The 111,518-nt window shown below is 35.6% G+C and overlaps 1 protein-coding gene across 1 annotated transcript; it reads left to right on the top strand.

Moving 5' to 3' along the window:
* The first annotated feature begins 47,494 nt into the window (after positions 1-47,494).
* Positions 47,495-108,601, top strand: LOC138716245 (uncharacterized). Its single transcript, XM_069849142.1, has 32 exons — positions 47,495-47,628; positions 52,434-52,540; positions 56,621-56,745; positions 64,548-64,700; positions 65,072-65,224; positions 65,595-65,747; positions 66,122-66,273; positions 66,645-66,763; positions 74,455-74,570; positions 75,436-75,557; positions 81,149-81,351; positions 83,412-83,536; positions 83,908-84,030; positions 84,402-84,524; positions 84,896-85,018; positions 85,390-85,512; positions 85,884-86,006; positions 86,378-86,500; positions 86,872-86,994; positions 87,366-87,488; positions 87,860-87,982; positions 88,352-88,453; positions 91,549-91,751; positions 93,850-93,974; positions 94,346-94,447; positions 97,542-97,744; positions 99,844-99,968; positions 100,340-100,441; positions 103,539-103,741; positions 105,840-105,964; positions 106,336-106,457; positions 108,143-108,601. The coding sequence occupies exons 2-7, from the start codon at positions 52,489-52,491 to the stop codon at positions 66,233-66,235; spliced, it is 750 nt and encodes a 249-aa protein (XP_069705243.1). The 5' UTR covers positions 47,495-47,628; positions 52,434-52,488; the 3' UTR covers positions 66,236-66,273; positions 66,645-66,763; positions 74,455-74,570; positions 75,436-75,557; positions 81,149-81,351; positions 83,412-83,536; positions 83,908-84,030; positions 84,402-84,524; positions 84,896-85,018; positions 85,390-85,512; positions 85,884-86,006; positions 86,378-86,500; positions 86,872-86,994; positions 87,366-87,488; positions 87,860-87,982; positions 88,352-88,453; positions 91,549-91,751; positions 93,850-93,974; positions 94,346-94,447; positions 97,542-97,744; positions 99,844-99,968; positions 100,340-100,441; positions 103,539-103,741; positions 105,840-105,964; positions 106,336-106,457; positions 108,143-108,601.
* The last annotated feature ends 2,917 nt before the right edge of the window (positions 108,602-111,518 follow it).

Raw genomic sequence — 111,518 nt, 5'->3', positions numbered from 1 at the left:
TTGCATTTGCATCTTGTCCGGTTGGGTTAAAGAAACCCCAGAACCTCTCCACGGCTTTTCCTTCTTTGTTACAATACTAACTGCGTACAGTCACAGGCTGAAAATTCTCAGATATATCTGGGGTCTCATCAGCAAGAATAAAGAGAAATTCGACTTCCTCTATCTCTGCTACAAATTCCTCTCTGAATAAGTCCAATATAATTCCAGTAGCTCATTTTGAATACTTTTTGATAGGACTTTTAAATGGCGAAGAGCTCTCCAAATGGGACTTGAACATCAAATCGATTTCACTTGTATATTTCACCAAATTGAGGAATATTCCTTGATTGTCAAACCCTATCTTTTCATTATGCCCTCATAATGTTAACTTGTTGGTTCCACAAAACTTCATACAGTCAATAATTCTAGACAACACTGCTCTGTTTTTCTCACGCCGTTGTTATGATGTTCAACAGCTTGTTTACGAGCTGAACTTAATAATAATAATAACAATCCGTGGTGCTACAGCCCGTGAAGGGCCTAGACAAGCCGGCTGCTGGCCTCACGCCCACATGCCAAAGCAGAGGTGACGATCATCCAACCAGAATGGAGGTATCATGTGGTTAGCACGATGATCCCCCCAGCCGTTATAGCTGGTATTCGCAACTGGATTTCGCTACCTATTGTAGCTCCCCAAGTGCATCACGATGCTGGGTGAGCACCGGCCCCATTCACTGGACGAAAATTTCTTCCCCCATGAGGACTCGAACCAGCGCGCATTCTGTAATGCGAGTCCTAGGCAGGATGCCTTAGACCGCAACGCCACGGCATGGGACAGCTGAACTTAAACTTTCCTAAATATTCAGGCTTCTCAACCCAGCCAAGTTCAAGGTGTTATTTATAATATGTTTCGCCGAATTTGCATGTTTATTAACCTTTTCATTTCCGAGTCCAGATAGAATCGCCATCAAATGACATGGAAAACAGAATAGTGCATTTTTAATATCACAGCCTGTCAACCACACAAACTTCTTATACACATCACAATTAAACTTCCTCGTATATTCTTTCTGTCGGCTTGTTGAACACTGTTTTATATCTAGCACTCGTTTAGATCTTCCACAACACTTAATTTCACATTTCCCCTAAATTGTTAAGGTACTGAACTGAATAGACTGTAAATATTGTACAGAATTAAACATTGTTCCTCACAACATTAAAGAAAATATATTTAAAACTGCATGCTACTGACAAACTGCTGTAAATTTTGCAGCGCCTGGTGACACTGAATTCATGGGAAAAGGGGCAGCAGGGGGAGGGGTGAAACTAAAGCGCAATGCATCCGAGACAAGACTGGCAGCTCCAGGGGAGGAAGTGGCTTCACCCATAGTCCTTGTCTCTGGTTTCGCTCTGGCAGCACCAGGGGAGGAAGTGACTTCACTAAAGATTGCATGCAAGTCGAAGAGAGCGAAATTAAAAAAAATTCGAGCAGCAAAATAGAGACTATATAATAAATGTATTTCACAACATAAAATGAGACAGTGAGCAGCTCCGCAGCCCCCCTTCGAAAGCCGCCCCTGCTAACATATTACAGAAAATAGTAACATAACAAGAGTACAGAAAGAAAATAATATCATAGGCTAATAGAAAAAAAAATTAAAATGCACATCTAAAAAGTTGTTGTTTTCTAATGCCAGGCGTTTGACAATAAAATCATTTGACTTCTTGCACTCCACTGGAGGGATAAAGTTACAGGAGAATGGAAAAGGTAACACAACACAGAACTTTGTCGCCATCCGTCTCTATCTTGTGTAGCAGCCTTCCAATTCTTGCACCCCAACTTTCTGGCATCCTCTTCCACTCCATCAATCCACCGCAAGTGCGGTCGACCTCGTCTTCTCTGACCTCCCAGATTTGTTATTACAATTGGGTCCATGAATATTAGGATTATGATGGTAGGGACTGTATTGGTCTTGCTCAGAATAGGGACCGATGGCGGAGTTATGTGAGGGTGGCAGTGAATATCTGGGTTGCTTAAAAGCCATTTGTAAGTAAGTAAATCAATCCCTGTTCTGCATAGATAAGTTAAGTAGGCTAGGAATAGATAAAAGAGTGGTGCTATGGATCCAAGAATTCTTAAACGGTAGAACCCAGAGAGTTAGAGTAGGTCATGAAATATCGGAAATTGGAAATATAAGTTCAGGGGTGCCACAGGGCAGCGTTCTGGGTCCATTACTCTTTATAATATACGTAAATGACCTATGCCAGAATATTACATCAAATATGAGGCTATTTGCAGACGACTGCATTATCTATGGAAAGATTAGAAATAATTCAGATGTAGATGCTATTCAAACAGACTTGAATAAAATTTATAACTGGGCGTTAAAGCATAGGATGAAAATAAATGGTTCTAAAAGTAAATCTATAACATTTTGTAAAACCCGAGAGGAAACTAGTCTTAATTACGAATTCAGTGGTGTTGTAATTCCGCAAGAACAATGTTGTAAATACCTAGGAGTGTATTTAAACTCCAAACTTTCTTGGGGAGAGCATGTTGATAATGTTACGGATAAAGCATGTAGGGCATTTCACTTTATTATGAGAATCTTGAGAAAGGCTAGCCCCAAATCGAGGGAAATAGCATCTCTAACGTTAGTGCGACCGTTAATGGAATACGGAACTACATGTTGGGATCCCTATAGAATATACCAGATAAATTCCTTAGAAAGAATCCAGTATAGGGCAGCAAAATTTGTTAAAGGTAAAAGAGAAGATGGAAACGATACGATAAAAGAACTTAAATGGGAAACTTTGGAAAACAGACGTAGGAAAACTAGAATAACATCATTGTATAGAGCACATCTAGGTCAGAAAGCATGGGTAGACATAACGGCTCGGTTAGAAAAGCCAACGTACTATGGTAGGAACGATCATGATTTTAAAATCAAATGTAGGAAACAGAAAACGGATGTAGGTAAATTCTCATTTTTAAATAGAACTATAAATGATTGGAATGACCTACCTGCAGCGGTCTTTGAGGGCTGTCCTTCCTTAAGGAGATTCAAGAATAATTTAAAAAGTTGTATATAAAGTGAAAATTAAAATTAAGGTGACATTCAACATTTAATTTTTTTAAGGTGACATGTATTTATCTAGGCTGACGAGTTTACTTCCTTGGTTTGAATTGTAAATTATTTAAAACTAGCGTGTAAGAGGGCCTTAGACTAGAAATGTTTAGTTTAAATGTAGTTCTGTTTATAAGTATGCATAAGGATGTAATTATTTGACTTATTTGAACTGTTGTATCAGTGAAGCGAGGTGAGTCAGTGAAGTTATGGTTTTACAGTGCAGTGAACAGTTCCGATCAGTGATAATTTATAGCGTCAATGAAATGTGTTCTATAGTGTCAGTGAAATGAGTTACAGAGTGTCAGTGAAATGCGTATAGTGCCACTACAGGGAATGAGATGAGAGTAAAGTGAAAGACTATTGAAACTTATGTAGGACCTATAGATAATTATGTAGGTTGTATTGTAAAATTAGGTATTTTATTTTATGTTTTATTATTATTGTGTTAAATTGTATTGTGTATTATTATTGTATTGTGTGTAAAATTGTATATGTGTTGTAAAACTGTATTGTGTATTGGTTATCATTTTATTGTGTATTGTTAATATTGTATATACCACTGCCACCGGTGCTTGCCCACTTGCAGTGTAAATAAATACATACATACAATATTTTTCAAAAATATTATCATGGTCAGCCACTGAAGCACAGATTTTGAGGTGTTCCGAATCCATTTCTTGGTTTGAGTTATACAATGGGCAGTTAGGGGACTGATATATTCCAATTCTATGCAGGTGTTTGGCCAAACAGTCATGGCCTGTTGCCAATCTAAATGCAGCTACAGACGATTTTCGTGGTAAATCGGAAATTAACTGTGGACTATGATGCAGAGAGTTCCATTTTTTCCCTTGGGATTGTGTTATCAAATTTTGTTCGTTGAAGTCTAAGTATGTAGATTTAATAAATCTTTTCACAGAGTAATACGTAGATTTAGTAATAGGTCTGTAAGTAGCAGTGCTGCCCTTCTTTGCTAAAGCATCTGCATTCTTGTTTCCCAGGATTCCACAATGGGATGGTATCCATTGGAATACAATTCTTTTATTGAGTGATATTAATTGAGAGAGCATTTTAGTTATTTCTGCTGTTTGAGATGAAGGTGTGTGTTTAGAGACTATTGATAGAATAGCTGCTTTGGAGTCTGACAATATAACTGCATTCTTAAATTTATTGATGTGTCATAGAAGATTCCTGAGACTTTCACTTATTGCGATGATTTCTCCATCAAAACTTGTTGTTCCATATCCAAGAGATCTATAAAGTGAGAAGAGACAGCAAGTAACACCTGCACCGGCACCTTGTTCTCTGGAGATCAAGGATCCATCAGTGTATAAATGAAGCAAGTTTTGTGGAGGGTACCTAATATTAATTGTCTCTAAAGATAATTGTTTCATTATTTCAGTGTTTACTTCAGATCTAAAAAGTGAATATAACATAAGCAACTCATTTAGTATAAATAGTTAACAGGGAAAACGTAAGGAAGAATACAACAAATGTAATGTAATATGATGATAAAAAAAAGTTAAATTTAAATAAAAGACACAATAAAAAGGTTATATAATAAATTCATCTGGTAGTCGAGAGAGTTCAGTTTTGGTAAACAGGAAAGGAAGAAAAAGATATTATTTACAAAACTGTCGCAGAGAAAAAGGCTTATAATTGAAGGAAATTTGAATTGGAAAAAGCAACATAAGGACATAACACAAAATAATACTGATGCAGTACAGACTGTCTAATCATGGACACAACCATCATACATCTGTACTCGTGGGTTTCATCTGTATTTTCAGTTCCAGAGAGGGCACTCACCATAGCCGGTCACGTTCAGCTCAAGAGCGGAATAAGTATGCATTCGAATTTCACGATTTTATATATCAGTCAATAAGAAAAAAGCGACAATTACCATGGTGTTTATCATACAAAAATTAGCTTGTATATATTTTTATCCATGACCATAACGAAAAACATGCCTTTACTAAATACTTTTGCATTTGTAAAGAAGGCTTTTATTCAACATTACTTTATTCCTCTAGTGAGATAAAGACTTTACCTCACAGTTTGAACTTTATCTCACAGTTCATTAATACTTTCCTAGTACCCGGGAACACACGTATACTTTTCCATTCAACTATTACTCAAGAAGTTAATATATTAGTTACTAGATGTCACTACCTCTACTTCTTTATTACCATTTCTTAAATATACATAGGCTACACTCAAACTCCTTCTCTTTTCTCTACTACGTCGTAATTTGTGCATTGCTTCCGCAAAATTAGAAATACATAAACAAGTTGAAGTTAAAGGTATTTGAAAGGATAAATTACCCATAAAACGAATATCTTGTATGTAATTGTATTTTTTTTTTAATTTAGTAATAATTTACCTTTTGGGATGCGAGGAGACTTGAACCTGCGAAGTTGGGTTTATTGGTTTTTACAACAACATGCGTTAGTCAACTGAGCTAAACAGATACTTTCTTACTGGCTTTTAAGGAACCCGGAGGTTTATTGCCGCCCTCACATAAGCCCGCCATTGGTCCCTATCCTGAGCAAGATTAATCCAGCTAAACAGATACAATGATTAATTATGTTTTAATATTCCTCTTAAGTTTACAGAAGTAAAATGTGAAATTATTTTAATCACTTTAGTCCCGTGAACACTTCTAAATAATTCCTGAAATTTCAAAAAGACGAAAATACACGTTTGAAATGAAAAAAATATATATATTAAAATTATAAAATTAATTATAATTTGTTATTTATCCAACGCCTTAGGTACCATTCTTCACTATTCATGGCCTCCTACATCATGACCTACCTAGTACATGTATCGATCCATGCCATGATATCTGATTATATGAGGACTTATTTTCAACATATTTTCTTTTACAAAACAAAATTTTTTGTTATGGTCATGGATAAAATTACGTATGGTACTTGTGAGCGTGATCTTCATTGCACTCGTGTAATTTAAGCACTCGGCTAATGCCTCGTGCTTAAATCTTTCCACTCGCACAATAAAGATGCACTTACCTCACAAGTATCAAAAATAACTACTTTATTCAAATAGCCGCGGCCCAGTTGGTATGGTTCCCTTGTAAGTATTATTGTAATGCATACATTGTGATATAAAGTGTATATATGAAGATATTTACGTTGAGATAAAGAATATTCCAGATATTATGTAAGGAAAATGTATCTTTTGTTTTCATAAATATGAGAACTCTGTCTTATTACACCGCAGTTTTTATGCATTTGATTTTGTGCCTGTGGGCACACACACAGACATACAAAGAAAGCATGTAAAAGAACATAACCTGCTCGCTGGCTACCAGCGCTGATTACCTGCACCAGTCGGCACTGAGTAGTGGACACAGAGAACATGTGTTAAAGCGATAAAAACTTGCCACTTGCTTACATGATGACTAGCTCGCCTGATGAAGACTTTCTTCTATGTCTTGATCGCACTACATTAAAAATGGCAAGGAAAACAACACTTGAATAATTATAAGGGAAAAATTGTTCTTGAGCTGGGTATCGATCCCGGGACCATTGGCTGAGCTCACCAATGCTCTGCCAACTGAGCTACCCAGGAACTTCATGGAACAATTTTTCCCTTGAAATTATTCAAGTCTGCTTCACAGGAAGCTTTACCTGAAAGCTAGATTTGCATCACCTAACACTATTTGAACATTCACTGCTTTCATAATCATATTAGTTTATTCTGGTAGTCAAGCTGATCTTTGACGCTACTCATTATCTTCTCTTCACCTATATTTTGACTCCGAATAGAAATTTTCCCAATTTCCTTTGGTTGCTGCTGTTTAGAGAACCACTTTTATTTTTATATGCTATCATATCGTTCATATTCAAAAAATGTTTCTCTATTCAGACAATTCACAGTAGTCATTAATCACTGTACAATTTAGAAGTATATAGATTATGTCCTAAAGTTGACTGCATAATAAGCTTACAGAATATCCCTTCCAACATTTCCTCTTCTACTCTTTTAAGTCTCCATGCCTAGCCTTGAGCAGGCTAATTTTGTTCTTTCTTCTCGTGTATTTAATCTAATATAATTTTCCCGTTCCCAAATAATTTTCATTTCTCTATAATACCTAAATGATCCCAGGTCCTTTATATTTCGAAAAAGATCTTTCCTCGAAATTTCATAACCTCTTTCTTTTACAATTTTTCCAATAATCTTAACATTTAAAGACCCTATTTCTCTACACAACCTTCAGGCCTAATCTGTTTATCTCATATTCTAACTCTTTCAGCCAATTCGACTTCAAATTAGCGGTTTCACGTATATTTTTTCAAGATCGACGAATTCTCTTCCATCATAATATTACATAAATATTTTATTTTCGTCTCAAGAATAGTTCCCAAACAGTGTAGCTGCTAGGTTCATTGCGTTTCACAGTACACCTAGAAATTTTTTACAGTTTTGCTCTCTACTATTCTTATGACTCCACATTTCTACGCACGCGCGCGCGTGTGCGGGTTTTTTTTTTTAGGAGAAAGATCCTGTATCCCACACTCTTAGTCCTTCCATTATCTCATTATTAGCGAGGAAGTTTCTGCAGGATCAGGAAACAGGTAGGTAAACAACAAAGCCAGAGCTGAACTTATATTATTCTAACATCTGTAAGCAGTAAAGTTTGCTCTACCAACATCTCTGAGGGATGACATTGTGATAATTGTGTTAAAAAAATCCTGCCAAATCCTAATTAATCACATGGTGCCACATTAATAGCAATTGTAATTTTTTCTTCGTTTCCCTTCTTTAAAATTTAATATGTATGTTTACATATGTATAATAATTTTTTTTAAGGATAAACTGAGTCTGTAAGGGCTACCCTCAATGGGGGGGCAGTTTACTATTATTTTATTATAACGAATTAAAAAAAAAAATAGGTGTATGGGACATTCTGTATTTGTGGACTAGTAAAGTAATGATCTTTTTTATTCGATCATACTATAATATTCTAATCACATGTGTTGTAACTGTATCTTAATGACATACCTTAAAGTACTGCTATTCATTATGTTACTTCAACTAAGCATGTGATATTGATTAATATAGTACGTGCAACAACTCGCAAGCCTTGAAATTATCAATCCAAAATGGCAGGCGCGAGTTTTGAAAGTGGCATTGTTCAGATCACTGAAATAAACATTAACCCAACTTCAAACATTCCAGAGCGAGCCATTCCCGAGATAAATTTCACACACTGCACAATAAACAACGTGTATTTAAAATAAAGTCAATTCTATCCATGTTAATTTTAATGAATTGATTTCATTTCCTGTGTTTTAATGTGTGTTGCCTTGGGGTTAAGATCTTCAACGCAAAATCCTGCAAAAATAAAAAAATAAAAAAAATATGGTGTAGACATAAAAGTAGTCTGTGCCTGTCATCTGTTGCACTAGTCGGGAACACGCTGAAAATACATTAATGGTCACTAATTATCAGTAAAGTAACAAGGTAAGATATTTGTAAAAACTCAAAACTTTGACATTTAATTATGGTTGAACGAAAACAGTCCTATGGATTTTGCCTATAATGGTAATTAAGACGCTTATATATCCACCTCCTTGGTCTCGAGGTAGTGTGCTGGACTCCTGATCAAGGTGGCCTGGGTTCGATTCCTGGCCGTGAAGTAAGGGGGATTTAATTTGGACCTCTTCACGGAGACTGGTTGTCTCCATTGTGTGTGGTGTCAAGCAGTGGCCCCCGGGTACCCTGACCCAGTAAATGGGGGAGTCCTGCAGTGTGTGCGTGTGTTCAGTAGAGTTGTGGGTCTGGGCACAGTAAGCCTCAGACTATGGTGCCAAAATTAGTAACAAGAAATAGATGCATGTATGAAAATTATTGATCTGATGTTTAAATTTAAAATTAATACAATAATGATAAATCAAGCTACAGTTGATTCTCACATCCTACATGCTTGCAAACATTTGAAGGGTTTTTTAAAAAAGAACCGTAGTACAGAATGAAATTTGAGATATTAAGCACATGGTGAGCATATTATAGCGGCCATCCACTGAGTTAGTTATTAGTGCAAAAAACTACCATAGTCCTAATTTTATAGGAGTGTAAATTTTCAGTGGTAGCCCAAAGACTTTTTTTTTTTTGTGAAAACAGCCATTGTTCAGGATGATGGCAGCATTTACAAATATCCCATTCATATCAGCTTGAAACATAGGCTGCGTTCAGCCGGGACAGCGCTGGGGTAGCGATTCACTTTTGCTGAGTTACAGCAGCTGTTACTGGCTGAACGACCAGACTGCAAAATGTCTGCTGTGTTTACAAACAAACACGCCATTGTTCTATCTACTCCGGTACCATTGGTTGAGGTCTACCCCCTCCACTTTCGCTGGCTAGCAGCAGACTTGCAGCGAAAAAAATTTTGCTACGAAAAATGGCGGCCGCTATTCCAGCGCTGTCGGCCAGCAAGGCGTTCAGTGCTGTAGCTATCTCAGCGCTACCGCAGCGCTGTCCCGGCTAAACGCAACCATTCATCCATACAATTTTAAACTGCAGTAGATTGGCAGTACTGTTTCTTATGTATGCAACAACATTGGCAGTACTGTTTCTTATGCACGCAGCAAAAGCCATCTCAGAGAAAAATGTTTTAGCACGTGAATAATTGTATTATGGAGTCATCTTTAGGTGCAGAAATAATTTCATGGAAGAAACAGGATATAATAAAGAAAAAAAAAAGAGAGGTACACTTTAGTCATAACAGAGTATTTTTTCTGAAAACAACCATTGTCCACAGTTACCTACATTTACACATGTATTTCTATGGAGCAATTTAAGTTATAAGTGTACTTCAGTTTTCCCACGTTCCTACAACACCTTGAGAAATGGCATGATGAATTTCATATTTGAAATGTCAACAACACCCATGCCAGGTAGTTTTTTTGTTTCTCCTGAAAATTTATATTTTTGGACTATGGTTGTTTTTTTTTTTTTCCAAAAAAAAAACCTTCATTTGTTATATCAGATATCACAAAGTAAGAATGATTCCATTACACGTTTATATTTATCTTTGTACAGAAATTGCTGAATTCTATTTGTGCTATTAAACTCCACTTTCCATTGATTCAGTACCGCAATAAAACATAATAGAAGCTCAGTTTTTAAGCTTCCTTTTTTTTTGGTAACATTCACAAGGCATAAAAAAAAACATTTCTATGCATTCATTTTATGAAATATCTCATTTATTCACTTTCAAAATTTTTCTTTTAATTTTTAAAATATATTTTTTTTTATAATTCATGAGAAAAAATTAATAAAATAAACTAGCAGCATTTCTTACAAAATAAATAGACAGAAACATGCAGCTACCTCATAAATATTTGCAGTAAAAATTTAATCCAGATTCATTAATATTTGGCACAAAAAAAGTTTGTGTTGAATCAAGAAAATTGGATTTGAAAGAAAAATGAATATTTATGTAACACATACTTGCATTTACCATGAAAACAGTTTTCTACTACGATAGATAGTACACGCTTGTTCCATTCTCCATTCCACGCCACACACAGACTAACAGTCGTTTGGTTGGAAGCTGACAACCGTGTATGTTAATGTTTTAATCAATTTTGTTTGCAGATCATGAGTTATAATTTTCTTTACTTGGTAACTTAACGACGCTGTATCAACTACGAGGTTATTTAGCGTCGATGAAATTGGTGATAGTTGATATTTGGCGAGATGATGTCGAGAATTCGCCATAGATTACCTGATATTTGCCTTACGGTTGGGGAAAACCTCGGAAAAAATCCAACTAGTTAATCAGCCCAAGCAGGAATGGAACCCATGCCCGAGTGGAACTCCGACTCAGAAGGCAAGCGCCTTAGCTGACTGAGCTACACCGGTGGCTGAGTTATCATAAATCTGGTGCTCAGAAAAGAAAGGAGAAGGAGACGAAGGAAGAATTAGCTAAGAAAGGACAGATAACATTTGAAAGCTTTGGTTTTGTGTTGAAGAAAATTAGAATGTGTGAACAGGAGGAGGAAGTGGAAAGTAAATATTTGGATCAAAGAAAAGATATTCAAGATGAAGACGAAGTAAAATCAGGATCTAATGAACGTTCCGAATCAATAAATACAACTTGATCAGATTTTCCTTGCCCCACTTGCACCATGACCAATAACATCATGGGCAGCAACCTCTAGACCTTTTGATTTTGACATCGGGACAATAGAAAATTTGCAGCTTTCTACTGGGTTCATTCAAGAATTAGTTCTTCGTGGGCCTAAATCACTCCCCAAAGAGTTTCCATGTGACATGGATGTATAATTTATTTTCTCATTGTGTTCTGCAATGAACCATGAAAATGGAGAAAGCATATCAAGAGACTAACTGCCGTATCTTCAGCAAGTTGCACGTTCAGTATTATGTTCTCTTGGAGGTTTTTCTGGTGGAAGAGACTCTATGATAAATTACCTACACATAAAAATTGTGCTAGTCATAAGCAGTGGCGGCTCCTGCATATTTCTTAAGAGGAGGAAAGAAGTTAACAGCGCAAAATGACACCTTCTTGAGAGAAACAAGCTACAAATTAGCCTACATGCATACATGTAAGACCAGGTAGTGCAGGGATTGGCCTTCCCTTTTGTATAGCAATAATCTGTTTTTGTAAACTGAGTTTCCTAAATTGTTCAAAATATAATATGTTTTCACTTCCATTCATTGTTGAATAATTGCACAAATTAACAATTACAAGGAAATTCACAACCTCGCAGCATTTTTCGCGCACACTACAGCATCACACGTGTTGGAAGAGACCAGTTACTAATACGTAACCTGAACCGTTTTACAGAAATGGGAATGAGAAATAATCTGTTAGGAAAGCAAGAAAACTCCACCCACCTACGTGGTCTGTGTTGCCACATGTACATTTTACAAGTTCAGTATAACATGCTTTTGAAGAATATCAGTTCTTGTAAAGTCATACTGCCATTATTGTTCAAAGCTGCCGGTGGCCGATTAATTTTTTTTATGTTAAAAATAATGTAGTTTGCAGTACCTTCAATTTCAAATATATTTGTACAAAACTGACAACTTGGCTGTTGTCCTGTCTAGTAGACAATGAATGGAAGTGAATTTCAGAGAAAAAGGTCTGCAATACTAACTTAGAACTACTTCCTCTTTGTTTTATATAAATCCAACTTCAACTTTCAGATATCCTCGAAAGTTTCAAACCATGAACATAGCTTATATAAAGTGCAATGAATATATGAGTATTTTGATTTATAATTTTAAAAAAAGTTTATATGGTGTCTTTCATAGCTTTGCGTTAAAACTGTTTTTATTGTGTCTCCTCCTAGATGTGTTATAGTCTGGTTGAATGCAGCATCGTTAGATGGCAGCAATAGCGAGCTTGCTGCAAGACCAGTCGGTTTCTATTTCCCGCCCATGCGCTGATTCAGAGGAGGATCTCCTCCCTATCCGTTCATTTACTTGCTTTAAAACTCTGCTTCTTTCTCTGGCCGCTAGCACGCTGTTTTCTATGTGTGTTAACTGCAGTAAAGGAGGAATGGATTGACTTTCCTCCACACAAACAATCTCGCATTCCTTCTCACAGTTTTCTAGCAGCACATGAGTGCGCGTTGTTTAAAACTCGACCAACCGAGGTTTTCTTATAGCTGTGAACTTAAAAATTATCGAATCTTCCTCGAATTTCAAGGCATATATTTCATTTGGTATTTACTTTCAAAAGAAGAAAAATGTGAGGAGGACGTTCCTCCCTTCCCTCCCCCGAGGAACTGCTACTGGTCATAAGGCTTCTTATCTAGAGTGGCGGAGCTTGGAGAAACCTTTAAGTGAGGATTTAGCAGCTGATGTGTTACAGTCTAAAACCTTTAAGAATGAAGTGGACAATTGAAGGAAGATTTTAATCCGTATTTTGGAAGTGATTCTGTTTCTAAGTGAAAGAGGCTTGCCACTGAGAGGGGATATCCACCTTATTGGCGATCCCAGGAGTGGCAACTTCCTTGGGATCTTAGAATTAATTAGTCTATTCAACCAGTAAACTTTAAGACTAACTTAAAAACTCTTCAACTCCTGAATGTCCTTACTAAAAAAAACCTATCAATCTATCTTCAAATTCTGCATTGCTTTGCACTTATTTACTACATTGCCATTAAAAGTTGTTTAGCCTGTTAGCGCGTGTGAAGGACACATTTCGCTCAACAATGTCGCAAGGAAGACTATCAAGTCTTGGCACCTTAGCTTTGGAAAGCAGTCTTGCACGAGAGTTGGACTTTGAAGAAATAATAGACTATTTTGCGAGTCTAAAGGGTCCACACCTGTGGAGTAATGGTTAGCGCGTCTAGCCGCGAAACCAGGTGGCCCGGGTTTGATTCCCGGTCAGGGCAAATTACCTGGTTGAGGTTTTTTTCCGGGGTTTTCCCTCAGCCCAATATGAGCAAATGCTGGGTAACTTTCGGTGTTGAACCTCGGACTCATTTCACCGGCATTATCACCTTCATCTCATTCAGACGCTAAATAACCTAAGCTGTTGATAAAGCGTCGTAAAATAACTTACTCTACTGCGAGTCTAAAGGCAAGAAAAGTTCCACTGTAGATTTCTTAAAAGTAATGTTCTCCTAAAATGTAAATTAGTGACTTAGTGTGTGTGTGTCTATATTTAAAATAAATAATAGAGTAGTGTAAAATATTTGTTCACTTTTGTAATGTCTATAACAAAAAGCATTATTCATTGTTATGCTACTTCACATCACTCATATATCGTTTGAAAGGGAGGCCCGTAGAATCTTTGCCATGAGGCCCATTTCGGCTCTCTACGGCCCTGTCGCTACCTATCGTAGCTCCCCAAGTGCATCACAATGCTGTCTGGGCACCGGTCCTATACACTGGCCGAAATTTCATGAGAAAATTCCCCCCCCCCCCATGAGAACTCGAACCAGCACGCATTCCATAACGCGAGTCCTAGGCAGGATGCCTTAGGCCACGGCGCGGGACTCTATTTGTCTCCTATACCAGCGAATAGGGATTATAAAGAATGGACACTGAGCGAATTTTCCTGTGTTTTGTTTCTCTGTGCGTAGCGTTTAGTTCCACTTTCAAGCACTAGAGGTTAGTGTAATCGAGCATACGCTAAGATAATAATTGAGAATAGAATTGAGACACAGGATCCAAACATCGCCTACGTTACTGCATAACCCAGTAATGCTTTGCTTGAAATAAATTCAAGTCAACAGCTTTTCCTTATTTCTCAGTGACAAACTAGTTGTAATAATAATATTTTATATTTCAGATATAATAAATTATATTATAAAATAATATAATCAATTATAAAATTAAGTATCGAATTCGTTTAATATTTGTATATAATATAATATAGGTATATGGTTTTACTTCTCGTAAGTTTTTTGTTTTTTCCATTTTCAGCGCTATCAAATCATTACATATTTTAATTGTTGTTGGGGTCAACGTCTCAACTCTCATTATAAAGGAGCTCTAGAGTCTAGACCACAGTCTACTATATACAGTCACGAAGCTTGAGTTTTGAGGATGCTAGAAACAATAGACTGTGACGGTACTATTTTGCATTGCCTGTAATGAGGCGATATTAGCGATCCTAGTGGTGAGCAACTACCTAATGTTTGCATATTTACAACGTATTGAGCTTCGCGACTGTATATACTAGACTGTGGTCTAGACATTACAGTTAATGACGGATTTATTATTTTATGGATCCAATTTATTTTGAGTACATAATGTACCTAGATGTATTAATTATATGTGTTATATTTCCGCTGTGTCGACTGCTAGCCAACTCTAGGGAGAAAGCAGAATCTCACGCTTTAGCTGGCTTGAAGGTCATTGAAATCAGTCCGGCTACATCAAAGGTACCGACGCGAAGTGTCCCTTCTTTATAATCTCTATTCGCTTCCTATACATTTTTCGCTGTAAGAAAAATCCTAATGTAAATACAAGCACGCGGCCGTCATACCCATGATTAGTTCTCAGCCGAAATTCTCACACGACGCAGGAAAATATAGTTCCGTATTTGGAAACCACGATCTTGTATTATTTGAAAATAGAAATTGAATTCTAGTTATTAAATGCTACGAAACATATAGGTTCACTCATATGTAAAACGCTTTGTAAAAGAAAAGCTACTTTTATATTTTTGTTATTTACGTTGTCAGCGGATGAATACTAAGAGTAATACCAAGGTAGTATGTTCTTGCCACGGTCGTGGTTCTTGCAGGCGCACCGCCGTCTGGATTCCCTCGCCGAGCGTCTCGTTCACTGGCGTCATTTGAGCTTGTTGTCGTAAGCACGTGATAATTTGGCTTCTGCATCTTTAGTGTGTGTGATTACTAAACATAAAGTGAAGAGAAAGAAATAGTGTTGAATGTAGGCTATATAGTAAGTCAAGTGAGTTGAATCCAATTAATGAATTATTAAATAGAAATTGAATTCTAGTTATTAAATGCTACGAAACATATAGGTTCACTCGTATGTAAAACGCTGTGTAAAAGAAAAGCTACTTATATATATATATATATATATATATATATATATATATATATATATATATATATATTTCCGTTGTTGGTAACTCTATAGCATCTATTAGATGCTTTATGGTTGTGCTAACAGATGGAGTTACTTGTCAACAATGTGACTCTGAAACGTGTGTTCAGGTTACTGCCCAGCGACAGTCCTGACGTATTTTTATATTGTGATGATTGGTTAATTTTTATATTTTTGTTATTTACGTTGTCAGCGGATGAATACTAAGAGTAATACCAAGGTAGTATGTTCTTGCCACGGTCGTGGTTTTTCTGGCGCACCGCCGTCTGGATCCCCTCGCCGAGCGTCTCGTTCACTGGCGTCACTTGAGCTTGTTGTCGTAAGCACGCGATAATTTGGGTTCTGTATCTTTAGTGTGTGTGATTACTAAATATAAAGTGAAGAGAAAGAAATAGTGTTGAATGTTGGCTATATAGTAATTCAAGTGAGTTGAATCCAATTAATGAATTATTAAATCAGACAAATCTGCTCTTTTCAGTATTTTAAGACATAATTTGGTAGGTGCAATCCGTGTTCTAAAATTTTCTCAATAAACTCCAGAACATGGATTGCACCCTTTCCCTCTTACTTCAAAATTCCAACCTTGTGCACACAAAATAAATTATTGGCACTGAAAAGTGTCTTTTCGTAAATATAATGATGCGCATTCGACAAACGCAGACAAATCTGCTCTTTTTAGTATTTTAAGACATAATTTGGTAGGTGCAATCCGTGTTCTAAAATTTTCCCCTTATTAGCAAGTTTCTGGCTGCCATCTTGTTTTCTCGCGCTATTATTTGAATCAGGAAATGGAGTAAAAGTAAAATGCGAGAATGACTACCATCACAAAAATCTGTTTGTAATTGTGAAACTAAACTAAACCCTGAATTTTGAGGAAGATGAGGGTTATAAAATTTGCCTCACATAAAAATGAAAAGTCACGGATAATTTTAATTCTGCAAATTGTATTTTTCTCGAAATTTAACCAAAATTTCACTCATCTCCCTCCACAGATCCATACTACCTTCATATTACACACAGCCGCCTTCTCCTCTACAGCACAATATGTATCGAACTGAGCAAGCGTAGTTACAAATGAATACAATAGACACAATACTGTTCCAAAAATATTTATTTGTAAATTAACATAAAAGAATGTAGAAAAAGTACAAAGAACACAAAATATATTGTACAGGTATTATTACTAGATTATGAAAATAACAAGGAACAACTCTCAGTGATCATTTATTATTATTATTATTATTATTATTATTATGCATTCGTCTGGCTTTTAAAAGTCACTTTTTTCATTAGGGCCATTTTTGAATAGAACATACTTAAAATGTGGATCACTGCATCTGCACACTCTGTAGTGATTCTTTTACGTTTACATACTTCTATTAATATCAGAAATACACAGTACATTGTCGATTACACAGATCAATTAGGGATTACATTGCTAGATAACTGATTTACCTATGTATGAATTGGTATTTTCTTACAATTATGTATACGAGACAGAGCGGAAAGTAACGCACAATAATTTTTTTCTGCATTGGTATTGCGGCTGGGATGTTGACATTTCACCGAGATATAGTTTGAAGTTTTCACTACAGACGCAATTTGTTTTGCATATGCAGCTCTAGCAAGAGAAGCGTGAATTACACAACAAAGATGGCGTGCATGTTACTGTTGTCAACTTGTGAAGAGCAGCAGTGTTGTGCGATTTTTGTGGGCTAAAGGACATAACCTGAGTGAAATTCAAAGGGACATGTGTGGCGTGTACAAGGAAGACTGTATGGACCGTAGCAACATCAACAGGTAGTGGGTATTCTTCATAGATGGCCGCGAGAACCTGTGTGATTTGCCACATTGCGGGTGGCTACATTTTTCTTTAATCATTGTGTGTTACTTTCCGATCCACCGTTACATTAAGGAAAATGATATGGCATGTTGTACAATTAAGAAAAAATACATACACATACTGTTATACTTATTACTTCACAAAATATATCCTTCATTTGAAGGAAACTAGAAATATGATCAAAATTATACATAACAGAAGTTCTGAATGACCAGCAATCAGATACTAGACATCACAGATTCACAGATAGACATTCTGCAGTAAAAGCGTGAAGTAACACAGATACTGTATATACAGTAATAACAGCATAGAAGTGTTGTTTAATGTAATTGTAAAACCTAGTGCCCTGTTTTTATAAAACATATAAAGACAGGTATCAAATCTATTTACATATTTAATTACTTAATGGGTTTTTAATAAAGTAAAATATATGTGATTCTCAACATACAAATAAGTTTCGAGGTAAGTTATTTAACTTACAGACAGAAAGTAAATGTACCCATACCAAGATTCATACAAAAAATACTGCCAACAGTATGTCAGTAAATTAAATAGTCACCCAGAACAACGTTGTAACCCTCATTCCTCATAAGTTGACTTTTTCGTGAATAATGGTTGTTAATAATGCACTAAGTATGTGTAATGCTTGTACATGTATTAAAATCAGCACACACGTCTGATTGTCAATCTTACTCTCAAAAATTAAAAGTATGTACAGTACAATGTGTTTTTTCTTATATTTTTAAGAATTTCATATGTCCTGATTACAACCTTATTCTGGGCGACTATTCAATTGTAACATGATTCAGAGCTGTGCGAACTGATCTCAACTGGAACGAAGGCCTGTACGAAAATAATACCACTTATCTAAACCTTCAAGTTTTACAAACATAAGGAGTTAGATGTGGACGTGATACTATAAAGCAAAAGTTTTAAATTCAGTCTTTGAAGACTTCTCTCAGAAAAGCAACACTGCTCATTTTGCCCAATTGAATAAGATGTCATATGGAAAATTAAATTTTTTAAAATTATGGTTTATTTAACAACGCTCACAACTGCAGAGGTTATATCAGCATCGTCGGTGTGTCGGAATTTTTGTCCCGCAGGAGTTCTTTTACATGCCAGTAAATCTACTGTCATGAGCCTGTCGAATTTAAACACACTTAAATGCCATCGACCTCGGCCGGGATTGAACCCGCAACCTTGAGCATAGAAGGCCAGCACTATACCAACTATGCTACCGAGGGCGACTGTCATATGGATGGCCATATAGCATAGTCGAAAGACATTGGTGGTGGAGTGGTAGAGAAAGATTGGCAGCAAGGTTCCCACGTTAGGCCAAAGGCCACCTGACGCCCGAAGTTAGCACGAACCTTCACTCGTGCTACAACGGTGCGCAGGACCAGTGACCATGCCTCTCAGGGCCGAAGTAAGTGTAAACCTTCATTCACACCACAATGGATTCCTAGGCCCTATGTTGACTGTTGTAACACTGGTGCCATCAAGCATTTGCATTTGTACTCACGACTATTATTTATGGCCATCTCTTATGACAATATTTGAGGAGAAAAATTCGCTCCAGCGCCGGGGATCGAACCCGGGTCCTTGGTTCTACGTACCAAGCGCTCTGACCACTGAGCTATGCCGAATTCAATCCACAGCACCAGACCGAACCTCTCTCCTTCAATGTTTCCCTTTGTGGCCTGACTCCAAGTTTGGCATATGTGTTGATGTATATGTCCAATGTCAACTGCCATTATACTAGGAGCGCACTCAGCTGAGTGACTTGTTTGGCCAGGATTCCGCAGTTACGTGCTCAGTAAACTGTACAAATATATGCACTGCAGCTATGGGAATATTACAGATTTATTAATTTGTCATACAGAAACACTGAAAGAGAGAGGTTCGGTCCTGTGCTGTGGATTGAATGCGGCGTAGCTCAGTGGTCAGAGTGCTTGGTACGTAGAACCAAGGACCCGGGTTCGATCCCCGGCGCCGGAGCGAATTTTTCTCCTCAAATATTAAGTGTCAATATTACAGATATTATTCTGTATGACAAATTAATAAATCTATAATATAATACATCTCTTATGACTCAATTATTGTTGATTGATCACTTTAGTTTCTCACAGACTCAACTGCACAGGTTAATCAGGACTTATTCACATTCACATTCACTTACATCCAATTAACTAACGATGATAAGCAGTAGTGGAATGATGGCAAGGAAATTAAACAACCCAAGGAAACCTGCCCACACCATCCGTTTTGGCACTAAGGACCTGCAGCTGATTACACGGTTGAAAGTCTAGGCTACTCCTCACATGGAAAATGAAGTGGTATTACTTTCATACTGCAGATTCTGGACTTTTTTCTTCGACATCTGCCCTACTTTAGCCATAGACTGGTTTGTTTCCTTGCACCACTAACGAATAGATATTTCTGCGACACCTGTCAAAATGCCATTGACTATTCGTAGTGAAGAGAACAACTAGTGGTCCTGATCCATTCAAAGTCAGTAGCCTCCCTGATAACAGATATGATACATCTTTCAGTCTTATCTGAGTAAGCATGATCATTCATCCAATTGTTTAAAAGAACTGCACAAAATCCAACAATCTTCACGAACTTAACAGAAGGGTCGACGAGAGACTGTTGTCCAGCACTGTGTTTTTGGATGCATAACATGGTAACAACTCCTCAGATACAAGACAGTGCTTGCATGCATCACATTCCCAACCAAGGAGCCTCTTGGCGATGAAGCCATTGGCATATGACACTGGATATTTCTGTGTTGTGTTATTTGTTTTGTATGCTATCTTGTATTTTAGTTTTCTGAATGAAGTTGCAATTTTGTAAGTAAACTACACTGAAGAACTAAACACAAATAAAACATATAGCACAAGACAATGATAGACATGATAGACACACTAATAAAAAAAGGCAAAACAAAAACAGAACAAACCAACACAAACACCACGTGAGAATAAATACATAACATTAACATATCACAATACCAATACTCACAAAATTGCAACTTCATTCAGAAAACAAGTAACACAACACAGAAATATCTAAATAATCACATCAAACATTCAAATAAATATAAATCAACTGGCGTTTACAAACTAAAATGCAATAGTTGTCCACATTTTCATATAGGACAGACAGGAAGATCCTTTCAAACAAGATATAATGAACACATTAAAGCTATAACCAAACCCTACATCACATCAAATGACGCAGAACATATTATCAACAATAATCATGACTACAATAGATAGATAGATAGATATTTTATTAACTGTTGGAATACAATTGAGGACCGTTTTTGCAAAACTTGCTATAGTCGCGACGCTGTTATTGCCGGCATGACTCCTCCTCTTTGTTTATGTCTTAAGAAATGAAGGCTCTATAAAGTCTAGGTAGGTAGTATCGCTCGCCATTTTTGTTCTTTCGTTGCTGAGCTACCATACGAGGAATCTATTTGCCACACTGTTAAACATTATCATGTCATAGCTCCTATGATAATGAATCAAACGCACTGTAATTCAGCAAATAATTGAGCGGCAAATGTCTTCGCGTGCTTTCTGCGAACGCCAACGAAAGAACCAAAATGGCGGGTGATTATATTAAGTATTTATCTAGCCTTAAGAAATGAATAACGTCTTCCTCAGCGAATCACAAGACACACACGTTTAAATGAAGCCGACCTGCAACGCAATTGGCTGCCGGAAATTAGAGCGACGTGACAATAACTGCAAAATTTTCAAATTTGAGATTTTGGTGGATTAGCTAACTTAAGACAGGCCTCTACATGATGATAAAGGCTTCTTAGCAAAATCTTATTATTTCCTTCACAGTAGTGTGTCAAAGTGTAATCGTTTTTTCAAATGTTGCTTTCTACTAATTGAGAGTTATAGCAAAAATTGCACTTATTTTAGTTTTTTTGTGTCTCCTATAAAGTTTATTTTTTACAGTTAGCAAGTATTGCAAAAGCGGTCCTCAATTATTCATGGCATCGTCAGTGTACATTAATCTAACAATGATGCAATAATTTTACAGTCATCTTAATCTGTGGTAACATGCCATATGCTTATTAAATATGAGTAGAATACTAGTTACTTAGAATATAATGTAGTTAATCACTAAGCAAATAACGTACTACTAATTCAGTCAGTAATGCATAACGCACTAGAATAGTTACTTGTAAATAAGATGCTTAGTTTATTTTAAGAGATTCACAGTTAATTATTTTGTAACCACACACTAGCAGGCAATTGTTTTTCTTTCTTCTGAGTCTTGATGCTGCCTCTCTTCCAGTAGGGTCTCAAGGCACATGAAACAAGAGAGAACAGAAGGGCAGTACACACAAGAATAAATGGTTACAATTAAAACTTTGTATTTAAATATTCCTTTGTGCACATTGTTTTAAAGGAATTAAAATTTTTATGAATAAAGCATATCATTTGTAGGATATAAACACAGGGTACCGGTAAAATTTTAAGTTCCTTGTGAATGGATACTTGCTTCATAATTTTAATTATTCGTTTTTGTAGTTTAAGTACAGGGTGTCCGGGAAAGACCTGACGAAAAAGAAGTAATTGTATATCAGAAACTGTTATAGTTATTACTTCAATGTTTTCACAGTTAGAAAGAGAAACTCAGTAAGTTTTGTCACCTAGCAGCATGTTACACGCTTGCTCATACCATTGTTCTAGGAGAAAACGAGAAAAAGCTCGTCCTGTGCAGCGTATATAGACAGCCTTGCTGTCAGAGCTGGGAATGCAAGTTGTGCGTGTACCAAGTGAACAGCCGAATAATGTTTACCACAGTAGAAAAAGCAGAATGCGTTTTATGATTGGCTGAATTTAAGTCAGCCAAGCGTGTACAACGTCGTTTCCAAACGGACAAGAGCTCACAGTAACAGGTAACACATACCTGGATATGCTGCGAAATTACGCTGTCCCACAGCTACCACCAGAAACCGTGTTTCAACAGGATGAAGCCCCCCACACCATGCTAAACATGTGCGTGCTTTCCTCGATGACACGTTTCCTGACCATTGAATTGGAAGAGGCGGACCTACACCATGGCCATCACAGTCGCCGGACATGACCCCACAGGATTTCTTTCTGTGGGGTTTGTGAAGGACGTGAGTTACGTGGTCGAATCTACGAAGCAATAGGACTAGTCACACCGGAGATCTTTCGTGTGTGTGGCAGGAGATTGAGTATCGCCTGGACATAGCCCTGGTCACAAATGGTGCTCATATAGAGGTACATTAAAACTTATTGTGTTTCTCTTTGTAAGTGTGAAAACATCACGACAATAAATGCAATAGTTTCAGAGATATAGTTATTTATTTTTCGTCAGGTCTTTCCCGGACACCCTGTATAAGAGAAGATTTTGATGATGATACCCAGAATTTAATTCCATATGATATGACTGAATGTACATAGCCAAAATAAACTGACAATAGTGGCTCAATGGGTGATATTTTTGAGAGGACTCAGAATACATAGCACAGTCGAGATATTTTTTCTGTTAAGAACTGAATGTAGCTTTCCCATGTCAAGTCTGTATCAATCCAGATACCTAGAAATTTTGTGTTTTTAACTTCTTTAATTATGGTGCCGTTAAGTGTAATCTGTACAGGGTCTTGCAACCTTTGTTGATTGAAATTCATAAATATGATTTTATTTGCATTAATTTGAGCTTATTATCTGTTAACCATTACTCAAGTGTTTTGGAAGTTTCGTTAATTTTTTGTTGCAAGTCAATATTCTTGTAGTCATGTAGTACATTGTTTGTGTCATCTGCAAATAATACTGTTTTGGTTGGGTGTATGGTTAATGGAAGGTCGTTTATGTACAGAAGAAATAATACTGGATCAAGAATAGATCCTTGAGGTACACCATGTTCTATTGAAGTAATGCCTGATTTGACTGATTCGATTTCTACAATTTGCTTCCTGTTACTTAGGTATGATTTAAACCATTCCCCAGCCAATCAGTGGCGTATGCTGAGCCTGGAGTATGGATGTTCTGTTAAAAATATATAATTGGTCTATAGTCGCACGAGTTTAGTAGAAATTTCGAATTCACTAACTACTCGTGCTACGTGAGTAAATAAACCATCTGCTGTTATATCAGCACTAACATCTTCAAAGCCCAAGAATCTTTCATAGACATAGCGGAGAACTGTAGATAGTTGAGATTTAGTCTCAGTATCAGAAGTTTTATCAAGTACTATAGCTACGAATGAAGCTGAATTAATTTCATTTTTTATTTCTTCTTTTTCTATATCAGTAATAGCTTTTATGGTATCAATTTGAATCAATGGAGAAGTTCCTGGAAACACTGTGGTTTTCTAAAAGTAAACCATATTTTTTTTTCAACACATTAAAAAAATTGTAAAAAATTTCCTTTGTTCAAAGAACTATCTGATTCGTCATGTCCCTGTAGAGGGAGTTCCTGGTTAGCCAGAAGACAAATAGCGTCAATGATTTGTATTAATACATATCTATTTTTCTTTACCTCTTCGTTGTATTTATTGGTATCAGTTCTTCGTTGTTCATCAAGAAAAAGTATCAATTCACTTGAATAATTTAAAGGGAAAAATTGTTCCGGGGCCGGGTATCGATCTCGGGACCCTTTGCTTAGAGCACGAATGCTCTACCAACTGAGCTATCCTAGGAACCATACACGACACCGTCACAATTCTTCCCTTTATATCCGCACAACTCATTCCCATGTAAGCTTGCCACAGCTCTTAATAACAGTAACTCATGAGTTTAGTAGAAATGAAGCTGAGTAGCCTCCCTGATAACAGATGTGATACATCTTTCAGTCCTATCTGAGTAAGCATGATCATTGCAAGAAAGGTTGTGATGTCCATTGTTTAAATTATCAAAAATGTCAAATAATTTTTGTAATATTTGCAACCCTATTTTCTGCTTTACATGTTTGTCTAAAGCCATGTTCATTAATAAATACCCATTAATTAATTTTTCAGTGCCTTTGCAGATTGCAATAACTGGCTCAGAAGGATAAGTTAATGCTCCTTTATCTTTGAAATTAATGAAAGAATGCAATAAATTATCCTTCAGACCCATTATTGTATGTGAACAGTTTTCACACTTATTTAGAAATCAATTTAGTTACCACAAAACCAGCAATGTAAATGGTAACATGTTCTATGTATTCTGACATATTTGTGTGGTAAGCATAGTCATGACCTTGTAATGCCTCATTAAAAACAGGCAGGTCAATTTCATTATATATTGCATTGGAATCGTTAGCATCTCCTCAGCAGGTTTTCTATTGGCAGAACAACGTAAGATTGGGATATGATCTAAAGGTATGCAGTTTCCTATTCCATGGTCTCGAATCTCAGTACGGATTAAAATCTTCTTACAAGCTGCTGTGAATTGTCTACAAGTGAATTGATTGAAATGAGGATTAATATTGGTAATAAGTTGTTATCTATTAAGTTTTATTTATATTCCAGATTTATAGGTTCTATATGATTTATACCATATATTTCTATTTTTTGTAATGTGAATTGTTGTAACAATATTTATACTAGTTAATACTCTTACTACACTATCTACCAAAAAGTAATTGGGCACTGTTTTTGCCCCTTTAGAACCTCGTGGTACCACCTCTTCTTGCTATAACAGCAGCCACCCCGTCAGGCATGTTCTCCACTAGTTTGTGTAGGATATTCACTGGAATGCATCACCATTCCTCTTGCAATATGACACTCAGTTGGACAATGGAAGTTGGCCGAATTTCCCAAAACCTCAATTGCCGGTCCAATTCGTCTCAAAGGTGCTCAATGGGATTGAGATCAGGACTCTGTGCAGGCCAGTCCAACCGGTGAACATTATTGTCTGCATACCATTGCATAGTAGCCACTGAAACATGGCATCTAGCACGTAAAATCCTGGGCGCCCAATTACTTTTTGGTAGATAGTGTATAATGTTATTCTAATATGGCAGATAAGTGCATAGCCGATTATCTTTCGTACCAATTGAAAAAGAAATATCTATGTAGGTATGTATACTGCAAACAAACTCTTCTATAGTGAAGAAAAAAACTGTGAAAGTAAGAAATTCGATTGGTTGCAGTGTGTTTCACGGAGAAATATTCGTCCTTCTGTTGATTGGCTTCGTGTGGTTTACAAATTTGAAAAGTGTTTTGAGGAGTAGCATGGGGTTACATTAAACATGTTCAAAGACGTAGCACAAACATTTGCTAATATACTGAATGAAAAGATCTCTAGTAGGCCTATAGATCCATTCGTTATTGAATGATAGTCCAGAACTCGATCATCATGAAAGCTCTCAACAAACGCCGACAAGGGCTGAAAAGTAAATCGTGTAAAACTACCCGTAAAACAGCGAAGAAAATTAAGACAATCGCCGACTATGTAATATGAGCACAATAACATAATATTCTTCTCAGAGTCATTCTGTATTATTTTCATATCCTAGTTGTAAAGAAATTAGTGTTTTAACAATGTCTAAAGAGCCCACAATAATTGAAAAATTGTTTGGGATCATAATGGTCTTTTTATGAGCGTCATAAATATCTTCGGTGCATTGCTTTCCATAGTACGAGGCATGTTTAAAGGCCCAGTCTTGCTGGCAGATGACGTCACGAGCAGAGTTAAGGAGTCTGATGGCCCCTACCTTCTATTCTATTTTCCTTGGTTTCATGTATGGAATTATGGGCGTATTTCACAAAGACTACACCAGAGTCGCATTCCTGGAATATATCTTCAGTTTGAATCCAATCAGGGCAATATTCGCCGAGTTCGATTCCCGACATTTAATCATCATTATCTTTTGGCTACACCAGAGTTGCATTCGCATTGAAAATAATACATGTTTGATAATATACACAATTAGAACTAAAAACGAGATATGGTAGTATATTACCAAAAATTACACCGTATAGTTTTCATTACTGTTACAGTACCTAATATTGTAATTAATTGAAATAAAGCATGCGTCATTACAAAATTCTTGCACATGCTAGTATTAAAATTTTCAGGAGAGGAATTTTAAAGTTTGAAACCCAATAACTCAAACACTATTAATATTGTTGTGGTTTTTTTTGTACACGGGAAGAACGAGGTAAATACATAATAAAATTCAGTATCCTTTCTATAAATCTTAAATTATATATTATATCTTAGTGCTACAACTCAATATCTTTCATTATTGTCCACACCTGTGGAGTAACGGTTAGCGTGTCTGGCCGCGAAACCAGGTGGCCCGGGTTCGAATCCCAGTTAGGGCAAGTTATCTGGTTGAGGTTTTTTCCGGGGTTTTCCCTCAACCCAATACGAGCAAATGCTGGGTAACTTTCGGTGTTGGACCCCGGACTCATTTCACTGGCATTATCACCTTATCATTCAGACGCTAAATAACCTAGATGTTGATACAGCGTCGTAAAATAACCCAATAAAATGAAAAAAAATCTTTCATTATTTCATTTTTAACAATGTTGGTTTCAAGTAATTTTGTGTGCACTCAATATTAGTTGCTTGGCAGTTGTCAGCCCACTTTGAGATCTGTGGATATAAAGAGAGAAATTGAATCGGGGTCTGGTAGAGTTCCTGGGTAGCTCAGTTGATAGAGTCTTGGTACGTTTAGCCAAAGTTCCCGGGTTCGATACCTGGCCCCAAAACAATTTTTCCCTTGAAATTATTCAAATCAGCTTCGCAGAGAGCTTTACAAGTGAACACTCGAATGGAGGAATAGGCGCGTGCAGAAGAAATAGGAAGTTATCCCCTCCACACACAACCGGAAAATCATGGCATGGCGCACACCGTGTGCCACCGCACCAATCGGAGAGTTAACAGAAAACCACAATTCAAGTCACACAGAGTTGTGTGCACTCAATGTTGGTTGCCCACTTTGAGGTCTGTGGATATAAAGGGAGAAATTGAGTCAGGGTCTGGTAGAGTTCCTAGGTAGCTCAGTTCGTAGAGCCTTGGTGCGTTTAGACAAAGTTCCCGGGTTCGATATCCGGCCTCGGAACAATTTTTCTCTGGAAATTATTCAAATCAGCTTCACAGGGAGCTTTACCTGAAAGCGAGGTTTGCTATGTTGGTGCCCTTTTCTATAAATGCAACATTAACGAAGTTTTCTTAAATTACTAGTAGGCGTAAACACAAAATTAGTTTAAGAAATTCTTATTACGTTTTGAGCTTGATGATCTTCAGACATATGAATTCGTGACTTCAGTATACACGAAATTTGGATAAGGAAACATTATTATTTTTCAACCTGATGTACTTCAAACATATTAATATATGTTTTCCTTGGAAGAAGAGACTAATACTGTTGTGCCTCTGGTCCTACAAGTTTCTTGAGTTGTTGATCAATATTTCTCTTTCGAAATACCGTATTTACCCGAATATAAGCCACCCACTTGTACCGTTTACACATGCAATCTTCGCGTGTGTACACCTGTGGAGTAACAGCGCGTCTGGCCGTGAAACCAGGTGACCCAGGTTCGATTTCTGGTCGGGGCAATTTACCTGGTTGAGGTTTTTTCCGGGGTTTTTCCTCAACCCAATATGAGCAAATGCTGGGTAACTTTCGGTGCTGGACCCCGGACTCACTTCACCGGCATTATCACCATCATCTCATTCAGACGCTAAATAACCTAAGATGTTGATAAAGCATCGTAAAAAATCTTCACGAAGTTTCATTTATTTGAATTAATTAGTTTCCGAGTTATTAACAAAAATATTCTGAAAAATTTGCATATTTCAAAATAAGTCTCTCAATTTTTGAGTAAAATGTTTGATTTTTTTTTTTTTTTTTTTTTTTTTTGCAAGACCAGTGGCATACAGTATTTATGCATCACACATCAGTTTTGCTATATCTTTACTACAAAAGGGGGAAACAATTTATAACCACTGCATAGACTACCTAAAAATAGAAATTTTCCATTGCCACTATAAATATTTCATTTTTATTTTAAAAATATTCATTTAATCATAAAGCCCATGTGCTATTTTGTTAGTCACAATGTATAATGTATAGAACTTGCAGTAAAAGTTTCATGTTCCCAACATTAAAATTGTAAGAGCCTTTACACCATAGATAAATACACTTCGAACCTGACGAAATTTGCTGAAAAAAGAAGTGTGAGAAAATGGCTTGTAAAATTTGCGTAGAATTGAAGATCAGTGATGCAGCCACATATATGTTGCGTAATTTTTATGCTTTCGAGTGCCGCAGAGCATTGAAACTTGCTCCACATATAAATAAGAGATTGCTGATTCATTTTTTAGAAGAAAACGAAAATGTTATTTTTGACTGAAAATAACCAAAATTTCACACGCGACCTCCCTTAATGTTTCATCTCACCTTTAATCTCGCAGCCTTACAGTTTTGCATGTTCGGCTAATTTTTCAGAATTTTCTATCTTTTCTAGAGATCCAACAATGTGTGCAAATTGAGAGTGGTTTGACATGAGCTCAATAGTTTTATTGTCAGTTATACCTTTAGTTCAGAACTTTAAGAAAAGTAATAGATGAAACAAATACATTGTTCAGTGTGTAATAGAGCTTTGTTTCGTATATGCAGCCATTGGATGACCCACATACTCAGCTTCTTCGCCTATGTAACCAAGAAAATATAATCTCATTTGACGAAGGCAGTAAATCAATACTAGATTATATACTGACAAATAACAAAGCATCACCTTATGTCCAAGATACCAGAGTTTTTAGAGGATATGACATAAATTCTGACCATTTTTTATTGATCTGTAAATTAAATATACCTATTAGATGCTATAAAAAGCGAGAACACAAAAAGATACAGGAACAAGTTTTTAAAGTGCATCTGTTAACAGATTTAAGTATCCGATCATTCTACCAAAATAGAATTAAGGGTATGCTGCCTCAATATCCCCCGAGTCTTAATATAAATGAAGAATGGCAAACTATTAAGAATATTTTACAAAAAGCAGCAACAGAAGCCCTTGGTCTGAGACAGAAGAAACAAACGAAAAGAGGCTTAGTTATTTGGAATGAAGATATAGCAAGTAAAATTAAGGATAAAAAATATGCATATCACAAATATTTGAATAATAGAACAGATGAAAACTTAATTAATTATAAACGTTTAGCTGCAATATCTAAAAGAGAAGTAAGGAAAATTCAGAGAGAAACATGGGAAACATTTATAACTAGCTGAAAGTACCCGGCGTTGCTCGGGTTTTCCTTTCTGCTTCTATTTTTAATTAAACTGGTTATTATATTTTCGGAAATCTCGGAAACCTAACTATACACAACCAAAACGAATTGTCTTTACTAAGCTTTCCTCGCCCATAAAGATGATTCTTTACTTAACGTCACTTACATGAATTAATGAACTCCTTAGCCAAATGCCTGCCAGGGTTAACTCAATTTAAAAGAGTTGTAAATCAGGCACCGAAAAGAAAACATTTCATCATGTGCCTGACGTTAAACTGTTGTTTTAAATTTATTTATTTATTTGTTTTTATTTATTTATTTATTCTGGTGTAGTTAAGGCCATTAGGCCTTCTCTTCCGCACCACCAGAAATAAAAAAAATTAATAGGAAAATCAAACTATAAACAAAGTAAAACCCAACGAAAATATAATCCTTCTCCTCTTTCTGATCAGTTTCAGCATTGAATCAATATATACATATATAATTTAATTTATATTGGAAGATTTTTTTATCTCTTGAACGCTGTACACCCACTTATCATACCCAGTTTTTTTTTAATATAACTTGAAACTATATCTCATAAATTCAGAACATATTATATTAATTCTAATTTTACACACAGAATACAGATACAATATAAACTCGCAATAAGTCATTTTTAACATAAAGACTAATATTCTGAGAAACGTATAGGCCTACCGGTATTTTAGAAATTAAGAGATTTTTATTTCCACAACGCTTAACATACTAAATTTGCAACGTGAACAATATTTTGAGAATTAATACAATGTTATTTTCAGTAGGCTTATGTACATTCACATACCACATTAGCAACATGACAAAAGTATCATTGAATTGCTTATTGATATGTGAAAAATCTTCTTTTTTTTTTTTTTTTTTTTTTCACTTCTTGTATAAAATATAGTTGAGGATATGAAAAACACGCAGTTTTTAAGTTAATGTCTGCAACTTTGAGCAACTGTCCTTGAGCTTCATTTTAATATGGCCATTACAAATGCTTGTGGCATTGAAATTGCAGTTGAACGAGTAGGCCCTATCCTAGCAATACGTGGAATAAAAACATCTTTTATTTTTGCAGTTAATATTGCCAATTCTATTACGTTTCGTATGAGTTTTTCACACCAATTCTTATTCGTGCATAATTTTGGTGAGTCAATATTTCACAATAGTACTATTGGTTATTCAATATTAAGTAAATTATGTGCTAGCAATCCTTGTAGTTTCAAAGAATTCTAGAATTCAGTTGTATAAAACAGTTTGCTCACTATCTACAAAACTGCATCGAGGAATTCATAATACGGTCCTGGACTGTGTAAAGATACTTATTGTATGAATTATCTACAGTTTTAGCCTTCATGATCTGTAACAACAATGTAATTTAATTTCTTGTTAAAATTTCCATGGCCTCGTTAAAGTCGATGTCGAATATAACAGACAATAATAAAAACAATTGACTGTAGAAGATTTTGCGTTTTAATATTATACATGAAGATTTGATCTATTTATTTTTACTTTTTATGCTCGACCATGCCGAAATGTAGTAATTATACACATGGTAGCAGACCTTTAATGCATGTCATTAAAGTACACCTACTCATTAAAGGTCAGGTCTTTCAGCGAATGACGACTCAGGTTACAACTGTTCAGCCAATGACAGGTCAGCTTTCTACCGTTATAAAACCGCAAGTATCGATTATTCTCGGATATGCAATCGAAAGACAATTAGCGAAAAGTCACGGAGGCTGGAAATCCAATACTGTCGCAGAAGGTTATGTTCTGTTACTATAATAATTAGCGTTAATTGTAAATAATATTCAAATAAATTCAATTTGTCATCTCGTTTTTCAATGTCTAATTTAATTTCAATGTTATCTCTGTAGGTTCTTATGGCCTAGCAAGGTCACTGTGGACATCTGTTCCTCGGAAAAAATCAATACTTTCGCGTCTGCGCACATTTCACAACATACGGAACATTGCTCGATGTCAAATACAAATAAAATTAATAATATCAAGTTAGAAATATGGTCGAGCATAAAAAGTCGTATGAAACTCGCCTATAATGGTAATTAAGAAGCTCGTATGAAAATTATGAAACTCGCTTGCGCTCGTTTCATAAATATCCATATTCACTTCTCAATTACCTTCATTATAGGCTCGTTGCATAATGTACTATTATAATTTTAATGAATTTAACTTCCATTTGCGCAATTTTAATGTAGCCTATGTTCTTCTCCTGGTTATGAAGATTAAATGTGCAAACTTTGGCACATATCGGTCAAAGTGTGTAGATTTGTATAGAGAACATACACACACACACACACACACACACATACACACATACATACATACATACCCACATTCAATTTTATATATTAAGATGATATAGAATATGATGTCCATGGCCAGCAACAGAAGGCATATAAAATCTTGAAGGAATTAAATAAAATAATAAAAGACAATTTAAACATAAATCCAATACCTGTGAATGAGTGGTTAGATTATTAACAAAAGTTATGGACCAATAAAGACAGTGCAGATACAAGGGAAACCATTAATGATAGCAATGTTGACCTTATCAGTATAGAAGAATTAGAATCAGTAATTAACAAATGTAAAAGCCGAAAAGCGCCTGGTTCTGACAGAATTAATACGGAATTATTCAAGCATGCTCCTACAAGCTTTTTACATAAATTTCTAGATTTTCTTAACATATGTTGGACATCTGGACAGATACCAGATGAGTGGACGGAATCAATAGTAGTACCAATCCACAAAAAAGGAAACCACAAAAACTGCAATAATTACAGAGGCGTCAGTCTTTTAAATTCAGGATACAAAATATATGCAAATATAATTACAAACAGATTAAATACAATCACAGAGACGTTAATTAGAGAAGAACAAAATGGATTTAGACAAAATCGATCCTGCATGGACAGCCTCTTGCTGATCATGTATACTTATGTATTATTTTATATAAGAGGACAATTTACAAAATCGGCAGAAAATCTCCTAATGCAATACACATGTATAATTAATTATTATTTCACCATTGGAAAGTGTAGTTTCTCTGTATGGACATAATGCTATAGTGTTATTACAGTAACTTCTGAGTGAATTGAGGACAGGTAAGATTAAAATAGCTTCTTATGCACAGAAAACTTGATAGGCTATTCTGTGTCTTCGTTTCCTTATTTCTTAAAATAATGTTTATCTCAGAGAATTAACGAACAACGAGAGTGTATTGATTTAGTATGCAGTAATAATATGTTAGCTTAGCATTTCATTATTTTATAATGCAAATTTTAACTATGCTCAATTGAATCGAGTTAAAAAACATAAAATACATATGCATTAAATGCAATGCAAAAAATTTGGGTAATGAGCCAAGCAGATTATGTTGCCCTGTTATAAAATAACATTTGTTCCTCCTGAGATTCAAGTGCCCCCATAACAAATTGAAAACTTACTTATCGGGGTACATCCGTTATCAACACATTTTTTATATAATATAATATAATTTAAGTTATTTAAGTTATTTGAAGGGTTCAGAACCATAGTGGGCCAAGCGCCATTTACTGAATATGTAGAAAACAAGAGTTAAAATTAAGTTATTACCATAATTCAATGGAAACATATAACAAGTAAAATAAAGTATACACATTAAATGTAAATGATGTCAATGTTCATTGAACTATGGATGCATGTAATAAAAATTAAGAAACATGTTAAAGAAATTGTCATTGCACCAAATGAGTGCTCTCTGGACCAAAATGATTCCATTTTAATTATTTAAATATAATTTAAATTAAGTAACATATTAAACGATTTATCCTTCTATCAAACACGAATATTCCCTGGATCAAATGTCCTATTTTAATTATGTAATTACTTTATATTTATTTCTAACGGGTGCAGCGGAGTGCACGGGTACGGCTAGTGTTATAATAACTTTGAAGACTGTTACTGCAAAAGAAATTCATTTTGTACTTGGGATGGTATGCGTCTTCACACTAGCACAAATTATTGAGAAACATAGAGAATTTAATATAACAATGCACTTGGCATTCATTGATTACCATAAGGCATTTGATACAGTTGACAGAACAAAACTTTGGGACGTTTTAGTTGAAATGGGAATACCCCAAGATTTAATTTACACAATCAAGAATATGTACAAAAACACAAAAATCAAATTAAAAGTAAATAACACTTGAAGCAAAGAAGCTAGAACAATAAATCAAGGAGTAAAGCAAGGCTGCCCAATGTCACCCACCTTATTTAATATTTATATAAATAACATTACCAAAAACTGGGAAGACGAATTGCTCACATATTTTATGATTGACAACTTCCCACTTAACACATTACTTTACGTAGATGATCAGATAATCTTAGCAAATTCTGAAGACAACTTACAAAGAGCAATACACACTCTATACAAGATAGCAAAAAATTATAATTTGGAAATCTCTATAAATAAAACCAGAATCATGGCCTTCCAAGGAAAGAATCATGTAAGATCCAAAACTGCAATCAATAATAATTGTATAGAACAAGTCAACACATTCAACTATCTTGGCTGCAATCTTTCTTATATAAATTCCAGGGATGTAGATATTAAACTTGCCAAATTTCAGCAACTGTTAAGGACAATCAAATCAACTCTATTAAAGAAAGTTCGACCAGAAACAATTTTGAAATTCTATAAACTTATGACAGTCCCGACATTATTATATGGATCAGAGACATGGTCATCAACGAAAGGACAACTTCGAAGAATAGAAGCTGCTGAAATGCGATTGCTAAGACCTCTTGCAGGATATACTCTTTACGACCATAAAAGGAACCCTGACATCCGAACAGAATTGAATATCATCGCCATTACGGATATTATAGAATCTTACCGCAACAACTGGTATGAACATCTATTAAAACCTCAACCGGATTGATTAAACTGCAGGAAAATAGGTGAAGGAGTCCACGGTAAGGTATACAAAAATACGCAAAACAACTGTGTTGTTAAAGTACTACCCATTGGACCTGAACGCAAAAATAAAGTTGAGGACATTGTCACCGAAGTAACAATATCTTCGTAAGTATTTCTGTATATTACTATTTCCTGAACTTTTGAATGAAGATTGACTGAGACTGAACAGAATTTCTTGATGTTTCAAAATTTAGAACTGTGTATAGAATGAGTCCAGGAAACTTATTCCGATAAACGTTTAAATCGTAAATAATACTAGTTTTTTTTTTTTTTTTTACATTTGAACTAATTCCCAATCAGTAAGCTCTTTAGTTTACAAAGTACAGTACTGCAAAATAAACTGATTATGTGACAGGTGTCAATAAGCTGAGTTGTATGTAGTTCGTTTCTTGAAAATAGTTGCATCACAAAAGTGTGAAAGCTCCTAGTGTCTTTATGTGCAAATGTTGCGATTTTACCAGTAACTTAATGAACATCATATATATTAATCAAAAGTTAGTTACTTGTGTAGCAGATGCCAGAAGGAGAACCTACGACCTATCACAGCAAGTGCTCCCCCCATCGAGACTACTATATATATAAGTACTGGCAGACTATTTCCTTATCCAATAACTGCTCTGAAGATGGCCACAACACAGCGGTCGAAACGTCAGCCAATAACACCAAAACAAAGCGGTTGAAGCCCTGAAGCTTATCCACACACCATCTATTAAGAATGCCCAACAATAGGTTACCGAAGAGACTATTGGACTATACACCTCATGACAAACGAGACATCGGAACACCAAGGAAGAAATGGAAAGATCAACTTTCTTCTGGAAGCGGAACAGGTCTCGTTAATGGGGAGCCTCAGAAAAAATTCGCAGAGATACTGTCAGAGATTGTAATAGCAATGTAATGTTCCAACTTACATGTACACCGCCAAGTGCAGGAGAAATATTATTGGTAATTATCTTTCTTATTTTTTAATGTTATTACATATGACAGAGAGAGGTGGGATGGAGAGAGATAATGTGTATGAGAATATTTGTGTTTGTGTGATATTTGACACGAAATATACCATGTGTCATCTTAGGCCAAAAAAAAAAGACCATCTGCAATTTGCTAAGTCCTGTTTGGAAGGCTTAGGTTGATTTTGTGAGAGCTTAGGTTTACACGCGAATGAATTTCTCGTGCAATGGCAGAGTTCCAATAATTTGTTGTCATTGTTTCAAATAATAATACTGTTGCATGGAACCCATGGTCTAGAGGTAATGTAGCTGTGTAGTAAATGAGAGGTTATGAGTTGAAGACTTAGCTTTACTTTTCTTTCTTTTCATTTTTCTGTCTGTTTAAGAGCTATAAATCATTTATATTTATTATTTATTGAATTTCCAAGTTTGCTTTGACATGAGCTCAACAGTTTTATTGTTCAGTGTGTAATAGAGCTTCGTTTTGTGTACGCAGCCAATGGATAACCAATACGGTAGGCTTCTTCACCTTTGTGAACAAGAAGATCTGGTTGCTTTTGAAGACACATATCCTCCCAGGCTTCTTCACCTTTGTGAACAAGAACATCTGATTTCTTTTGAAGACGCATATCCTCCCAGGCTTCTTCACCTTTGTGAACAAGAAGATCTGATTGCTTTTGAAGATGCATATCCTCCCAGGCTTCTTCACCTTTGTGAACAAGAAGATCTGATTGCTTTTGAAGATGCATATCCTCCCAGGCTTCTTCACCTTTGTGACCAAGAAGATCTGGTTGCTTTTGAAGATGCATATCCTCCCAGGCTTCTTCACCTTTGTGAACAAGAAGATCTGATTTCTTTTGAAGACGCATATCCTCCCAGGCTTCTTCACCTTTGTGAACAAGAAGATCTGATTGCTTTTGAAGATGCATATCCTCCCAGGCTTCTTCACCTTTGTGAACAAGAAGATCTGATTGCTTTTGAAGACGCATATCCTCCCAGGCTTCTTCACCTTTGTGAACAAGAAGATCTGATTGCTTTTGAAGACGCATATCCTCCCAGGCTTCTTCACCTTTGTGAACAAGAAGATCTGATTTCTTTTGAAGACGCATATCCTCCCAGGCTTCTTCACCTTTGTGAACAAGAAGATCTGATTTCTTTTGAAGACGCATATCCTCCCAGGCTTCTTCACCTTTGTGAACAAGAAGATCTGATTTCTTTTGAAGACGCATATCCTCCCAGGCTTCTTCACCTTTGTGAACAAGAAGATCTGATTTCTTTTGAAGACGCATATCCTCCCAGGCTTCTTCACCTTTGTGAACAAGATCTGATTTCTTTTGAAGACGCATATCCTCCCAGGCTTCTTCACCTTTATGAACAAGAGATCTAATTTCTTTTGAAGACGCATATCCTCCCAGGCTTCTTCACCTTTGTGAACAAGAAGATCTGATTACTTTTGAAGACGCATATCCTCCCAGGCTTCTTCACCTTTGTGAACAAGAGATCTGATTTCTTTTGAAGACGCATATCCTCCCAGGCTTCTTCACCTTTGTGAACAAGAAGATCTGATTTCTTTTGAAGACGCATATCCTCCCAGGCTTCTTCACCTTTGTGAACAAGAGATCTGATTTCTTTTGAAGACGCATATCCTCCCAGGCTTCTTCACCTTTGTGAACAAGAAGATCTGATTTCTTTTGAAGACGCATATCCTCCCAGGCTTCTTCACCTTTGTGAACAAGAGATCTGATTTCTTTTGAAGACGCATATCCTCCCAGGCTTCTTCACCTTTGTGAACAAGAAGATCCGATTTCTTTTGAAGACGCATATCCTCCCAGGCTTCTTCACCTTTGTGAACAAGAAGATCTGATTTCTTTTGAAGACGCATATCCTCCCAGGCTTCTTCACCTTTGTGAACAAGAAGATCTGATTTCTTTTGAAGACGCATATCCTCCCAGGCTTCTTCACCTTTGTGAACAAGAAGATCTGATTTCTTTTGAAGACGCATATCCTCCCAGGCTTCTTCACCTTTGTGAACAAGAAGATCTGATTTCTTTTGAAGACGCATATCCTCCCAGGCTTCTTCACCTTTGTGAACAAGAGATCTGATTTCTTTTGAAGACGCATATCCTCCCAGGCTTCTTCACCTTTGTGAACAAGAAGATCTGATTACTTTTGAAGACGCATATCCTCCCAGGCTTCTTCACCTTTGTGAACAAGAGATCTAATTTCTTTTGAAGACGCATATCCTCCCAGGCTTCTTCACCTTTGTGAACAAGAAGATCTGATTACTTTTGAAGACGCATATCCTCCCAGGCTTCTTCACCTTTGTGAACAAGAGATCTGATTTCTTTTGAAGACGCATATCCTCCCAGGCTTCTTCACCTTTGTGAACAAGAAGATCTGATTTCTTTTGAAGACGCATATCCTCCCAGGCTTCTTCACCTTTGTGAACAAGAGATCTGATTTCTTTTGAAGACGCATATCCTCCCAGGCTTCTTCACCTTTGTGAACAAGAAGATCTGATTTCTTTTGAAGACGCATATCCTGCCAGGTACAAAATGAATTTCTTTTGCAATAACAGTCTACAAAGTTATTATAACATGTGTCTTGCATTAGGAGATTTTCTGCCGATTTTGTAAATTGTCCTCTTATATAAAATAATGTACTATGCTATGTATTTATCTGTTTCAGTTTTTGGTTAAACTGCGTGAAAATAGGTGAAGGAGTACACGGTAAGGTGTACAAAAATACACAAACCAACTGTGTTAAAGTACTACCCATTGGACCTGAATACAAAAATAAAGTTGAGGACATTGTTACGGAGGTTACAATATCCTTGTAAGTATTTCTGTATATTACTATTTATCTGTTTTAGTTTTTGGTTAAACTGCGTGAAAATAGGTGAAGGAGTCCACGGTAAGGTGTACAAAAATACACAAACCAACTGTGTTGTTAAAGTACTACCCATTGGACCTGAATACAAAAATAAAGTTGAGGACATTGTTACGGAGGTAACAATATCCTTGTAAGTATTTCTGTATATTACTATTTATCTGTTTCAGTTTTTGGTTAAACTGCGTGAAAATAGGTGAAGGAGTCCACGGTAAGGTGTACAAAAATACACAAACCAACTGTGTTGTTAAAGTACTACCCAACAATATCCTTGTAAGTATTTCTGTATATTACTATTTATCTGTTTCAGTTTTTGGTTAAACTGCGTGAAAATAGGTGAAGGAGTCCACGGTAAGGTGTACAAAAATACACAAACCAACTGTGTTGTTAAAGTACTACCCATTGGACCTGAATACAAAAATAAAGTTGAGGACGTTGTTACGGAGGTAACAATATCCTTGTAAGTATTTCTGTATATTACTATTTATCTGTTTCAGTTATTGGTTAAACTGCGTGAAAATAGGTGAAGGAGTCCACGGTAAGGTGTACAAAAATACACAAACCAACTGTGTTGTTAAAGTACTACCCATTGGACCTGAATACAAAAATAAAGTTGAGGACATTGTTACGGAGGTAACAATATCCTTGTAAGTATTTCTGTATATTACTATTTATCTCTTTCAGTTTTTGGTTAAACTGCGTGAACATAGGTGAAGGAGTCCACGGTAAGGTGTACAAAAATATACAAACCAACTGTGTTGTTAAAGTACTACCCATTGGACCTGAATACAAAAATAAAGTTGAGGACGTTGTTACGGAGGTAACAATATCCTTGTAAGTATTTCTGTATATTACTATTTATCTCTTTCAGTTTTTGGTTAAACTGCGTGAACATAGGTGAAGGAGTCCACGGTAAGGTGTACAAAAATATACAAACCAACTGTGTTGTTAAAGTACTACCCATTGGACCTGAATACAAAAATAAAGTTGAGGACGTTGTTACGGAGGTAACAATATCCTTGTAAGTATTTCTGTGTATTACTATTTATCTGTTTCAGTTTTTGGTTAAACTGCGTGAAAATAGGTGAAGGAGTCCATGGTAAGGTGTACAAAAATACACAAACCAACTGTGTTGTTAAAGTACTACCCATTGGACCTGAATACAAAAATAAAGTTGAGGACATTGTTACGGAGGTAACAATATCCTTGTAAGTATTTCTGTATATTACTATTTATCTGTTTCAGTTTTTGGTTAAACTGCGTGAAAATAGTTGAAGGAGTCCACGGTAAGGTGTACAAAAATACACAAACCAACTGTGTTGTTAAAGTACTACCCATTGGACCTGAATACAAAAATAAAGTTGAGGACATTGTTACGGAGGTAACAATATCCTTGTAAGTATTTCTGTATATTACTATTTATCTGTTTCAGTTTTTGGTTAAACTGCGTGAAAATAGGTGAAGGAGTCCACGGTAAGGTGTACAAAAATACACAAACCAACTGTGTTGTTAAAGTACTACCCAACAATATCCTTGTAAGTATTTCTGTATATTACTATTTATCTGTTTCAGTTTTTGGTTAAACTGCGTGAAAATAGGTGAAGGAGTCCACGGTAAGGTGTACAAAAATACACAAACCAACTGTGTTGTTAAAGTACTACCCATTGGACCTGAATACAAAAATAAAGTTGAGGACGTTGTTACGGAGGTAACAATATCCTTGTAAGTATTTCTGTATATTACTATTTATCTGTTTCAGTTATTGGTTAAACTGCGTGAAAATAGGTGAAGGAGTCCACGGTAAGGTGTACAAAAATACACAAACCAACTGTGTTGTTAAAGTACTACCCATTGGACCTGAATACAAAAATAAAGTTGAGGACGTTGTTACGGAGGTAACAATATCCTTGTAAGTATTTCTGTATATTACTATTTATCTGTTTCAGTTATTGGTTAAACTGCGTGAAAATAGGTGAAGGAGTCCACGGTAAGGTGTACAAAAATACACAAACCAACTGTGTTGTTAAAGTACTACCCATTGGACCTGAATACAAAAATAAAGTTGAGGACATTGTTACGGAGGTAACAATATCCTTGTAAGTATTTCTGTATATTACTATTTATCTCTTTCAGTTTTTGGTTAAACTGCGTGAACATAGGTGAAGGAGTCCACGGTAAGGTGTACAAAAATATACAAACCAACTGTGTTGTTAAAGTACTACCCATTGGACCTGAATACAAAAATAAAGTTGAGGACGTTGTTACGGAGGTAACAATATCCTTGTAAGTATTTCTGTATATTACTATTTATCTCTTTCAGTTTTTGGTTAAACTGCGTGAACATAGGTGAAGGAGTCCAAGGTAAGGTGTACAAAAATATACAAACCAACTGTGTTGTTAAAGTACTACCCATTGGACCTGAATACAAAAATAAAGTTGAGGACGTTGTTACGGAGGTAACAATATCCTTGTAAGTATTTCTGTATATTACTATTTATGTGTTTCAGTTTTTGGTTAAACTGCGTGAAAATAGGTGAAGGAGTCCACGGTAAGGTGTACAAAAATACACAAACCAACTGTGTTGTTAAAGTACTACCCATTGGACCTGAATACAAAAATAAAGTTGAGGACGTTGTTACGGAGGTAACAATATCCTTGTAAGTATTTCTGTATATTACTATTTATCTGTTTCAGTTATTGGTTAAACTGCGTGAAAATAGGTGAAGGAGTCCACGGTAAGGTGTACAAAAATACACAAACCAACTGTGTTGTTAAAGTACTACCCATTGGACCTGAATACAAAAATAAAGTTGAGGACATTGTTACGGAGGTAACAATATCCTTGTAAGTATTTCTGTATATTACTATTTATCTCTTTCAGTTTTTGGTTAAACTGCGTGAACATAGGTGAAGGAGTCCACGGTAAGGTGTACAAAAATATACAAACCAACTGTGTTGTTAAAGTACTACCCATTGGACCTGAATACAAAAATAAAGTTGAGGACGTTGTTACGGAGGTAACAATATCCTTGTAAGTATTTCTGTATATTACTATTTATCTCTTTCAGTTTTTGGTTAAACTGCGTGAACATAGGTGAAGGAGTCCACGGTAAGGTGTACAAAAATATACAAACCAACTGTGTTGTTAAAGTACTACCCATTGGACCTGAATACAAAAATAAAGTTGAGGACGTTGTTACGGAGGTAACAATATCCTTGTAAGTATTTCTGTGTATTACTATTTATCTGTTTCAGTTTTTGGTTAAACTGCGTGAAAATAGGTGAAGGAGTCCATGGTAAGGTGTACAAAAATACACAAACCAACTGTGTTGTTAAAGTACTACCCATTGGACCTGAATACAAAAATAAAGTTGAGGACATTGTTACGGAGGTAACAATATCCTTGTAAGTATTTCTGTATATTACTATTTATCTGTTTCAGTTTTTGGTTAAACTGCGTGAAAATAGTTGAAGGAGTCCACGGTAAGTTGTACAAAAATACACAAACCAACTGTGTTTTTAAAGTACTACCCATTGGACCTGAATACAAAAATAAAGTTGAGGACATTGTTACGGAGGTAACAATATCCTTGTAAGTATTTCTGTATATTACTATTTATCTGTTTCAGTTTTTGGTTAAACTGCGTGAAAATAGGTGAAGGAGTCCACGGTAAGGTGTACAAAAATACACAAACCAACTGTGTTGTTAAAGTACTACCCAACAATATCCTTGTAAGTATTTCTGTATATTACTATTTATCTGTTTCAGTTTTTGGTTAAACTGCGTGAAAATAGGTGAAGGAGTCCACGGTAAGGTGTACAAAAATACACAAACCAACTGTGTTGTTAAAGTACTACCCATTGGACCTGAATACAAAAATAAAGTTGAGGACGTTGTTACGGAGGTAACAATATCCTTGTAAGTATTTCTGTATATTACTATTTATCTGTTTCAGTTATTGGTTAAACTGCGTGAAAATAGGTGAAGGAGTCCACGGTAAGGTGTACAAAAATACACAAACCAACTGTGTTGTTAAAGTACTACCCATTGGACCTGAATACAAAAATAAAGTTGAGGACATTGTTACGGAGGTAACAATATCCTTGTAAGTATTTCTGTATATTACTATTTATCTCTTTCAGTTTTTGGTTAAACTGCGTGAACATAGGTGAAGGAGTCCACGGTAAGGTGTACAAAAATATACAAACCAACTGTGTTGTTAAAGTACTACCCATTGGACCTGAATACAAAAATAAAGTTGAGGACGTTGTTACGGAGGTAACAATATCCTTGTAAGTATTTCTGTATATTACTATTTATCTGTTTCAGTTTTTGGTTAAACTGCGTGAACATAGGTGAAGGAGTCCACGGTAAGGTGTACAAAAATATACAAACCAACTGTGTTGTTAAAGTACTACCCATTGGACCTGAATACAAAAATAAAGTTGAGGACGTTGTTACGGAGGTAACAATATCCTTGTAAGTATTTCTGTGTATTACTATTTATCTGTTTCAGTTTTTGGTTAAACTGCGTGAAAATAGGTGAAGGAGTCCATGGTAAGGTGTACAAAAATACACAAACCAACTGTGTTGTTAAAGTACTACCCATTGGACCTGAATACAAAAATAAAGTTGAGGACATTGTTACGGAGGTAACAATATCCTTGTAAGTATTTCTGTATATTACTATTTATCTGTTTCAGTTTTTGGTTAAACTGCGTGAAAATAGTTGAAGGAGTCCACGGTAAGGTGTACAAAAATACACAAACCAACTGTGTTGTTAAAGTACTACCCATTGGACCTGAATACAAAAATAAAGTTGAGGACATTGTTACGGAGGTAACAATATCCTTGTAAGTATTTCTGTATATTACTATTTATCTGTTTCAGTTTTTGGTTAAACTGCGTGAAAATAGGTGAAGGAGTCCACGGTAAGGTGTACAAAAATACACAAACCAACTGTGTTGTTAAAGTACTACCCAACAATATCCTTGTAAGTATTTCTGTATATTACTATTTATCTGTTTCAGTTTTTGGTTAAACTGCGTGAAAATAGGTGAAGGAGTCCACGGTAAGGTGTACAAAAATACACAAACCAACTGTGTTGTTAAAGTACTACCCATTGGACCTGAATACAAAAATAAAGTTGAGGACGTTGTTACGGAGGTAACAATATCCTTGTAAGTATTTCTGTATATTACTATTTATCTGTTTCAGTTATTGGTTAAACTGCGTGAAAATAGGTGAAGGAGTCCACGGTAAGGTGTACAAAAATACACAAACCAACTGTGTTGTTAAAGTACTACCCATTGGACCTGAATACAAAAATAAAGTTGAGGACGTTGTTACGGAGGTAACAATATCCTTGTAAGTATTTCTGTATATTACTATTTATCTGTTTCAGTTATTGGTTAAACTGCGTGAAAATAGGTGAAGGAGTCCACGGTAAGGTGTACAAAAATACACAAACCAACTGTGTTGTTAAAGTACTACCCATTGGACCTGAATACAAAAATAAAGTTGAGGACATTGTTACGGAGGTAACAATATCCTTGTAAGTATTTCTGTATATTACTATTTATCTCTTTCAGTTTTTGGTTAAACTGCGTGAACATAGGTGAAGGAGTCCACGGTAAGGTGTACAAAAATATACAAACCAACTGTGTTGTTAAAGTACTACCCATTGGACCTGAATACAAAAATAAAGTTGAGGACGTTGTTACGGAGGTAACAATATCCTTGTAAGTATTTCTGTATATTACTATTTATCTCTTTCAGTTTTTGGTTAAACTGCGTGAACATAGGTGAAGGAGTCCAAGGTAAGGTGTACAAAAATATACAAACCAACTGTGTTGTTAAAGTACTACCCATTGGACCTGAATACAAAAATAAAGTTGAGGACGTTGTTACGGAGGTAACAATATCCTTGTAAGTATTTCTGTATATTACTATTTATGTGTTTCAGTTTTTGGTTAAACTGCGTGAAAATAGGTGAAGGAGTCCACGGTAAGGTGTACAAAAATACACAAACCAACTGTGTTGTTAAAGTACTACCCATTGGACCTGAATACAAAAATAAAGTTGAGGACGTTGTTACGGAGGTAACAATATCCTTGTAAGTATTTCTGTATATTACTATTTATCTGTTTCAGTTATTGGTTAAACTGCGTGAAAATAGGTGAAGGAGTCCACGGTAAGGTGTACAAAAATACACAAACCAACTGTGTTGTTAAAGTACTACCCATTGGACCTGAATACAAAAATAAAGTTGAGGACATTGTTACGGAGGTAACAATATCCTTGTAAGTATTTCTGTATATTACTATTTATCTCTTTCAGTTTTTGGTTAAACTGCGTGAACATAGGTGAAGGAGTCCACGGTAAGGTGTACAAAAATATACAAACCAACTGTGTTGTTAAAGTACTACCCATTGGACCTGAATACAAAAATAAAGTTGAGGACGTTGTTACGGAGGTAACAATATCCTTGTAAGTATTTCTGTATATTACTATTTATCTCTTTCAGTTTTTGGTTAAACTGCGTGAACATAGGTGAAGGAGTCCACGGTAAGGTGTACAAAAATATACAAACCAACTGTGTTGTTAAAGTACTACCCATTGGACCTGAATACAAAAATAAAGTTGAGGACATTGTTACGGAGGTAACAATATCCTTGTAAGTATTTCTGTATATTACTATTTATCTGTTTCAGTTTTTGGTTAAACTGCGTGAAAATAGTTGAAGGAGTCCACGGTAAGTTGTACAAAAATACACAAACCAACTGTGTTTTTAAAGTACTACCCATTGGACCTGAATACAAAAATAAAGTTGAGGACATTGTTACGGAGGTAACAATATCCTTGTAAGTATTTCTGTATATTACTATTTATCTGTTTCAGTTTTTGGTTAAACTGCGTGAAAATAGGTGAAGGAGTCCACGGTAAGGTGTACAAAAATACACAAACCAACTGTGTTGTTAAAGTACTACCCAACAATATCCTTGTAAGTATTTCTGTATATTACTATTTATCTGTTTCAGTTTTTGGTTAAACTGCGTGAAAATAGGTGAAGGAGTCCACGGTAAGGTGTACAAAAATACACAAACCAACTGTGTTGTTAAAGTACTACCCATTGGACCTGAATACAAAAATAAAGTTGAGGACGTTGTTACGGAGGTAACAATATCCTTGTAAGTATTTCTGTATATTACTATTTATCTGTTTCAGTTATTGGTTAAACTGCGTGAAAATAGGTGAAGGAGTCCACGGTAAGGTGTACAAAAATACACAAACCAACTGTGTTGTTAAAGTACTACCCATTGGACCTGAATACAAAAATAAAGTTGAGGACATTGTTACGGAGGTAACAATATCCTTGTAAGTATTTCTGTATATTACTATTTATCTCTTTCAGTTTTTGGTTAAACTGCGTGAACATAGGTGAAGGAGTCCACGGTAAGGTGTACAAAAATATACAAACCAACTGTGTTGTTAAAGTACTACCCATTGGACCTGAATACAAAAATAAAGTTGAGGACGTTGTTACGGAGGTAACAATATCCTTGTAAGTATTTCTGTATATTACTATTTATCTGTTTCAGTTTTTGGTTAAACTGCGTGAACATAGGTGAAGGAGTCCACGGTAAGGTGTACAAAAATATACAAACCAACTGTGTTGTTAAAGTACTACCCATTGGACCTGAATACAAAAATAAAGTTGAGGACGTTGTTACGGAGGTAACAATATCCTTGTAAGTATTTCTGTGTATTACTATTTATCTGTTTCAGTTTTTGGTTAAACTGCGTGAAAATAGGTGAAGGAGTCCATGGTAAGGTGTACAAAAATACACAAACCAACTGTGTTGTTAAAGTACTACCCATTGGACCTGAATACAAAAATAAAGTTGAGGACATTGTTACGGAGGTAACAATATCCTTGTAAGTATTTCTGTATATTACTATTTATCTGTTTCAGTTTTTGGTTAAACTGCGTGAAAATAGTTGAAGGAGTCCACGGTAAGGTGTACAAAAATACACAAACCAACTGTGTTGTTAAAGTACTACCCATTGGACCTGAATACAAAAATAAAGTTGAGGACATTGTTACGGAGGTAACAATATCCTTGTAAGTATTTCTGTATATTACTATTTATCTGTTTCAGTTTTTGGTTAAACTGCGTGAAAATAGGTGAAGGAGTCCACGGTAAGGTGTACAAAAATACACAAACCAACTGTGTTGTTAAAGTACTACCCAACAATATCCTTGTAAGTATTTCTGTATATTACTATTTATCTGTTTCAGTTTTTGGTTAAACTGCGTGAAAATAGGTGAAGGAGTCCACGGTAAGGTGTACAAAAATACACAAACCAACTGTGTTGTTAAAGTACTACCCATTGGACCTGAATACAAAAATAAAGTTGAGGACGTTGTTACGGAGGTAACAATATCCTTGTAAGTATTTCTGTATATTACTATTTATCTGTTTCAGTTATTGGTTAAACTGCGTGAAAATAGGTGAAGGAGTCCACGGTAAGGTGTACAAAAATACACAAACCAACTGTGTTGTTAAAGTACTACCCATTGGACCTGAATACAAAAATAAAGTTGAGGACATTGTTACGGAGGTAACAATATCCTTGTAAGTATTTCTGTATATTACTATTTATCTCTTTCAGTTTTTGGTTAAACTGCGTGAACATAGGTGAAGGAGTCCACGGTAAGGTGTACAAAAATATACAAACCAACTGTGTTGTTAAAGTACTACCCATTGGACCTGAATACAAAAATAAAGTTGAGGACGTTGTTACGGAGGTAACAATATCCTTGTAAGTATTTCTGTATATTACTATTTATCTGTTTCAGTTTTTGGTTAAACTACGTGAAAATAGGTGAAGGAGTCCACGGTAAGGTGTACAAAAATACACAAACCAACTGTGTTAAAGTACTACCCATTGGACCTGAATACAAAAATAAAGTTGAGGACATTGTTACGGAGGTAACAATATCCTTGTAAGTATTTCTGTATATTACTATTTCCTGAACTTTTGAATGAAGATTGACTGAGGCTGAACAGAATTTCTTGATGTTTCAAAATTTAGAACTGTGTATAGAATGAGTCCAGGAAACTTATTCTGATAAACTTTTAAATCGTAAATAATACAAGTTTTTTTTTTTTTTTTTTTTTTCTAATTCCCAGTCAGTAAGAGTAAGCTGTTTAGTTTACAAAGTACAGTACTGTAAAATAAACTAATTATGTGACAGGTGTCAATAAGCTGAGTTGTATGCAGTTCGTTTCTTGAAAATAGTTGCATCATAAAAGTGTGAAAGCTCCTAGTGTCTTTATGTGCAAATGTTGCGATTTTACCAGTAACTTAATGAACATCATATATTTTAATCAAAAGTTAGTTACTTGTGTAGCAGATAAATTAAAATATATGTCCCTGCAAATTTCTGTGGTGCAGTAAAATCCACAAACAAAATTTGTTTCAATCTTCCACATTAAAAAAATATATGGCCGGTTTGTCCAAGTATTGTTAGAACACTTAACGACTGTTAAACCTTCAACAGTTTGTTAAATACAGTTTTTCCATTTGTTCAACACCAGTTTGGCTTAACAGATTCTTAACCGTTTGTTAACTTTAAATGTAGGATTTTAGGCCGTTAACTCATTTAACAAACAGTTAAACATGGCGGATAACACCACAGCTGTTCAGACAAAATTTGTGAAAATAACATGTTATGTTTCTCTTTGAGGAATGTTTAGAGTAAGGGCTGGTTTCACCAAGCTTCAGTAAATGAGTCCAAATGAAACATAAACTAATACTGAACATTAAAATATATACACGAGTACGTTTATATGTGCACTGTCTCCATAGAATTCAAGCCTAGCAGCTATATGTGCCTCGTTGCATTAGTTACGTCACGAATATCCGATGGAGCAGTCAGTAGCGAGTTGGCTTGCCATTCTAGGGACCCGTGTTCGATTCTCGGCGTTGGCTATACATGTTACCTTCCTTCATTTTTTTTAATTTTGTGTAGTGGAACGAATTATTTCGCTACTCTGGCTTCACTAGGAGAATTTAAAAAACTCTTGGGAGATCAATTTTCTTCCCGAAATAAAACAAAGATAAACCAACAAATTAAAGAAAAATAAATGAAATACACATGTGGATCTAATACATTATCCACATGCCACCGGCGTCTATCACTGCCTGGCATTTTCGGGGCATTGAGTCCACCAGATCGCGGAAATAGTTCTGGTCCTTAGTGAAATCTTTCCAGGTAGCCAGGACTTGATCCCAGAACTGATATGGATTTTGAGGTGGGATGTCTCGATATTTGTCAATCCTCCTCTTTTTCATGCTATTCCGTGAACTGTCTTTGAACATTTATGGCAGTGTGTGCGGGGTGATTATCCTGCTGGAAAATTAAATTTCCATCGGAAAGAAAACGATTATAAATTCCAAGAATCCAGTTCTTTCGCTTCTGTTTTAAAGCCAGTGCAAACATATTTTATCGCTAGCTATAAGTTAATATAATTATAATAAATGAAAGTTAATATACCAATTAAGTTTTATTATGTTTGAATGCACATTATGTATTAATTTACTAATATTTCTTAGGTACCGGTATGTAGTTATAATAATCACTTTCATGTCTTAAAATAAAACTCAGTTGTATGTTACCTAGTTGACTAGTTTCAGCTTTGTCACAGCCGTTTTTATGATATTCTAACCTATGATCAGTTTCTTCTAAAATTTTGAGTACTGGTACCACGATCTTCGTGACGCGGTATATTTTGTGAATTTTTGTGTCTTTCAAATTTTCAAAATGATCGGTTTTTAAATGGTTAACATTATCTCCATTTGACTCTTAATTTTTGAGCAGTTCCAGATATAACAATTCTGCGTCGAAACGTTCCGCCATTTTATATTGCAACTAATGAATAATTAAAAATTTAAAGACGGAAATTTCTATCACTAAATTTAATGATAGTTTTACTGGTTCGTTAGGCTAAAGATGCTTGGTGAGATATAAAAATGATTTAATGAACCAGTAAATAAATTAATGAATCATTAAAACCTTAATGAAGCTTTGTGAAACCGGCCATAAGACTGGTAATATATAATTCAAAAGATATTTTGGAATATTAATGTAGGGAAGATAATCTTTATAAGTCAAATGATTATCATACTGACGCTTATTTCGATGCTGAGCTATTATCCATTTAATATTGAGGAAATGTGGATATCTCAACGTGGCAAGAAATAAGAAGTCAGATTTGAATATCCTACAAACAGAAATAGGCCACTTGTTCCAATTCACCAGCTACTATTAACTCGAGATTCTATGTTACTGGCTCTTCAACTATAGCCGATGTCAATAGTGCTTCAAAATACGCAAAGAGTAAATAATAAAATGTTTCAGCAGCATTTGCTTCTTTAGGACGAAATTACATATAATTTATACATGGACCTGAATTAGAGAATTTTATATGGTACGGAATTCTCCTCGGGGTTTTGTGTACAGTTGACTATACACATTCGTGTAATTATTGTCACCTGGTAGTCATAATGCTGAGATTTTTCTAAACAGAAATTCATATTTAGCATTATAAAATATAACCATACTTATAATAATAATAATTATTATTATTATTCAATAGTAGTCAATGCAACTTTCATTTATCAACTCTCTGTACTGTATGAATCATGGCTACTGTAACAAGTTACGATTTTACACATGTTTCATGACTTACTCTACAGTACAGAATTTAAATAATAATATCAGCCAATAAGAAGTTGTCTTATATATGCAAAATCATTACCAACTGCTTTTGAGTAGTTAGAATAGTATTAACGACAGTTAAAGTTAAGTGTTGGTTATTTTAAACAAAATTATGTTGGAAAAATGGAAAATATCTTAACAAAAGTTAAAAATAAACCAGCTGTTAATTTAACATTTGTTAAGCCAAATTAAACATTACTTGGAAAAACTGGCCAATAGTCTTTAATTGCAGAACTTTTTACATCCTATGCATATCTGTTAGCCTCTTGTCACAGTCACGAACTTTAATACCATGTTTTTGTATGTAATTTAAAGCAGTTTTCTAAAAATTCAGAGACGAAAAATCGAAGAGAGGGAACTATAAAATATGAAGAATACTCTGATCATGTACTAGTCAAATTAATGTTTAATATGAGGATTGTTCCGAAATTAATGCCTTCTATTTTTTTGTGTTGACCTATAATGTCTGATCAGGATGTTAGTGACGTTGTAGTAACTGTTGAATCATCACTCTCATGTCTTGTTAATTTGGTTGTCATGCGACAAATGACAGCAGCAGGGCAGTCTACCAAAATAGTATCTGAATAGAGGTGTGTAAGAAACAGAATTCCTCACTGCCGAACAAATTGCACCAATTGACATTCATCGACACTGCTGAAGGGGTATGGACTCCATACTATGGAGACCATACAGTGGATGTGAGCACAGTGAGGCAGTGGGTAGTGCGTTTCAACAGTGGGAAAAAATGACGGTCCTTTGGGATAAGTGGGATGTGATTCTTTTGGATGTCTGGAGAAACTATCACAACTGAATGTTACAAGAAGATGTTGGCTAAGTTGATAGTCCGAATTTCCAGAATAGGCCAAAGAAGAAAACCTTTCACTTGCAATAAGTTAATGCCAGGCTCTATACCAGTTTCGCGACCATCGAGCACGTTGCAAAATTTGGCTGGACTGTGCTACCACATCCACCGTTTAATCTGGATTTAGAGCCTTTAGACTTCCTATGAAGAATGGACTGCGATGACAACATTTTCCAGGCAAGGATGCTGTCTTTACAACTGTAAGAAAGTGGTTTGCCTCTGCTGGTTTATATTTTTACTAGCACGGCATGCAGGCTTTTGTTCATCGATAGAAAAAATGCGCAACGAATGGTGATGACTATGTGGAAAAATAACTGTATGTAGCTGAAATCTTGCTCTATTTAACAGTGTTATTATGCTCTCTGATCAGTTGTAGTTTCTATGAAAATAAATAGAGAGCATTACTCTCAGAACAACCTCGTACTAAATATATACAATTTAGTAATTATGGACCATTTTGTGGCTCTTATCTGTACCGCTGTATGTTGGCTGTAATACCTTTAGTCTAACTTTGACTAATCTCAGACTTCGTGTGTAAAATATTCGTAACAAAGTTAATTTTTTAATTATGTAAAGAAAATAAACGTATTTGTATTTTAAACTCCATATTTTCAACAGACAAGAAATACATATCGTCTTCCATGTCATCAGAGGAATCATAGATGTTTTTCATTATAGATGGAATGGATAAACGACCTCAGGTTTCCCATGCTTATTTTTTCGATACTTGAAATCTTAACGAAAAAGGCTCTTGAAAGGAAAAAGAGTATCCAATTTTGATTAAATTACGAATTATGTAAGGAGTTTAATTTTTTATACTCTTAGTTCTTCATAAGATAATCTTTAAACTAGACCAGGGTTGTAGAACTGTGGAAGAGAGGGGTGGAAGCATGGTGAAAGAGTTCGCAAAATTTCATCTTTCTAACAAGGTTTTGAGATGTGTACACTACTGTATAATGTACATTTAAAAGCTTCCTCCCTTCCTACATATTATGTAATAGTGAATTTAAAAAATTTTCTCATGCATTGAAATATTCCTGAATGACTGATTTTGTACTGTAAAAATTATATCAGATTATGGCTGTAACTTTTGTGCATTTCCTTTTCAAATTCAGCAAATTTATAATGATTTTTTATTAGCAGACTGTACTGTATTTCGTTTTAGTGAGCTCTCCAATCTACGCAGTGCTGTACGAAATAAAACGACAAACTTTTCCCATATGAGGAGGTCATCATTAGTTGCTGGGAAATACCCCACAGCACTGATACAAGGTAATTTTGCAGTTTTTATTGTCTTCAAGAAAAGCCACTCTGTCTGTGTGCTCGTGGTATCAAAGTGGATGGTATTTGCTACACCATTACTCATAATAAAATCATCCATTGTGTAGAGACTTACTTGTGATGTAGAACACAAGCTCATGTATAAAGACATTAATGAATTACAATCGAATTCTGCTTTTACATTCTCATCATTTACAACATTTTTTCTCGATTTCAATTTCTCTATTGGAGTAAACTCTCGATTATCCAGGCTAATGACTGGGAAGAGTTACCCAGATAATGTGAAAGAGGTTAAAGCCACAGTATTTGTGTGTTACGTAGGGACATTTTGCAATACATTTTCTTGAACTGAAATATAATTTACAGTTTTTAAAAATACAGATTTAAGGTACGGTCACACATCGCTACTTTTGCACTGCAGCTGCAAAAGTTGTGTGTCGTGTTCACACATAAGCCAAAAGTAGCGCGCTGCACGCTAGTTTTCGTGCTACGCAACCCGAGTGCTGCAAAAGTTGCAAGTGGAGGTTGCGAGTCTGTTCACACACAAGGCAATACTTTTGCAGCCGCAGTCATGCTGCAGGTTTCCATCTCCATGTTGACTTCTCAATATACATTTTGTGGTTATGTTCGCATTATTAAGAAACTCATGCGAAAGCTTTCTTATCTATTATTTGCTTTTCTGTCGTATCTAGTATTCAAAAATTGTCATTATTTTTACTACAAAGCTTTTAAAAACGCCTATATACTTAAATGATAACCAACAGTATATTCACGTAATCAATGTTGGCAACCCTCCTGTTTGGAACTACACTACGGAAAATTTAAAAAATGAAGTATATCGTGAGCAATTATTCTCAGACTGTGTTGTGTATTTAATAACTGTTACAAATAATTTATTTTCATCACATTTAACATTAAAATAAATCCAAACAATAAAAATATCATTGGCACATTTGGGTGGTAACACTGGTTGCAACCGCAGCAAAAGTTTCAACAAAACCGATATCAAAAATTCTGCGGCTGCAACTCTGAGAACCCTGTTCACACGTCGCTACTTCTAAGCTGCGTGCAGCATGGAAAAGTGGCGGGCAGCAGGTTCGGCAGCCGCTACTTTTCGGGTTGCACCGTTGTTCGCATGTCGCAGTACAAGAGTTGCACAGTTTTTTGTACCGCAGCACTGCAAAAGTAGCGACGTGTGACCGTACCTTTACATATCTGCAGTGCTTGGGAAAAGTGACACAAGTCAGTTTCCACAAACCTTTTATGATAATTTATTGATAACTTACACTGGTTTATGTCGATTTGATTTTTTTTCTGTATGAATTATTGTAATGGGAGAAGTACTTGTGTATTTTTTTTTCAAAGCGAGCAGATGTTCCGTAAGTTGTCAATAAATTATCAAAAAAGGTTTGTGGAAACTGAGTTCTGTCACTCTTCCCTAGCACTGCAGATATATAATTCAACAGAATGCTTTTGCTTACATTATACCAAAGTCAGGAATCCAAAATCTCGTTTCAATGAAAGAAAAAAAAAAAAAAAAAACATTAACACCTGGTTCTTACGGGACAGCAGAAAATCAGCATTTATTAACAGGTTTATTTTCACTTCATTTTTTTTCTGAAACTACTTATAGTTAAAAATGCTTTTTGGTCCTCAGCATTACTTAACAATATATACTTAACATGTGCTATCAGATCAAAGATTTTCCTTTACATGTTCCTGTCACAAAAATATAATTTCTGAGATGTGTAAGTTACGTATGGGACACTTCATTTTTAACAGAATACCACTAACTTTTAAATTGGATAAATCTTGTAAATATATGGTATGAAAGAGTTTTAAGTACATGTCTTTGAAAACATAGGTAGAAATATTTCAAATAAATTATTTAAAATTTAAGGGTGCTATGCATAGACATTTCGCTAACCCCCGCTATGAGCGTGCTAAACTAGCCTCGGCTATAGAGTGATTACTTGTACAGGATTCATATCATAACATATCGCTAACACTGGTTTATGAATGCGAAAAACATCAGTAGCTGATCATCCACCGGAAGCCCGCGCTAGGAATGTCTATGAATATGGCCCTTAGCCTTTTTAAACTTTGTCCCACATGTAACACAAAATTACACCTCTGGAAACATTTTCAAGCTCCCTTTCAAAATTCTGTACATTTTTGCAAAATTAGCCATGAATCGAAGTAATACAGATTTCACGCTTTAAAATAATGTTTTACACAATTGTCTTTCGCTCTTTTTATGTTTGGTCTTTTCTAAACAGAAGTACTGTGGCTTCACCCAAAAACGGATATTTTGCTTGTGCCATAGGTCTGATTGGTGAACAAATACTTTGAATGTATATTTAACTTCGTATTTACTGTAATGCACTCAATAGGTGTATATCATTTTACACATAAGATTAAAAATGGAGCTATCACTCGCATATTTTCGCAATTTCTCTCTATTTTTCATCCAGTGGGACAGTGTACATGCCTTTTTTCTAGCAGTCCGTCCAAATTGATGTTCTGCAACGTCTTCAAAGTTAGGCATAGTCTTTATTTACCACTATAAAATAAAAAAGTCCTCAACTATTCCACTACCAGCTGTGAGCAGACATATTCCTGCATCATATTATGTGACGTGCAGAGAGCTAGCAGATTGGTAAACATGGAAGTAAGACATATTGGAAATAAGTTCACATTGGAGTTACGTCACTTTGTGCATAAATGCAGTTTTCAGATATCTATTAATATGGGACTGAACACGTGTTGAGATTAAAACTTTTGCTAAAAGATCAGAGAACCTATAAACTAATTTATGAAAGTAAAAAAATGAAAAATCATTATGCAGATCTGGCTTTCATGTATCTTTGAAGCTGACTTGAATAATTTCAAGAGAAAAATTGTTCCGGGTATCGAACCCGGGACCTTTGGCTGAATGCGCCAAAACACTATCAATTGAGCTACCCAGGAACTGACACTGGCTCAATTTTTTCCTTTATATTTACATACGTCAAGTGGGCTGATAAGACCTGAAAGCCAGATTTGCTTACTATATGTCACTGTTCGGTAACAGAAAACCACAATATAAGTCACACAGAGTTCGTGTGCACTCAGTGTTGAGTTCTGACGTCTTGTCAGCCCATTTGAGGTATGTCGATATAAAGGGAAAAATCGAGCTATGTCAGTTATAGTTCCTAGGTAGCTGAGTCGGTAGAGCGTTGATGCACACAGCCAAAGGTCCTGGGTTCGATACCCGGTCTTGGAACAAGTTTTCCCTTGAAATTATTCAAATCATTCGAAAAGTCATTAATTTTGATTTTACGTCACTTTGGAAATAAGCTCTTCAATTGCCTATGAATGTCTTGATATGAGTCTCTTTTCACACGTGTGTCATACATAAAAATACATTAACTTTTTCGCTGGCATTTCAGTGATTTAACAATCTTATTTACTGAGAGTGCACACACAGACACAAACACACACACTGAAATTGTATTTGAAGGATTAAACACTAAAAGTAGCGACCATGTTGAGCACTGCACAGCATGTCTTGATCTTTATGAGGTTTATGCTCTGAATTTCAGGTAAGATTCTCTCCATTTCGTTCAATAAATACTTCACTAGTTACGTGAAACGTCACTTGCCAGACTGTAATGCTATGAAATAGCAAGAATGTTACCTGTAAGATGAATGGGAAAGGTTTTGCATTGATTGTGTTGCCAAATTTTGGTATTGTAATCTGAGAAGACTAACAAATGTACTCTATTCTCAGATTCTGAAAATGACTCACCACCAAGTGACCAAATCTATTGTGTTTTGGAGAACAGCTTCGCCGGGCAAGAGGTGAAGGACTATCCTTTAACAAGTGCCACACAGTCACTTTCCATCTTTATGCAGGTATTATTTGCTACAGTAAACCCTCACTCAGTTTAACAGACTTGCCAGACTGTAATGCTAAGAAATAGCAAGAATGTTACCTGTAAGATGAATGGAAGAGATTTTGCAGTGATTGTGTTGCCAAATTTTGGTATTGTAATCTGAAGAAGACTAACAAATGTACTCTATTCTCAGATCCTGAAAATGACTTGCCACCAAGGGACCAAATCTATTGTGTTTTGGAGTACAGCTTCGCCGGGCAAGAGTTGAAGGACTATCCTTTAATAAGTGCCACACAGTCACTTTCCATCTTTATGCAGGTATTATTTGTACAGTAAACCCTCACTCAGTTTAACAGACCTCTCATTCAATGGAATTTAGATTTAACAGACAATTTTTTGCGGACATTTTATTATTATTATTATTATTATTATTATTATTATTATTATTATTATTATTATTATTATTGTTATTTGTGACTGCCAGCGGAAGCATGCCCTATATACTGTGATAAAATGTTGTCCTGTGTAATGTGATGATGCGATTTAGCGCCATGCAATTGTCATTATGATTAGGCTGCCGAAGCACGCTGGGTGTAATGAGATAAAAACGTACGTTAGTTCTGTGTAATGTGGTGATCTGTTATTACTAGGGACCGGATTTTTATGTAATATCAAGGTGTGAAATATGTACATATTTATGTAAGAAAAATAAGCTGCATATGTGCCAAAATATGTAAAATCATGAAAATATTTAATATCAATATCTGGCAGGTACAGGATAGGTAAGACTCTCCAGTTGTGATTTCATAGAGCACCCGACTTTTTTACCGCACACTTGACACATTACTATTTTTCCATCTGTAGTGAAAGCTTCGTCCATCGCAATCCATGATTTTACTTTTGTCATTAGGTTTGAAGATACAGGGGCCATTTTAGTTAGTTAAAAGCAGTAGATAAACTCGCACTTTATATTGTAAGTGCTAAAACTAGAGAACTGAGTGAAATGAATGACACAACAGTACTGCAAGCATTGTTTCGCTTTACTGGATTAGGAGAAAAGAGGAGATGTGGGACACATGCATTTTAGCTGCTTCCTGTAAGAAACAAAGTACCTACTAAAACCTCAAACCATAGGTATTTACAAACTATTGTTTGAAAAGTGACATTTCTGTCTCATTCAGAAGAGTAGGATTATTCCAGCCGAGAACCATACTTTGTAATTGCTCGAAAAATCCCATTTCCGTATAGGTCTACTAAACTTGAAGTAAAGAATTTAAAGGTCATGTTGAATATCAGATAAGTTTTGTGAAATTATATCAAATAAATCAGTATTTTATTTTTTCAGTCAATCACTTATCGTTTTCAATGACAGAAAAAGATTCTGTTACATCAAAAGTACAATTGTTAAAAAAAAATCACGAATATTTTCGGCTTACATAGAAGTCCTCTTCAGGTGATATTTTGACAAACAATATTTGAAAAGCAAATTAAGCTTTCAGGAATAACTCCCTGTAAAGTTAATTTGAATAATTTCGAGGGAAACTCCATAACTCGGAAATGAAGCATTTCCGGACACATGTTGTGATGAACTATTTTGATTGTCTACATGTGGGAAATACATACCTGAAATTATGCCCCGTATTTTTTAAACATCCCGTATAATATTTTTTGTATAAAAACCTTTTATAATTATAGTTATTGTGATATTCATAGTTGATTTACATTAAGGAAATGCAACTATTTAAAAAAAATCAGAATGAATGGTTGTAAAACATGGCCAAAAAACAGTTTATTCTCTCTCCTGAAAAAATTGGTTACCTGGAGTTAGATTCTTTTTGATTTCCATGATTCAATTGTACTTTTGATGTAACAGAATCTTTTTCTGTCATTGAAAATGATAAGTGATTGACTGAAAAAATAAAATACTGATTTATTTGATATAATTAAAGTAAAGAGGTGAAGTAATAACATAGAAAGCTATTTATTTTAATCTTTCAACATCTTTCCAGTTTATTCCTTTACTCCAGCTCCTTTTCAAAAGTCGGCCACTTTATTGTGGCTCATGTCACACGGGTATTCCCTGGAAGGATTAGGAAGAGAGTGAGTAAGGTTGCAAATTGCATGGGAACGGCTTGTTAAGATGTGTGCAGAACAATAATAGTTCGAGACAAATCATATCGCCTTATCTACTTCACCGCATGAAGACAACGCTACTTTCTGAGTGATTTTTACAATACAAGGTAGTTGTGAGAAGGTTGCCTTTTGTTCACTCCTATTTACAGTGGGCGGTATGGGGTGACTGCCTGTAGTACTTCCTGGAACTAAGGACGTTATGTTTCGTCCCGAAATATATCTTTTCTTGGGTAGGTAAAAAGGCTTTTTAAATCTATGTATTTCAAATTGTAAACTTCCCCAAGATAGTTTTTTTCCCCCCTTTTAGAGAAGCAAAAATGAATAAACCCCCTAAATATGTAGATTTATGTAATACCAAGACATAATATGTAATATGGGATAAATATGTAAAAATATGTAGTATCAAATTTGAATATATTGATGGTAATTACAAGATTCGCAAAGATTTGTTATTTATATACGGTTAGGTTGAAAAGAATATAATATGTAATTACCAGGGAAAGGATTTATATGTAAATACATATTTACTTATAAAGCTAATATAATTTATATTTTGCATTATCTTTATGTTTCACAATGTGTAGGGTTGAAAAATCCTACTTTTATTTTCCATATTTTTCCATATTTTAGAGTTTAGTACATATTTTCGTTAATTTCCATATATTTTCCATATTTCATATAAAACAGTCCATATTATATTAGGTTTAACAATAAAACAAAACAAAATTCCATTAACTTTTAAAAATACATTTCAACAATAGAGATTTAAACACATGTTCAGTAATCCCTTTAACATCAGAGTTATTTGAAAATTAGGAGTCCTATCAACAATGGGAAAGTAAGTTACAAAACTGTATTAATTTAATTTAAAATTTTTAACAGACTTCAGTTGTGCAGCTCAACAGTTAAATGCCAGTCAGAGTACACATAGGTTCAGTTTTGTAAATCATACTATAAAGACGGTAAATATGCCAAAAGTACGTCATTCAGTCAATTTAAAATCAAAACTAACAAGTTACATTTCAGAATTTAAAGAAGATGGTTTATCAACTGACAATAAAATATTATTTTGTAATTTGTGTCAGTGTGCAGTATCATCTACACAAAAGTTCCTGGTGCAACAACACATTACAACTAGTAAACATCAGGCCAACAAACAACTAAATTCCAAGCAGAGACAATTGTTTTTAACACAACCAACAACATCGAATGTAAGATCTGAGTTTAACATCGACCTGTGCCGTTCTCTCATCTCTGCTGATATTCCTCTCTACAAACTAAAGAATAAGGTCTTCAGGGAATTCCTTGAAAAATATACTCAACATACAATCCCGGATGAGTCAACACTTAGGAAGACGTATGCTCCATCCATCTACGATGAGACAATACAGAAGATAAGAGATGAAATTAAAGATAGTTCAATTTGGGTTTCCATTGATGAGACTCCCGACAAAGAAGGTAGACTTGTTGGTAATGTAGTTATCGGTTTGTTAAGTGAACAATATTCTGAACGAATTCTTTTACATTGTGATGTTCTAGAAAAGTGCAATAACAAAACTATAGTTAAACTGTTCAACGAAGCTATGGGTATCCTGTGGCCAAAGGGTATTATGTACGATAATGTGTTATTCTTTATTAGCGATGCTGCCCCTTATATGGTCAAAGCTGGACAAGCATTATCTGTTGTATATCCTAAATTGACTCATTTTACTTGTGTGGCGCATGCATTTCATCGTGTGGCAGAAGTGGTCAGAGACAATTTCCCTAAAGTAGATTTGTTGATTTCATCAGTGAAAAAAGTATTTCTCAAAGCTCCCAGTAGAGTTAACGTGTTGAAAGAAATGTACCCTGAAATTCCATTGCCACCAAAGCCAATTTTAACTAGATGGGGTACATGGCTAGAAGCAGTTGAATATTATGCCGAACATATAGACTCTATTAACAATGTTCTCCTTGCATTGGACTCTGAAGATGCAGTCTCAATTGATACTGCGAAAACAGTTACCTGTGACATAAGTGTGAAGAATGACTTAGCTCACATTCAGCATACATTTTCATGCATCATAAAAACGCTCAAAAGTCTCCAAAATAGGCACCTTTCACTATCTGAAAGTTTTGAAATTATAAATAGTACTGTGGAACAACTGAATCGTGGTAGAGGTAAAGTTGCAGATGCAGTAAGAGCTAAGGTGGACACTGTACTTTCAAAAAACCCTGGATATGAAGAACTACAAAAGGTTGTTGCTGTGATGAGTGGTGAATCAACAGTGAAGATTAACTTGGACTTATCCCCAGCAGACATTGTGAAATTGAATTATGTACCAGTTACTTCTTGTGACGTCGAACGCTCTTTTAGTCAGTATAAATCTATCCTCAGAGACAATAGAAGAAGATTCACTTTTCAGCACTTGAAAGAAATGTTTGTAACCTATTGTTATGGTAACAGACAATAAAAATTGTGTTTTGTTGAAACTACATTGGAAGATAAGGTACGTCCATTATATTTTTTGTTTAGTTTGATTAAAATGTACCAATATTTAACGTACATAGTCATTTTTTTATAATTTTAAGTCCATATTTAATTCCATATTTTGGTAAAAATCCATATTTAATTCCATATTTTGGTAAAAATAACTACATATATATTTACATATTTCATATATTTTTAGTCCATATAAATCCGTTCCCTGGTAATTACATAAAAATCCGGTCCCTAGTTATTAACATATATACGTGAATAATCCATACACCCTAATTTTAGGAGAGAAAATGAAAAATAAAATTGGCTGTAATTTGTGTTTCATTTACAAGAAATTAATCTACATAATGATGTACTCCAAAACTAAATAAAATATAAATTTGTTTTAAGAAATGCCTCATAATCTTCATGTGCTGTTGTAGAACCATATGGAAATCTATCTACCTACATTAGCAAAAGAAAAATGCAAATTACAATTTTTATCAATTTAATGTTAATATGTGCAATAAAATATTAAAGTCTCTATTCATCATCACTTTCATTGTCATCACTAGTGATTGAATCGTTGGAGTCAACTTCTGAAAAAAAAAAAAAAATCATGTTGCCCAATGCTGTAGAATAACGGGATCCAGTGTTTGAAGCAAAGCAGTACCAACCTTATTTCAAATAATGCACGCACCCCAGTTTTTCTTTGCTAAATTCTGTAAAAAAATATATGCGGAGTATTTGCATATATACGGTATGTTGGTTTTATAATTAACGTGTTACATTAATATGTTAATATTATAGTGTTATATTTTAAAAAATTGCGATTTAACAGACGTTCCTTCACCCCCAATAGTCTGTTAAATCGAGAATTTATTGTAGTGTAGTGGTTACTGTACTTGTCTCTGACTTAGAGTATCATATTTTTATCTGGGCAAAGGTAAATGAATGTTTTTCCTAAAATAACTAGAAGTGCAGCTTCTGTCGGAAAGAAGTAAAGTTGATCATATATCATATGATGTTTAAATAAGGTGGATATCTAATGACATTCGGCCAATAAATTGATATAAAAGCCCCAGAATAGCCTTTGTATCATCTGTGTAGCTTTGATCGATTTGAGAAATGTTTTAATATACTGTAGTATACAATTATTATTATATTTAATTTGTGTTCGGTCATAAGCATAAGTATAAAATGTATATCTGTACATGCTGTATCATTACAAAAACAATACTGTTTTAGTTATTTACTAATATATTTATTATGTAGGCTTATAATTTGTTGTCTCAGTTTTCCAGGGATTTTTCAAATAAACACAAAAAAACATGAAGACTCGCCTAGTTAATACTGCTTCATTCATGATTTTAAACATGAGTGCATACACATGCTCCGAATTAAGTGTCGCTCTGTATTCAGTATAGTAACAATGTTTCCTGCATCACTAAACTCGAAAAAAAAAAAACTTTTTTTCTGTCAAGCACTTCTGCGGTCGTTCAATTTAAATCCAAATGTTTCATCGAGTTTCCTCTTAAATTCTCATATGATATAATGGAATTTCACTTTTCACAGACCACAGAAATCTGGATTTTTTTCTTTAGCAAACTAAACACACAAGCTTCATCTACAAACTCAGTAAAGAAAGTAAAACGGTGCAGTGGTCCAAACAGCAGACTGGCTCCTACTGTAATCGGATTACAAAATTTTAGAAAGAAAAGAAGTTAGTTACTCTCTCACTTGCACACAGTGTAGCCATGGCTAAGGGATGAGGGGGGCGAATCCTAGAAGAGTATGTATTTCATATGCTAGGAAGACAAGGTGAAAGTTTTCTTGGAAACCATAAAACTTCAAAAGAGTTTCGTATTGTGTTTCAACTTTCAATAGGGGTAAATCAGGTCACTGGCCTCATATCCCTATTTCTTTCTGAAGTGTTTGTGCAAAAATTTTCCCTGTGCTACCTGCTACCTGTGTTTGCAGTTACAAAATAACGGTACTATTGTGCTTTTAAGTATGAAATTTCTGAAAGACGAATATTGTCGGAATTTGTAATCTGAGTTTGTATTAGCAAAATAATAATTAATATCAAGTACAACCAATTAATTTTAATCGATTAAATCCCACAACACTAATTTTTATATTGCTGTATTCACACCTACCAAGTAACATAACAGAGAGTCAACATCATTGACACTGTATCATTCTTGAGGATGAGATCATCTCACTAAAGAGAAATGTTACAAAACTGCTTGTGCCAAAGTAATTTTTTTTCTCTCCCGACATTTTACATATATTTCTTCAGGGCCTGTCAGTAAGAAGAGTCCACAAAAGCAAATTGTTAAATGCTGAAATTATGTAGATTACTCTCAGGTTGAATGCTGCGATGGTAAAACGCAAAAACACAAATGGTAACAAATTAATAAAAATAGTTCATGTACAGGGTGATTAAGTAAAAGCATGCAAACATTAAACAAGTGGTAGAGGATGCTCTACTGTACATTTTGAAATATGGAACTTGCGGTCTGCAAAGCCAAATTAAGGCTATCATGTCAGTATCGCTCTAAACATATGTGTTGGTACTGTAGACTACAAGTCCAACTCATTTAGGCTATATCTTCTACCTGACCGTCAGAATGGCCACATGTACTTGTGTTTCATGTAAGGAGTTTTTCCAGAGTTATTGGACGATGTTTCCTTTGCTCTCATGAGAGGATGTGGCTGCATCTCAATGGAGTACCGCCTCACTTCAGTGTGCATGTCCACAACTACCTGGATGATACTTTTCCTGATTGCTGGATTGGAATGGGAGGTCCACACCTGTGGAGTAACTGCTAGCGTGTCTGGCCGCGAAACCAGGTGGCCCAGGTTCGATTCCCGGTTGGGACAAGTTACCTGGTTGAGGTTTTTTCCAGGATTTTTCCTCAACTCAATATGAGCAAATGCTGGGTAACTTTCGGTGTTGGACCCTGGACTCATTTCACCGGCATTATCACCTTCATCCCATTCAGACGCTAAATAACCTAAGATGTTGACAAAGCGTCGTAAAATAACCTACTAAAAAAAAATGGAATGGGAGGCCCCATATTCCATACTCTGTGAGGTCTCCCGACATGGATTCAGTCAATTATTTTCTGTGTGGATGTCTAAAATTATTTGTTTATATGTTTATAAGAACTCAGTAAACACGGACATGGAAATAGTTAAAATAGTTGCAAGGATTATAGCTATCTGTGATATGATTAAAAGCATGCCAGAGATATTTGAAAGTGTGCTGCAAAATCTTGTGTTCGAGATTGTGAGGTTCCAAACTTTCTCCAGACAGTGGGAGGGAGGAGAGGGGGAAATATACGTAATATAGATATAGTTTTTACTGTATTGGTATTTTTATTGTATCAATTTTGCCCTTACATCGTCATATTGTAGAAGCTGGTCATATAACTAATAATGTTTTGTGAAGTTTCTTGTCCACGTTATAGTACAATATAAACAATATATTTCACTGAAGTAAACTAAGATATTCTTTTCTCAGACTGCCTTTGCACTTGCCGCTGGCGAAGCGGCACTCCAATTTGAGCATAGGGACCTACATATAGGAAACCTTCTGCTCTTCCCAACAGATGAAGATATGATAAAATTCCAGATTAATGGTGAAGAATATTGTGTGCTGACAATTGGAATTAAGGTAATACTTTAAGCAATAGTGAATTTAAAACATTTTGTTCTGGACATGGGGGACATAAATCATTGTGGAGGAGAGGAATTGTCTGTGTTTTGCCTGTATATTGTCTTTGAAAGAATATGGTACACCAAAGAACAGTAGTTTCATCAACATAATTTATGAAATGTATGCATATGAAGGGGGGTGAAATATACCTAATATAGATATAGTTTTTACTATATTGGTATTTTTATTGTATCAATTTTGCCCTTACATCGTCATATTGTAGAAGCTGATCATATAACTAATAATGTTTTGTGAAGTTTCCTGTCCACGTTATAGTACAATATAAATAATATATTTCACTGAAGTAAACTAAGATATTCTTTTCTCAGACTGCCTTTGCCCTTGCTGTTGGCGAAGCTGCACTGCAATTCGAGCACTGGGATCTTCACCTGGGAAGCATCCTTATGCAGAATTCTGATGAGGATGATGTTGAATTCTGCATAAATGGTGAAGATTACTGTGTCCCTACGAATGGAATTGAGGTAACAGTCTAAGCAGTAGTGAATTTAAAGCATTTTTTCAGGACATGGGGGACATAAATCCTTGTGGAGGAGAGGAATTGTCTGTATTTTGCCTGTATATTATCTTTGAAAGAATAAGGTACACCAAAGAACAGTAGTTTCATCAACATACTTTATGAAATGTATGCATATGAAGTGGGGGGAAATATACCTAATATAGATATAGTTTTTACTATATTGGTATTTTTATTGTATCAATTTTGCCCTTACATCGTCATATTGTAGAAGCTGGTGATATAACTAATAATGTTTTGTGAAGTTTCCTGTCCACGTTATAGTACAATATAAATAATATATTTCACTGAAGTAAACTAAGATATTCTTTTCTCAGACTGCCTTTGCCCTTGCCGTTGGGGAAGTGGCACTGCAATTTGAGCATAGGGACCTACATATAGGGAACCTTCTGTTCTCCCCAATGGACGAAGATATCATCAAATTCCGGATTAACTGTGAAGAATATTGTGTCACAACCAAGGGGATTAAGGTAATAGTTTAAGCAGTAGTGAATTTAAAACATTTTGTTCTGGACATGGGGGACATAAATCCTTGTGGAGGAAAGGAATTGTCTGTGTTTTGCCTGTATATTGTCTTTGAAAGAATAAGGTACACCAAGGAACAGTAGTTTCATCAGCATAATTTATGAAATGTATGCATATGAAGGGGGGGGGGGAAATATACCTAATATAGATATAGTTTTTACTATATTGTTATTTTTATTGTATCAATTTTGCCCTTACATCGTCATATTGTAGAAGCTGGTCATATAACTAATAATGTTTTGTGAAGTTTCCTGTCCACGTCGTAGTACAATATAAATAATATATTTCACTGAAGTAAACTAAGATATTCTTTTCTCAGACTGCCTTTGCCCTTGCTGTTGGTGAAGCTGCACTGCAATTCGAGCACCGGGATCTTCACCTGGGAAGCATCCTTATGCAGAATTCTATGAGGATGATGTTGAATTCTGCATAAATGGTGAAGATTACTGTGTCCCTACGAATGGAATTGAGGTAATAGTCTAAGCAGTAGTGAATTTAAAACATTTTTTTCTGGACATGGGGGACATAAATCCTTGTGGAGGAGAGGAATTGTCTGTGTTTTGCCTGTATATTGTCTTTGAAAGAATAAGGTACACCAAAGAACAGTAGTTTCATCAACATACTTTATGAAATGTATGCATATGAAGTGGGGTGAAATATACCTAATATAGATATAGTTTTTACTATATTGGTATTTTTATTGTATCAATTTTGCCCTTACATCGTCATTTTGTAGAAGCTGGTGATATAACTAATAATGTTTTGTGAAGTTTCCTGTCCACGTTATAGTACAATATAAATAATATATTTCACTGAAGTAAACAAAGATATTCTTTTCTCAGACAGCCTTTGCCCTTGTGATCTTCACCTGGGAAACATCTTTATACAGAATACTGATGAGGATGATGTTGAATTCTGCATAAATGGTGAAGATTACTGTGTCCCTACCAATGGAATTGAGGTAATAGTTTAAGCAGTAGTGAATTTAAAACATTTTTTTCTGGACATGGGGGACATAAATCCTTGTGGAGGAGAGGAATTGTCTGTGTTTTGCCTGTATATTATCTTTGAAAGAATAAGGTACACCAAAGAACAGTAGTTTCGTCAACATACTTTATGAAATGTATGCATATGGAGTGTGTTCTGCTACCCAGAGTGCAATTTTTATACAATCTTATTGACATTTAGTTCGTGTAAAAGGGGGGGGGGACTTCGGAATTGATCGTCACATAAAAATGTAACCCCCTTTTTCTCCTTGTATTCCCCTTGTTCTCCTTATCTTCGCCTTGTTCATCTTGTACTCTCTTTGTTTTCATTGTCTTGCCCCATGATTATACACATAGTACAACAGGGCATTTTCCTTACTAAATATTATATACTGAAGAATTCGTAAGAGTTGTCTCTATGCAGTTCTATTGAATGAGTGTGGGGAGGGGCTATTTTCGTCACCTTGGTGGAAAAAATGCGTCATTCTCTTCTTGCTCGGTGAGAAGTTATTAAATGATCGCAAAATGTTGTTCACATAACACTCTTAATTAATAGGTTCGTAAAAGTTTTTTTTTTTTTCTTTAACTCATGGCAGGTAGTAGGATTTCATGAGCAACACCAATGAGAAAGTCATGTTTGTGCTACTGGATCATCTGGATTCAATTAATGAACTACCAACTCCTTATGGAAGAGATGAAACTTAAAACATTCCAAGCCCTCACCACTGAATATTAAGATATGTTGAATTTTTGTGCTGTGAGCAGGTTATTTTTCTGGGCTCAACTCCATCCTCACACACATACAGTAAAATTATCTTAAAGTTTTCGTTCTGTTAGATCACGCCTTGGACAACAATTGAGGCATTGACATGGAAAAGGTCGTAACTGCCAAAAATTCGAATTTTTAGGTTTTTCATTGAGAAGGTAGTAAATGGCCATGCCAATGGCACAGAGTAGGTAGTATGTCCGTATGTAATGAAACGAAGTTGGAAACGTAGTCACTAGATGTTGTAAGTTGTATGTGCACAGCTGTTGGAGCGGAGAAGGTAGTAACTCCTTTTACAACATCAGAGTGTGTCTAGACAAATATGGGCTGATAACTGTGCAGGGCAGAATAAGAATCGGATGATTCTAATGGTCCTGATTTACATTATTGCCAAGAAACATTTTGATTCAGTGGACTTGAAATTCCTGGTTTCAGAACATTCCTACATGCCATGTGTTAGGGAATTTGGCATCATAGAGAAAAGAAAAAAAAAAAAAAAAGATGCAGGACCATGGTTCCAGAAGAGGTAAGAGGTAATAATGATGAAGGATGAGGATTTCTTCGACTTTTCTGCAGACTGTGACAAGTTTTTGAATACAACTCCTATCAAAATCAGCACCCTCAACTGGATTAGACTCTCAAGAGCTGATTTTGCTCTAATAAAAACAAGACAGTCATTTAATGACCTTGATATGTGGACAGAGCACAGGATTTTTAAGAAAGGACAGTCATTAACGTCAATCACTAATTGCAGTGCTTGCAACGCCTTGAAAGAAGACCAGTCGTCCCTGATGTCAAAAAGAGAGACTTGTTATCTATGTTAGACTTCCTCGATGAAAAGTATCATGCATTTTACCGAAAAATTTATGCATAATGTATAAATAACGTTAATTCTCAGTTTGGCTAAGAAGTGATTTCAATGTTGTATTTTCGTAAAATAGGATTTCACAGATAAATCTGTGCCAGACCTTTCAAATTTCATATGTAACACAAACATGAGTTTATGGCTTTCATTTAAAGTAGTTTCTGTAATAATGTAAGTGAGAAAGTGTTCATAAATTTGTTTTTTGCTTCCCCGGGAAAAATTTTGTTTTTGGCAGTTACTACCTTTCCCATGTCAGCGCCTCAATTCTTATTATCGAGAACTCCCCACTTATTAAATAATTTAACAACACAATGTTCTGATGGTTGTGCAGCCTCGGGAAATGCTGTTATAAGATATGTAAACACATCTTGTATGACTTCTTCCTCAGTAGATACGTTTCAACAAGGAAAATGTGATTCTGTACTGTGTATGTAATCATAATTGAAGATACTGTATCTCTCAATACAGTTCAGAGAATTAACTGAGATTGGCTTAGTGAGAATGCTAGTAACTTAGGTTTGACTTGCTCTGTATAAGAATTTCAAAACTTGCTTGAATTAAAAAACAGCACCGCATATTTGGAGACAATAGTTAAGTTATCATGCTCCATCAAAACCTACCCTGTCATGTGACATGCGAGATAAGGTTGTATACTCAACCAATCTTACTAATAAAAACTCATACAGACGTTAACTGTCTTATACTTACACAATGAATAGCTCGTTTATAGACATGTGTAAATTTCTTCCTAATAATCACTACATACATCATGTATAACAGTACAACTGTAACACAACTACACTGGTCAAAAAAAGTTAAGCATATTTCCAGTTTACCCAATAATGCCTGATATTTATGTTTCTTTTGGTTTTATGTGGCACGTATTATGTTTACCAATTCAAACTCTTTCATTTGTTTTATCCTGCATCACTAGGTAACATCCAAATCACGGCTAGTAAACAAAGCCTGTAATTCGAGCAAAGTTCAATCAGTGTCGTTTTGCTTCATAGTGCAGTACAATGGCTCGGAACAACCTTACAATGGCAGACCGCATCAAAATCATCACTTTGATGGAACAAAACATGAGACAAGTTGATGTTGCTAACATCCTTCATGTGAATCAGAGTATTGTCTCCAGACTGTGGAGAAAATTCCAGTCAATAGCAGATCGACCTCGCAAGGGCCGTCCACACAAAACAACACCAGGTCAGGACCGGTATGTAAGGTTATCTGCACGTAGGAACCCTATAGCCTCAGCTACAACTCTGCGCCATGACCTGCGCGAAGCCACTGGTGTTGTTGCAAGTAGCCAAACTGTGCGCAATAGACTTCATGACATAGGGTTGTATGCTCGAAGACCACTCAAGACTCCAGCACTCCATTCACATTACAGGGGTGCTCGTGCAAGATGGGCTAGAGCACATGAGAATTGGACACGAGACCAATGGACCAGAACTTTATTCTCAGACGAAGTGAGAATGGGCCTACACCCTGACAACAACTCTATTCGCGTATGGAGACAAACAGGGGAACGAAATCATCCCTCAATGACCATGGAACGTCACCAACAGTTTGGTGGTTCAATCTTGTTTTGGGCACGTGTCATGTTTGGCTGCCGCACACCACTGTTTTCAATAGAGGGAAACATGACTGCTTCCGTGTATGAGAACAACATCCTCCAACCCATAGTAAGTGGTTTTGCAGAGACTGTAGGAGAAGGGTTCACTCTACAGGACGATAGTGCTCGGCCTCATCGCGTGCAGCGGTATCTGGTAGAACATGGGATCCGAAGAATGGATTGGCCAGCATGCTCACCGGATATGAACTGCATAGAGCATGCATGGAGCTTTCTCAGGAGAGCCATTTCCAATCGTCCACATCACCCATTAACGATTCAAGAACTCAGGAATGCTGCCTTGGAAGAATGGGACAATTTGCCTCAGGAGAGCTTAGATGCGTTGGTAGTGAGTATGCCCCGTCGTATACAAGAGTGCCTCAGGGTTCGTGGAGGACCAACACGTTATTAAACAGGGTACTGAAAGCACCATTTCCTTTTCTTTGATGATGTACGAATTTCAACTTCCCTTATCTTTTCCATTGTTTCCAAACAATGCAACTTTTTCATTTCATATTGAGTCCATTGTTAACAAATAGTGTATTTCTACTTTTAAGTTTATTCTGTGGAACCAAGAAACCCAATTATAATTTATCTATTTTATTTTAATTAATAAAAACCGTTATATGCCTAATTATGCTTAACTTTTTTTGACCAGTGTATAATCTTTTCGTTGTAAGAATAATCCTGCAGTAAACAATGGCACATGACTGAAGTAAGGCTTGATTGGCTGCATTTTGGCGCCATAGATTCTCAGTAAGTGATCCCGCCTACTGTTATATATTCTGTTTCGTGTTAAACATTTCCCGTTACTCAGCAAAGTAGACCTAACCTCACTACTATGCATTGGTTTGCTTAGGAAACTGTTACTTTGTAAAATTAATTAATTGGATTCAACTCACTTAACTTATTATATACCGTACATTCAACACTATTTCTTTCTCTCCACTTTTGAGAGGATTTCCACTCTTATGTATAGTAACCTCACACAGAGCATGCAGAGGACATATCATAGTCTAGTATATTATACAGTCATGAAGCTTGAGTTGATGAGGGTGCTAGGAACAATAGACTGTGCAGGTACCAGTGGCAGCTGATTGAATGAGGCAAGTGAGGCCGGGCCTCAGTCACTTGGCTTAACTGAAATCAAATTTTGTGTTTTTATATAATGTATTAGTTATTTGAATGAAGCATATATCGCTGTAGAAGCATTTGAAAACTTTGTGAGGTATATAGACCTGTTTTGCAATAAAATTTGTTCCTGAGGCCGGGATCGCTCGTGCCAGGTCTGGCTTGTGATGTATATAGACCTGTTTTGCAGTAAAATTTGTTCCTGAGGCCAGAATCGTTCGTGCCGGGTTTGGCTTAATGCATTTCATGTCCTTTCGCGGGCTTTGAGTTTACGCTTAAAACGTTATAGCTGAGGCACAATTCGGCTGGCCTGGTCAGGTTTCACTTCTCCCATCCATGGGCCGGCCTCAAGGGTAGAGTGGGGTGGGAATAGCAGTGGTGACTTGTCTTCCTGACTAGGCCATAAATAACAAAATTCCAGCTCTTTGGCAGGCAGAAACCCACTTGAGATTCTCTCCTCTTATATCTCAGTTTATGACATATGAGCGAGGGTGTTCTACTATTGTACTTCGTAGTACTGTAGTGAATCTGGGCCAATGTTGTTATGTATTTCGGGAAAATATAAACAGAAACAAATGAGAGAAATAATGCTGGTGCAGTTAATTCATTGTTAGAGTGTCCTTTTTCGAGAAGAAATAATACTGAAAGAAAGGAAGTTTTAAATAAAGAGAGAGACTACCGAGATACCTACGACATCGCTGATAATTTTTCTGACACATAATCTTAAAACGCGAGTTTCTATTGCATCCTGGTATGGACAACATAAATGGTTATGTGGTAATGTGAGGCAAAATAAACTTCTCTTGGCCTTGTTTGTTGCTGTCAAAGGAAAAAAATAAAAAGAAAAGAAAGAAAGGGGAATTTCAACACATAATATGGGATGCTTCATCACACTGAAACAATCACTGAAACTCAGAGCATAACAGCTTATTTGGTGAGCGAAATTATTATTTTTCATTGATAGTAATAAGAATAGACTAATAATAGTAATAATAATAATAATAATAATAATACAGTAATAATGATATTAATAATATAATAACAATAATAATTAATATCATAAACAAACATTTCCTATCGGAGGCACTTAAACTAGTTGCATCTGGCCTCACCGAGGATTTTGATCACCGGCCGCTACTGGCAGGTACTATTTCGCATTGTCTGTAATGAGGTGATAGTTGCGATCCTAGTAGTTAGAACTATCTATGGATGCATATTTATTACGTATTGAGCTTCATGACTGTATATCGTCGCTGTCAAGTCAAAACCTGCTATGTGGAGAAATTGTGGATTTTAAGATTTTGGTACCACTTAACAAGTTACTTCATCCTGCATCGTTTCACATATCAATTATATGGCGAAAGTCGATCATAAGGGCGTAAATCACGATTCCCACATATGCTATGTGAAAGTGCCCACATAGCATATTCGTATATGCGCTGGTTGTTGAAAGCGCATATCTGCCATGTGGATTGACCTTCCACATAGTAGATTTTTCTTCCAGCTTACTACGTTTGTATTAAACTTCTTGATGCTATGTGAGATAAAGAATTTGATTTTGCTCTGTTAAAGCGATAATTGAGCGTGTTGCCAGACCGAGGGAATAATCTCATAGAGTGCCAAAAGTGAGAAAGAGATTTTTAAAAATAAAGTATGCAAATATAGGGATTTTCGGGACTGGTCTTTTAATATAAAATTTTATTAATTATGTTTAAAGCGTTTTGCGTTTCTTACCTTATATTAACCGAGACTGACACAAATTAAATACTTTTTTTTATACTTGTTGCTTGTGAATGACCGTAACTGTGTTCCAAATATCTGAGTAGGATGTACAATAATTTTCCATAAAGGTAAGGGATACAGTTAAATAATACAACAGGAATTATAATGAATAGTAACCAATACGTCTGTCGTAACTTTAGTACGTTAATACTCCTTAAATCTGTAGGAGCATCAATAATGTACAGGGATGTTTCAAGAGCGAGAGTGGACAAGTATCTGAAATAGAGTTTACAGGGTGAATTATATAGTCCAGTATGCTTATTAATTTGTTTATAAACGACATTAAAAGCTATTTAATTTTATACAGTATCCATCTATAGTGTCTGATCTTAAAATCGTGCTTTTAGTGTAAAACAAAAGTGTCAAATAAAAAGCGCTTTTATGTAAAAGATCAAAGTGAGTACTCGATATTTCTACCATATTTCGGAAGGAGAACCTGTAAGATATGACGAGGATAATCGAAGTGAAGCATCATCATCAGCTGTTCGAGTCATTGGTCAAGATTTGTTGTTACTGACTGGAATATAGATTTTTCTTTTCCCTTGGAATCACTTTCTAAGCTTTCACAATGCGTATTAATTGCAGAAAGAATAAATCAAGAAAAGAGTGATATGCTACCTGATAGTTCTATCAGTCAAATTGGAAGTGAATGGATGATCCAAATAGCATAGATAACGTAAATGAAGAGGAAGAGTCGCCAAGAACTACTTAAAATTTATATAGCTTTTTGCTTGATGAACCGGCTGCAATGGAAAGCAACAGGAATGGAAGAGAGAAAGAAAATGCAGTTTCTGAATTCAGCATTGATGAAGAAAATATAAATTATACAAGAGGTGAAAAAAATTCATCGTGACAGAGAATAATCTAATAATTAGAGACAATGGCAGTGAGAATAATGTATCAGCCAGTGAAGAAATCTCTATCAAAGAAAATGAATTTCCACTGAATGGTCAGAATTTTTATCCGAAAAAAATTATAAGCAGAAAACAAAGCAATTTAAAAGGATGGCTAGTAAGATGTTAAGAACAGGAGGAAAAGAGTATAATGGGAAGAACACTTGAAAGACGATGAGTTGCGAAAAGCAAAATTTAAAGAATTCGGAAATATGAAATCATGGGATGCAAAACATGCACTTGTAATGGGGCTACTCAAGGCCTGAGACTAATGAATTTTTCTATAATCTTTCATGCAGTCCTCTATTTAACAACTGTGCAGTTAATTTTTTATATTTGTCGGTTTTCTGTGAGGATCCAACAATGTGAGCAGTTTAAGAGAAGGTTTCAATATAGGCTCATTAATAGTCCTCTTGCACAAATATTCATTCTTTTGGATAATACCATTAATAACAGTTCCAGACAGGATAAAAAGTAATTAGCGATTCTGTGGAAGGTTGTCTTCATTATGATTTGTGAATATTGGTTTGTTACAGCTTTTGTAGTGAATGTGTTTTGTTCATGTGCATTGCTTCATTGTATTTTCTTGATTATGAAAGTAATTCCTTTTTCAGATAACAATCATCGATTATAGCCTATCACGACTAACAAAAGAGGTGCCTGTATATACAGACTCTAGGCTATCCCTCTTTACAGAGGACATTTACCGACAGATGCAGGAAACTGTTGAGTAAGTTATCCATTTTTCATTCTTCTACTTAGATTGGAATAGATTTTAATTGGGGGTGCGAGGTTTTAAAGTATGCTATTGACTTTCTGCAATTTCTTCATAGCCACTGGCATAGCTCAGACATGCTAATGTGGACTTGTGCTCAGGCGTAGGTTCGATTCCCGCTTGGGTTAATTACTTGGTTGGTTTTTTCTGACGCCTTCCCCAAACTGTTCCAGACAGTGATAAAAAGTAATTAGCGATTCTGTGGAAGGTTGTCTTCATTATGATTTGTGAATATTGGTTTGTTACAGCTTTTGTAGTGAATGTGTTTTGTTCATGCACATTGCTTCACTGTATTTTCTTGATTATGAAAATAATTCCTTTTTCAGAGCACCATCATAGATTATTCTCTTTCGAGAATTACGAAAGATACAGTTATATATACAGATTTATCATCCAGGTTATCGCTGTTTGAAGAAGAGATACATAGCAAAATGCAGGAAACTGTTCAGTAAGTTATCCATTTTGCATTCTTTTACTTAGATTGGAATAGATTTTAATTGGGGGTGCGAGGTTTTAAAGTATGCTATTGACTTTCTGCAATTTCTTCATAGCCACTGGCATAGCTCAGACATGCTAATGTGGACTTGTCCTCAGGCATAGGTTCGATTCCCGCTTGGGTTAATTACTTGGTTGGTTTTTTCTGACGCCTTCCCCAAACTGTTCCAGACAGTGATAAAAAGTAATTAGCGATTCTGTGGAAGGTTGTCTTCATTATGATTTGTGAATATTGGTTTGTTACAGCTTTTGTAGGGAATGTGTTTTGTTCATGTGCATTGCTTCATTGTATTTTCTTCATTATGAAAGTTTATTCCTTTTTCAGGTCACAATCATTGATTATTCGTTATCGAGAATAACTAAAGAGTCAGTTATTTACACAGATCTGTCATCAAGGATAACTCTCTTTAAAGAAAAAATTTGCAGCCAAATGCAGAAAACTGTTCAGTAAGTTATCCATTTTTCATTCTTCTACTTAGATTGGAATAGATTTTAATTGGGGGTGCGAGGTTTTAAAGCATGCTATTGACTTTATTTCTTCATAGCCACTGGCATAGCTCAGACATGCTAATGTGGACTTATGCTCAGGCGTAGGTTCGATTCCCGCTTGGGTTAATAACTTGGTTGGTTTTTTCTGACGCCTTCCCCAAACTGTTAGGTGAATGTCAATCTGTTACGAATTCTCGGCCTCATCTTGCCAAATACCATCTCACTATCACCAATTACATCGATATTAAATAACCTAGTGACGACAGCGTCATTAAATAAGCAAGTAAAAAAAAAAAACTATTAATTGCCTAACAATGTTGTCCTAATTATTTTCCTTGGAAAAATGGCATTTCTACTTATTTAGGAGAATGGTCCAGAAGAACAGCACTGGTACCCGTTAATCTCCTACTTTAGAGAACTTCATATTAAAAAATTCCAAAAATGTGTGTTTTTCAATTTATTCACTCTGTTTGAACATTTAGTAAATTGGATAGTCGATGTTCATTCTTATTATTATTATTATTATTATTATTATCATTATTATTATTATCATTATTGTTATTATTATTATTATTATTATCATTATTATTATTGACACATCTTGATAGATAAAAGGAGACGTACTAGCATAGTAGACATTCGAACCTTCAGGGGGGCAGATTGTAATTCTATCCATTATTTGGTAATTGGAGAACTAAGAGAAAGACTATAGGTACTCGTCCACGATGCTAATTATATAGTGCGCTATTTTTAATAGTGCAACAGAAATATCACATCCTGTTTACACACATGGCCAGAATAGCGTGCTATTTGCCATTTTTTGTATAGTGCTAGAAGCTGGCATGAAGATCTTGCAGCACATGTTTACATGTCGCTATGAAATTCGCGCTGGATTCTCTGGCGCAAGAGCGATCTACTTGACCTTGTAGCACTGACAGTCAAAGTGTAGCCTGTAATGACAGACGAAAACAGAATTGCTGCTGGTTGTTTGGCAATTATACTTGTTCAATAAAATCAGAAATATTCTTGATATACTGTATGCTGGTTCACAATATCAGAACCATTCCTACACATTATATATCAACCTCATAATATTTAATATTAATGGCTTAGTGCAGGGATGGGCTGGGCGATTCGTGTTAGCTTGAGCTAGTTACCTGTCTCCTACTCCCGCAATTGATTGCATCATAGAAAATATTGTCCCTCCAATTGAAGGTTAAACGTGCAATAGCGCTCAGAGAGAGGCTAATCGTCCAGATCTGGGAGTGTGTTGATGTAAATCATAAATATGGTATACAACATGGGTCATATCTGAACAGATATTTGTTTCCGAACATATGTTTATAGGAACCGTTTCCTAGTTTCGACCTATACTATTTCCTATAAAAATATGCGACATTGTTTTTAAGCACTCTATAATTCTGTGGTGTTTAGGTAAATGGAGATGTCATAAAAATGAGTTCGGAGATAAATCAAAATTAAACTTGGAACCCTTATTACAAATAATTTCCTACACAAAGAAAACACATCAACTGCTAGTATTCTTTGATTTTTCCACACCCACTTGTATAATAATTTAACTTGTATGTTCATATGGGGAACAAAATTCCATCTGCACAAAAAAAATGACTTACACCCCTTTACCCGAACACCACAGATATATATATATATATATATATATATATATATATATATATATATATGTATATACAAATCATATACTATAATAAATGTAGATTTAGATCCTACATTACATACGTAATACAATATGTTGTTTCTAATGTCAGGCGTTTGACAATAAAGTCATTTGACCCCTTGCACTCCAATATTTTTCAAAGATATTATCATGATCAGCCACTGAAGCACAGATTTTGAGATGTTCCGAATCCATTTCTTGGTTTGAGTTGCACAATGGGCAGTTAGGGGACTGATATATTCCAATTCTATGCAGGTGTTTGGCCAAACAATCATGGCCTGTTGCCAATCTAAATGCAGCTACAGACGATTTTCGTGGTAAATCTGGAATTAACTCTGGAGTTTGATGCAGAGAGTTCCATTTTTTCCCTTGGGATTGTGTTATCAAATTTTGTTTGTTAAAGTCTAAGTATGTAGATTTAATAAATCTTTTCACAGAGTAATACGTAGATTTAGTAACAGGTCTGTAAGTAGTAGTGCTGCCCTTCTTTGCTAAAGCATCCGCATTCTCGGTTCCCAGGATTCCACAATGAGATGGTATCCATTGGAATACAATTCTTTTATTGAGTGATCTTAATTGAGAGAACATTTTAGTTATTTCTGCTGTTTGAGATGAAGGTGTGTGTATAGAGACTGTTGATAGAATAGCTGCTTTGGAGTCTGACAACATAACTGCATTCCTAAATTTATTGATGTGGCATAGAAGATTCCTGAGGCTTTCACTTATTGCAATGATTTCATCATCAAAACTTGTTGTTCCATATCCAAGAGATCTATAAAGTGAGAAGAGAGAGCACGTAACTGCTGAGCCATTTATACCCGAACCCACACTTTCTGAAGTCGAAATTGCTATAGGAAATCTTAAAAATTATGTCTCCAGGAACCGATCAAATTCCAGCAGAATTAATACAAGAGGGTGGAAGTGCATTATCTAACGAAATTTATAAGCTTGTACTTGCTATTTGGGAAAAGGAAATTGTACCAGAGCAATGGAAGTAGTCCATAATCGTACAAGAGGAGTACAAGGAGGACAAGACTAACTGTAGTAACTTTCGAGGAATATCACTTTTGTTCAAGTCGTACAAAATTTTGACCAATATTCTTTTGAGAAGATTAACTCCACATGTAGATGAAATTATTGGACATCATCAGTGTGGTTTTAGGCGTAATAGATCAACTATTGATCAGATATTTTGTATTCGACAGATAATGGAGAAAAAATGGGAGTATAAGGGTATAGTACATCAGTTATTCATAAATTTCAAAAAGGCATATGACTCGGTTAAGAGAGAAGTTTTATATGATTTTCTTATTGAATTTGGTATTCCCAACAAACTAGTTCGATTAATTAAAATGTGTCTCAGTTAAACATACAGCACAGTCCGTATAGGTCAGTTTCTATCAGATGCGTTTCCAATTCACTGTGGGCTAAAGCAAGGAGATGCACTATCACTTTTACTTTTTAACTTTGCTTTAGACTATGCCATTAGGAAAGTCCAGGATAACAGAGAGGGTTTGGAATTGAACAGGTTACATCAGCTGCTTGTCATTGCGGATGACGTCAATATGTTAAGAGAAAATCCAGAAAGGATTAGGGAGAACACAGGAATTTTACTTGAAGCAAGTAAAGAGATAGGTTTGGAAGTAAATCCCGAAAAGACAAAGTGTATGATTATGTCTTGTGATGAGAAGGAAATATAAAAATTGGAAATTTATCCTTTGAAGAGGTGGAAAAATTCAAATACCTGGGAACAACAGTAACAAATATAAATGATACTCAGGAGGAAATTAAACACCGAATAAACATGGGAAATGCCTGTTATTATTCGGTTGAGGAGCTTTTATCATCCAGTCTGCTGTCAAAAAATCTGAAAGTTAGAATTTATAAAACAGTTATATTACCGGTTGTTCTTTATGGTTGTGAAAATTGGACTCTCACTATGAGAGAGGAACATAGGTTAAGGTTGTTTGAGAATAAGGTGCTTAGGAAAATATTTGGGGCTAAGAGGGATGAAGTTACAGGAAAATGGAGAAAGTTACACAACACAGAACTGCACGCATATTTTTCTTCACCTGACATAATTAGGAACAATAAATCCAGACGTTTGAGATGGGCAGGGCATGTAGCACGTATGGGTGAATCCTGAAATGCATTTAGAATATTAGTTGGGAGGCCAGAGGGAAAAAGACCTTTGGGAAGGCCTAGATATAGATGGGAAGATAATATTAAAATGGATTTGAGGGAGGTGGGATATGATGATAGAGACTGGATTCATCTTACTCAGGATAGGGACCTATGGCAGGTTTATGTGAGGGTGGCAATGAACCTCCGGGTTCCTTAAAAGCCAGTAAGTAAGTATTATTATTATTATTATTATTAAATTTATATGCAACGCGCATGTTTGTGTGCGTGCGTGCTGTTTTTCAAGTAGGTTAAATGATGTTAAGAATGCAATTTAATGTTGTTAATTGAATGTACAGAGGTGTGTTAAAACAGTAGTGAGATTGGAGATGTAGCTCGGTAGTGGCAACATTGTAGCATGCCTCCACCCACACTCTCAGAGACACACATTCCTACTTAATGCTCAGAGTTTTAATTCAGTAGCTGAGTTGACAGAGGGTTATTTAGATGGTGTGATAGTGATGTATTACGAAAATTGGAGCTACTTATATGGCATAAGGCCCATGTTCAGATCCTGGTTGATCCACCCTGAATGCGTAACTTGTGTTGGACAAGCTCGTGGAAGACTTTTCACATCAAAATTGTACAAAAATGTGACCAAAGTGAAATTCAAATTCTCATAGGCTTATGGTATAATGGAGTTTTCACTTTTTTCACAGACCACAGAAATCTGATTTTTTTCTTTAGCAAACTAAACACACAAGCTTCATCTAGGAACTCAGTGAAGAAACTACAACAGAACAGCAGACTGGCCCCTATTGTAATCGGGCTATAAAATTTTAGAAAGAGAAGAAGATAGATACTCTTTCACTTGCACACAGTGTAGCCATGGCTAAGGGATGAGGGGGGCGAATTCCAGAAAAGTATGTATGGTAGGACGACGAACTGACAAACTGACTTAAACTTTCAGTAGGGGTAGACCAGGTCACTGTCCTCATATCTCAATCTCTTTCTGGAGTGTTTGTTCAAAGATTTGCCCTATGCTACCTGCTATCTGCTTTGCAGTTACAAAATAACGGTATTATCGTATTTGAAGTAAGCAATTTCTGAGAGACGAATATTGTCGAAATTTTTACTCTGAGTTTGCATTAACAAAATAATAATTAATAATCAAGTACAACCAATTAATTTTAATCGACTCAATCATTCAATTAAAATTTTTTGATCGATGAATTTTACAACAGAAGGTGATTGATTAATCAATTAAATCCGACAACACTAGAAAAACCAATGTTGTCGTATCTGGAGTTGATTGATGATGAACAAGGTTAGTAAAAAATAATCTTATAGCTTAACATTTATTAACTGTTGATGGTGGTGGTAGAAATCAATGTCGGTATAAAAATAATAATTATTGTAACCAGGAATAATCTTTGCAACGAAAATGTGACAACACTGCTTGGTATTACAAGTATTGATGTGCGCAAAGAAAGATATGACCAACACAGACCCTTCTGCCTGGGCATTAATTGGATGTTCGGACTAATATGTGCATGTGCAGGCATGGACGCATAGACTTCTGTGGGAAACTGAAATTCGTTATGGTTTTTTTTTGTATTATACATTGTAATTCATGCTTTTATATGTGTATGACGTGAGTAATGTTAATTTTTAACATTGAATGGTATTATTGATACAGAATTAATTGTTTCATGTTTCTTCTTTATTTCAGAGACGATTGGGGACGATACTGTCCATTTACAAATGTATTGTGAATGGGCGCTTTTGTGGAACAATTGTGCAATGCAAATTATAGTGGACATTGCACAAGGTTCCACAACAGTAGCCTTGATGAATTAAATAGAATCCGAAGCTCCATTTTCGAGCACAAAAGTGCATATGATGTAGCCATGGCACTGAATGATGATTAAGAAGGTCAGTATTGTTTCATTTTTAATTGAAATTCACATATATTTCTAATTTTATTTATCTAATGCTCAGAATTTAACAGTGAGCCAGTTACCCTTCTTGTTTTTAGTACTAGAGCTCGAACATGGGGCACCTAGTCACCAGATTGGAGGAGTTAGTGTATGGTGAAGATGTCATGAAGGAGGGGCATGTAGTACAGTCGGGGCGCATTACATGATATTGCTGCCCGGCGTGTTTGGTCCCTTTCGATCACGATACGTGGTTAAAATGACGCAATTTACTAACAAGGACAATTAGCTGTCTTAAACAAGAAAATAAACACAGCCATGTTCTCTTATTTAATTACTTTTCCCTTACATTAATTAGTTGATTGGAATACCTACTTGCGCAGCTAACTTGCCAGAAGCACAAAATGCGAAGCATTCTACATTCACTACATCTGTACAGCAAATTAGGAAGAAATATTTTTCTATAAAATAGGAAAAGATCATAGAGATGACAAGATATGTCCTGTAAGTCAAACAAGAATAATTGAGATATGTCCTCAGCTTTTGGATTACACTCAAATATAATCGAATTGAATTTGTTCGTGACTTGTGTTTCATGATAGTATTTGCCAATTAACAAAGTGGGAAATAAATATGTAAAAGACTTCATTGAGAAATATAGGAAAGTTCATCTAGAGTCAAATCTAAAGAAATATTACTTTAGACCTTCATAAGACAAGAAAAGCTGTAGAAGACGAGAAATTGCTAGATGGAACCATAGATTAATACTAGTAATTGTTATGTGATATACAGCGGCCAATCTCGAAGCCCATCCACAGTAAATAGCAACAATTATGTTATATCTTATATTTAAACAATATTTAATTTCTTTTCACAATATTTTATGTTCTCTTATTTAGTTGCAAAATATTACAATTTGCCACTCTGTTCCTACAAGACAGTGATTCTGTTTTCCGAGAAGAAAGAAACCAGATGAACGGCTCTTTAACAGACTTTCATAATAGCCTCCCAGAAAGGGCCAGCAATTCACAGTAAGCAAGTCGTTGTTATGGCAACCGGGTTGTTTACTGAAGGTAAGAAGGAAAGTCTTATTCGGACCTTCAGTATCCACATCCCTCACTACCTCGTCTGCTAGCCACGTGGCCTGACTGGTGGGAGGGTTCTTCTGAAGTATTCCAGAAGGAGTGGATTAAGCCGTACAAGACAGATTAAAAAGTAGAGCAAAATATGGATTAGTGAGGAATGCATTTTTTTTTAATTTATTGATAAAATATAATTATTTTACTAAAGCACGAAAAATGGGATGAAGGTGGCCCTCACCTACTTCACCTGAATAGCCGCCACTGACAGCCACATGCTTGTGTTCACATTAGGATTTTGCTTACAGAGAAAAAAATATACGTCATAGTTTCGTCATTACTTCATTACGAAAGCTAATAGAATAACTGAAATTGTCTACTGCATCCGATAGTGTGTGCAAGTGTGCCGCGCTAAGTATCGATTGTACAACTGAACCTGGTCGATTACCACACTATATTTTGGTCAAGAGAACAGCTATAGCAATATTATTCTAATTATTCTGTGCTCTTCAGTTTGGTTTTCTGTGATTACAAGGCAACCATCATCATAAAATGACAGTCAATATGAACAGCTGTTAGAGGGGCGGCTGAATAAGCTCTGTGCTACTCAAGGTCTGAGACTAATGAAGTTTTCGATAATCTTTCATGCAGCCCTCAATTTCGCAACTTTGCAGTTAGTATGGGCAGTTAATTTTTTATATTTGTCGGTTTTCTGTGAGGATCCAACAATGAGAGCAGTTTAAGGGAATGTTTCGATATAAGCTCATTAATAGATCTCTTGCACCAATATTCATTCTTTGGATAATACCATCAATAACAGTTCCAGACGGTGATAAAAAATAATTAGCGATTCTGTGGAAGGTTGTTTTCATTATGATTTGTGAATATTGGTTTGTTACAGCTTTTGTAGTGAATGTGTTTTGTTCATGTGCATTGCTTCATTGTATTTTCTTGATTATGAAAGTAATTCCTTTTTCAGATAACAATCATCGATTATTAAAACCTATCACGACTAACAAAAGAGGTGCCTGTATATACAGACTTTTCCTCTAGGCTATCCCTCTTTACAGAGGACATTTACCGACAGATGCAGGAAACTGTTGAGTAAGTTATCCATTTTTCATTCTTCTACTTAGATTGGAATAGATTTTAATTGGGGGTGCGAGGTTTTAAAGTATGCTATTGACTTTCTGCAATTTCTTCATAGCCACTGGCATAGCTCAGACATGCTAATGTGGACTTGTGCTCAGGCGTAGGTTCGATTCCCGCTTGGGTTAATTACTTGGTTGGTTTTTTCTGACGCCTTCCCCAAACTGTTCCAGACAGTGATAAAAAGTAATTAGCAATTCTGTGGAAGGTTGTCTTCATTATGATTTGTGAATATTGGTTTGTTACAGCTTTTGTAGTGAATGTGTTTTGTTCATGTGCATTGCTTCATTGTATTTTCTTGATTATGAAAGTAATTCCTTTTTCAGATAACAATAATCGATTATAGCCTATCACGGCTAACAAAAGAGGTGCCTGTATACACTGATTTATCCTCGAGGCTTATACCTCTTTACAGAGGACATTTACCGACGGATGCAGGAAACTGTTGAGTAAGTTATCCATTTTTCATTCTTCTACTTAGATTGGAATAGATTTTAATTGGGGGTGCGAGGTTTTAAAGTAAGCTATTGACTTTCTGCAATTTCTTCATAGCCACTGGCATAGCTCAGACATGCTAATGTGGACTTGTGCTCAGGCGTAGGTTCGATTCCCGCTTGGGTTAATTACTTGGTTGTTTTTTTCTGACGCCTTCCCCAAACTGTTCCAGACAGTGATAAAAAGTAATTAGCAATTCTGTGGAAGGTTGTCTTCATTATGATTTGTGAATATTGGTTTGTTACAGATTTTCTAGTGAATGTGTTTTGTTCATGTGCATTGCTTCATTGTATTTTCTTGATTATGAAAGTAATTCCTTTTTCAGATAACAATAATCGATTATAGCCTATCACGGCTAACAAAAGAGGTGCCTGTATACACTGATTTATCCTCGAGGCTTATACCTCTTTACAGAGGACATTTACCGACAGATGCAGGAAACTGTTGAGTAAGTTATCCATTTTTCATTCTTCTACTTAGATTGGAATAGATTTTAATTGGGGGTGCGAGGTTTTAAAGTATGCTATTGACTTTCTGCAATTTCTTCATAGCCACTGGCATAGCTCAGACATGCTAATGTGGACTTGTGCTCAGGCGTAGGTTCGATTCCCGCTTGGGTTAATTACTTGGTTGGTTTTTTCTGACGCCTTCCCCAAACTGTTCCAGACGATGATAAAAAGTAATTAGCGATTCTGTGGAAGGTTGTCTTCATTATGATTTGTGAATATTGGTTTGTTACAGCTTTTGTAGTGAATGTGTTTTGTTCATGTGCATTGCTTCATTGTATTTTCTTGATTATGAAAGTAATTCCTTTTTCAGATAACAATAATCGATTATAGCCTATCACGGCTAACAAAAGAGGTGCCTGTATACACTGATTTATCCTCGAGGCTTATACCTCTTTACAGAGGACATTTACCGACAGATGCAGGAAACTGTTGAGTAAGTTATCCATTTTTCATTCTTCTACTTAGATTGGAATAGATTTTAATTGGGGGTGCGAGGTTTTAAAGTAAGCTATTGACTTTCTGCAATTTCTTCATAGCCACTGGCATAGCTCAGACATGCTAATGTGGACTTGTGCTCAGGCGTAGGTTCGATTCTCGCTTGGGTTAATTACTTGGTTGGTTTTTTCTGACGCCTTCCCCAAATTGTTCCAGACAGTGATAAAAAGTAATTAGCAATTCTGTGGAAGGTTGTCTTCATTATGATTTGTGAATATTGGTTTGTTACAGCTTTTGTAGTGAATGTGTTTTGTTCATGTGCATTGCTTCATTGTATTTTCTTGATTATGAAAGTAATTCCTTTTTCAGATAACAATAATCGATTATAGCCTATCACGGCTAACAAAAGAGGTGCCTGTATACACTGATTTATCCTCGAGGCTTATACCTCTTTACAGAGGACATTTACCGACGGATGCAGGAAACTGTTGAGTAAGTTATCCATTTTTCATTCTTCTACTTAGATTGGAATAGATTTTAATTGGGGGTGCGAGGTTTTAAAGTAAGCTATTGACTTTCTGCAATTTCTTCATAGCCACTGGCATAGCTCAGACATGCTAATGTGGACTTGTGCTCAGGCGTAGGTTCGATTCCCGCTTGGGTTAATTACTTGGTTGTTTTTTTCTGACGCCTTCCCCAAACTGTTCCAGACAGTGATAAAAAGTAATTAGCAATTCTGTGGAAGGTTGTCTTCATTATGATTTGTGAATATTGGTTTGTTACAGATTTTGTAGTGAATGTGTTTTGTTCATGTGCATTGCTTCATTGTATTTTCTTGATTATGAAAGTAATTCCTTTTTCAGATAACAATAATCGATTATAGCCTATCACGGCTAACAAAAGAGGTGCCTGTATACACTGATTTATCCTCGAGGCTTATACCTCTTTACAGAGGACATTTACCGACAGATGCAGGAAACTGTTGAGTAAGTTATCCATTTTTCATTCTTCTACTTAGATTGGAATAGATTTTAATTGGGGGTGCGAGGTTTTAAAGTATGCTATTGACTTTCTGCAATTTCTTCATAGCCACTGGCATAGCTCAGACATGCTAATGTGGACTTGTGCTCAGGCGTAGGTTCGATTCCCGCTTGGGTTAATTACTTGGTTGGTTTTTTCTGACGCCTTCCCCAAACTGTTCCAGACAGTGATAAAAAGTAATTAGCGATTCTGTGGAAGGTTGTCTTCATTATGATTTGTGAATATTGGTTTGTTACAGCTTTTGTAGTGAATGTGTTTTGTTCATGTGCATTGCTTCATTGTATTTTCTTGATTATGAAAGTAATTCCTTTTTCAGATAACAATAATCGATTATAGCCTATCACGGCTAACAAAAGAGGTGCCTGTATACACTGATTTATCCTCGAGGCTTATACCTCTTTACAGAGGACATTTACCGACGGATGCAGGAAACTGTTGAGTAAGTTATCCATTTTTCATTCTTCTACTTAGATTGGAATAGATTTTAATTGGGGGTGCGAGGTTTTAAAGTAAGCTATTGACTTTCTGCAATTTCTTCATAGCCACTGGCATAGCTCAGACATGCTAATGTGGACTTGTGCTCAGGCGTAGGTTCGATTCCCGCTTGGGTTAATTACTTGGTTGTTTTTTTCTGACGCCTTCCCCAAACTGTTCCAGACAGTGATAAAAAGTAATTAGCAATTCTGTGGAAGGTTGTCTTCATTATGATTTGTGAATATTGGTTTGTTACAGATTTTGTAGTGAATGTGTTTTGTTCATGTGCATTGCTTCATTGTATTTTCTTGATTATGAAAGTAATTCCTTTTTCAGATAACAATAATCGATTATAGCCTATCACGGCTAACAAAAGAGGTGCCTGTATACACTGATTTATTCTCGAGGCTTATACCTCTTTACAGAGGACATTTACCGACAGATGCAGGAAACTGTTGAGTAAGTTATCCATTTTTCATTCTTCTACTTAGATTGGAATAGATTTTAATTGGGGGTGCGAGGTTTTAAAGTATGCTATTGACTTTCTGCAATTTCTTCATAGCCACTGGCATAGCTCAGACATGCTAATGTGGACTTGTGCTCAGGCGTAGGTTCGATTCTCGCTTGGGTTAATTACTTGGTTGGTTTTTTCTGACGCCTTCCCCAAACTGTTCCAGACAGTGATAAAAAGTAATTAGCGATTCTGTGGAAGGTTGTCTTCATTATGATTTGTGAATATTGGTTTGTTACAGCTTTTGTAGTGAATGTGTTTTGTTCATGTGCATTGCTTCATTGTATTTTCTTGATTATGAAAGTAATTCCTTTTTCAGATAACAATAATCGATTATAGCCTATCACGGCTAACAAAAGAGGTGCCTGTATACACTGATTTATCCTCGAGGCTTATACCTCTTTACAGAGGACATTTACCGACAGATGCAGGAAACTGTTGAGTAAGTTATCCATTTTTCATTCTTCTACTTAGATTGGAATAGATTTTAATTGGGGGTGCGAGGTTTTAAAGTAAGCTATTGACTTTCTGCAATTTCTTCATAGCCACTGGCATAGCTCAGACATGCTAATGTGGACTTGTGCTCAGGCGTAGGTTCGATTCCCGCTTGGGTTAATTACTTGGTTGGTTTTTTCTGACGCCTTCCCCAAACTGTTCCAGACAGTGATAAAAAGTAATTAGCAATTCTGTGGAAGGTTGTCTTCATTATGATTTGTGAATATTGGTTTGTTACAGCTTTTGTAGTGAATGTGTTTTGTTCATGTGCATTGCTTCATTGTATTTTCTTGATTATGAAAGTAATTCCTTTTTCAGATAACAATAATCGATTATAGCCTATCACGGCTAACAAAAGAGGTGCCTGTATACACTGATTTATCCTCGAGGCTTATACCTCTTTACAGAGGACATTTACCGACAGATGCAGGAAACTGTTGAGTAAGTTATCCATTTTTCATTCTTCTACTTAGATTGGAATAGATTTTAATTGGGGGTGCGAGGTTTTAAAGTATGCTATTGACTTTCTGCAATTTCTTCATAGCCACTGGCATAGCTCAGACATGCTAATGTGGACTTGTGCTTAGGCGTAGGTTCGATTCCTGCTTGGGTTAATTACTTGGTTGGTTTTTTCTGACGCCTTCCCCAAACTGTTCCAGACAGTGATAAAAAGTAATTAGCGATTCTGTGGAAGGTTTTCTCATTATGATTTGTGAATATTGGTTGTTACAGCTTTTGTAGTGAATGTGTTTTGTTTATGTGCATTGCTTCATTGTATTTTCTTGATTATGAAAATAATTCCTTCTTCAGATCACCATCATAGATTATTCTCTTTCGAGAATTACAAAAGATTCACCTATATATATCGCTGTTTGAAGAAGAAATATACAGGAAAATGCAGAAAGCTGTTCAGTAAGTTATCCATTTTGCATTGTTTTACTTAGATTGGAATAGATTTTAATTGGGGGTGGGAGGTTTTAAAGTATACTATTGACTTTCTACAATTTCTTCATAGCCACTGGCATAGCTCAGACTTGCTAATGTTGACTTGTGCTCAGATGTAGGTTCGATTCCCGCTTGGGTTAATTACTTGGTTGGTTTTTTCTGACGCCTTCCCCAAACTGTTAGGTGAATGTTAATCTGTTACGAATTCTCGTCCTCATTTTTCCAAACACCATCTCACTATCACCAATTACATCGATATTAAATAACCTAGTGACGACAGCATCATTAAATAACCAAGTGAAAAAAAAGTATTCATTGCCTAACAATGTTGTCCTAATTCTCTTCCTTGGAAAAATGGCATTTCTACTTATTTAGGAGAATGGTCCAGAAGAACAGTCCTGGAACCTGTTAATCTCCTACTTTAGAGAATTTCATATTACAAAATTCCAAAAATGTGTGTTTTTCAATTTATTCACTCTGTTTGAACATTTAGTAAATTGGATAGTCGATGTTCATTATTATTATTATTGACACATCTTGATAGATAAAAGAAGACGTACTAGCATAGTAGACATTCAAACCTTCAGGGGGGCAGATTGTAATTCTATCCATTATTTGGTAATTTTGGGCTAAAGCAAGGAGATGTACTACCACCTTTACTTTTTAACTCTGCTCTAGACTATGCCATTAGGAAAGTCCAGGATAACAGAGATGGTTTGGAATTGAACGGGTTACATCAGCTGCTTTTCTATGCAGATGACGTGAATATGTTAAGAGAAAATCCACAAAGGATCAGGGAAAACACGGGAATTTTACTTGAAGCAAGTAAAGAGATAGGTTTGGAAGTAAATCCCGAAAAGACAAAGTATATGATTATGTCTCGTGACGAGAATATTGTACGAAAGGGAAATATAAAAAAAGGAAATTTATCTTTTGAAGAGGTGGAGAAGTTCAAATATCTTGGAGCAACAGTAACAAATATAAATGATGCTCAGGAGGAAATTAAACACCGAATAAATATGGGAAATGCCTGTTATTATTCGGTTGAGAAGCTCTTATCATCCAGTCTGCTGTCAAAAAATCTGAAAGTTAGAATTTATAAAACAGTTATATTACCGGTTGTTCTATATGGTTGTGAAAATAGGACTCTCACTATGAGAGAGGAACATAGGTTAAGTTTGTTTGAGAATAAGGTGCTTAGGAAAATATTTGGGGCTAAGAGGGATGAAGTTACAGGAAAATGGAGAAAGTTACACAACACAGAACTGCACGCATATTTTTCTTCACCTGACATAATTAGGAACAATAAATCCAGACGTTTGAGATGGGCAGGGCATGTAGCACGTATGGGTGAATCCTGAAATGCATTTAGAATATTAGTTGGGAGGCCAGAGGGAAAAAGACCTTTGGGAAGGCCTAGATATAGATGGGAAGATAATATTAAAATGGATTTGAGGGAGGTGGGATATGATGATAGAGACTGGATTCATCTTACTCAGGATAGGGACCTATGGCAGGTTTATGTGAGGGTGGCAATGAACCTCCGGGTTCCTTAAAAGCCAGTAAGTAAGTATTATTATTATTATTATTAAATTTATATGCAACGCGCATGTTTGTGTGCGTGCGTGCTGTTTTTCAAGTAGGTTAAATGATGTTAAGAATGCAATTTAATGTTGTTAATTGAATGTACAGAGGTGTGTTAAAACAGTAGTGAGATTGGAGATGTAGCTCGGTAGTGGCAACATTGTAGCATGCCTCCACCCACACTCTCAGAGACACACATTCCTACTTAATGCTCAGAGTTTTAATTCAGTAGCTGAGTTGACAGAGGGTTATTTAGATGGTGTGATAGTGATGTATTACGAAAATTGGAGCTACTTATATGGCATAAGGCCCATGTTCAGATCCTGGTTGATCCACCCTGAATGCGTAACTTGTGTTGGACAAGCTCGTGGAAGACTTTTCACATCAAAATTGTACAAAAATGTGACCAAAGTGAAATTCAAATTCTCATAGGCTTATGGTATAATGGAGTTTTCACTTTTTTCACAGACCACAGAAATCTGATTTTTTTCTTTAGCAAACTAAACACACAAGCTTCATCTAGGAACTCAGTGAAGAAACTACAACAGAACAGCAGACTGGCCCCTATTGTAATCGGGCTATAAAATTTTAGAAAGAGAAGAAGATAGTTACTCTTTCACTTGCACACAGTGTAGCCATGGCTAAGGGATGAGGGGGGCGAATTCCAGAAAAGTATGTATGGTAGGACGACGAACTGACAAACTGACTTAAACTTTCAGTAGGGGTAGACCAGGTCACTGTCCTCATATCTCAATCTCTTTCTGGAGTGTTTGTTCAAAGATTTGCCCTATGCTACCTGCTATCTGCTTTGCAGTTACAAAATAACGGTATTATCGTATTTGAAGTAAGCAATTTCTGAGAGACGAATATTGTCGAAATTTTTACTCTGAGTTTGCATTAACAAAATAATAATTAATAATCAAGTACAACCAATTAATTTTAATCGACTCAATCATTCAATTAAAATTTTTTGATCGATGAATTTTACAACAGAAGGTGATTGATTAATCAATTAAATCCGACAACACTAGAAAAACCAATGTTGTCGTATCTGGAGTTGATTGATGATGAACAAGGTTAGTAAAAAATAATCTTATAGCTTAACATTTATTTACTGTTGATGGTGGTGGTAGAAATGACTGTCGGTATAAAAATAATTATTGTAACCAGGAATAATCTTTGCAACGAAAATGTGACAACACTGCTTGGTATTACAAGTATTGATGTGCGCAAAGAAAGATATGACCAACACAGACCCTTCTGCCTGGGCATTAATTGGATGTTCGGACTAATATGTGCATGTGCAGGCATGGGCGCATAGACTTCTGTGGGAAACTGAAATTCGTTATGGTTTTTTTTTGTATTATACATTGTAATTCATGCTTTTATATGTGTATGACGTGAGTAATGTTAATTTTTAACATTGAATGGTATTATTGATACAGAATTAATTGTTTCATGTTTCTTCTTTATTTCAGAGACGATTGGGGACGATACTGTCCATTTACAAATGTACTGTGGTTGGGCGCTCTTGTGGAACAATTGTGCAATGCAAATTATAGTGGATATTGCACAAGGTTCCACAACAGTAGCCTTGATGAACTAAATAGGATTCGAAGCTCCATTTTCGACCACAGAAGTGCATATGATGTAGCCATGGCACTGAATGATGATTAAGAAGGTCAGTATTGTTTCATTTTTAATTGAAATTGGCATATATTTCTAATTTTATTTATCTAATGCTCAGAATTTAACAGTGGCCAGTTACCCTTCTTGTTTTTTAGTATGTAATTACTAGAGCTCGAACATGGGGCACCTAGTCACCTGATTGGAGGAGTTAGTGTATAGTGAAGATGTCATGAAGGAGGGGCATGTAGTACAGTCGGTGCAAATTACATGATATTGCTGCCTGGCGTGTTTAGTCCCATTCGATCACGATACATGGTTAAAATGACGCAATTTACTAACAAGGACAATTAGCTGTCTTAAACAAGAAAATAAACATACCCATGTTCTCTTATTTAATTACTTTTCCCATACATTAATTAGTTGATTGGAATTCCTACTTGCACAGCTAACTTGCCAGAAGCACAAAATGCGAAGCACTCTACATTCACTACATCTGTACAGCAAATTAGGAAGAAATATTTTTCTATAAAATAGGAAAAGATCATAGAGATGACAAGATATGTCCTGTAAGTCAAACAAGAATAATTGAGATATGTCCTCAGCTTTTGGATTACACTCAAATATAATCGAATTGAATTTGTTCGTGACTTGTGTTTCATGATAGTATTTGCCAATTAACAAAGTGGGAAATAAATATGTAAAAGACTTCATTGAGAAATATAGGAAAGTTCATCTAGAGTCAAATCTAAAGAAATATTACTTAAGACCTTCCTGTGAATATACTTCAATAAGACAAGAAAAGCTGTAGAAGACGAGAAATTGCTAGATGGAACCATAGATTAATACTAGTAATTGTTATGTGATATACAGCGGCCAATCGCGAAGCCCAGCCACAGTAAATAGCAAATAATGTTAAAAAAACAATTATGTTATATCTTATATTTAAACAATATTTAAGTTCTTTACACAATATTTTATGTTCTCTTATTTAGTTGCAAAATATTACAATTTGCCACTCTGTTCCTACAAGACAGTGATTCTGTTTTCCGAGAAGAAAGAAACCAGATGAACGGCTTTTTAACAGACTTTCATAATAGCCTCCCACAAAGGGCCAGCAATTCACAGTAAGCAAGTCGTTGTCATGGCAACCGGGTTGTTTACTGAAGGTAAGAAGGAAAGTCTTATTCGGACCTTCATTATCCACATCCCTCACTACCTCGTCTGCTAGCCACGTGGCCTGACTGGTGAGAGGGTTCTTCTGAAGTATTCCAGAAGGAGTGGATTAAGCCGTACAAGACAGATTAAAAAGTAGAGCAAAATATGGATTAGTGAGGAATGCATTTTTTTTTAATTTTTGATAAAATATAATTATTTTACTAAAGCACGAAAAATGGGATGAAGGTGGCCCTCACCTACTTCACCTGAATAGCCGCCACTGACAGCCACATGCTTGTGTTCACATTAGGATTTTGCTTACAGCGAAAAAAATATACGTCATAGTTTCGTCATTACTTCATTACGAAAGCTAATAGAATAACTGAAATTGTCTACTGCATCCGATATTGTGTGCAAGTGTGCCGCGCTAAGTATCGATTGTACAACTGTACCTGGTCGATTACCACACTATATTTTGGTCAAGAGAACAGCTATAGCAATATTATTCTAATTATTCTGTGCTCTTCAGTTTGGTCTTCTGTGATTACAAGGCAACCATCATCATAAAATGACAGTCAATATGAACAGCTGTTAGAGGGGCGGCTGAATAAGCTCTGTGCTACTCAAGGTCTGAGACTAATGAAGTTTTCGATAATCTTTCATGCAGCCCTCAATTTCGCAACTTTGCAGTTAGTATGGGCAGTTAATTTTTTATATTTGTCGGTTTTCTGTGAGGATCCAACAACGAGAGCAGTTTAAGGGAAGGTTTCGATATAAGCTCATTAATAGATCTCTTGCACCAATATTCATTCTTTGGATAATACCATCAATAACAGTTCCAGGCAGTGATAAAAAATAATTAGCGATTCTGTGGAAGGTTGTTTTCATTATGATTTGTGAATATTGGTTTGTTACAGCTTTTGTAGTGAATGTGTTTTGTTCATGTGCATTGCTTCATTGTATTTTCTTGATTATGAAAGTAATTCCTTTTTCAGATAACAATCATCGATTATTAAAACCTATCACGACTAACAAAAGAGGTGCCTGTATATACAGACTTTTCCTCTAGGCTATCCCTCTTTACAGAGGACATTTACCGACAGATGCAGGAAACTGTTGAGTAAGTTATCCATTTTTCATTCTTCTACTTATATTGGAATAGATTTTAATTGGGGTTGCGAGGTTTTAAAGTATGCTATTGACTTTCTGCAATTTCTTCATAGCCACTGGCATAGCTCAGACATGCTAATGTGGACTTGTGCTCAGGCGTAGGTTCGATTCCCGCTTGGGTTAATTACTTGGTTGGTTTTTTCTGACGCCTTCCCCAAACTGTTCCAGACAGTGATAAAAAGTAATTAGCGATTCTGTGGAAGGTTGTCTTCATTATGATTTGTGAATATTGGTTTGTTACAGCTTTTGTAGTGAATGTGTTTTGTTCATGTGCATTGCTTCACTGTATTTTCTTGATTATGAAAATAATTCCTTTTTCAGATCACCATCATAGATTATTCTCTTTCGAGAATTACAAAAGATTCACCTATATATATCGCTGTTTGAAGAAGAAATATACAGGAAAATGCAGAAAGCTGTTCAGTAAGTTATCCATTTTGTATTCTTTTACTTAGATTGGAATAGATTTTAATTGGGGGTGGGAGGTTTTAAAGTATGCTATTGACTTTCTACAATTTCTTCATAGCCACTGGCATAGCTCAGACTTGCTAATGTGGACTTGTGCTCAGATGTAGGTTCGATTCCCGCTTGGGTTAATTACTTGGTTGGTTTTTTCTGACGCCTTCCCCAAACTGTTAGGTGAATGTTAATCTGTTACGAATTCTCGTCCTCATCTTTCCAAATACCATCTCACTATCACCAATTACATCGATATTAAATAACCTAGTGACGACAGCATCATTAAATAACCAAGTAAAAAAAAGTATTCATTGCCTAACAATGTTGTCCTAATTTTCTTCCTTGGAAAAATGGCATTTCTACTTATTTAGGAGAATGGTCCAGAAGAACAGTCCTGGAACCTGTTAATCTCCTACTTTAGAGAATTTCATATTACAAAATTCCAAAAATGTGTGTTTTTCAATTTATTCACTCTGTTTGAACATTTAGTAAATTGGATAGTCGATGTTCATTATTATTATTATTGACACATCTTGATAGATAAAAGAAGACGTACTAGCATAGTAGACATTCAAACCTTCAGGGGGGCAGATTGTAATTCTGTCCATTATTTGGTAATTTTGGGCTAAAGCAAGGAGATGTACTACCACCTTTACTTTTTAACTCTGCTCTAGACTATGCCATTAGGAAAGTCCAGGATAACAGAGATGGTTTGGAATTGAACGGGTTACATCAGCTGCTTTTCTATGCAGATGACGTGAATATGTTAAGAGAAAATCCACAAAGGATCAGGGAAAACACGGGAATTTTACTTGAAGCAAGTAAAGAGATAGGTTTGGAAGTAAATCCCGAAAAGACAAAGTATATGATTATGTCTCGTGACGAGAATATTGTACGAAAGGGAAATATAAAAAAAGGAAATTTATCTTTTGAAGAGGTGGAGAAGTTCAAATATCTTGGAGCAACAGTAACAAATATAAATGATGCTCAGGAGGAAATTAAACACCGAATAAATATGGGAAATGCCTGTTATTATTCGGTTGAGAAGCTCTTATCATCCAGTCTGCTGTCAAAAAATCTGAAAGTTAGAATTTATAAAACAGTTATATTACCGGTTGTTCTATATGGTTGTGAAAATAGGACTCTCACTATGAGAGAGGAACATAGGTTAAGTTTGTTTGAGAATAAGGTGCTTAGGAAAATATTTGGGGCTAAGAGGGATGAAGTTACAGGAAAATGGAGAAAGTTACACAACACAGAACTGCACGCATATTTTTCTTCACCTGACATAATTAGGAACAATAAATCCAGACGTTTGAGATGGGCAGGGCATGTAGCACGTATGGGTGAATCCTGAAATGCATTTAGAATATTAGTTGGGAGGCCAGAGGGAAAAAGACCTTTGGGAAGGCCTAGATATAGATGGGAAGATAATATTAAAATGGATTTGAGGGAGGTGGGATATGATGATAGAGACTGGATTCATCTTACTCAGGATAGGGACCTATGGCAGGTTTATGTGAGGGTGGCAATGAACCTCCGGGTTCCTTAAAAGCCAGTAAGTAAGTATTATTATTATTATTATTAAATTTATATGCAACGCGCATGTTTGTGTGCGTGCGTGCTGTTTTTCAAGTAGGTTAAATGATGTTAAGAATGCAATTTAATGTTGTTAATTGAATGTACAGAGGTGTGTTAAAACAGTAGTGAGATTGGAGATGTAGCTCGGTAGTGGCAACATTGTAGCATGCCTCCACCCACACTCTCAGAGACACACATTCCTACTTAATGCTCAGAGTTTTAATTCAGTAGCTGAGTTGACAGAGGGTTATTTAGATGGTGTGATAGTGATGTATTACGAAAATTGGAGCTACTTATATGGCATAAGGCCCATGTTCAGATCCTGGTTGATCCACCCTGAATGCGTAACTTGTGTTGGACAAGCTCGTGGAAGACTTTTCACATCAAAATTGTACAAAAATGTGACCAAAGTGAAATTCAAATTCTCATAGGCTTATGGTATAATGGAGTTTTCACTTTTTTCACAGACCACAGAAATCTGATTTTTTTCTTTAGCAAACTAAACACACAAGCTTCATCTAGGAACTCAGTGAAGAAACTACAACAGAACAGCAGACTGGCCCCTATTGTAATCGGGCTATAAAATTTTAGAAAGAGAAGAAGATAGTTACTCTTTCACTTGCACACAGTGTAGCCATGGCTAAGGGATGAGGGGGGCGAATTCCAGAAAAGTATGTATGGTAGGACGACGAACTGACAAACTGACTTAAACTTTCAGTAGGGGTAGACCAGGTCACTGTCCTCATATCTCAATCTCTTTCTGGAGTGTTTGTTCAAAGATTTGCCCTATGCTACCTGCTATCTGCTTTGCAGTTACAAAATAACGGTATTATCGTATTTGAAGTAAGCAATTTCTGAGAGACGAATATTGTCGAAATTTTTACTCTGAGTTTGCATTAACAAAATAATAATTAATAATCAAGTACAACCAATTAATTTTAATCGACTCAATCATTCAATTAAAATTTTTTGATCGATGAATTTTACAACAGAAGGTGATTGATTAATCAATTAAATCCGACAACACTAGAAAAACCAATGTTGTCGTATCTGGAGTTGATTGATGATGAACAAGGTTAGTAAAAAATAATCTTATAGCTTAACATTTATTTACTGTTGATGGTGGTGGTAGAAATGACTGTCGGTATAAAAATAATTATTGTAACCAGGAATAATCTTTGCAACGAAAATGTGACAACACTGCTTGGTATTACAAGTATTGATGTGCGCAAAGAAAGATATGACCAACACAGACCCTTCTGCCTGGGCATTAATTGGATGTTCGGACTAATATGTGCATGTGCAGGCATGGGCGCATAGACTTCTGTGGGAAACTGAAATTCGTTATGGTTTTTTTTTGTATTATACATTGTAATTCATGCTTTTATATGTGTATGACGTGAGTAATGTTAATTTTTAACATTGAATGGTATTATTGATACAGAATTAATTGTTTCATGTTTCTTCTTTATTTCAGAGACGATTGGGGACGATACTGTCCATTTACAAATGTACTGTGGTTGGGCGCTCTTGTGGAACAATTGTGCAATGCAAATTATAGTGGATATTGCACAAGGTTCCACAACAGTAGCCTTGATGAACTAAATAGGATTCGAAGCTCCATTTTCGACCACAGAAGTGCATATGATGTAGCCATGGCACTGAATGATGATTAAGAAGGTCAGTATTGTTTCATTTTTAATTGAAATTGGCATATATTTCTAATTTTATTTATCTAATGCTCAGAATTTAACAGTGGCCAGTTACCCTTCTTGTTTTTTAGTATGTAATTACTAGAGCTCGAACATGGGGCACCTAGTCACCTGATTGGAGGAGTTAGTGTATAGTGAAGATGTCATGAAGGAGGGGCATGTAGTACAGTCGGTGCAAATTACATGATATTGCTGCCTGGCGTGTTTAGTCCCATTCGATCACGATACATGGTTAAAATGACGCAATTTACTAACAAGGACAATTAGCTGTCTTAAACAAGAAAATAAACATACCCATGTTCTCTTATTTAATTACTTTTCCCATACATTAATTAGTTGATTGGAATTCCTACTTGCACAGCTAACTTGCCAGAAGCACAAAATGCGAAGCACTCTACATTCACTACATCTGTACAGCAAATTAGGAAGAAATATTTTTCTATAAAATAGGAAAAGATCATAGAGATGACAAGATATGTCCTGTAAGTCAAACAAGAATAATTGAGATATGTCCTCAGCTTTTGGATTACACTCAAATATAATCGAATTGAATTTGTTCGTGACTTGTGTTTCATGATAGTATTTGCCAATTAACAAAGTGGGAAATAAATATGTAAAAGACTTCATTGAGAAATATAGGAAAGTTCATCTAGAGTCAAATCTAAAGAAATATTACATAAGACCTTCCTGTGAATATACTTCAATAAGACTAGAAAAGCTGTAGAAGACGAGAAATTGCTAGATGGAACCATAGATTAATACTAGTAATTGTTATGTGATATACAGCGGCCAATCGCGAAGCCCAGCCACAGTAAATAGCAAATAATGTTAAAAAAACAATTATGTTATATCTTATATTTAAACAATATTTAAGTTCTTTACACAATATTTTATGTTCTCTTATTTAGTTGCAAAATATTACAATTTGCCACTCTGTTCCTACAAGACAGTGATTCTGTTTTCCGAGAAGAAAGAAACCAGATGAACGGCTTTTTAACAGACTTTCATAATAGCCTCCCACAAAGGGCCAGCAATTCACAGTAAGCAAGTCGTTGTCATGGCAACCGGGTTGTTTACTGAAGGTAAGAAGGAAAGTCTTATTCGGACCTTCAGTATCCACATCCCTCACTACCTCGTCTGCTAGCCACGTGGCCTGACTGGTGAGAGGGTTCTTCTGAAGTATTCCAGAAGGAGTGGATTAAGCCGTACAAGACAGATTAAAAAGTAGAGCAAAATATGGATTAGTGAGGAATGCATTTTTTTTTAATTTATTGATAAAATATAATTATTTTACTAAAGCACGAAAAATGGGATGAAGGTGGCCCTCACCTACTTCACCTGAATAGCCGCCACTGACAGCCACATGCTTGTGTTCACATTAGGATTTTGCTTACAGCGAAAAAAATATACGTCATAGTTTCGTCATTACTTCATTACGAAAGCTAATAGAATAACTGAAATTGTCTACTGCATCCGATATTGTGTGCAAGTGTGCCGCGCTAAGTATCGATTGTACAACTGTACCTGGTCGATTACCACACTATATTTTGGTCAAGAGAACAGCTATAGCAATATTATTCTAATTATTCTGTGCTCTTCAGTTTGGTCTTCTGTGATTACAAGGCAACCATCATCATAAAATGACAGTCAATATGAACAGCTGTTAGAGGGGCGGCTGAATAAGCTCTGTGCTACTCAAGGTCTGAGACTAATGAAGTTTTCGATAATCTTTCATGCAGCCCTCAATTTCGCAACTTTGCAGTTAGTATGGGCAGTTAATTTTTTATATTTGTCGGTTTTCTGTGAGGATCCAACAACGAGAGCAGTTTAAGGGAAGGTTTCGATATAAGCTCATTAATAGATCTCTTGCACCAATATTCATTCTTTGGATAATACCATCAATAACAGTTCCAGGCAGTGATAAAAAATAATTAGCGATTCTGTGGAAGGTTGTTTTCATTATGATTTGTGAATATTGGTTTGTTACAGCTTTTGTAGTGAATGTGTTTTGTTCATGTGCATTGCTTCATTGTATTTTCTTGATTATGAAAGTAATTCCTTTTTCAGATAACAATCATCGATTATTAAAACCTATCACGACTAACAAAAGAGGTGCCTGTATATACAGACTTTTCCTCTAGGCTATCCCTCTTTACAGAGGACATTTACCGACAGATGCAGGAAACTGTTGAGTAAGTTATCCATTTTTCATTCTTCTACTTATATTGGAATAGATTTTAATTGGGGGTGCGAGGTTTTAAAGTATGCTATTGACTTTCTGCAATTTCTTCATAGCCACTGGCATAGCTCAGACATGCTAATGTGGACTTGTGCTCAGGCGTAGGTTCGATTCCCGCTTGGGTTAATTACTTGGTTGGTTTTTTCTGACGCCTTCCCCAAACTGTTCCAGACAGTGATAAAAAGTAATTAGCGATTCTGTGGAAGGTTGTCTTCATTATGATTTGTGAATATTGGTTTGTTACAGCTTTTGTAGTGAATGTGTTTTGTTCATGTGCATTGCTTCACTGTATTTTCTTGATTATGAAAATAATTCCTTTTTCAGTTCACCATCATAGATTATTCTCTTTCGAGAATTACAAAAGATTCACCTATATATATCGCTGTTTGAAGAAGAAATATACAGGAAAATGCAGAAAGCTGTTCAGTAAGTTATCCATTTTGCATTCTTTTACTTAGATTGGAATAGATTTTAATTGGGGGTGGGAGGTTTTAAAGTATGCTATTGACTTTCTACAATTTCTTCATAGCCACTGGCATAGCTCAGACTTGCTAATGTGGACTTGTGCTCAGATGTAGGTTCGATTCCCGCTTGGGTTAATTACTTGGTTGGTTTTTTCTGACGCCTTCCCCAAACTGTTAGGTGAATGTTAATCTGTTACGAATTCTCGTCCTCATCTTTCCAAATACCATCTCACTATCACCAATTACATCTATATTAAATAACCTAGTGACGACAGCATCATTAAATAACCAAGTAAAAAAAAGTATTCATTGCCTAACAATGTTGTCCTAATTCTCTTCCTTGGAAAAATGGCATTTCTACTTATTTAGGAGAATGGTCCAGAAGAACAGTCCTGGAACCTGTTAATCTCCTACTTTAGAGAATTTCATATTACAAAATTCCAAAAATGTGTGTTTTTCAATTTATTCACTCTGTTTGAACATTTAGTAAATTGGATAGTCGATGTTCATTATTATTATTATTGACACATCTTGATAGATAAAAGAAGACGTACTAGCATAGTAGACATTCAAACCTTCAGGGGGGCAGATTGTAATTCTGTCCATTATTTGGTAATTTTGGGCTAAAGCAAGGAGATGTACTACCACCTTTACTTTTTAACTCTGCTCTAGACTATGCCATTAGGAAAGTCCAGGATAACAGAGATGGTTTGGAATTGAACGGGTTACATCAGCTGCTTTTCTATGCAGATGACGTGAATATGTTAAGAGAAAATCCACAAAGGATCAGGGAAAACACGGGAATTTTACTTGAAGCAAGTAAAGAGATAGGTTTGGAAGTAAATCCCGAAAAGACAAAGTATATGATTATGTCTCGTGACGAGAATATTGTACGAAAGGGAAATATAAAAAAAGGAAATTTATCTTTTGAAGAGGTGGAGAAGTTCAAATATCTTGGAGCAACAGTAACAAATATAAATGATGCTCAGGAGGAAATTAAACACCGAATAAATATGGGAAATGCCTGTTATTATTCGGTTGAGAAGCTCTTATCATCCAGTCTGCTGTCAAAAAATCTGAAAGTTAGAATTTATAAAACAGTTATATTACCGGTTGTTCTATATGGTTGTGAAAATAGGACTCTCACTATGAGAGAGGAACATAGGTTAAGTTTGTTTGAGAATAAGGTGCTTAGGAAAATATTTGGGGCTAAGAGGGATGAAGTTACAGGAAAATGGAGAAAGTTACACAACACAGAACTGCACGCATATTTTTCTTCACCTGACATAATTAGGAACAATAAATCCAGACGTTTGAGATGGGCAGGGCATGTAGCACGTATGGGTGAATCCTGAAATGCATTTAGAATATTAGTTGGGAGGCCAGAGGGAAAAAGACCTTTGGGAAGGCCTAGATATAGATGGGAAGATAATATTAAAATGGATTTGAGGGAGGTGGGATATGATGATAGAGACTGGATTCATCTTACTCAGGATAGGGACCTATGGCAGGTTTATGTGAGGGTGGCAATGAACCTCCGGGTTCCTTAAAAGCCAGTAAGTAAGTATTATTATTATTATTATTATTAAATTTATATGCAACGCGCATGTTTGTGTGCGTGCGTGCTGTTTTTCAAGTAGGTTAAATGATGTTAAGAATGCAATTTAATGTTGTTAATTGAATGTACAGAGGTGTGTTAAAACAGTAGTGAGATTGGAGATGTAGCTCGGTAGTGGCAACATTGTAGCATGCCTCCACCCACACTCTCAGAGACACACATTCCTACTTAATGCTCAGAGTTTTAATTCAGTAGCTGAGTTGACAGAGGGTTATTTAGATGGTGTGATAGTGATGTATTACGAAAATTGGAGCTACTTATATGGCATAAGGCCCATGTTCAGATCCTGGTTGATCCACCCTGAATGCGTAACTTGTGTTGGACAAGCTCGTGGAAGACTTTTCACATCAAAATTGTACAAAAATGTGACCAAAGTGAAATTCAAATTCTCATAGGCTTATGGTATAATGGAGTTTTCACTTTTTTCACAGACCACAGAAATCTGATTTTTTTCTTTAGCAAACTAAACACACAAGCTTCATCTAGGAACTCAGTGAAGAAACTACAACAGAACAGCAGACTGGCCCCTATTGTAATCGGGCTATAAAATTTTAGAAAGAGAAGAAGATAGTTACTCTTTCACTTGCACACAGTGTAGCCATGGCTAAGGGATGAGGGGGGCGAATTCCAGAAAAGTATGTATGGTAGGACGACGAACTGACAAACTGACTTAAACTTTCAGTAGGGGTAGACCAGGTCACTGTCCTCATATCTCAATCTCTTTCTGGAGTGTTTGTTCAAAGATTTGCCCTATGCTACCTGCTATCTGCTTTGCAGTTACAAAATAACGGTATTATCGTATTTGAAGTAAGCAATTTCTGAGAGACGAATATTGTCGAAATTTTTACTCTGAGTTTGCATTAACAAAATAATAATTAATAATCAAGTACAACCAATTAATTTTAATCGACTCAATCATTCAATTAAAATTTTTTGATCGATGAATTTTACAACAGAAGGTGATTGATTAATCAATTAAATCCGACAACACTAGAAAAACCAATGTTGTCGTATCTGGAGTTGATTGATGATGAACAAGGTTAGTAAAAAATAATCTTATAGCTTAACATTTATTTACTGTTGATGGTGGTGGTAGAAATGACTGTCGGTATAAAAATAATTATTGTAACCAGGAATAATCTTTGCAACGAAAATGTGACAACACTGCTTGGTATTACAAGTATTGATGTGTGCAAAGAAAGATATGACCAACACAGACCCTTCTGCCTGGGCATTAATTGGATGTTCGGACTAATATGTGCATGTGCAGGCATGGGCGCATAGACTTCTGTGGGAAACTGAAATTCGTTATGGTTTTTTTTTGTATTATACATTGTAATTCATGCTTTTATATGTGTATGACGTGAGTAATGTTAATTTTTAACATTGAATGGTATTATTGATACAGAATTAATTGTTTCATGTTTCTTCTTTATTTCAGAGACGATTGGGGACGATACTGTCCATTTACAAATGTACTGTGGTTGGGCGCTCTTGTGGAACAATTGTGCAATGCAAATTATAGTGGATATTGCACAAGGTTCCACAACAGTAGCCTTGATGAACTAAATAGGATTCGAAGCTCCATTTTCGACCACAGAAGTGCATATGATGTAGCCATGGCACTGAATGATGATTAAGAAGGTCAGTATTGTTTCATTTTTAATTGAAATTGGCATATATTTCTAATTTTATTTATCTAATGCTCAGAATTTAACAGTGGCCAGTTACCCTTCTTGTTTTTTAGTATGTAATTACTAGAGCTCGAACATGGGGCACCTAGTCACCTGATTGGAGGAGTTAGTGTATAGTGAAGATGTCATGAAGGAGGGGCATGTAGTACAGTCGGGGCAAATTACATGATATTGCTGCCTGGCGTGTTTAGTCCCATTAGATCACGATACATGGTTAAAATGACGCAATTTACTAACAAGGACAATTAGCTGTCTTAAACAAGAAAATAAACATACCCATGTTCTCTTATTTAATTACTTTTCCCATACATTAATTAGTTGATTGGAATTCCTACTTGCACAGCTAACTTGCCAGAAGCACAAAATGCGAAGCACTCTACATTCACTACATCTGTACAGCAAATTAGGAAGAAATATTTTTCTATAAAATAGGAAAAGATCATAGAGATGACAAGATATGTCCTGTAAGTCAAACAAGAATAATTGAGATATGTCCTCAGCTTTTGGATTACACTCAAATATAATCGAATTGAATTTGTTCGTGACTTGTGTTTCATGATAGTATTTGCCAATTAACAAAGTGGGAAATAAATATGTAAAAGACTTCATTGAGAAATATAGGAAAGTTCATCTAGAGTCAAATCTAAAGAAATATTACTTAAGACCTTCCTGTGAATATACTTCAATAAGACAAGAAAAGCTGTAGAAGACGAGAAATTGCTAGATGGAACCATAGATTAATACTAGTAATTGTTATGTGATATACAGCGGCCAATCGCGAAGCCCAGCCACAGTAAATAGCAAATAATGTTAAAAAAACAATTATGTTATATCTTATATTTAAACAATATTTAAGTTCTTTACACAATATTTTATGTTCTCTTATTTAGTTGCAAAATATTACAATTTGCCACTCTGTTCCTACAAGACAGTGATTCTGTTTTCCGAGAAGAAAGAAACCAGATGAACGGCTTTTTAACAGACTTTCATAATAGCCTCCCACAAAGGGCCAGCAATTCACAGTAAGCAAGTCGTTGTCATGGCAACCGGGTTGTTTACTGAAGGTAAGAAGGAAAGTCTTATTCGGACCTTCATTATCCACATCCCTCACTACCTCGTCTGCTAGCCACGTGGCCTGACTGGTGAGAGGGTTCTTCTGAAGTATTCCAGAAGGAGTGGATTAAGCCGTACGAGACAGATTAAAAAGTAGAGCAAAATATGGATTAGTGAGGAATGCATTTTTTTTAATTTATTGATAAAATATAATTATTTTACTAAAGCACGAAAAATGGGATGAAGGTGGCCCTCACTTACTTCACCTGAATAGCCGCCACTGACAGCCACATGCTTGTGTTCACATTAGGATTTTGCTTACAGCGAAAAAAATATACGTCATAGTTTCGTCATTACTTCATTACGAAAGCTAATAGAATAACTGAAATTGTCTACTGCATCCGATATTGTGTGCAAGTGTGCCGCGCTAAGTATCGATTGTATAACTGTACCTGGTCGATTACCACACTATATTTTGGTCAAGAGAACAGCTATAGCAATATTATTCTAATTATTCTGTGCTCTTCAGTTTGGTCTTCTGTGATTACAAGGCAACCATCATCATAAAATGACAGTCAATATGAACAGCTGTTAGAGGGGCGGCTGAATAAGCTCTGTGCTACTCAAGGTCTGAGACTAATGAAGTTTTCGATAATCTTTCATGCAGCCCTCAATTTCGCAACTTTGCAGTTAGTATGGGCAGTTAATTTTTTATATTTGTCGGTTTTCTGTGAGGATCCAACAACGAGAGCAGTTTAAGGGAAGGTTTCGATATAAGCTCATTAATAGATCTCTTGCACCAATATTCATTCTTTGGATAATACCATCAATAACAGTTCCAGGCAGTGATAAAAAATAGTTAGCGATTCTGTGGAAGGTTGTTTTCATTATGATTTGTGAATATTGGTTTGTTACAGCTTTTGTAGTGAATGTGTTTTGTTCATGTGCATTGCTTCATTGTATTTTCTTGATTATGAAAGTAATTCCTTTTTCAGATAACAATCATCGATTATTAAAACCTATCACGACTAACAAAAGAGGTGCCTGTATATACAGACTTTTCCTCTAGGCTATCCCTCTTTACAGAGGACATTTACCGACAGATGCAGGAAACTGTTGAGTAAGTTATCCATTTTTCATTCTTCTACTTATATTGGAATAGATTTTAATTGGGGGTGCGAGGTTTTAAAGTATGCTATTGACTTTCTGCAATTTCTTCATAGCCACTGGCATAGCTCAGACATGCTAATGTGGACTTGTGCTCAGGCGTAGGTTCGATTCCCGCTTGGGTTAATTACTTGGTTGGTTTTTTCTGACGCCTTCCCCAAACTGTTCCAGACAGTGATAAAAAGTAATTAGCGATTCTGTGGAAGGTTGTCTTCATTATGATTTGTGAATATTGGTTTGTTACAGCTTTTGTAGTGAATGTGTTTTGTTCATGTGCATTGCTTCACTGTATTTTCTTGATTATGAAAATAATTCCTTTTTCAGATCACCATCATAGATTATTCTCTTTCGAGAATTACGAAAGATACAGTTATATATACAGATTTATCATCCAGGTTATCTCTGTTTGAAGAAGAGATATACAGCAAAATGCAGAAAGCTATTCAGTAAGTTATCCATTTTGCATTCTTTTACTTAGATTGGAATAGATTTTAATTGGGGGTGGGAGGTTTTAAAGTATGCTATTGACTTTCTACAATTTCTTCATAGCCACTGGCATAGCTCAGACATGCTAATGTGGACTTGTCCTCAGGCATAGGTTCGATTCCCGCTTGGGTTAATTACTTGGTTGGTTTTTTCTGACGCCTTCTCCAAACTGTTAGGTGAATGTCAATCTGTTACAAATTCTCGTCCTCATCTTTCCAAATACCATCTCACTATCACTAATTACATCGATATTAAATAACCTAGTGACGACAGCATCATTAAATAACCAAGTAAAAAAAACTATTCATTGCCTAACAATGTTGTCCTAATGCTTTTCCTTGGAAAAATGGCATTTCTACTTATTTAAGAGAATGGTCGAGAAGAACAGCACTGGTACCTGTTAATCTCCTACTTTAGAGAACTTCATATTACAAAATTCCAAAAATGTGTGTTTTTCAATTTATTCACTCTGTTTGAACATTTAGTAATTTGGATAGTCGATGTTCAGTATTATTATTATTATTATTATTATTATTATTATTATTATTATTATTGATACATCTTGATAGATAAAAGGAGACGTACTAGCATAGTAGACATTCAAACCTTCAGGGGGGCAGACTGTAATTCTATCCATTATTTGGTACAAATGTATTGTGGTTGGGCGCTCTTGTGGAACAATTGTGCAATGCAAATTATAGTGGACATTGCACAAGGTTCCACAACAGTAGCCTTGATGAATTAAATAGAATCCGAAGCTCCATTTTCGAGCACAAAAGTGCATATGATGTAGCCATGGCTCTGAATGATGATTAAGAAAGTCAGTATTGTTTCATTTTTAATTGAAATTCGCATATATTTCTAATTTTATTTATCTAATGCTCAGAATTTAACAGTGAGCCAGTTACCCTTCTTGTTTTTAGTATGTAATTACTAGAGCTCGAACATGGGGCACCTAGTCGCCAGATTGTAGGAGTTAGTGTATGGTGAAGATGTCATGAAGGAGGGGCATGTGGTACAGTCGGGGCGCATTACATGATATTGCTGCCTGGCGTGTTTGGTCCCTTTCGATCACGATACGTGGTTAAAATGACGCAATTTACTAACAAGGAAATTAGCTGTCTTAAACAAGAAAATATACATACCCATGTTCTCTTATTTAATTACTTTTCCCATACATTAATTAGTTGATTGGAATTCCTACTTGCACAGCTAACTTGCCAGAAGCACAAAATGCGAAGCATTCTACATTCACTACATCTGTACAGGAAATTGGGAAGAAATATTTTTCTATAAAATAGGAAAAGATCATAGAGATGACAAGATATGTCCTGTAAGTCAAACAAGAATAATTGAGATATGTCCTCAGCTTTTGGATTACACTCAAATATAATCAAATTGAATTTGTTCGTGACCAACACAAAGCCTTCTGCCTTGGCATTAATTGGATGTTTGGACTATATGTGCATGTGCAGACATGGGCGCATAGACTCCTGTGGGAAACTGAAATTCGTTATGGTTTTCTTTTCTATTATACATTGTAATTCATGCTTTATATGTGTATGACGTGAGTAATGTTAATTTTTAACATTGAATGGTATTATTGATGTAGAATTAATTGTTTTATGTTTCTTCTTTATTTCAGGAACCAGTGGGATATTTTCAGACCGTTCATGAATGTACTGTGGTTGCACTACAGCCTAACCAAGATGTGTACTACTCAATATCACGGTATATTAACCCGTTCGCGTAAACAGGCAATGAGAAACCTAAAGGAACTTGAAAGGGTGATACTCGATGGAAAGAGTGCATAGAATTGGAATATATCAGTCCCCTAACTGCCCATTGTGCAACTCAAACCAAGAAATGGATTCGGAACAGCTCAAAATCTGTGCTTCAGTGGCTGACCATGATAATATCTTTGAAAAATATTGGAGTGCAAGAGGTTAAATGACTTTATTGTCAAATGCCTGGCATTAGAAAACAACAACAATATATATTGAAACATGTTTTGGACAGGAAATGTATGAGCTCAATTTCATCTTTGTCTCACACTTTGTACTCAGTCATTGAATGTGGTTGTTTATTAAAAAGTTAATTAGTATATGGCGTTATCTTTTACTCTTTGTAGAAAGTCGTTTAATGTTACATTAGTATATGGCAATTGTTGCTAAGTTACTAGCACTAACATTGCAGTTGGTGTGTATAAAACAGAACGTTTGCACTTATTAAATTTCTAGTGTGTTACAACAGGGTGATTGTAAAATACAGTCAAATAACAGTGGTTTAAGTAATGTAATTTTATCTATTAAATTCTGAAATTTTTCTCGTTTCTGTTACCACTTAGTTTTAATATTTTGTTTTTAAATTTTTTAAGGAAATTTGAATTGGAAAAGAAACATAAGGACATAACATAAAATAATATACTGATGCAATACACACTGTGTAACCATGGACACAACCATCATACATCTGTGCTCGTGGGTTCCATCTGTATTTTCAGTTGCAGAGAGGGCACTCACCATAGCCGGTCACGTTCAGCTCAAGAGCAGAATAAATCTATGCATTCGAATTTTACGATTTTATATATCGTTAATAACAAAAAAGCGACTATTACCATGGTGTTTATCATACAAAAATTAGCTTGTATATATTTTTTGATTCAAATAGCCGCGGCCCAGTTGGTATGGTTCCAGTGGCTGCTGATTGACTGAGGCAAGTGAGGCCGGGCCTCAGTCACTTGGCTTAACTGAAATCAAATTTTGTGTTTTTATATAATGTATTAGTTATTTGAATGAAACATATATCGCTGTAGAAGCATTTGAAAACTTTGATGTATATAGACCTGTTTTGCAGTAAAATTTGTTCCTGAGGCCGGGATCGCTCGTGCCGGGTCTGGCTTGTGATGTATATAGACCTGTTTTGCAGTAAAATTTGTTCCTGAGGCCAGAATCGTTCGTGCCGGATTTGGCTTAATGCATTTCATGTCCTTTCGCGGGCTTTGAGTTTACGCTTAAAACGTTGTAGCTGAGGCACAATTTGGCTGGCCTGGTCAGGTTTCACTCCTCCCATCCATGGGCCGGCCTCAAGGGTAGAGTGGGGTGGGAATAGCAGTGGTGACTTGTCTTCCTAACTAGGCCATAAATAACAAAATTCCAGCTCTTTGGCAGGCAGAAGCCCACTCGAGATTCTCTCCCCTTATGTCTCAGTTTATGACATAAGCGAGGGTGTTCTACTATTGTACTTCGTAGTACAATAGTGAATCTGGGCCAATGTTGTTATGTATTTCGGGAAAATATAAACAGAAACAAATGAGAGAAATAATGCTGGTGCAGTTAATTCATTGTTAGAGTGTCCTTTTTCGAGAAGAAATAATACTAAAAGAAAGGAAGTTTTAAATAAAGAGAGAGACTACCGAGATACCTACGACATCGCTGATAATTTTTCTGACACATAATCTTAAAACGCGAGTTTCTATTGCATCCTGGTATGGACAACATAAATGGTTATGTGGTAATGTGAGGCAAAATAAACTTCTCTTGGCCTTGTTTGTTGCTGTCAAAGGAAAAATATTAAAAGAAAAGAAAGAAAGGGGAATTTCAACACATAATATGGGATGCTTCATCACACTGAAACAATCACTGAAACTCAGAGCATAACAGCTTATTTGGTGAGCGAAATTATTATTTTTCATTGATAGTAATAAGAATAGACTAATAATAGTAATAATAATACAGTAATAATGATATTAATAATATAATAACAATAATAATTAATATCATAAACAAACATTTCCTATCGGAGGCACTTAAACTAGTTGCATCTGGCCTCACCGAGGATTTTGATCACCGGCCGCTACTGTATGGTTCCCTTGTAAGTAATGCTATAATGCATACATTGTGATATAAAGTGTACATATGAAGATATTTATGTTGAGATAAAGAATATTCCAGATATTATGTAAGTAAAATTTATATTTTGTTTTCATAAATATGAGAACTTTGTTTTATTACACTGCAGTTTTTATCCATTTGATTTTGTGTCTTTGGGCACACACACAGACACACAAAGAAGGCATGTAAAAGAACATAACCTGCTCACTGGCTACCAGCACTGATTACCTGCACCAGTCGGCACTGAGTAGTGGACACAGAGAACACGTGTTAAAACAATAAAACTAGCCTATTGCTTACACGATGACTAGCTCGCCTGATGAAGACTTTCTTCTGTGTCTTGATCGCACTACATTAAAAGTGGCAAGGAAAACGGTAACACTTGAATAATTTCAAGGGAAAAGTTGTTCTGGGGCTGGGTATCAATCCCAGAAACTTTGGCTGAATGCACCAATGCTCTGCCGACTGAGATACCCAGGAATTTCATGGAACAATTTTTTCCTTGAAATTATTCAAGTCTACTTCACAGGAAGCTTTACCTGAAAGCTAGATTTGCATCACCTAACACTATTTGAAAATTCACTGCTTTCATAATCATATTACTTTATTCTGGTAGTCAAGCTGATCTTCGACGCTACTCATTATCTTCTTTTCGCCTATATTTTGACTCTGAATAGAAATTTTCCCAATTTCCTTTGGTTGCTGCTGTTTAGAGAACCATTTTCTTTTTATATGCTATCATATCGTTCATATTCAAAAAATTTTTCTCTATTCAAACAGTTCACAGTAGTCATCAGTCACTGTACAATTTAAGTATATGAATTACGTCCTAAAGTTGACTGCATAAGACACATAAGCTTATCGTCGGTCGGCGATCAAAACCTCGTAACTCCATTTACAAGTAAAATCGGTTTTTTGTCATAACCTGGCAACAAATAACATTTCCCATGTTCTATTAAAGCATTGTGACTCCAAATCTTACAGAAGCCATCTGCTGACCAATTACAAAGACCTCGTATCTCCTTAGCATTTAATCTCAGACTCAAAACCTCGGATCTCCAGCAGACTGGAATTACGAGGTTTCCACTGCTCTTAATCTCAGACTCAAAAGCTCGGAACTCCATTGGG

The sequence above is a fragment of the Periplaneta americana genome, chromosome 1, assembly GCF_040183065.1.
Source record: "Periplaneta americana isolate PAMFEO1 chromosome 1, P.americana_PAMFEO1_priV1, whole genome shotgun sequence".
Taxonomy (NCBI): Eukaryota; Metazoa; Arthropoda; class Insecta; order Blattodea; family Blattidae; genus Periplaneta; species Periplaneta americana.
The sequence above is the reverse complement of the archived record's forward strand: the minus strand, read 5'-3'. Positions and strand labels throughout refer to the sequence as shown.

Excerpts from the sequence above, each read along its gene's own strand:
- LOC138716245 (XM_069849142.1), top strand. The coding sequence starts at position 52,489 with ATGAGGAGGTCATCATTAGTTGCTGGGAAATACCCCACAGCACTGATA. Across the intron at positions 64,701-65,071 it reads TGCTGACAATTGGAATTAAG|ACTGCCTTTGCCCTTGCTGT; the intron begins GTAATACTTTAA and ends TTCTTTTCTCAG. Across the intron at positions 65,748-66,121 it reads TCACAACCAAGGGGATTAAG|ACTGCCTTTGCCCTTGCTGT; the intron begins GTAATAGTTTAA and ends TTCTTTTCTCAG.